This window comes from Lates calcarifer, linkage group LG10, assembly GCF_001640805.2.
Source record: "Lates calcarifer isolate ASB-BC8 linkage group LG10, TLL_Latcal_v3, whole genome shotgun sequence".
In the NCBI taxonomy this organism is placed as follows: domain Eukaryota; kingdom Metazoa; phylum Chordata; class Actinopteri; family Centropomidae; genus Lates; species Lates calcarifer.
The window spans coordinates 27,047,828-27,151,376 of NC_066842.1; the positions used below are offsets into that span (position 1 = coordinate 27,047,828).

General features: G+C 39.6%; 2 protein-coding genes, 1 non-coding gene and 1 pseudogene across 4 annotated transcripts; 3 read left to right on the forward strand and 1 right to left on the reverse strand.

Moving 5' to 3' along the window:
* Positions 1–5,512: 5,512 nt before the first annotated feature.
* Positions 5,513–69,413, forward strand: lrp5 (low density lipoprotein receptor-related protein 5). Of its 2 annotated transcripts, XM_018678582.2 has the most exons (29): positions 5,514–5,811; positions 18,420–18,620; positions 18,792–19,008; positions 22,394–22,462; positions 22,662–22,790; positions 27,435–27,631; positions 27,952–28,083; positions 33,342–33,430; positions 33,510–33,728; positions 34,008–34,096; positions 34,609–34,780; positions 52,101–52,317; positions 52,430–52,583; positions 53,426–53,561; positions 53,836–54,080; positions 54,961–55,145; positions 56,651–56,799; positions 56,923–57,100; positions 59,135–59,331; positions 60,466–60,668; positions 60,828–61,018; positions 62,752–62,961; positions 63,090–63,215; positions 63,710–63,946; positions 64,236–64,346; positions 64,490–64,729; positions 64,811–64,953; positions 65,067–65,164; positions 65,701–69,413. In XM_018678582.2, the coding sequence occupies exons 1-29, from the start codon at positions 5,727–5,729 to the stop codon at positions 66,023–66,025; spliced, it is 4,944 nt and encodes a 1,647-aa protein (XP_018534098.1). In that variant the 5' UTR covers positions 5,514–5,726; the 3' UTR covers positions 66,026–69,413. The 2 variants fall into 2 exon arrangements, with proteins under 2 accessions (XP_050929614.1, XP_018534098.1); XM_051073657.1 differs by lacking the exons at positions 22,394–22,462; positions 22,662–22,790; positions 27,435–27,631; ... (2 more) ...; positions 33,510–33,728; positions 34,008–34,096 and having other exon boundaries at positions 5,513–5,811.
* Positions 61,410–61,610, forward strand: LOC127142901 (uncharacterized; annotated as a pseudogene).
* Positions 69,414–70,055: 642 nt separating the features above from the next.
* On the reverse strand, positions 70,056–70,127 carry trnap-ugg (transfer RNA proline (anticodon UGG)). Its single transcript has one exon. It is a non-coding gene; the product is annotated as a tRNA-Pro (tRNA).
* A 26,564-nt stretch (positions 70,128–96,691) lies between these two features.
* LOC108884596 (G1/S-specific cyclin-D1) lies at positions 96,692–103,335 on the forward strand. The gene is made up of 6 exons (XM_018678581.2): positions 96,692–96,785; positions 96,887–97,278; positions 98,922–99,137; positions 99,584–99,743; positions 100,346–100,494; positions 100,598–103,335. The coding sequence occupies exons 2-6, from the start codon at positions 97,081–97,083 to the stop codon at positions 100,754–100,756; spliced, it is 882 nt and encodes a 293-aa protein (XP_018534097.1). The 5' UTR covers positions 96,692–96,785; positions 96,887–97,080; the 3' UTR covers positions 100,757–103,335.
* Positions 103,336–103,549: the final 214 nt, after the last annotated feature.

Here is a 103,549-nt window from a genome sequence, read left to right on the forward strand (position 1 = left end):
TTGAGACCAGCCGACAGATGACACATTGACCTAGTGCTTAGAAAGACTGTCCTATAACTAGAAAACCACATGCTTCATCCAAGTTCTCATTAGTAGATTCGCTCTAAAGTTGACTAGCCCAGATGGTTCAGGCTGATTGATTATTGTTTCTAAATTTAGATTAGAAAACAACATGTAACCCTGCCAACACCCTGTGAGAGAAGCCAAGCACCAGATATGCTTGTTTGTTCCCTTTATCCCCATTCCTATCATTGCTATAATCCAACCAAGCTTTTGACAAAAACACAAGCTTTAAATGTTGGAAGTCCCATTAGTGGACCCCAGAGGCTGCATATGCATCACACCCACATGAAGACAGAATGAACAATAATGTAAAGATTTTGATAACTCAGTTTTGGTAATCTCTGGGTCATTTGCAGGTGGTCCACAATGCTGCTCTGAAAATTATACAGTTCAGGGTTTTGGCCAAACCCAAAGTTGCACACTACATAACATTATGACCACTGGTGGATGAAGTGAATAACATCATCATTTCTAAGCAGTTTTTGTGGTGTGGTGGGAACATTATCCTGCTGGGGGAGGCCCCTGACATTAGGGAGTGTTGTTGCCATTGGAGGGGTGTGTGCTTGGTTTGTGACAACATTTAGGTGGGTGGTACGTGACAAAGTAACGTCCAAATGAATGTGAGGACCAAAGGTTCCTCAGCAGAACATTGTGTTATAACGAGATGATCGCTGTTATTCACTTCATCCACCAGTGGTCATAATGTTATGGCTGATTGGTGTACATTAATAATGGATCAAATCATCTCTGCAGTTGATGATGATTCTAATTCATCTCGGAGCCTTTTGGCTAAAAGAGCTAAAAAAAAAAGACTGAATATTACAATTTCATTCACTGGATGAAAACAAACACAACTGCAAATGAATCTTAATACTGTTGCTGGATGTGTAGATAGAAAACTACTTGCTAACATCATAGTAACATAGTATAATATGTCAGTGTTGTGTTTTCAGTTTGTTCCACTGTCCTTGAATGCAGCTTTAAGATTGCAACTATAGTTTTAAAAAGTAAACTAACTATTTAAGTAAAAGGTTAATTCAAAAATATTCTTAGTTGGAACAGCTCTAGTCTGTGCACCCTGATTTATTTTAAGTTGAAAAAACTCTGATCAAAGAATGAAAGACTGGAAATCCTCAGCTTGCCTAATGCAGGTTACAAATTATACATACCAGCACTTACTGCATGTTTTTACAGTATAGGAGGCTCTGAACTGGTGGATGTATGGATCATTTGAAATCACCGTGCTTAGGCTCTACCACTAGTGCAGCAAACACACACATGTGCACACATACAAAAACATATTATGATGAGGGAAATGAAAGCACCTACTGAACTCTACACCTGCAGAGAAAAAGAGTGAGATTTGACTCCAAAACTATTTTCTTTTATTCACCAGTTCTTAAAGAGATATGTCACTGATAATCAGATTAAAGTCTATATACCAAAATATCTTATTCAATGTCATATTATGTTGTAGTGCAGGTGTTTCAGTCTGATTGTGTGACTCACATGTAGTTCTGCAGTGAGCTGAGTATGAGTCTGATTAGAGGTTTGCACATGTGAAATGGTTTTGGTTATGAAAAGTGCTCTCCTCACTGTGGCCTCAGACAGTTGGGAGCCTCACCTGTTCCTTGTTACCCACAGAGAAAGAGAAAGGTATTTGTTACACTCAGCTATATTACTCCTAAGCCTCAGTCTTTATAGAGCGGAGAACACAGACCAATGCAGAGATCGTTTTGATATTTGTAGAGAGCAGTGTGTGGATCAAAGCGAGGCCAGCGGCTGTGGGCTGCAGGTGACTGGGGAAAGAAAATATGTTTCATTGCAGCATTCCAGAGCCAGGCTGAGAGCATAGAAACAGAATGAAAAGATGGGATAGAGTATGGCCCCTTAAGGTTGACAGTAGATAAAATGAGTGCTGAAACATAACATAATGAAATTAAACATTCCCTAGTGGGAAAGTAACAGTAAAGAGCTGCAGATGGGATGCTGTCCAACATGTAAGAACATCTCTTTTTATCTTTTTGTCCATGAGACAAAAAGATAAAGACATATGTGTGCAGTTTATATTATATGTAGCACAATAAAAACAATGAGAGATAACATTTTTTAATTAATATTAATTTGGGCTAGTTTTGGGTCTTCTTGATGTATGTACTTTTGATAGCTTATAGTATTCTAATGATAATACTGCACTTCTACTTTCAAAAATTGGTAAAGACGGGACTATATAGTATTTTTACAGTGTACTTTAAAAAAAATCTCAGTACCTTGTGCTACTACAACCCAGCTACCACTACCTCTACTAAAAATACCTGGTCTGTACTGCATATTCTATGGTGAAGAATAACTGCCTTCCTCTCTCACATGTATGTGGAGGCAGAGGAGGAGAACATGTGCTTTGAGTTTACAGAGCCTTTAGAGTGGAGGCCAGTTGGAGCAGAGAAGCAAGGCATCCAGAGAGGGGAGAAAAGAAATGCCAGGGTTGGCTTGGCTTTAGGTGTGTGTGAAGACAGAGATCTGGGACATTTTATCTTTGTTTCCATCAGTGCGTGCGCAGTAATGTGTGTCCATCTTTTGTTTTGACGACATTAAGTCCCTCCAATTGGGTTCTCTTAAGCTCTGTCTTACTGCTGCAGAGTCCAGTGTAAAATATTGACCGAAATAATTTATTCCCCTCGTTAAGGATGTTCTGCTGTTATTCTTTGTTTTCTTGGAAGATGTAACAGACAATCTATTGCTATGTACTTCACTGAAGAACATCGCAACCCAGATGTGCAGTCAGACAAACAAGATGTTTATGAGCCAGTGTGAATGGATGACAAGTTGATATGTGAAACATTCAGTCCCCGATCTTTAATTTCTGCCTTTGTTTACAAGATGACAGGAAATGAGGGGAGTGAATGATATGCAACAAAGGTGATGGTCGACATCTTAACCAGCCACAAGGGTAACACAGACATGAATTTTTGATCATCTAACTATTCCTTTAATTGGAACAAAAGGGGGCAAGCCAGAACCATGAAACAGCCCCAGAGAACCTAGAAATTCTGTTTATGTACTAATAATTTGTGACAGCAAAATACATTTCAATAAGAACGCAATTTATGTTTTTAATCAACACAGTGAGGAAACATTTTTAATTAATACATCAACCAACATATACAACATATTCCATTTGTTTTTCTGATAAGATCTTGCAAAACAGTATCCACTTTTTTATGGTTCTGTTTTGGCTCTTACAGCGCTTAGCTAAGATTCTGAAAAGATAATGATCTTGATTAAGTATTGAATATTTTTTTCAAAAATGATCACTGTATTTCTTTATTATTATGAATATTCAACCTTGACCTTGGCTGAGCTTTGTAGTCCCATCAACCACCCCAACAGGAGACTTATATGTGGGACAAAAATGGAACAAAATGTAGGTACCTTGGGCAAAACAATTTTCCTAGGATATGACTATAATTTCTAGTAGACAGGTAATTTTATCTTGTCATATATAGAGACAAAATATAGACAAACTAGATATAAACCAATAATCAGGCTGATTTTGGATTTTCCTCAACCTCATACAAAAAGAAAAGTGCCCACATAATTATACCACTATGATCTGGTTTCTGTGTGATGCCATTTAGTACTCTGCACATACAAAACAAGACAGTCTTCCAATATCTACAAGTGGTTCAAATAAACACAGGCTGGATAATCAAAAGCCTTGATCTCTTCTCTGGCATGATCTAACAGACTGATGTTACATTGTTTGGCAGTATATGTTCTAACATCTGAAATCTCTAAAATAAATGTGTCCAAAAAAGTGAAATACCAACCATCATGTGTAGAGACGGCAGTTGTTTCCACTGGGTAGCAACAATTGTTTTGGCAGCCGCTGTGCCAGCTGAAGTTGCAATATGATGATAAGCAAAAAGAATGTCTGTGAGATTTTAAGATCTCTCCCTCTTTTGATAGTTGTGGTCAAATCATATCATGTATTCTAGTGTCAGCGAAAATAGTTCATTTGTTAACTGAATCTTTGTTAAAGCTTAACTTTACCCCCACTGTTCACTACAACATTTTGAGAGGTGCAATAAACAATGCAGCAGCCCAGACTTCACAAAATGACATATTATGAGCTACTGTACTCTTTTCTATTGGTTTACACACTTAATTATGTCTCTTTGGTCAACATATTCCTGAGTGGTCAAATATATATTTACATGTTCTGGGTTCACCTTCAAACAGGTGTGTGGAATTAGACAACTTGTTCATTTGGGTTCATTGTGTGTGAAGACACCCTGAGGAAGGCAAACATGCTGATACATGTTGCCGTATTTTTGTAAAGTATTATGAAAATATTTATTAAATACCCTTTATTCTTATCCATACACTTTAATTGGACTTGGTATGCCACACTGTAGCATGCAGGCATAGTGCACCTCTTTAAAATGTCTCATTTATAGTAGGCTATGTTATTATCTTACTCTTTTGAAAATCCATGCTTTATGAGCTGGAACTAAAATGCAGTCTGCATCCATTCAATGCAACTAATGGAAATTGCTAATATGAAAAATGGGGCAGGGTGGGTGGGCGGTGGATGATTTGATATTTTTACCGACTGGTATACTGTAAAAACAGATTTTTAGAAACATTTTAACTGCAATTTTATTCTATTTATTTTAAATGATGTTGTTTTACAAGTTTTTTTTTTCTGTTTTGTCAAATTACAAATAATATATAGTAAAATCACGTGAAAAAGTGTACATTTACATGCCAATCATTAAAAAAGGGCAAAACTGTAAATGATTCCCACAGTGACATATCTGTTTTTGTATCAATAACTTTATTATTATTATTATTTATTATTATTTATTTATTTTTTTAAAAATTTTAACCGTAGAATTACATAGTTTTAGATGTATTAAAACTGACACATTTAATTATTATTTTTATTATTTTCTGTTATTTGAAAAGAAAAAATATAATAACCCCCCAAGAACGTTATATATTTAAAAACAATAGTTCCTGACTACGTATTGACTGCATAATTATGTTTATATATTGCTTGTAAATGATATGAGTATATTAATAATCTGCATTCGAACCCCTCACTCCACAACCAAACCAAGCTCGACAACATCAGTCAATAATGTGTTAATTAGTGATTCCTTTTGTTTCACACTTAATTGTCTAAAGGTTCATTTTATTACGAAGTACCCTACCTCTTCAGATCCAATTTTAGATTAACATAGACAAGAACAAAGGTGTCTATTTTTAAACCAGCTCAGCAACATTCATTTTAAAGCGTAGGCTACGTGTCTGTGCACGAAACACGTTAAGTATGACATTAACACAAAAGTCAAATTTGTTAATTTGGAGGAAAAAATCTTGCTGCCTCGTGTTGGATGACGTCACACCACGTCCGCCTGCCCTTTCTCTCCGTGCGCGAGCTCGACAGTCCAAAGTATAAAGTAGCGCGAGCGCCTTAACTGGGAAAAAGTATAGTCGATAGAGAAGGACACGCAGAGCAGCGCACACTCACGCATGTAGCCACACATCTAGCTGTACAGCGGAATACAGGCCCATATGTGTTCACGAACACACGGAAAAGTGGACGTCTTTGCAAATTAATTAAGGAGTAAATACCCGAAAATGGAGTGGGAGTTATGGATTTAAAGCGTAGAGGACTTGAAATGGGCGGTCTGCTGGCGGTGTTACTGCTGAGGAGTTGCCTGCTGTCGGCGGTTCACGGTACGTTGACTTTTTGTTCACAACATGGATCCTTAGGGAACAACGACTGTGGAGCCACCAGGATGAAAAATGATAAGAACATAGTAGTTAACGTGCTGTGCTCCGTTTGCGTGTGGCTGCTTCACCCCTCTTTACTGTTCCCCACATTGAGACGAAGTGCAAAGCTAGCTGTGATTCCTTGTCTTAAAGTTGAAGTTTTTATGTCCCAAGGGTACAGCAACACAGTAGTTGCACTTGAAAGTATCGGAACTTTGCGCTGGTGTGCGCGACACACTGCTGGACAAACCCAGTGTAACTAAACTGTCCCTCATGCTTTGTACAGCCGGTGTAGTTTATGAGTTTATCTGTTGGAGCAGAAATGAAGTTTGAAGTCAGCCTTGGCTATTTTCTCGGGCCTCGGCAGCTCCAGCCATTCCTGCTCGGTGTCGGATGTCAGGCAGACTCTCAGCTTCACTGTGAAAAAAACCGGAATGTTTATTTGGGAAAGAAAGCGCTGCTGGACACGTTTAAGACTTTCTGCCTGTGGATCAATGTCCTTATGAGCCTTAGTTTCTCCACTGCCTGATTTGCGGTCTTATTTAATCGCCTGAAACTGCCCAGTCAGAGGCGGAGCTTAGCTTTCTCTCATGCAAGGCACTCTGTCAGGTCTTACGACCAGCTCTCATTTGCCTGCTTGCATCTTAAAACTAAAGCTTCATACTTTATGTTCTGTAAAACCCACCATCGCTCACTTAGTGTTCCATTAAAAGAAGCAGGTACTATCCTCAAATCTAAAGCTAGTGATGAGATTTAACTTTTTCATAAAGACATAACCTTTACTTTGTTCTTTAAAAGCTATCACATGTAAGAGACAGTATTATTTGTAAACTAGATATCATAATGATGCACATTGCTAGTTTTCATAGGAAAATGATGAGTTACAGTGAGTTAATTACAACAGGCTGAGGGAAGGTTATGCTCTCACTTTTTATTCTAGCTTGAAATGTCAGTTTGACTGAGCTGGCCTGCCCTGCCCACTCAGATATATCTTTATCTAGAGGATTTTTATGATCCTGCTTCCTGATTATTTCTTCACTAAGCCAGTTAAACATGACTGTTAAGGTCCAGAGATCAGATCTCGAATCTGAGTTAGGTGTTATTATGTACAGGCTGAAGCTCAAAACAGTTTATCATGAAAAGAAACTGGTAGGAACAATGTTATAAAACAAACTAAAAACTATTTACAGCATGCAACTGTGGTGAAGACTGAATGACACAATTAAAGTAAAAAAACAAAAAAAACAAAAAAAGGTTTTATGATGTGGAGTTTACTCTTTGGTGTAAATTATGAGGATAAAAAACAAAGGAAACATATCCACAGGGGCTGTGCATATAGACACAACAGTACCTTTTCATGCTCACACTTTCAGACAGAATCAATACACACATCATTTCCTGTCAGATACTAACACTCTTATACCAGGATGACTGATTCATGTTTTAAAAAGAAAATATTGGACAAGTCAGTTTCTTTTTGTACTATCTTTCTTTAATAAGTGAGAAATCTCAGTATTTTTGAGTAGCAGCAGATTTGTGTTCATAGCACACAACATGGAGTATGGAACATGGTGTATTAAGGTTTACTGAATACGTGATTGGCTTCTTTGTACTGTTCATTCATCCTGATTTTGTTAATTTCATACTGTTTTTATTTAGATGACTGTTTTAAATTCAGATAGTTTTTGTTATACCTAACAGATCATCAGACCTCATAGTGTGAGAAATGTATACTGTTTTGATTACAGCACTGCCATCACAACACATTTAGTTAAATTTTGCCTTAATTTATTGTTTTGCAGATTAGCTAAAATACATATTTAATAGAGCTTTTGATTAAATGAGTGTCATCGTTGAGCCCACGCAGTCCTTTTCTCTACTTTTCAAATTCTCATTATATGGATGCATTGCATATTTTTCAGAGCAACAACAGCTGTTTTAATTATTTTTACTTCTGTTTGAAACTGAGGAAATATGGGTGGTCAAGATTTAAGGTGGACTGTTTACCTGTGGAATTTAGGTTTGCTTGGAAAACTGCATTCTGAAGGTGTCAAATGTGACTGATAATTACAGAACAGTAACACATCTTATTAGTGGAATCTGTGAAGAACTGACAGCAACTATGGACTCAGAACTACATCATAGCCATGATATAACAGGCAAAAATCTATAAATTGCAACAACAAACCTTTACTCAGAGTAATTTTTACTTAACTTTTACTCAAGTCAAACCATATCACCACTCATTCTTACTCTCAGGCATCATGGTCAATATAAAAGATGAAGACAAATGATTTAGAAATGCATCAAAACCAATACAGGCCCTGTTTTCTCTCTACAACCTCTCCCCTCTGTTCAGAACACAGGGCACTGAGGAACTGAGGAAGTCTGTTGATTGACAGTCAAATACACTAATAAATTAATGCTTAAGTCTGATGTATACAGTGTATACATCTGCTGGGGTGAAGAGGCCATTGGCTCTTGTTGGTTCAGAAAAAACAAGAATGATGTTCTAAGTTTGGCACTGAGGTGACTGCATGTTCGCACACTTCACACCCACTGGCCAAGAACACCAAAGTAGTGTCAGTACACTGCCAGGCAAACATCACAGCTGTGTGTGAGTGTCAACAGACTTGTATCACTCAGTATATAGTAGGGTTTTTTCATGAATGATACCACTATGTCTACACCACCCTAATCTAAACTAATCTGTTGGAATCTTTAAAAACACAGCCTTTTCCAGGTCTTTGCTCCCCTTTAAGTTGGCAAACAACCAAACTGCATCACAGACATAAATCAAGGAGTTGGACAAACAGCCCAGGTGACCAAACAAATATTTCTTGATAATCATCTGACAAAATCAGCATAAATACAGGTTAACAACAAGAGCTGTGTATTGTTGCAGACAAAGTTAGTGCAGTAAGTGCAGCTGTAGACTGGATGGAAGAATTAAATAAGGAAAAAGATAAAGGCAAATCAGCATCCATTGTGTAGATGCTATTAGACATCAAAACCTTTGTGATGTTAATAAAGTTAAACAATGGTTACTATGTGACCATTAACAAAACTGCACACAAGGCAGCACTGGTTAGGATGTTATCATAATTTGGTTTTGAAAATTTTCAGATTCTTAGTAAATTTTCAGATTCTTTAGCTGTAATTTCTGCTATCCAAAACCTGTCACAGTATCTAGATCATGGACTCACCTCTTTTGTTAAGCCATAATGTTAAGTCTGTGAAGGTTTAGGGTTCGTTAAAAGCTGTTAAAAGACATAAATATTAAAGAAACAATGATATTAGATAAACAAATATTAGCATATATTAGCAATATTAATTAAACAATTATATTAGATTGTTTTCCAAAAAACTATGGTCCTTCTCTGGCTAATAAAAATGAACCACACAACATATTATTGAGAAAGGCTCTGTTCCAAGGCTGGAGTTTTAGTTATTAGAACCATTCCGGTTCTGATTGAGGTTTCTGCCTCTTAAAAGGAAGTTTTAGATTGCCACTGTCACCTAGTGCTGTTCATGGTGGGAACTGTTGGGTCTCTCTGTAAAAAAATCAAAAGAGTATGGTCTAGACCTGCTCTATTTGAAAAGTGCCTTGAGATGGCTTTTGTTGTGATTTGGTGCTATATAAATAAAATTGAATTGAAATATAGTTGTTACAATTGTCAGTGGGGTTTTGAGTGAGGTTTCCTGGAACAAAGTCCAAAAGTTCCAGTTATTTATTGTTTAAACTGGAAGAGTTTGTGTATAACTGATCATCTAAAAAAATGTTGGTCATAGGGCAAGAAAAACTTGTAACTGGCTCACATTCTCAACACATCGTTGAATTCAGTGCTAATATTATCTACACATTTCCCACTGTAACAGGTCCTGGAGCAGTTCTTGGGAATACCTCATATACTCAATACAAAGATGTATGTGTATACAAAGAAGCTATTTTTGCTGAACTTTGATGCTTTGACACATGTAACATTCACATACAGACAGGACTGTCTCCTCAGTTCTGTGAGTGTTCGTGGGGTTTGGGGTTTTTCTTCACTGTTGTTCATTTTCTTAGACACTAGACGAGTGGGATATTGCAAGAACAGAAGCCAAACTCTGTCATTTTATCTAAAGAACTTGTCAATTAATTTATCAATGAATGGAAAAGATGTTGCATTATTTTAGTGAGGAACAAGGATTTTGTTGAGGAATCATAATTTATATATTAGTAAATGGTTCCCGTAGTGCATTCAGTGTCCTTTTGCTTTGCTCTGACCATTTTTCTTGGATGGTGACATGATGTAAGACTATCAGTTTTAATTAGGGTTGGGTATCAGATGATATGTGCCTGTAGTATTGAATTTTGAAAGTGTTGAAAGTTAACATTGAATGTTAAGATATTCCATACTGGGAAACTTTGCTGTCACTAGATGAAGTTTGCTCAGTTGTCAAGGGAGATGGCTGAAACTACTCTTTCAAAGGCCAAGAATAAATGTCCATGGTCATGATTTGACAGCTTTACCACCATTTTGTCTTGGAGCATTGAACACCCAACAATGAAGAACAAGGAGATGCATACCCAATCCAAACTAGAACGGCCCATTTTCAAGAACTTTTGAGGCAAATTCTATATCCAGGACCAGCTCCTTGCACAAATCTTGTCAACCAGTTTAGGTGGACAGGGATCCGAGGTAAGATGGTTAAGTGTTTGGGACTTTTGGTGTACTTTTAGCTTTGTGATGCATTGCAATGAGTGTTGGAAAACTAAACCTTGCAGAACACGTTTGGTGAGCATATTAAGAGATTTAGCTGGTATTGGTTTGTCTCTCTGTAGTTATAAACATTTCCTGCCAAAACCAACGTAGCTTGTTCCTGGTTCCACAAATGCATTCACAGTCCCTCTTCATGTCCAGCATGGTTAATCTGGCAGGCTGAGAAAGTTAAAATAGTTGATGTAGATGTAAGGCTTAACAGTCATCAGGGGTCCTCCTTTGACTGTAGGTCTGCTCAGAGCTTAGTGCTGCTTTCACAGATTCTTTGGCTTAATTTGAAATCTTTTTTTTATTTCTTCTTGCCTTGATTTTAGTGAGGATTACATTGAGATTTTTGTCAGTTTTGTTAAACTACAGTAGTTTGACTGTTCACATTTGTTATTCACCAGAATGACATCATTTGTCTGTGAAGAAGAGGCACAGTTGAAGGGTTTCAGGGTAATCGTAATGCTCTTAGGTTTACAAAGGGACTTCTATTCATAGTCCTAACTTCACATCAAATGTATCTGCAACAAACAAACACTAACAGGAAGAATATCCATTACCACTGGTCACTTTATTACTAAACCATTTATTTTCTGATCTTGAAAACTGGAATCTTTTACTGGCTCTGCCATAATCAAACATCTGATGTTTTAAGTATGACACTGCCTACATCAGTTAATTATAAAAATCATTGAATGCAACGTTCAGAAAGATTAATCAAAGCTGTTGTTCCGCTGCTAATCCTCTGTAAAAATGCCAGTTAAACCAGGGCCCTTCTTGAATTTATGAGAACTTTAACTCTTAAACTTAATTTCTTTCAGGGTACAGCTGTCATTATTTTCATAATGTTTTCATCTGCTAAGTATTTTCTCTAGTAGTTTGGTCTGTAAAATGCTGATTGTGTAAAATGCCTATCACGTCTTTCCAGAGTCCTAAAAACGGTTATGTTTCAATTGTGTTAGTCTTACTGCATTTTACAAGGGGAAAAAAAAACATTTAAAATTCTGAATTATCACCAAGCTTGAAACAAAGAAAAGATTTAATTTTTTTTATCACCCAGCCCTAGTTCAAACTTCTCATTTACCTCGTCGTAGCCTACTTACTTACCTACTTACTTACCTACTTACTTATCTTTTTTGACTAACAAACTAAACATGACATCACCTGGTACGAATACGATGGTCCTGTCTTCAGAGGGAAGGCAAAATATAAAGTCAACTCAAATGCCTTTTTTTCCCCAGATATCTTTTTCTTTTCTCTCTTTTTTTAAAGGAAAAGTCTCATATGTTAAATGTCTAAGCACAAACAGCAATACGGTGAAATTTCGGTCATTACTAACAAATGTATTAAGTTTTGATTTCCTTTTTGGGTGGGGACTTGTCTATTTGGGTGGGCCACACAAAAAAACCCCTGAGTATTTCTTCTTTCCACTTCTAAGACCAACCAATGGGTGATTTCCACACTCCCCTCCATTAGCCTGGACTATGTGGGCCATTGCATCCAGACTTCATACATTGAATCTGTGCTTTTGATTGGATGGAGGCATACTCTGCACTCAACAAAAAAGGGCAAGACCTAACAAAGGCTGACTGAGAACAGAGCAGCTACTAACACTTTTCACTAGACCACTTTTTTGTATTTTCATTCTCATCCATCATTAGGAAATGCAACAATTGAACAAACAACCAGAAAGACACAATCTAAACAATGTTAAAATGATTATTGATATGTTTTTATATCTGACTGATTCTCAGAACTTTTATTATTAGTGTTCAGCAGCTAATAGAATGTTGTCTTTAGACAATAAAATCTTAAACATTTTGATGAAAAAGAGGAAATATCTGATACCTCAGTTGTACAGATGGTCAGTGAATAAGATGCATCAGAATTTGAGTCCTGGCAGCAGGGAAAGGAAAAGAGTTAGGGGCTAGAAGGGAAATCTGAATGGCTGAAGGTAAGGAGAAGAGATTTGGTGACAGTGCTGAGGAGGAATGTAAGAAAGAGATTGATATCTTTTCCTGTTTGTGTTGCTCTAGTGTGAAACTCGAGGAGGTTCTGTGCTGTTTGGACTTCATACAAGTCTGATGGAGGGAGGAGAGAGACACGAACAAGGGAGGACAGAGGAGAGAAAGATGGGAATGAAAAATGAAATGAAAAATTCCAGAGAGAGGAGAGGGAAAGGAGAAGAGAGGAGAGGGGGAGAAGTGCGGAATGGACAGAAAAGACAAAGGGAGGAGGAAATGAGGAGAGAGGGAGAAATAGGAAAGAAGGAGCAGAGGTGGAGAGAGAAAGAGGAAGTCTGTGGCAGTCTACCTTGATTTCTCTGGGGTCCCCTCATGCACACACACACACACACACACACACACACACACACACTGAGCTGCATAAATATGCTCCCTACACTCATCACACACATTTTTCTTGTCCCAACTGGGGAGGTGTGAAGAAAATCTCTTCCTTCCTTGCAGCCCTTCACACACACACACACACACCACACACACACACACACACACACACATATACATACACAAGATGGACTCCGATAAGATGTAAAGCGAGGGAGCCTGTTAGCTTTCCATGCAGAACAAAACACGTGAACTGAGAAGAGAAGTATGTGTGTGTGTGTGTGTGTGTGTGTGTGTGTGTGTGTGTGTGTTTGTGCGAGCGTGCGTGGTGTGTGTGTGGTGTGTGAAAGGGGTGCAGCAGTGCATTGCCTATACTTAAAAAAAACTTCTTTTGGGACCCTTCTTTCTTTTCAAGCTGCCATCTCAGTACGACCTCCTCCCCCCAAACACACACACACACACACACACACACACACACACACACACACTCCCTCTCAGCCACTTCTCCCCCTCATACTTTGATTGTTAATCCCATTGACAAACTCAAATTTAGTTCTTTTGGTCTGTTCTTTTGTGTTGTGTTGCACTCATGCACACACACACACACACACACACACACACACACACACACACACACCAGGTGCGGTGATGTAATCTGCCTTCAGACACATATTAATGCTTAAAATTTAATGTTTGTCATGTTTCATTGTAAAAACTATTGGTTTATTTATAAAATGTGTGCATAATTTACAACATTTCACTTGAGTCAAACTGTTGTTAGATAGAGTTGGATAGTTGGATAGATTAAAAAGTAATCATAATTATTGTTAATGGGGCCATGCTTAAATGCTCACAACCCTCCAAGAGGAAGTCCTTCAGGTCTGATTTCAAGTCTTTCTCTTTAAAAAGAACGCGCAGCTGGCTTTGGTGAACTATTACACTTACAGAATGGACCTCTCCCAGAAGAACATTTTGACTTGTCAGACACAGGTGTAATAACATTGATAATGGCTCCATTCCATTCAGGTGTTCCAGTGCCAGGGCCATGGTGCTGTGTATGCTGGCTCACTGGTACTGTGGCTTTCATATGGCAGACACACATATGATGTGGGTCTACTGTATGTATATTTAGTCCGTGTTGGAGCCACGTGAGACTGCTGGCTCAGGTTAATATCTTCTTGCAGTCACACACTCCAATCTACTTTCCACACACGTCACTTGTGAACCATTATGTTACCAAAGAAATAAGGTTTCAAGTCTCAATGCAAGCTCTCTTTTCTCATAGTCGATGATCATGATCACTCCCTTATATTGTCTGGTTACAACACACAGAATTATTGCAACTGCAATTGTATTATTTGCACCTGATTAGAGCTGAAACTATTAGTTAAGAAGTTTATTATTAAATATTACAATCAGTTAATTATGTAATTTTTCAAGAAAAACTATTTAACATAACCTAGTTCCAGCCTCTTTGCTGTGATCATTTAATGGTCTTCCGTGTCTTATATGATAATAAACTCAGTATCTTTAGGTTTCGAATTGTTGGTTGGACAAACTATTGGATGACATTACCTTGGGATTTAGTAAATTACGATTTGAGGCCATCTCACCATTTTGTGACATTTATGTCCAAATGATTGATTCATGAATCCAAAAATGATCACAGATTAATCAAGTCTGCTAAAGAAATGTCTTTTTGTCATTCAGACAGTTGGTATGTCTTACATAAATGCTGCTTATTGCATAATGTCCCTACCCAACATCAAGCTGTGAGGTTGTGTTTCTCATTTAATTCCTGTTTGTTCACATGCCATATGTAAAGTGTTTTGCTTATTTTTGCTACTGTTTTCAAAACTTGAAAATACAGGGATGGAGCTCTGATTATCATAACAACTGAAAATCGGCCTATTCACAGTATTTCCTGGTTTATTAATTTTTTTATGTCTTCTAAATGATAACTGATACATATACTCTTAAGACAGTGAAAAATTTAAACTCTGTTGTATGTATTAAACCTTGTACTGTTGCTCTCTTGACAATAACTTGCCAGCGTTCAGTTTAGACTTGTGTCCCGGTTGGAAGTGTTCAGAAAATGTGAATGTGAAATGTGAATTTTCCAGAAATGTGACGGGGGCTACAGGACCAACATATAAAATCAGCACATTTATGTTTACAGTGTCTGAAATAATCTAAACTTTGCCCCTTGCCTGAATTCTAGTGCTGTGTCTAGCTGGTCTGTCTGTGTATTCCATGTGTGAGAGTAACATTTTTATGCAGCCGTATGGGCTTGTCCTCTCAGTCACCAGGAAACCCCGGCTGGCTTGTAGGGAGGTTAGCCAGCACTAATCCTCACTGGAGTGTCTCTGTTAGGCCTGAGGTGACCTTAAGAGGCCTCAGTGTGTGGTCTGCCCTTCTCTCTCTTTCTGTCTCTCCTCTGTCATTTATTCTGATCTATATCTGTCTCTCTGTTGATGGATGTGCCTGTCGATCAGTGTTGCTGGACTGTGCAGTCATATTGCTGCTGTTGTTTTATAGTAACTCAGCCTAGTGGAGGGAAGCTTACCTTTCTGGTTCCTGTGTAGTAAGATACTTTAATTTCTTGTTTAATTGGAACTTTTTAATCAACAAACATTCATCTTATCAATCATTACTAATTTATATGGAGATTATTTTCTCAATCATTGTTTTGACTAAACATCAGAAAACTGAAAAAAAATCACATTTGAATTTTCTTTTACATTTTTACTTGAATCTGTAAAGGTGGATGAAAAAAATTATATCACAATCTTTGTAATACTCAATCATGATCCACAATCTACATCTTCTTGCCAGTTTTGAAATGCACTGTTGAGAATATCCAGACTTGCACCAGCCTATGGCCTATGGTCCTAATGGTCATTTAAACCTGAGATAGACTTCTTAGTTTACTGATAACTTTCAGAATATCTGACTGTGAGTCTGACAAATTCCTCATCCGCAATTGCCGCTAGCTCACGTTGAACTGTTTTTCACGCGTTAAAAAAGACCATATGATGGAGACGTGATAAATTTTGGCCAATCAGCACAGCTGGCAGTCATTCTGTTGGTTTGTGAATGTGGTGTGGATCTGTGTTGGTAGACCAAGTATTTGTAGGAGGACACTGTTAAATCTCTACAATTCACTTGAAATGTAGATTCTGGATGTCTTCAAGATCAATCATGATATAAAATGGTCAGGTCGCCCACCCCTAATTTGTGTGTCATCGCTACTTGCTATGGAACTGCAATATGGAGAAGTATTCAATAACTCACCCTCAGAGCTCCAGACATGGTGTGAATGAATGTTCTGTTTAAAGAGTCCATAAGTCAGTGCAGCACTGTAGTCTGATATGTGACACACTTTGAACTAAATACCCAAAAGTTCTGAAAGCTTAGTTAAAAACTAAAAACTAACTAGAGTCAGCTTCAAATGGTTGTTTTAGTAGATTACTGATTACTGAAACGCACTGTTTTCTGTTTCAGTTCAATTTTACACTCAAACCAGTCTTCAAGGATTCAAGGATTCCCTTCAATGTGATTACTCATTGACACAAAGACCTGAAACACAGACACCCTCTCACTATGCATTTGAGTCTAATTAGGTCTTATCATGTAATCACCAAAATACTATAAAAACTAAAAATTAAACAAAGGAATTCACAAATAATGAACACGTGAAGACTCTCATAGCTTTCTTTTTTAGTTGAGGCTATAACAGCATGCTTGTGTAGGCTATAAATGGACTGGTTCAAAGTTCAAAACCACATCGATATCAGTTACAAAATCCTCTTTATAAATAAATTAAGGATTAATTAATTGAAATAATTCTAATGCAATGTCTCTTTTTGGGACAGTGCCCATACTGACAGAGGCAGTGTGTCTTAATGTTGTGGAATTACAGTAGGCATGGTCGTGCCAAACCACAGCGTAGCAGGTCTGCCACCCTGCCAGCTCCAAACCACAAGCTTCCCCAGGGGCACTGTGGCAGCTGCTGTGACAGCTACTGCCTCCAACAGTGGGAGGACAACATCTCATGAGTTACTGACATGCACTCACACACATATTCATAGTCTTGGGGTTTAAAATGTTTATTTTCATACTTAAACATTTCATATAGATATAGTAAGGTAGGGTTTTTTTGTTTTTGTTAGTGTATGAAGCATTCAAAGACAGAAATAAATGTAAGACTTGTTTGGGCATACAGAAAATTCCTCTGGTTTTGGTCCTTTTTTCTTTTCAGTGGCCTCTGCAGATTGTTGCCATATGGCAATAATGTTAGAGATATTATGTTTTTGACACATAGTTGGGCTTTGTTCCAGTGAGAAGCAGTCTTGTCTGATGCAAACAAGTTTTATTTTGCCAAAGCTTGTTTGGTACTTTGGTGCCTTGCTGTGAACTTGACCGTGACGTGAGGCTGTGCGGGAGAATAGAAGTACCAATCTGTGAGAATACAATAAGCTTTAAATTAATCAGCATAACAGTCAGCTTTGCAATCAGTGGAATTAAACTTCTCTTAGACTGATGGTAGACTGGACAATGGTGTTACCAAAGGTCAAAATCAGCTGGATGCATAAGAAAATGTTTTTTTATTGTGACTTTGGAACAAATTATGTTCAGGAAGTTGAATGAAGTTGCTTCATGATACTGTCTGGCTAATACTTATTTTCTGTTTATTCAGTTCAAATGTGTGAAGGTATTAAAGCAATACCCCAGTGATATTGTAGAACTAATGCCACAAAAGTGTTGGACTCACAAGTGACAGATAAAAAAGGTGGAGATATCCTGACATTTAGGGGAGTATTTCCTCTTTGACAGCCAAGATGGGCCTGTCCCCCCTATGTTTGTCAGGGGGTGCAGCTGTAATACCAGGAGAGCTGCTAGTCTTCTGGACTAGGTAAATGGACTGTACTTATATAGTGCTTTTCTAGTCATATCAACCACTCAAAGCATGTAAGTTTACCTCCAAAACAAAAATTAATCAAATATTCTTGAGATTACAAAGCCCTCCTGAATGCATACATTTTAACAAGAACCTGTTGTGTAACGCTGTGAGCCTATTCATTACTTTTTTACTCAGAGCACTGCATTTTATTCAGTTCAGAGCTTTTCATGTCAAATATTACTAAAGCCAGAGGAATTTGATTCAGTTACATTGTTTTAGCGAACAAGAGGCAATGCAGTTGGTATAATTTATTCAACAGAAACATCATTACAGCCTTAAAGCAAATAACCCAAATCACGCCTCTGTCACTGCTGGGCTGGACAGGATGGCTGCAGATAGGTCTAACTTTTCATATTGTCAACGAACAACAGCATTCAAAAGGAGTGATAAGTAAGGTTCTTAAGTTACACAGTTGTAGGATTTTTGACATGTATTTCCATCATCTTGTTGTTTGTAAAAAAAGTTTTGAATGTAATGTTTCGAATGTTACTTAGAATATCTTCTCCTTTCCAGGTTCACCTCTCCTTCTCTTTGCCAACCGGCGAGACGTACGATTGGTAGATGCAGAGGGTGTACGGGGTGAGTCGGCCATTGTTGTTAGTGACCTAGAGGATGCAGCAGCGGTGGACTTCCTGTACTCTGAGGGCCTTATATTTTGGACAGATGTCAGTGAGGAGGCCATCAAACAGACCCACTGGAACCAGTCATCCAACTGTGAGCAAACTGTTTCCTGTGTGTTTATTCTCTTGTTTAGTAAAGGTGTCCTTAAAGAGTTAAGAGCAACAGTAACTGTGGCTTTGGAAGCTGCATGCGGCTCACTGCATTTTAAAGAATGCATTCGCCTCCTTGTCACCATTTCACACTGTGTATGTTTTGTGATTGCAGCCCTTAAAGAGGCACTGGGAACTGGCCAGACCGTGGTAGTATCAGGACTGGACAGTCCTGATGGGCTGGCCTGTGACTGGTTGGGTAGAAAGCTGTACTGGACAGACTCAGAGACCAATCGGATTGAAGTTGCCAACCTGGATGGCACCTCCAGGAAGGTCCTGTTTTGGATGGATTTGGACCAGCCCAGGGCTGTTGCTCTCAACCCTGCTCAACGGTAGCAAAATACACACACACACACACACACACCTTCTTCATAGTACTTTTAGATGATAATGTTTTTTTTTAAGGCTGCTATCAGTATAAAGAAGTAGAAAATAAGTTAAGTTTCATCCTCCAGAATTACTCTGGATTCACATCAGGGGAGACCTTTGGGGGTCATGAAAGTGCTGCCTGAAGGATAGTGACTAAACAAACAGTATTTATCACAAACTGAGAACTGTGAGACAGACAAGTGATGTCAGAAATTCCTCAAACACTTAGTGTGCCTGTTACTCTAGACAGTCCAGAGTGAACATTTTTCACAGGGCCAAAACTGCCTGACTGGTTCCACAAGAGGTAACTTTCTTTGTAATGTGGTTGAATAGACCTTTTAAAGGCATCCCTTAGATTGTTCAGTAAAAGCAAGTCATATTCTTTAAAGAGCTTTACAACATGCCCAAAAGTTTGTTTTTTCATTTTAAATCTTAAAATAGTGCAATGTAGTATAATCAATGTTTAAATGTCCTAGCTAGCCTAGCATGCTTGAACTGAAGGTGCAGGGTGCAATGACAATGAAATATAAAGCAGAGTCACATCATGAGAGTGAAGTGAAAGAAAGAAGGTCTCTGCAGAGTTTCCTTTCTCTGTGGTTTAAACATAACACTGACCTCCCTTCTCTTTTACACACAGTTTGTTGGATCAGCAAAGCCTGAGCTCTCCAGATGATAGATTTACTCTTGTGGGTAGATTCTGTCCTGTTAGAATACAGTGCAGCAGGAAAGAACATTTCTGCTAATTGTCCTAAATGGTATTTGATCTTGTCATGTGAAACTGCGGTGTTGGTGTTTTAACAGTTTTCATGATGGTTTAGAATACAGAGGTATCCCACCATGACCTGTACAGATTTTACAAAGCATTTTCAAACTTGTATAAAGATACCTCTTTAGTTCAATGCACTAAATCATTTCCATCAACTAGTTAACATTTTTAACTTCAGTTTAACTACATAACATGTTTCCTGTATTGAAGAACATTATGTGTCATTTTTTAAATAGTTAAAGATACTGAATACCATATCAGCTCAGGTGGATGCGGGACAGAAAAGAGGAGACAGTCATGAAAAGAGTTTTCAATAAAGTGGCAAATAACAAAGAGCAATAGATATTTTTTGTTTTGCTGTTCCAGACTTTCCATGTGTCCATTCTGGTTTTAAAACAGAACTTTTAACAAACAGAGGGAGAGCTTATACAGTAAACAAAAACATACAACAACTATTGTAGTGTTGATGCTTTTATTCTCATTCCATCACTGCAGCTCAGAATAACACGAGGAGACTCTTTGACAATAACTGGAGCTATAAACAACACCCTTTGATCTCTTTTATTAGAAAAATTATCCACACATTGTTAGATATATCCCATGGTTATGAATTATTGCCTCATCAGACATTAATGACTTCTTTCCCATCATTACTTTGATTTAAAAAAAAAAATTGTGTTCATAACAGTTTATTCATCATATCATATGACTGCTTAGCAAAACTGCACTTGTTAGGTTTAGTCAAGCCAGATAATGAAACATTATATTGAGTCTGTTGAACTTGCTTTGTTGTCTAGAAAAAACATCAGTTAAAAAAATCAGTCTAAAGCTTATGCAAATAAGTATGTAAACTTATTAAAACATACTTGCAAATAAGTTTACATGCATGCGTTAATGTGTATTTAGTACGTTCACACTATATATGTCTGTGTATTTAGAGTGACAACATAGAGGTACTTTACCTGTCCTGGGCTTTCTTATCTACCTGCACTCATAAATGTTTATATGATCAAGAGAATAACCTGGTTATGGAGAGAAATGCGTAAATATGGTTTCAAGTGTAGGCAGAGTTAAAGACTTTCCGGTTGTCCTCTGATTTGAAGAAGAGAAACATGATTTGTGTCTATTTAAAAATCTTCTTTTCAGCCTCAGTTTGCATGTGGTCCACATGGGTCATATCTAACAACAGTTAGTTAGCATGTAATTAGTTAGCATGTAATCAGCATTTAAAACAAGATTATATTTGATATATTAATTTAAAAAGAACTGCAGATTTGCAGTGGTCAGTGGCATATGAAATTGAATCATCTGCATAAAAATATACATTACTATGTAGATTGGCTAAGATTATATTAGTAAATGGATTTAAATTAGGTTTTAAATTAGGTTTAAAATAGGTTTGGCGATATTACATATTCGTCAACTCATTCACCGCTGAAATCAGTCCTCAACAAAAGCATTTTCTCCTGTTTGAGTAACATTTGTTAAAAACTACAGGCTTCTCAAGAATAAAACTATATTTTTGTGAGACTTTTATTGGGCAATAGTGGACACAGATAAGGTAGAGAAGACATCAAATATTGAGAGATCCACTAACACATTGTTGGTTTTGGTCTTTTAATGGGATTTGCTGACAATAAGGCAAATATAGAAAAACTAAACAGACTTATCCTGTAAACTAACTCAGTCCTTGCCACCTTAAATCAAGTCATTTAAGTTTTTTCTTGTCTAAATGTGATTAAATTGCCTCAAGACTAAGACCTGGTCAGATCACTTTGTGCCTTCTTGAGCCTGATGAAGACCACAAGCTGAAATGCCTAGTTTGACAATAACATTTTTCATATATCATTGTTCAGTTCATATTGTAAATATTGCAGAGGTATGTACAACAACACAGCAACGAATCAGATCAATAGAATAGATAGAAGATGCCTCTTCTCTCTCTCTCTGGTTTCCTGCTCTGTAATTGTCATTTCTACATTGTTGGTCCAAAGGAATGCAGATCTGTCTGTCATTCTGAAATTGTAGGTGCACACACATAACTGTGTGTCTTGTAGCTGTTTGACAGGGTGATTTACTGTGCTCCACTTTTATTTACTGTGAACTCAAACAGAGGGTTCATTGAGTTTCAGGTAATTTTATTTTTATTGTAGATATGAGTTACAGCACAGAAAAAAACACTTCTTAGGTACTTCCTTATTATATTATACTGTTTGTTTATTTGGTCTTTTTCTAAAAGACACAGTTTTTTTTTCACAGATTTAAACAAATACATACTCCTAAAAGCAAAGCCTGGAAATGGAGAGATCGTAAAAGATAGTAGAATAGTGAAAATGAATGACAATGTAAAGAAATTACATATACATGAGAACAGAACAGAAATGGAGACAAATTGTAAAAAGAAAGCTATTGAAAAAAAGAATTGTAACATTGTATCACCCAGGCAGATATGACAACTTTACTTACTCTGCACGGATTAACTGTGGTGTGTTTCAGAGTCAGTGAACTCATACTTAACTTGAAACTGCAAAATTCCCCTGTGTTTATATTATTGACATATTTCCTCTCTGTTTTTTATCCAGCTACATGTACTGGACAGACTGGGGGGAGGAGCCCAGAATAGAGCGTGCCGGCATGGATGGCAGCAACAGGTAGTGTAATCATATAAACCCTAAGCAAACACATCTTCTGTTGTAAACATAACATTTTATAGTTCAGTATCCCTTTTGCATCCAGATATATTAGCCCACTAACAATTACAAAAGCTCCAGTCGTAAGATCAAATTTAAATGCAAAGCAAATTATATATTTTCTTTGGTCTCTTTATATTGTATGCCTCTGTGTCAACAGGAAAGTGATAGTGAATGTGGACATATACTGGCCCAACGGTCTGACCATAGACCTGGTGGAGCAGAAGCTGTACTGGGCAGATGCTAAACTCAGCTTCATTCACAGAGCTAACCTGGATGGATCAGCACGGTATGGACCTTTTGTGTGTTGGAGTGAATGAGATAATTTCCTGAGCTATGACATTGCCAGTACTCTCTGACACTGTAGTGGGAGCTGTGGACATATCTGCAGCACCACACAGGAAGGCTCCTGTAGAACAAGAAAGCAAACTTTAGCAGTGTCTATATGTGGCCACTGTATAGTAGCTGAGTTGTTTGTTTACTTGCTGTTATGTTCCTCTGTTGATTTTCTGATTATTGAGTGTTTGGAAAGAGGTGGAAAAGTGATTGGGTCTGGGGGCCCAATGAGTCAATCATCAACAAGGAGCCATACATGGCTGACAGTCTGCTATGTTTCAGATTTTGAGAGGCATGCACTGGGTCTGCACACTGGGTGCAATTCTGTAACCTGCAGGCCTGCTGCAAGAAACATGTAACCGACCATGCTATAGTCACTCTATCCCCTCTTTCCCTAGTATTACTGCAGCCAGCCATTTAAATGCATGGCCACATCAGACCTACTGTTAACAGGAATCAAAACCAGTGATCAAACCTGTATATATATTCCATTGTCTTCATCCTGTAATCCTTCAACTAATTACTTGAATATTAATTCCACACACATTTAAATGTAAAACATACATTTATAATCATGTGTGCCAGGGAAGTTCTGTCTTTCTTCCATGTCCTATGGATAATGTATTTGCTGCTGTGGATGCTCTCAAGCCTGATAGCTCACACTATATATGAGGAAAAAAAAATGAAAAAATGGAAATTAAAAAATAGGGAACCTGGAGAGGAGGACAATATTCCCAGCAAAAAATTCAGAATATCCAAAGATGAAAGACTTAAAAAAAACAAAAAACTTTTAAACCACAACCAATGTGACTTGCAAGGTTAGATCAAACATCACTCACTTTTCTGGCTATAATTCAATGCTTGCGGACAAATACATGGACAACTGTGGACATCTTGGATATGTACTTTTTTCCATTCATACTCTGCATACACTGCTTGGACTCTGCATGGAGGACATGTTTCATACATGTGCAGTAGATTGTTGTCTACATATTCTTCATATGCACATTACGAATCGAATCAAAATGGCGACATCCATGCAAAAAGATGGAGTGTTGCTTTGTCTGCTGTACTTTGTGCAAAAAAAATGTAAAGAAGCAAGAAAGTTGTGTGCCGCCAATCAGTAACAACAGGAGAGCTCATGCACACTTGGTGTTCAGACCATATTCCCTCTATTGAAACTTCAGCAGGAAATTTTTTTGAGTTTTCTCTCTGTTCAGCCTTTTTCCAACAGAGAAAGGGAGGAGAAAAGAAAAATAGCTGTACAGACAGAATGCAAGAAAAGTAGAGAGAGAGAGCATGGGAGAGTTTTCCAACACAAACAGAACTGTGGTATGGAGGCCCCAGTCAAAACACACACAGCTTCACACACACTCCCAGTGCATCACTCTGGCAGCTCAATATTTTCTTCTTTCCTTTAGTCAATCTAGCAGCCTTCTTTCTCCAAGTCTTATCGTCTCTCTCTGTTTCCATCCAGCCTTCCTCCATCATTTTCTTTGTGCTCCTCCTACAATGCAAAGTCTCCAGACTCCTGTTAGAGACAAATAGTGAAAATGTTTTAATTTCTAGATCAGTAACCTCATAAGAAATAAAAATGAGTGTGCAAAAATGCGTCACTGCACTCTAAATCACACATAACTGTTGTTGGTCTCAATCAAACCAAAATCCAAACCATTTGTAAAATAATTTCAATATTGCTTATTGACCATTTCTGCATTGTTGAAATTCCACTAGAAGTGCCACAGGAACCTCTAAGAACACTGGAAAACAAGAATCAGAAGGGATATGAGAAATAGACATATTTTCTGTCTGAGATGCAGCGCCCCTCTGGATCACCTTTCAAGATAAAATCTACACATGCCAACTTATGTTTATGCTTAAGTTTAGGATATAGATCAGTGTCCTCAGCATGAAGATCGGGGCTTGAAACTAAGCTAGTTTTGTACAATGTGCCCTCTGACTGCTTCAAAGTACAGTCAGAAGTGTTTATAGTTGTTCCAAAAGGCCACACTTTAAGGTAGGGTGAAAAGAGAGAGAGGAGAATTGTGTGATGTGTTATAGTAAGAAGAAAATAGGGACCCATGGTGGAGCCTTGGGGAATACCACGAGTGGAGATGGACCATCACTAACTACACAGAGAGAGGTCTTTTCAAAATGTGATCCAGTCAGAGGCAGAATCATTTCAGTACATCCACAAGGAGTTGCCACAGAAATTTCAAACCATACCTGTATGGGCTTTTATAATTTAAGATTGGGGTGCCCTGATTGCTCAGGGGTTAAGGCAGTTCCCATGAACTACAAACACATCCAGCCAGGGACTTTTGTTGCACGTCATTCCCCATCTCTCCATTTCCCCGTCATTGCTCAACTGCCAGCTGTCAAAAAGACATAAAATTCCCCAAAAACTAGTAGTAAAAAATAGTAAGATAAAATTTTGTTGTGCTTTTAGCCCTCAGTCACACTGTATTAGCTCGTTATTCAACCAGTCCACAAGGTAAGTAGTCAGAAATAACTGTAAAAGCAGCTGCTCTTTTGAAAGTGTAGCATAATTTTACCTACAGCCTTTCTCTACAATTGTTACAATATGGTGAAGAGGTTGGATTAAATCCAAACCAAAATTTAATGGAAATGCTTGATGCTGTTGGAAAAATGTTGTAACCTCAGCCTGTAACTTCATTCCTATGGCGACAGCACACTAGTTCTGCAACCACTATATACATTAGTTCTCCCTCTTATAAGTTGATGCTGCTCAGTGCCTTTATGTAACCACTGAACTCCTTGGGCATGAGTATGTTAGTAGGTATATTAGGAAGATATGACATTCTGTTGTATTAATAGTCATAAAGTCACAGTAGAGACATATATGTGCTCTAAACAACTCCGTTAGAAGGGGAGGCTTTAATCTGAATATGCCTGACAGCTTCACTAATGAAATAATTTGCCTGTTTGCTAATTAATTTGTACACATGCACATACTCTCACAAAAGCTGAACAGAGCTTTGAAATCTGGAGTTGGTTAAATTTGTTCTTTCTTTTTTTCCCTGAACTGCTGCTGGCAGGCACTGCTGCTTTTACAGCACACACATAGGACGAAAAATGATGATTGATGAAAGCCAGTTTCTGGTGTGTTGATATTCTAAATACAAGCCTCCTTTGATCCTGTGCCTATGTGCGTTTGTGTGAGTACATTTTTCTGTAAGTGATTCTAAAGTGTGTTTTAGAAAAGAACTGCTCTCCCCTGATCAAATCTAACACTTGCGCATGCACGCATGCACACACGCACGGACACACACACACACACACACACACACACTTCTCTAACCATTATGCTTTATGTAATTGTTTGGCCCTGAGGATAGAGAGAGAACATACCTTCACTGGGGCTGCACGATCTTCTAAATGTGTTGTTTTAATAGGAAAGTCTTAAGAAAACTTGAATCTGTCCAGTTGAGGTAAAACTGCTGATCACACTGCTGTGGAATGTAGTCTAGATATTCATGGTCCCAGAGGAGTATTCCTAATGGTTTGCGGACTGTTCCTCTAGTGCCACCATCAGGCCAGAATGTCAAAATCTTTACATTTTCAATTCTCATATTTTCAAGGTTTGTATATGTTGTTGAAGTTGTGCAACACCTTTGTTCTGTGTGGTTTAATGAACACTCTTAGGCGTCTGTTTTTGTTCCAGCACAAAGTCAGCAGTAGTGCAGATGCAGTCACAACGCTATTTTCGTTGCTAGGTCCATTTCTTTGCCATTGTGTGTTTTGCGTCCGCCTTCAACTGCACCCCCTGAGGTGGGTTACACTGAGTTACAGTGTTAACAGTGTCAACACAGTTTTATATTGTGTTTTATTTAGGTGCAGAGCTGTTGCACTGTTGTTGTTTAGACAGCAGTTGGCTTTGGATTCTTTCATCAAATGGAAAAAAGGGTTTGTAGAAAAAAATACTTGATTCTCAACAGTATAGCTGAAGAAAGCATAATTTTCGTTTTGGTATGTGAACTCAGGTATTAGCACTTCTATCATATCAAATATTTCAAACAGCATCCAGCCTGGGGTGGGTTGAGTGGTGAGGCTGAGGTTGCATTTTGTGCAATTTTGATACTTGTTTTGGCATGATATTACTATATACCGTGTTTTGCCTTCTCCTATGGGAAACTCAAATGCAAAAGGCAATTTTTGTATATGCTTAAGGTGGCTACAGTCTCTGGTCTTCGAAAAGTTGTTTGCTCACATTCATGTATTTGTTTGTTTGAGGAGTATACAGCCCTTAGTCTGGTGAAACAACTTTAAATCCATTAAAGTAATAATTTTTGGAAGTATAATTTTAGAATAATAGATTGAACAAGTTGTGTGTCCTTGCACATTAAATTGCGCAGTCTACTGACAATGTAGAATGGCTTGTTTATGACAGGTCAGCATACAATAAATCTTTTGTTGCCAGAATATGACACTGAAATGCATATGTTTTTTAAAAGAAATATTGCAGTTTTCAGTTTTAGTTCACCTCCATATCAGACAAGGATTGTGCGAGATGATTTTTCACTACAAAGCACAAACCTTTCTCTCATTCTAAAGAGGCTTTCATTTTCTCCTGCAGTGAAACAGTGGTGGAGGGCACCCTCACCCATCCTTTTGCACTCACACTGTCTGAAGAGACCTTGTACTGGACCGACTGGCAGACTCGCTCCATCCACGCCTGTAACAAACACAGTGGAGACAAAACCAGAGAAATCCTCAGTGGGATTTACTCTCCTATGGACATCCAGGTTCTAGAGCCCTATCGACAGCCTTACAGTAAGTGGCATGTTTTACTTATGTGTATGAACAGTACATATGTATCAGAGTGAGATCGGCATGCCAGTAAACCATTATATTGAAGTAATCCAACTAGACTGCATAGTGTCAGTGATCTATTATAGAGCACAAATAACAATCTCTTGACCATGAAGTTGCGTATTTGGAAAGCTTACTGAATATAGTTCTGCCAGACTTTGTACTGTACAATTATTGTATTATATTGTTTTATATAGCTCTGTTTTGAGAGGCTAATCATATTTTCTTCATTGTGTATTCTTCTTTCTCTTTTTCTGGTCTTTTCATTGGTGTCACTGCAGTCCAGACTCCCTGTAGTGACAACAATGGAGGCTGTAGTCATCTCTGCCTGCTCTCTCCAGTCCAGCCTTTCTACAGCTGTGCCTGCCCCACTGGTGTCCAGCTTAAACCAGATGGAAAGACATGCAAGCCAGGTATGGATCCTATTTACAGCAGTGTGATCACAAACTTAATAGCCACTTGTAATCCCTAATTAAAAAAAAGAAAAACTGTGTCAGGTGCACTGCTGACAGTACACGCTGGCTTTTACTTTTAAACGAGTTGTCAAATTCCACTAGAAACCTCCCTTGCAAACGCAACGAAGGAGTGAGGGAGTGACGTGGAGGGTCACTGCTCAGTGTAGCATGGACATGAGATGATCTTCATAAGGTGTAGACCTGGTAGTCAGAGCTAACAAGCCATGAGAGACTCTGTCTCTCTGCTGGAAAGCTGGAAAGGGATCCTGATGGAGCTTTGACAATCACTAGAAGCTGATTTATGGCCCTTTGACAGAGTTACTCATGTATTGTACCTTGGGTAGTAGTTCTACTACAAGAGGTTATTTGTTTCTGTAGGGGAATGTCAGTATATAGCCATAGCCCTGCTCTTGATCAGAAGTTAGTGTTACTTTAGGTCAGACCTAAATATCTTGTTAAGCTCTGATTACAGCGCGGTTATCGTCAGTCTGATGTGTTGTGTTTACTGCTACTGAATACATCTTGTTTCATGTATGACGTTGTTTTTTCTTGTCAGGCTTACTAACACAACCAGCAGCATCTGTGAGAGGCACAAACTGGGGCAACAGTACTGCATTTATACTTACATTACATATGTGAGACCTTAGATTTGTGCCTGTTTTGTCATGGTTTGAGAAAGGCGAGAGAATTTATCTGAACCAAACTTTCATATGCAAACAGACTGTATCGAATTAATCTTGTGTAAGTAACTTCTTCAAAGGCCAAGTTGAAATCTTTTGACTTGTCTCATTGAAGGGTCTGAAGAGATGTTTTTGTATTTCAACAAGACCAATACGATGTTGAATTTTCTGATTGCGTTATTTCAGCCTCACAGTTAAACTTTCATCATATCATATAAAAATTTCAAACACTGCAGTTTAATTTTAAGTTTAGGTTTAAGTCCTGATGCGTTACCACCATTTTTGGACTAAGTAGCACATGACAAATGATGTGCTCAAAAACAGCTACAATTGCTCTGACATTTTACAGTGTGAACAGATACTGACTGACACAGAGGCAGCTGTGTCCACACCTCTGATCCCATGATGCTGGCACACTGTATAAAATCCACTGTGGCATAAGAATATTGTTCAGTGTAAACAAGCAAAGGTGGTGTAATTAAGGGTCTTCTTAACACCAATATAGCACGATCTCTGTGTAAAAGAGCTTGATTGAGAAATCTGACATCAGACGTAGTCCTTGATCTTTAGTGATCTAGCATACAGTTTATCGGCTTGAAAACCAGTGAAAATGACCTTCTGCTAGCAGAGTGGGACACTAAGTGACCAGCCGCCATGTTGATTCCCACGATGCTAAAACAATAGAGCTTTATTCTGCAAAAACACAACAGTGTGTTAGAGTGCATCTGTCTGTTAGGCTGTGTTATGTGAATGTATTAAATTTGAATGAAGCATGCCAACCAATCACTTAGCCACTGTTGACAATAAAAACAACAATACTCTATTGTGTCTGCCTGCAGTGTGTGTGTGGTGTGTGTGTGTGTGTGTGTGTGTCTTTGTGCCCATGCTTCTAATTTGTTTTGCTTGGCTGGTTAAATTGAAGGCGTTTGTTTTCGGCGTTTGCGCTGGCAGCAGAGCGTGTGTGTGAGTGTGTGTGAGACTGTTTGTCAGGGGTCTTTAAGTGTCTCAGAATGAAGTCAAGCGAAGAGTGGAATCACAGATGCTTTCCCTCCTTCCTTTTCATTCTTTCCCTTCATTTATCCCCCTTTGCCTCAGCCATTTAAGTAACAATGGAACAACTCTCAATGTCAAATCTGATTGGTGCTGAGGCTGAGAGATGCCAGATTTTGATTGGTGGTGAAACTGCAGCTTGGAATGAGAGACAGAATTTTTTTCAGGACTATTTGTTTTTGATATTTAGCTATGTGACATTTTTTTTAGATTTTGTGCTGTGTATTGTATTAATGTACTATTACAGAGTACACTATTTAATTCCAGATTATTTATTGTCTATGTAGATTTTATACAACATACGTTTTTGTAGACCCACATGAAATACTACTAGTATTTCTGCTACACAGTCATGGCTTTGTCTTAAGATTCAAGTGGATTGATTTGAGATGTGAGACAAAGATGTGAAAGAAAGATAAGGCAGATAGGGGAATACAAAGGGAGAGAGACTTTGAACTGCCTTAAATGTGAGATCTTCAGAGTCAGAGGTGTGAGAGACAAAGAAAAACAGTTAATTGTCTCCCATGAGGTGAGTTTGGCTCCTGTTAAATCTGAACCAACAGCCAAACACAGCGGAGGATCCCTCAGGACAGCAGAGCCCTTTGTTTCCAGACTGGTTGGAGCGAGGAGGAGAGAAGAAAAGTGATAATAGTGGAGCTTGGCTCAGGCTTGAAATCTTTTTCACCACAGATAGATTGATATTGGACTGTGGGGTTTGGCTCTAATCCAGATACCAAGTACTCAGACTTGGATCTGCTGTACAGTGCCTTGATATCTATCCTTTAATGACATGAGCTTTGGAGACATGTACAATTTTCCCAGTGGGAGAAAAAATGTCTGCTGTTTGTCGAGTTTGTATTGGTAGTGACTGAACTGAGGAGTCGTAGAGAGGTTTGATGGATGCTACTTGGTTTCAGTAAGTCTAGACTACCTTGTATGTGAAGATTGTTTGAGTAATTGTGTCTGTCAAAGCACCTTCGGTTCGGGGCTTTCGTAAAACAATGGAACAGTAGTGTTGCACCATCACACCTAACTCTACAACCATCATTAAACATAGGATGTGGAATGTGTGTTGTTACGCAATTTTGCATATAATATACACAAGTCTTAGCTATTGTTTAGTTTACATTCCTTCAACATGCTGATGTCTGTATTATTTGTCTTCAGCCAAAAATTGTTTTGTGGATATATATATTTGAAGTATATAAGAAACAGTCCTGCTGGTTTCCTCATGTCAGTTTAAAACAGGCAGCTACCAGGGATGTAAATCATAGGTTTCATCACATTATGATTTTATATTGATACAGTGGACAACGATTTGATGTTTGCTGATATCACAAAGTCTGCTATGATACAATTTGATTCGATTCAGGAGCTAGTGATCGCTATGTGACAATATCATTATATTATTATTATATTTATATCAAATCACAAAAAGAAACTAAAATATAATTTGACAACCAGACATTCTTCTCACTATAAAGGGCCACATTCTGATATATTTTCACATTCTATAGAAGAAAACTGAAAGAACATTAAATTCCTGTTTGTATACATTAAAGCAGGATATAGTTTAAACCTGACTCCTTTTTAGAGTATCAAACTAAATATTCTTAGAACTTAGTAACAATAACCTAGGGAATACAGTCTTTCTATATCATAGTTGCATACTATACCTTAGGATATAGGCAACATTTTTCCTCATCAAATCACTACTCCGCTCTGGTGGAGAAAGACGTGTCAGGGGAATTTCAAAATATCAAAACATCTGGGAGCCGGGAATGGAGACAACCTTTCCACAGAAAGGGGGGCTAAGTGAATCGATGTAGCTAGCAGCTACCACAGAGAAAAGAGTTTGGGGTTTTCGTTATTTTTCTTGGCCCACAGCAGCCATGTGTTATTGAGCTTAATAAAAGCTGCGACGAAACCAGTTGATGTCTCCGCACTTGCTTGGTGACAGACGTTACAATATGTATGATGTTTGATCGATGTTTTCATTTTGGATCGATGCTATGAGATTGTTGATCATTGAATCAGTGTAGACCGATGGATTGTTACAACCCTAGTAGCTACCAGATGGATAGCTGTTGATTATAAATAGCTGGTAGTGAACTATAGTCATTAATAGAGGTCCTCACAGGTCCACTTGTTCTGTCTGAACAGAACTGAGACCTGACCTAGGGAGCAGAGTCAGACTAGGTCCAAATCGCACTTATACAATTGAATGGGTTGGGATTAGGGATCGACCGATTATCGGCTGGCCGATTATAGGCGCCGATATTTGGCATTTTGACGCATATCGGCATCTGCCGTTTTTTTTAATCCGCCGGCCGATAAGAGATTAATTTAAACGCGGTTATTTTGGCAGCTGATGCAGCCGCGCCTCTCTGTCTGCAGTCACTACTCTGTCTCCAGCATTGTCCCGCCCACAGCACCATCTGATTGGTTACACACAGAGCCGATGGCAACAGCCAATCAGCAGTGAAAGCTGTCCATGCACAGTGCTCACACACACTGAACAACTCTGCTTTTTGCACCACAATCTGGTGCTGCTCAATTGGGACTACTAATTGATTTGAGACTCACATTTCTGTGCAAATTTTATTTTTCTTTGTTTTATTTACTTTATAAAACTTCAGGAAGCTATTTATTTATTTAATTAAAATTTCAGTTAACTTTATAACAGATGCTGCTGACCCTGGGAGCTCCCTGCACTTTTTGTTTTTGTTTGAACTTAAAACAAAGATAAGTGAAAGATAAAATAACATTTCAGTTGTATTGAAATTTTGGAAAACTTTATTTACTGTAGAAACTTAGGGAGCTATTTATTTGTTTTAATTTAACTTTATAAGACATGCTGCTGAGCCTGAGAGCTCCCTGCACTTTTTGTTAGAATTTAATCTTTAATTTAAATTTTTTAGACCTTTCACATGTTTCCAAATCTAAAAAACTGTTTAATAAACATATGCTTAAAGGCATTTAAACAAAGTTAAGTGCTGGAGTTTGTATTATTAAAAATTTTGATGCCAATATTTTCATTTTTACTGCAAATGAATATCGGCTCCAAACATCGGTTATCGGCCTCCTTGACTACTGATAATTGGCATCGGTATCGGCCCTGAAAAAACCATATCGGTCGATCACTAGTTGGGATCTAATTTTAATGTCAAGGGTCTGGGGTTTGTGGAATGGCGTGTCTACAAAGCATTTCAGTGTGTTTTTTTAGTAATCCATGTCACACACATCTTATGGAGCATGCTCCTATTTGGGCCACATAATGGCTTACATTTCACTCATGCTATACACATGTAAACATGACCCAAATCTTATTTTTATGCTTTAGTAAAGATCATACGATCAAAGTAAGACCAGCTGTCTCACAGCTAAATCAACTCTGTCACAAACTCTCCAGTGACTACTTAAGTGCTACTATAATCAACATGGATAAACATTTAACAATTAATAAAACTTGTCTGGTTTGTTTAGGAGCAGAGCAGGTTTTGCTTCTGGCTCGACGGACTGACCTCCGGAGAATCTCACTGGACCTGCCAGACTTCACCGACATAGTGCTACAGGTAAACACACACATACACAAACATATCAGTTCTATTATGTTGCACTCATGTATTCATCATTGTTCCTTTGCTCATGCAGGTTGATGACATTCGCCATGCTATTGCTATAGACTATGACCCAGTTGAGGGTTACGTCTATTGGACAGATGATGAGGTTCATGCCATTCGGCGAGCCCACATTGATGGCAGCAATGCCATGATGCTGGTTACCACGGAGATCAATCACCCAGATGGCATTGCTGTGGACTGGGTGGCCAGAAACCTGTACTGGACAGACACTGGCACTGACCGAATTGAGGTACACCGAGACTTAGCATTAATGTTCTATTTATTATAGAAAGCTGTCTGTGGAAAATCACTGTTTGACTTTTGTGTTACTGAATTTATGGAGTGCATAAGTTAAGCATGTTTGCATGTTCTCCCTGTGCCTGTGTGGGTTTCCTTCTGGTACTTTGGCTTCCTCCCACAGCCTGAAGCCATGCAGGTTAATCTAAATTACCCGTGGGTGTAAATGTGTGTGTGAGTAATTGTGTTTCATGGTATATTATAACAATGAATTGTGATCGTGGTATTCCAGGTGACCAGGCTGAACGGAACCTCTCGGAAAATATTGATTTCTGAGAACTTGGATGAACCCAGAGCCATAGTCCTGGACCCAGTTAATGGGTGAGTGCTTTTGTGTGTGTGTGTGTGAACTGGAGTTTGCCCTCCCTGGTAGGGCTTGACCGAGAACATTGAGGTCATGTTGTCTGTATTTTTTCTGAGAATTTGTGTTGAATTGAGTTTAGCAACCTAGGAATTTACACTCTACAGTTGTAAATGAACACTTCATAGGCTGATTGATAGATTTAATTTTGACTAGATACATCAACAGAAACTTCAAAAACATAACATCTCACTGATCAAACAGCAACAGGAGATGACATACGGTTTAAATACATCCAAAAATATAGATATCATGGAATGTCACTGGTAATAAGACTCTTATTTTTGAAATGATGAAATGATTGATGATGATGACAGTTGTAGGTATCTAGAAATGAACATTTCCTATCCAAGCAGAGTCAGAAACTAAAATGGATAGACTCTACCTATTGATTAAGATATGTGTAAAATGTCTAATGTTCCTGTGACTGGAACTAAGTTTCATCTTCTCTCATTGGCTCTGTCTCTCTCAGCTACATGTACTGGACTGACTGGGGCGAGCATCCTAAGATCGAGCGGGCTAACCTGGATGGAACGGACCGGGTGGTTCTGCTCAACAGCTCTCTGGGCTGGCCCAATGGACTGGCAATAGATTATGCAGCAGGAAAACTATACTGGGGAGACGCTAAAACAGACAAGATAGAGGTAGGTCTAACAGCAGATTATTATCAGACACATATGTGTGTGGTTTCACCAGCTTCTTCTCAGCTGGAAGACAGGCTTTTTGTGGAGTCATGCAATAGCTGGACAGACTTACACACCACTGAGTTAGATTGTTGTCATCTGGTCTGGTCTGTCTGCTGCTGCAGTGTGATCTGGCCTATCTGGATTGTGATGGTCTGCATTGGTCTGGTTTGACCTATTGTACATTTTGCCCAATAACAGATACATTTTTTATCCACCGTACATACTGCCAAGTGTCAAAATTGGTGAATATTGAACTTGAGAGGAGAAAAAGGAAAGAAAGAGAGGGGCTACAATATTTTGATCAAATAATAATCTTTGTAAAAACTGATTTGATGAACACAATACAGCTTAACTGAAGTAATTCAGTGCTTTTCAATCTTATTCAGAGAGGCAATGAGATCTCAAATGTCAGTTCTAGCTCTGTTCACACTGACACTACTCTTTAACAGTCTACATTGTCTTTATGTGTATAATGCTCCAGATAGTAACCGCTTAAACAACATGTGTCTGATCCTTTGCCAGTCAGCCATGACCCTCATGTCTTTGTCTCTTTTATGATCATTTTTGGATAGGAGGCACCGCACAGCACTCACGCACATCCTCATGTCACCTGTTTCCAGTTTGGTATATCTAATCAAATTGTCTCCAGGGAAATTGCTTCTGATGTTGTTCATTAGCCAAGAATCTTCAGGGTCTCCTTTCAAACAACAGCAGATGATTTCACTGTTCTCCTCTCTGGCTGAAGGTGTACATACCAGTGACATCAGTCACTGCACAGGATGAGCATAAGGAAAACCTGCAGGCTCTCAGTAGTGTATTGTGTTATGTTACAGGGGCATAGCATAAAGCTATGAAATATAGTGTGTTGGGAAGCTAAAGGGAAAACGCTGATAAAAACAATAATGACACAAAATGTAACAAAGATTCTTGTGACTTCAGACACAAAAAGGGAAAAATAGTGTTAAATGAAGGATGAGAACAGGCCAAAAATTTGATCTGAGTCTCACTGTGTGGCTGGTTTTGGAGCAGTACCACTATGGTGACTCCCTCCTGGTGAGAGTTAGGAGCATGTTAAGAAATGACTGCAAACTATCAGGTGTCATCTCATTTTGCCAGTTTATCATTTGAGCAAGACTACCTCAGGATGATGGGTAGGGCTTGGCATGATTATCTTTACCCTGGGTGTGAGAGTGTAGTGAAAAATGTGTGGAAGTGTTTGCTGGGAATTGCAACTATGTTGTCCTCTGACAAGCCATCTCTTTCTCTTTTCTTTCTTATAATTTTTTTGAAACCATACCATTCATCGACTGTCTCAGACTCATTGTCCAAGTGCTCTAACCACTAATGGGATGGGATGACCATCACGGTGGCCATGGCAGATTCTGTTCTGGCCTCAAAATCTCATACATTTGTGAGATAATTTGAGTAGATTGAATTTAGCTTTTAAACATCACAGAGAACGATGCAGGTCAACAGGTGACACTACATATGATACTATTCTGTCAAAAAAAACTGAGAATACTTGATTTACTTACATGCATATCAGTGTGCTCGTAGACTCACCTTTTTCAGCGTAAAACAAGTGTAATTTGTACTTATTTGTACTGTATCTTGTCTAGTGCTTCTTGATAACAGGAACCAAAAAAACACACTTACCCATAGAATTTCTATGTTTTTCACACTTTGTGCAGATATTTTTCTAAATTTTGTTAATGTGTCTCAATTGTGAAAACGGTAACTATCACATTAACTGGGAGGTCTCCACACTCCAGTCTGAGAAGCAGAGGACAACAAAGTGAGGCAGGGTTGGGGGGTGGTTGTTATTCTTGTTGCCCTTCCCCCTCTCTCTAAGACTCGTATAGCTGCTTTAAAGCAGGTGTTCTCCATTCTCCTTCACTCCGTCTGTATCTCATACTAAGGGGTCTGTTTTTAGACATTACAATAATTACACGTTCCTCGTTGTGCACTTTTCGTCCCTGTATTTTTGTTTGTTTCACTTTCAGCTCGTTACTACTCAATGATCAGTTTTTTTTCCATTTCTTGCTTTAGCTGTTGTCTCTGATTTGGTCTGTTTATCACTGTTGTCGCTGCAGTTCAGTGATTGTTGTGGCGTTTGCAGAGTTGGATACGTTTACTGGCGTTAACATATTTTCATCGCAGTAGAGAGAGGAAGAGAGAAGACTAGACCAAAATAGTGAATGCCTGAGCTTTCTGGCTGAATGCTTACCAATTGAAAAGGGGTGGCTGCTCCTTCTCTCCCTCCCTCCCTCTCTCTCTCTGTCTCTCTCTCTCTCTCTCTCTCTCTCTCTCTCTCTCTCTCTCTCTCTCTGTCAGGGTGAAAGGACCCACCTCAAAGGGCTTTTTTCACGTTTCAGCCTTGTTTTTATCCTGTTGAAAAGAAATTGCTGCTGGGTGTGAAGACATTTCCATTGTATATCTGCCTGCGTCTCTCTCTCTCTCTCTCTCCTCTCTCTCTCTCTCTCTCTCTTGTGTGTGTATGTGTGTGTGTGTGTGTGTGTGTGCATGTTGTCTGATGTTTTTCAGTGTTTGTTATTACATACATGAAGATAAAGGCTGGGCAGCTACTTTAAGCCTAAACCATGTGCCAAATTTACACCTTAGTGGCAGAACTAAAGAGTTAAAGGATCATTGCAGTTTATTAAAGCTTTGGTCTTGTTTTTGTAGTTTTGGAGATCATTTCTATCAGATAAAACTCTGCAATTCTCATGTCCCAGCCACATGACATGTCAGATGTTGCTGAAATTTCACAGGCCGGAGTGAGATAATCAGCAAGGTGTTACGTGTCATCTTGTTATGATATGTGTGGGACTCATTCACAGTGGCAGTTAAAAGCAGTTAAATGTATATCCTGACGATATGACTCTTGTCTCACTTGGACCTGAATTGTGTTCCATATTTAAGTGGTTGCCCACCCCAAATGTGTGTATTTACAAAAACAAGAAGGAGAAGAAGAAGAATGTAAATCATTAAATTCTCGAGAACTCTTAACTTTATGCAGTTTTGACAAATTTCCTTCTTTCATGAAATAATCAGTTCATCAAGAAAAAAACAAACCTCAACATTAACAAATAACCACCTTTGAAAATCCTGTCATTTGAATGGGATTTCCACAGGTAGCTTTTACTTCCATTTGATGCTGTGACTGAAGATTGTTTTCATTATTGATTTGACTGGTTCTGCAAGTTTACTGTTTTTTTCCCCCAATCCATTTATTAATTTTATAGTTTATTAGATATTGTTATCAGTGCAGTGTGAAGGCCCTGCTGCTTTGACATGAGCATCAGGGAATTGCAACATCTTATATAAATATATTTCATATTACTCACTACATTAGTGGTGTGTGGATATTTGGATTGTGCCTGTACTCAAGACAATGTGTGTGTGTGTGTTTGTGTGTGTTTGTGCAAGTGTAGTGTAGCAGGCCTGCCAAACAGCTGAAAACTGAACAGCGCCCAACATTTTATTTTCTAAAAGAGAGAAGAGAGAGAATGATAAATGACTAAGGCAGACTGAAGACTTTCTCCAAGAACACTGGAGAAATGCTCTCTCTATCTCTCTCTCTCTCTCTCTCCTGCTCTTGTGTTTTCAAGTCTTTTTTAAAGAAATCTGACTCCCCTCTGCAACCTCCCACCCAACCCCCTCATCTGTGGAAAAAAACCTCTCTGAAGTTACCACAGGCCCCCTCCTTTTGAAGAGGAGTGTGTGTGTGTGTGTGTGTGTGTGTGTGTGTGTGTGTTTGTGTGTGTGAGTGTTAGCTGCTTTGACTGATGTGTTGCTTTCTCTGCACACACACAAAATGGCTGCTTTGTTGTGATTATGCAGATTGACTATGTGTAGTACCATTCAGTCACGCTGTGGAGCCATATGATAACTGCTTGTGAGTGTGTGTGCGTCTGTGTGTATGTTAGAGGTGGAACTCAGTGAGCAGGGAGGTGTATATAGTGGAATTCCCCCTGCTTAAGGCCCTGAATAGCTCCTCTGCTCTCCTTGCCTGTGTCTTGTTTCTGTAACAATCCAGCTCAACAGGCTTAGACTGTACAATACCAACTGTTAATTTCAGTCGTGGATTGTAACCAAGGACTTTGGTTAAGTAACTTTGACGCACCTGTAGTTTTACTCCACTGTGTTTATTTGATAAAAAAGATTTTACATATAAAATATATGTTCATGGAAAATGCATGCATTATATGTTATATTGTAGATTAAATTGGCCACACATATGCATAATAATAAAACACACCTAAATACAAAAATTACACAGAAAAAATGATCAACGTTACAAGACAAAGTTGTTCTTTTTGACTGATGACTTGAGTCAGTGACTTGTAGGGGGCAACCCTTGTTGTGACTGAAAGAAATTAGGACTGACTGGTGTTGTGACTGATGACAGGTGTTCAGACAGCAGAGATGAGTCATCAGGAGCAGCTGGTTGTCTCTGTGAGGCCTCTGAGGACCAAGTCAAGTCAAGTCAAATTTTGCTTATATAGCCCAATATCACAAATTTGCCTCAAGGAACTTAACAATCTGTACAGCTTCACGGCACCCTCTGACCCTAGACCATCCTCCAAAGAGGCAATCAGGTCCTGTCTGTGAAAACCAGACCCCTCACAGATGCATCAAGGACCTCTGACCAGATTAAAGAGATGTCTGGTCAGGTCCAGGACTGGGAGGAGAGCCAGGGCCTGCTTCAACAAATAAGGAACCTGAAAATGAAAAGCAAGGCACACAGAGAGATGAGTCAACAAACAGAAGATAGAATTCATGAGCTCAACACAAATCTGCATGAAAAAAAATGCATTGGACAACAGGTTTAATGTAAGGAAGGAAGAAAAAAGAAGCCCTTTGTTGACAGATTTCTTCCCAGCAGCAAGACATTCCTGAGCTTAAAGAAACTGTCAAAGAATTAAAAGTTTTTGAGCAAGAATGTAATGAAATACAGTAAGAAAAAGTGGCCATGAAACATCAGACTGAAGACCTGTGACAAAACATCCATCAACTGAACATAGCTTCTTAGTTTGGGAACAGTCGGGTGGAGGCTGTTGAGATTGAATCAGACAATTGCAAAGTAGGATGAGCTAAAACACCTAAAGAGGTCATCTTCCTTGAAAAATAAGCAGCACTAAACAGGAGCAGCTTAGGGCCCTGGATGAAAAATCTAGCAGAGAGAATGAGGCCACTGGCACAGGTAAAGACCTCAGAGACACAGGAAAAACTTCACCTGCAAAATGAGCTGATGAAGCACTTTGACAGTGAAGCTGAGATCCTTAAATGTAAAGGTCAGAGCTTGGACAAAATATCTTTTACACAGAAAAAGCAAAAAGAGGCCTTAAAACAACGATGACAATGCTGTTCTGTATCAGGAAATGAAGGAGCAGCAGGAAGTGTCACCAAAAAAGATGTATGGGTACGAAGAAACCATCAAGCCACGTGAAGCAAACATATGACATCCTGCAGTGAGAAAATCAGGAGCTCAGAGAGAGAGAGCTGTTGCATGTGCAGGAGTAACTGAAGGCCTCACAGATGGAGCAGAAAAGACTTCTTCACAAAGAGCTTGTACAAAAACTGAAAGAAGAGTTGGTCAAAACTGTCTGTTTGAAATAGAGGCTCCATGACAGTGAAACTGAGCTTCTGAGCTGTTAACTCGACACCACTGAGGAAAAGTGTGAGACTGTCATGATTGGGAGAGAGGCAGAGAGAGATCCTGGAGCTGAGCAGAAAGCTTCTGGTTGAAAAAAGCTCATTCATTCAGCAGCAGCTGCTGACTGCTCATAGTGAGGACGAGCTCTGCGATCAGATGGACTCACTCCAAGTTCTGCTCCAGCTGAAGACAAGGGAGAACAAGGCCCTCCGATCCAAGATCCAGTCCCTGAAATCCAAGATGAAACCCCACAACAGGTTCAACACAGAGATTAAGATTAATTGCATGTGACACTTCATCCTCAAAGGAAGCAAGTCCAGGCTGAACCCCAGACCTGGAGCTGCTTCACCGAGTGGGTTAACTTCAGGCGCTCCAGTTTCCTGTCACATTATAAATACATAAGGTTAGTTGTTGAGAAGAGAAATACACACAAAAATATTTTGAAATGAGGGATTATTACAGAGATTTGAGTCCATTGTTTACTGCACACTGAAAAAAATGGGGAAACAAAAGCTCATGCAGAAACACTAAAGGTTGCAAGTAAAAAATGGAACTAAGTTACAAAACAAAGTTTCCAGGGGACTCTAAAAGCTTGGGCATGGGAGTTGTTGACTTAGCATGAGAGAGACTTTGATAGCTTGTCCACAATATGCAGTTGCTATACACGAGGTGTAGAGCAAATGTTTTCAGTATTATCCAAATTAGTTATCAGAATGTTACAACTGAATTTAACCCAAATTATTTAAATGGTTCTGTATTTGGAGCACAGTCCTGTATTTTTTATTATTTAAAGATGTTGCCTCGAGCGCAGCTTAAAATGTGTTGTTGTTAGCAGGAAACAGTTACAGCTGGGGTTAGCATAACACTACCAAGACTATTTTGAAACTGGAATGTGTTAACTATAAATACAGTGTATACTGTATGACAGACTGAACATGTGACTAACTCCATCACTACAAGTTATGTGTAGAATTACATCAGAACATACTGTATAAAGGGAAAATTCCATTTATCTACAAATGTAACATGTTGATGTTGACAGAACAAACTTTTCAGTGCCTCTCCTGGAACGCAGTGTTTTGACTCAGGTCTGCTCTGCTTCTGATAGCTGCCTGGCTGAATAGATCAAATAGATTGAAAGATTGAAATTAAGTTTTGTGTGGCCTCTGAGTGGCTCTGTGCTTCCCTGATGCTTTATCTTCTGTGAGGGCCGTGAAAGACGATTTGAGACGGCTTTGTGAAATGGTGGAGCCCCTCTTTATAACACTGGCAGTGGTAATAATGGAGCAGGCGGCCAAAGACAGGCAAACACACACATAGGAGCTTCAGCTGACAGGCAGCAAGCAAACGTTGCAAAAGTTGTCTGTTCACTAGTTCCACCAACCAGCGACAGATATTTGATAAATATATGAAGCTGATACCAGTCCTGCAATTCCTCAGCCATGGGACTCACTCTGTTATTACATGCTATGTAGATTATACAAGGCATGGCTATTAATATAATGTAATGAATAGCATTCAGTTCTTTCACATACTTCTGCATCACACAGAGCACAGTTTGTCCTCAGAACCTCTGTCGTTCTTTTCTTAACTTCTGACACAGACTCAAAACGTGTTCCTTTTAGTGCAGATTTGATCTTAGGAAAAAGGAAAAAGTCACACGGTGCTAGATCAGGTGAATAAGGGAGGGTGATCAAGCACTGTGATTTGTTGTGAGCTGTGCGCACAGAAGTTTTGGGACGACTTTGGCAGACTTTTTTTGTCATGTTCAAATTTTCATGCAAAATTTGCCGAACTGGCCATTTCTGCTCTCATTCTTATACTGAGTCAGTCGACCATTTCAAACGATTTGTCTTGGACATCCTCTCTGCCTTCACTAAATCTTTTGTGCCATTCAAACACATGTGCACGTGACATGCAGTGTTCCCCATACAATGTACAAAAAGATTCAGCTGCTGTTCTGTTCAGTTTCACCCAAAAATTCAAGTTAATGTGTTGCTCAACTTTGAAGCTAATCATTTTCTGACGCCTTAGCAAAAACACATGCACTTCAATCAGTAGCTAACAGTGAACTAAAGACGTCACTTATTGGAAACCAGCCTTTAATATATAACACTTGCTGTGACTGTGAACCACATGGTTTTATCCTCATAAGCGCAGTTTCATTATTTAATAGCCATACTTCATATATAACAGTATAGTAATACTGTATGTAAAGCATGTTGTACACCATGTATGTGTACATTATTTTCAGATAATCTTCATTCCAAGGTTGAAGTTAAACTTTATCTTGGCCCAGATCTGGTTTCAACACTTTTAATACTGAGTATTTGCCAATGCTGAATCCAGTTTACTAACATAAAGTACAGCCGGTGTTACAGCTTTTCTGGTTTTGTATGATATGCTGTTTGATGTTTAGTGTAACATACCAGCTTCTCTACGTTTACAGCATAAACAGTGAATTGCAGTTTTCATCCAATAGAAGCACTCAAGAAGTGTTGCATGTTCACTTGCAAAGGTGTGGTTCAGTTATTTTAACATGGCACCGTGCAGTGTTTTTACAAGTCACATATTGTACCTGGAGCACAGTGGCTCACAATAAAAAGAAATAGGAATGGATCAGTCTTTACTATGAGAAAAAGAAGCATAATTGATGCTCTCAGTTTTGATAAATTATTGGTGGAGGTTTTTATGAAGTATATTAACATATCTCAGTTCACTATCAAAATCAAACTGTATTAAATCCTCATCTTGGATCACCTTAGGACAAGTTTCCATTTAAAAAACATAAAAAACAAACAACCTTACAGCTTGCTGTGCTTTATACCTTACCAACAGTGAAGTGGTAGTATAGTCAATGTGACATGCATATGAAAATGAATATTGAAAGTATGACATCAGTCAAATAAATGAGCTACATGTTCATTCAACATTGTTCATTCTGTCCATTATTACAGGCGGTCTCAGAGTTCTGCATAAATATATCATACTGTCCTACATCAAACACCGTCCATAAATTATATCATCAACCTGGTTGTTACATGATGACTGATTGCTCTTATGATGCTGCTTTGACATGTTTCCATGAATCCTGATTGAGCATACTGCAAGGGGTAGCTCTCAGGTTAGAGAAATAACAGAAACACCTGTTGTTGCTCACAGTTTCCACGGTGTCCTGCCAGCTCTCTCTCCTCCCTGTTTCTTCCATCCTGTTTCCCTGTTACCACAAAGTGACAGTAGCTGCATGGCTCATTTCATCTGGGAGCTCAGCCTCTGGCCCACATGTGTGTGTGTGTGTGTGTGTGTGTGTTGTGGCTGATCTTATGTATCCTATTAGAATGGTAATACTGTGGTCTGATGTAAGCACTGTTGTGGTGAGCAAGCAATAGCAGCTACTACCCCACAGCTGTGTGTGTTTGTTTCTGCTGTGTCCCGTGTGGATGTGACACACAAAATTTGGTTACATCAACTTATTTTCCATAAAAGTGACTTAAAATCCTTAATTAATAATAATTACTAACATAAGAAATGGGTGTTTTTTCACACGTGCTACCTTTCTAACACCAAAGGGGTGGTGGTGGTGGAAGGTTGAGGTGGGGGGGTCATCTCATGTAACTTTCACACCCACATCATGAGATGATCAGCCAGTTATATAAGATGTGAGAGAGGACCCTCCCAGTGCTGAACAATAACAAAGACTTTAACTTTTACATTCTTATTTAAATTTCCAAGCACCCTCTGTGTTTGATAACCAAAATCATATTTTCTGTAATTTCAGTAGAATTATCAGGGGAATTTCTAAGTTGTGTTTACATGTAATCATGAAGCAACCACACTGTTGCTCCTCTCACAGCATTTGCAGTCGTGCATTTTTCAGCATGTATTAACAGGGCAAAAATAACACACACACACACACACACACACACACACAAAAGTATTAATTATACCAAGATCATACTTACACTTCTGGATACAAAACCAGAGGCCTATGAATAGTAAAATGGTTTCTTATGGTTTGACAAAACCATAAACCTTTGTCTTTGACTTTAGGAAGCATGGGTTAGAACGTCCTTGATGCTATGTGGAGGTAAATCAGCCAGTCTGTTGCTACATCATACAGTTGAACAAGTAAAAACTAAAACCTATAACTAAACTAAAAGTAAATGAGTCAAGCCTCTGGAGCTGTGAGCTAGAAATCAGCAGTATAGACTAGTAGAAACAGTCAGTGGACGTGATTGTGCGTCAGTGCAGAGAGTGAATAACATGTTTGGTATTGATTCTACTATCTGTGCGTGTGATGTTTCAAGCAGCCTCAGAAGTTACAAGAAGTAAAGAGCCATTTGATTTTTGTGTGTATTTATGTGTGTTGTAATCTTTCAACTTGACTTTTGAGGCACCTGTTTTCCTGTGTTGTGCCTTATTTATAATACATAATTTCATCTTGCTAGCTACAAGATGACTTCCAAAATCTGCCCTCACACAAGGGGAACATTTTTTCCCTGTGCACAATTGTTGTGCATATGTTGAAAGATGGCATGACTTTTAGCAACTATCCAGGAAACCAGGAAACACAAGTATATGACCCTGAACATGACAACTTGTGTTTGGAAGTAGTTTTAGCATAACATATCATCATTTTATGGGAAGTTTTAGAATGGAAATAATGGCTCTTAGCATTTAAAGGTAACTAATAGAGGAAAAGCTAAATTTACAGGCCTAGTCAAAAACAACTGGAATGCAGTGGTGGCTTCTATTATTATGAATCCCATGCTATGAACAAGGTTTTTTCTTGGATGAGCTGAATGTATCGTCTGTCACACATCAGTTAGTCTCAGGTTGCACATTCCTGAGAAATACTCCTATTATGAAACACCCACACATAAGTAAACACTCCCAGGTCTCTGTTTGCTTATATATGTAACAGATAGCAGTGTGTCTTTATGAATGTGTGTGTTCTGACTGCAGACCAGTACAGGATTAGGGTAATGTAATTAATATGATTTCAGTTGAGGGGGTAAACATTTTTGATTCCTGTTTTCTGAATTAGTGTGTTACTGAGCTTATATGGAAAATAAGCATATGTGTAATGTTCTCATTTGCCTTGTTGATAAACGATCAAATAGGAATTTATAAGGCTGCATCAAGAAACAAAAGTTATTTCCAGATTTTGAAATGAAGAATGGACTACAGATCATCAAAAATAACATGAAAGTGTGAGTCACTAGATGTAATACAGCTGCACCTACCTGTATGTAATATAAGCTGCAAATTCACAGGCAGATGCATCAGAGCTGAGTGAAAAAGTCTTATTGAAGTGTCTCTTAATGACAGCTCTTCATCACAGGAGCAGTGTCACAGCAAAGTAAATGCACAGGAAGGGATGGGAAGAATACTAGAATATTTTACACAAGTAAAAGCACTGTTACTTTAAAGAAATTGCACTCAACTAAAAGTACAAAAATGCAAAAATGCACTTAGATGAAAGGGAAAAGTAGGTGTAAATTGGTGTAAAAATAGTAAATTAATTAAAAAACAATCTTCAATACATAAGAAGGGTAATAAGCAACGTGAAGTTCACAACAATCATTGTTAATCTAAATAAAGTGAATAGGATTTTCCTGACACATCAGATATAACAGCAGAATAAAATCCTCTCCCCCTCTCTCCCCTCTCTCCCCCCTCTCCCTCTCTCTCAAAACAACTGTTTGATGGAGATGCCTGCCCACCATGAGCCGGGTTCTGCCTGTTAAAGGGGAGTTTTTCTTGCCACTCTTGCTGAGGAAAGTTGTAAATAACACTGAGAAGAGTAAGGTCTAAACCTGCTCTCCATGACATCAAACATACACTCCTGTAATAGAAAAAGAGACAAGACTGTACAGTGCGAATAGAAACTGCTTGAAACTAATGTAGCCAAAATGTAAAGAAATAAAAGATAGCTCTGAAAAGAAAAACAGTGGACCTTGAGGAGACCAGATGATTCTGTCAAACAAAAGAAATTAAGGCTGAGAAACAGGCCTAAGCAAACTGTGCACATTGTCTCCTCGTGGGAACCCTGGTGGGAAAATCTGAAAGTACATTCATTCCACAAAAAAAACTTTCAAATGATTTCTGTTATTGCCTTTAGGTAAAGATGAGAGCAAGTAAATTCCAGTGTTAGACTGTGCGGTGTGATTGAAGCTGGCTACTTTTATCTGTTATTTATCGTTATAAACAGAATATCTTTGGGTTTTTAACTGTTGGTTGGACAGAACCTTACCTTGAGCTCACTGAAATTGTAACAACCATTAAAAAAAAACAATTTTGTTACATTTTACAGACAAAACCACTTATCAAGAAAGTAATCATCGGCGAATATCAACAATTATCTTAAGGTGCAATCCTACATCAGCTGTAGTTTATTACCACTGAAGTCAGGTTATCCAGTGCTGTAAACCCAAAATAATAGTGAATGAGTTGAAGCAGATGGGAGTTTTACATATGTACACACAGTAAGCAGTCAAAGGTTTCCCTATATGATTCTTCTGTTTTCCACAGGATTCCATTCATTCAGTGTGTTTCATTCTGTTTATCAGAGAATATCTGTGTGTGTGAGCGTATGTGAACTGTCCTGTGACGGTCTGACTTCTCCCTGCGTGTCCGATGAGACCTTTGTTACTTTTCTGTTTGCTCTCTTTCTGTCTTATTGTCCTTTTCCCCGCGTCCATCAAGAAATGAGACGTTCTCACACCCAAATGAAAAAAGACGGGGGAATAAAATCACACTCCCAGTGCATAATTCTTCCTGAAAAAGCCAGCAGAGAGAAAGAGCAAGCAAGAGAGGAGGAGAGGGCAGAGAAAGGGAGTCTCTCTGCCATCTTTTCACTGGGATGGCCATGTCTAATTGTGTCACAGTGATAAATGAATAGGTTTTTTGTGGAGGGGTCAGGAACCTCCCTTGGATCAGAGGCCCATCAAAGTGAATGGTTTATTTTTTCTGTTTGCTCACCCCCTCACTCCCACCCTCGCAATGGATATTTAAATGAGCATTCACTAAACAGATAGCTGCTCCTGACGGCAACAACACTCATTCTCATTTAGCTTTTTTGCTTGGTTTATGGCAACATAGGACTATGAGCTTCAGAGTTGATACAAAATTAAATCCATGCCTATGGTACAACCTATGGTACAACCTATGGTACAACCTATGGTACATTTGAGTAAATGTTTTGAGAAGTCAGTATGATATCCATTGTCACTCTTTTGAAACTCATCCTTTTTTGCAGTCAGTTCCTTTTGTTTTCAGTGGAAAGACATTGGAGTGTATTTTGAATTACATTTGGCTGTGGTCTGAAGGCTAAAATGAAAAACTCATAGTTTTAACCTCCATTTGATCATTTCCTGTGTGTGTGTGTGTGTGTGTGTGTGTGTGTGTGTATGTGTGTGTGTGTGTGTGTGTGTGTGTGTGGACAGAGGAGTCAGTGTCTGTTGGCATCCATGCGTTACTTTGACTTTCTCTCTCCTTTTTTTGTTTCTCTTCCTCTGGTCCCCTGCTCTCCTCTGAAACTTTCTAATTTGATTGACTCACTTGCTCCTTTCTACTCATCTCTTCCCTTTCTTCTTTAGTATTTTAATATCAGTGTGGAGGGTGTTTTAACTTTTTTTAATTGAAACAAAACTGGACCTTTTTTTTAAAATCTCATGGCTGGGCTGTAATTCATTTCTATTATGTTTTGCCATTTAATGGAATTGTATTGTGATGATGGGATCATATCATACATCTACATTTTTCACATTTCTATTGTTCAAATTAAAGTGTGATTAACATTATAACAGAGTTTTACTTTTGCTAAATGTTTTGTCTGATGCAATAATAGCACATAACAAAGGACCACATTTCATTGTATTAAACATTAACTAATGCAGCTCCTGTCAATGGGGGCTGATTGCTTGGCCCACTTTAATCCAGCTTGCAGCGTGTGGCTGCTGGAGTTGGCTGCACTGCTCCGCTCTGCTCTGTGTGACAGTGTAGAAAGTGCTGTTGCTGTTGAGTTCTGCCTTTTTAAAACCCAGACATACGCCCATCCAAATCAGTAATACGAGGTATATGTCACTGCAATGTGTCCAGGAGTGGTTTTAAAATCTCATGCAGGTGCCACAGAGGTAAAGTTGTAGTCTACCACTGCAGGACTTGGTTGTGACATGGAACTAAGACTGAGATTCTTGTGTTAAACAACATGCATGATGAGGAGCTGTGTTGGTGGGGGCAGGTTGTTTTAAGCACTGGTGAGACATGAAATACAATCCAGGAGGTCAGGTTTGAGTAACTGATCCATGAGTTTGAAGGCCTATCCAAAAACGAAACACAGTGGTTTATAATATGCTGAGACTGGCTTGGGAAGTTAACACAGTTTTATCCTTCATCACGACAACCATGTCTATCTATCTCTTCTCTAATAATCTCTCTTATATTGGGTATAAATAAATGGATCAAACATGACATGCTCTGTCTGATGGAAGCAGGGCCATCATTACACATCACCACAGCACTGACAGTGGTTAATAAGTTCAATAACAGGTTTTGAGGATATAACATACTTGATCAATTTCCATATAACCTTCTGTCAAGAAACAGATATCCACAAGAACCCTCAGCAGTCTGTCAGTCAAAAAAAAAAAAAAAAAATACAAATAAGATGAGGATGAATATTAACATCAGAAAACATTCAGTCAGTCAAAACATATGGTTAAAAGTTAACCCTAACCCTAACCCCAAAACAGAAGGATAGTCTACAAACAAAAGCCTAGCTGGGGTGTGTACATCGTGTTTAGGATGAAGAGCTTGGCATCCTCAATACATTTACTGCCTGAGGTGAACTGTGGTGGATTAAGGTATCCTTTGATTCCATAACAATTGAAGTGACGGCCACAGATCTGAACTCATAAAGTGTTACTTGCTGTAAGACACCACCGTGTTCTTCAGAACACAGGCTACAAAAGTGTGGTAACACATTATCACAATGTCACAGTCCAGTAATTGTTGTAACATAGGGACATTATCTGAAAAGTCATACGTCTCAAAACAGAAGTAACATAACTTCCTATAATTAAGCAAGTCTACAGCTTCAAGTTAGGCAATTTTTCTGTCAGAGTCAAGATGAGTTTTGTTTCTCTGCCTATATGCTATGATTTTACCACACTGAAAAAGCAGTTACAGTGTCATTTTATCCTCTGTTTTATTGGCAGACTCCGAGTGTTACTGGATTGTGTTTCAGTCAAAAAAACATTAAAACCCTCTGAGCAGTGTTACTGTCAGTCTGAACGTGGCTTTATACCCTCCAGTACACATAGTGCACGACTAAGACCGCAGTAAGAAAGAAAAACATAAGAACAGCACTCACATTTCATCTGCTGGCCGACGATCTCACCACGTGAGAGAGTTTTTCTTTGTCTGTGCTCTAACATGGCTAAGATGTTAGCATGTTAGCATCTTAATCCTGACTCAGTGATCTCACCAGCTGCAGGCCTGTTATACACTGCACTAAACTATTTCCAAGACTTCACTTTTATTGTATCTGTTTGCCATACACATATATTGTAACAGATTGTCCAACAGAATTTCTCCTATTTGTGAAATCTCTGGCATGGCAGAAGAGAAGAACTTCAGCAGTGCGTGACAGACACACACACACACACACACACAGCACACACACGCACACACACACACACACACACACACACCACACACACACACACACACACACACACACAGGCTGTAGATGACTGTAGTGTGTCTAAAATAAAAGCGTGCGTCTATTTCAGTCGACACTGGTCCAGTAATAGCACAGGCGGTGAGGAGGAGGGCTGGACACAAGTTCTAATTGCAGCCTTGTCAACTGCAGCTCTCGCTTTCCGCTCATAGAAACATGCACACACACACACACACACACACGCAAAACCAACCACAAATACCACACACACACACACACACACACACACACAGCAGGGGGATTTGTTGGCAAGGGTGCCTGTATCAGTTTTCAACAGCCTAGTAATAGATGCCTTGTGACTGATATGCGTGCACATGTGCATGCGCACACACACAGGCAAAACAGACCGTGTTCCACTGTGTGTTTTGCCTGTGATTTTGTAATCTCTGTGTCAGCATAGAAATTTGTAGCTGACATAATGTTGTCTCTCCTTCTGACACTGTTAATGGCAATATGAGGTTAAACAAGGCACACCATCAAATTGATTCAATAAAAACCTGTATGTAAGAGGAATCCTAAAGAATTAATACCATGATATTTTCATTGTTTCATTTCACTGAGCATTCTTAATTGTCATCAGTTGATGGTAGAATTTCTTTGATGAATGAATGCATGATAATGATAATAATATTTAGATCTGATGGTTGAGGAGGCTGTGGAAGATGTTTGCATTTGTATTCAGGGCTGTTATTTTGCAATATGGGCACCTAACAACTCCCAACCTGGTGTAAGTCCTTCCACTGTATTTTACAAACCAGGACTTTTTGGGTTCATATCTTAAAAAAACACAGCTAAAACGACGAGCCTGTGAATATTCTCATTCATCCAGGTCATAGTTATCTCAAGGAAAGTTTTAATCGAAAGCAACTGGACTTAGTTGTAGTCTAGAAGACGTTTCACCTCTCATCCAAGAGGCTTCATCAGTTCGTGTTCGCAGCTGACCAGGCTGGGATTGGTCCAACCAGTTGGACAACTAAGTCCAGTTGCTTTCGATTAAAACTTTCCTTGGGAACAGCTAAAACGACAGCACTGTGCCATTTAGCTATAATTGTTTCATTGCTATGTACTGTTTAGTAGGCCAGTGAAGAAAGTGATTGTGGGTTAGGATTAGGTCTACTGACTTACTATGCAGATGAAGGCATTAAAATAAACAGAGTATGCTGTAAAATAACCAAGTTCAAGTCTTAGTGCTCAATGTTCATTCCCATTTCAGTGTACTGAAAAAGGCAATGGCCGTTTCTTCTGTTGTATGCATTTTGTGATCAGTTGAACTTTTAGTGGGTCATCACAGTAAACCTCCAGGGACAGATATAGAAGTGCGTTCATGTTGACATGGGTGGAATTCCCCTTTAAAATCATTTTTCTGTGTTTCCATTATGTTGTCCTGCTCTGTAGAAGTCAGTTATTCTAGGACTCATGACTTCCTGTGGACATCCCCATTTTCTGTCTTTTGCCTCAGTCAGTATCTCTCTCCATCCTGTTTCCTCCAGCTCTTCTTTTCCCTTTCCACCACTTTGTCAGCCTCCTCTGTATCATATGTGCTCTTCTATTACATTCTGGATAGAAATGGACCCATCTCCTGTGGGGTCAAAGGTCAGGGTCAGCTAGAGAATAGCAACTGATAGATTTGGTGTCCTGCTCACAGACACGCAAGTTGTCACCACATTCTTTGGGACATTAGAGGAAGTGATTAACCTTCCTTAATAGATTCTCCATACATTTGTAGAATCTATTAAGTATTATATTTTAACATAGGTGGCAGTGTAAAATTAAAGCTGCATGAAAAATGTAAAGCTGTAAGTTTTTAATGGTGGATTACAGTCTTGTAAAAGCTCTAAAGGTTTCCCTGTCTCCTCTCTCTGTACCTGTCTCAGGTGATCAATGTGGATGGCAGTAATAGACAGACTCTGCTAGAGGACAAGCTGCCGCACATCTTTGGCTTTACTCTGCTGGGTGATTACATCTACTGGACTGACTGGCAGAGACGCAGCATCGAGAGGGTCCATAAAGCCACGGCTGTACGAGAGATCATCATTGATCAGCTGCCAGATTTAATGGGGCTGAAGGCCACTAAAGTGACAGAGACGTACGGTAAGGAGGACAGGTTTTCAGGTGATTTCTGAACATACTGAGTGAAAGATGTAAAATGCAGTTTGAAATAAATGTTATCACTAAAACTTTCTCTCCTTCAAACTGTGTCCAGGTACGAATGGCTGTGCAGTGGATAATGGTGGATGCAGCCATCTGTGTTTCTGGCGTCGGCAGGCTGTCAGTTGTGCCTGTCCGATGGGGATGGAGCTCCTCTCAGACCTGCAGACCTGTGTGGTGCCTGAGGCCTTCCTGCTCTTCACCAACAGGTACACCCACCTGCAATAGAGCTACAAGGACCTGCTTACTGTTCCTCTCACCAAACCCTAACCCTTACTTACAAGTACATATTACATTCATGTTGTTTATTTACATTTACAACGTAAACAATAAAGTAAAAACCAGCTGTCAATAACGAGGACATCGACACAATTCACCTGAACATTGGTGGACTGCCATTCCCTGGTTCCGAGGTGAGGCTGCTACCTCTTTGCAGGATGCAGTATACTAGTCAGTCATTTCAGTCTTGAGTCTGGAGGCATTCTCTTTACCTCAGACTTAACTGGTCTAGTAGGTGTTTTGGTGTAGGTGTAGTCTGTCTTGTCTTGGGCTATATACACATAAACATGACCCAAAGCATATTTTTACTCTTCAGACTATTTTCTTATGTGCATAACTACAATGGTTGTGAGTTGGGCCCTGAATGCTGCCAAAACACAGGTGACATACAATCAATACTGTACCTGAATGCATCCTGTGTAGACATGCACAAAGCACTGAACCTGCTACTCCTGCTCTGCTAACATACTGTTCATCTTACACAGCCTGTTTAGATATTGTGGTACAAACAAATCCAGTTGAATTTTTCTGCCTTTCCTGCCCGGTGTTGTTAGCTGCTCTCACAGCACAGTGGAGCTCTGCGTCAGCTGTCAGTTCCCCACAGAGAGTAAAAATCCTGTATTATCACCTTCACTGGTCTGCTGTGTCATTTACAGCTGCAGGTGTTACTTATGTTCTGTAATGTAACAACTAACATTCTCCTTTTAGTTGTGCAGTTTTGTACAGAAACAGATGGAAAGATATCTGACTTTTCATTGTTTTTTCTCCTCAGGGACAACATCAGGAGTATCTCTTTGGGTACCAACAGCAATGATGTGGCCATTCCTCTGACAGGAGTTAAAGAGGCCTCAGCTCTCGACTTTGATGTCTGTGAAAGGAGAATATACTGGACAGACATACAAGCCAAGGTGGGCTGGGCTGTAGAAACTTCCTGATGGTTTAAATTTAAACCTTTAAACATGGACATGCATGAAACATGAAATTGTATTTGGAATGAGTAGGGTTCTATATGTATATTTCTACATATAATATTGTACCTGACAGTAGTTGGACAATGTGTTTATTACTTGTTTAGCATTGTGACTTGCATTGAATCATGGTGATAAAAGCTGGGATTTGAATGGGAATTCTTTCTGTTTCCCTCTCGCTCATTATCCTCTCACTCCTTTCTCTTGCTTTCAGACAATCAGCAGAGCATATATGAATGGCAGCTCAGTAGAACATGTCATAGAGTTTGGACTGGACTACCCAGAGGGCATGGCAGTTGACTGGATGGGTCGTAACATCTACTGGGCAGATACAGGGACTAACCGTATTGAGGTGGCTCGGCTGGATGGCCAGTACCGACAGGTTCTCGTCTGTAAGGATCTTGACAACCCACGCTCGCTGGACAACCCACGATCCCTTGCACTGGACCCTGCCAATGGGTATGACTGGGAGCTACAGCATTTAAAAAGCTGGTTGACATGTTGGCCGCATTGTGCAAAATCAGCTTTGTCATTTGACTTAGGTCATTTATTTTTAAATCATCTTAATGTTATATTTTTGACATGGACAAGTGTGTAATGTACAGTATATGGGATAAAACACTTGTGGCTGTGCTGTGGCTGCAAACAGCTGAACAGCTGGTAAAAACAGTTTGTGGAGCAGCCCTGTGGAAGTGATTCACCATCAGACACCTGTATTAGGCTGAAGGCTTTCATCTTTCAAGGGTGTGAGTTGGTGCCAGTGACTTCATGTAGCATGTCTCTTCACTCTGTCTGAGGTAGTGAGAGTGTAGCGATGTCACCGTGTTGGTATGTAGGTACAAGAGGCAGCGTCCCTCCTCTTTTTCCTCATAACCTCCAGCTGAGAGAGAGATGATGCTATTAAACCTGTCTTTTTAAGGCCGACATCATCACTGTTCATCTGTGGCCAAACCACCCCGAGACACTGCCTCTGTGTAACTCTTGTGTAACACACAAACTGTGTGTTTGTGTGTGTGTGTGTGTGTGTGTGTGTGTGTGTTGCACATGAACATTAAGTACCTGTGCCAGCGTGCCAAATTCCCAAACACGTCAGGTGATGTCATGGCCTAGAGCTGTCAACACACTCGCCTGGAGGCGTCTGATGTCATTTTATGATCACATACCCATGCTCACACATTAATAAAAACAAAGTTGTCTTCTTTTATAGAACTTAACAAAACAAATCCTATAAAGTGGAAACAGGTTCACGTTCTGGCATACATTTTACTGAAACCATCATAGCTCTTTGTGATGGATAGCTTGCTGTGTGTCCCAGGCTGAAACAGTTTTGTCTCCCCAGCTACATGTACTGGACAGAGTGGGGTGGTCGACCTCGTATAGCCAGAGCCTACATGGATGGCAGCACTGTCATGACGCTGGTGGATAAAGTGGGCCGCGCCAACGGACTGACAATTGACTATGTAGACCATCGACTCTACTGGACTGACCTGGACACATGCATGATTGAAAGCACCAACATGCAAGGTTTGGACACACACATGAATATTCACACATTAAACTATCCTAACATTCTCTGTGCATCAGTAACAGGCATATGGCTCATTTCTTTGAAGCTGTACATTTTGTACCTAAACAACTAACTTCACACACTCATAGTGGTGGCTACTGTCTGTCCTTGTGGAGTAATATTATTCTCTCTACACACACACTTTGAATGAACATCTCACATGAACAAAATCAAGTATTGTTAGCAGAATGTATTTATTACATTCATGGATCCTGTACATCTTTAAAAAATCCTTGAAATCATGTTGTGTTTAAAGCCCACATATAACTTGTCCTTGCAGCACTGAATTCTCCTCCTCCCCTTCTCCACCCTCTCTGTATTTTTTCAGAGGCATTTTTCTTCTGCTGAAACTTCAACACAGAGAAAACATGTTAACAACCTGAGGGCTTCTCCCTTTACACTGAAGTTTACAAAGCATGACCGGAGAAACAAACAATTTAAACTAATAGAATTCAAAATGACATGGGCAGGGTTAAGTTACAATCATGTTTAATCAGATCCCTCAGATTTGATTGGATCACTTGAGACTGGGCATGGCTTAGTAAATACAATGGTGCAATATCAACCTCCATCCACACCCTCCTCGCCTGCTTTGTTATATCAGGAGAAAAATGGGTGAAAAGGAAAGAAAAGAATGAATTCAGCCATGCTCTTCACAAAATATAAACAAAGTTTTTGCTGACTCATATTTAAACACATACCTCTGACTCATGCTATTGCTCTGCTATCCACCACAGCCTGTGAGCACACCATCAAGTGCAGTTTCATATGATGGGTGGTGTTTGCCAGTCACCAAAAACAAGAGATACCTGAACAATTGGTACAAGCACACATGATTAGAACGTGGTATGGCTTATTCTATTTGTCTTCAACATATACGTTGACATGGTTGACAAGTACACTGCTAAACTGAGGGTCAAAATATGAACTCAATAAACTGATTACATCTTACATCCAAAAGGTCAAAGGTTAACTTCACTGTGACATCATTAATGTTCTGCTAAAACAGTTTTCTGGGTGTACCTCAGATTGTGACCATGTTCCACATTTGGTCTGATACTGAATTGGTGACACTAATTTTGGATGCTCACCTTGAAACTGTGGTGAGTGTATAGATCTTCTGTTCTGCTGGGTTGAGATTTGTGTGTAGCACCTGCATCTTAAAATTTGTAGCTTCTTCAGAGCAACATTCATATTTGAAGCATTGTCTACTATCATGGCTGCAATTCCTACAGTTCACTACACAGTACAGTTCACTACATTATGTCAGTCTGGACAGACATAATTATTCTTATGAATGTTCCTGACATTCTTAAATGAATTGTAGATTCAGTTGATGTAAACACATCTGATCTCCATTTACTTGACTATAAATCTGCAATGATGATGGCAGCTTTGCTTGATGCTTGGATGATGATATTGTTGAGGAGGGGGTTTAGAAATGTTGTGTTGTCTCCTACAGGCCTTCAGAGGGAGATCATTGTGGATGACCTCCCTCACCCCTTCGGTCTGACTCAGTACCGAGATTTTATCTACTGGACAGACTTTAACCTGCGCAGTATTGAACGGGCAGACAAACGCAGTGGACTCAACCGCACTGTGGTACTGCAGGTATGGAATTAAATGCTTTTTTGGCATTAAAATGATCACTGAAGATTGGTTTAAAATATCACTCACAATACATTCAGTCCAGACATACTGATCTTTATTGCTGTTTTCTCATTATCTCCTCAGGGCCAGCTGGAGCTCATGTTGGACATCCTGGTGTTTCACTCCTCCCGTCAGGATGGTACCAACGAGTGCTCCCATAACAACGGCAACTGCGCCCACCTCTGCCTGGCCACACCTGCTGGTGCCCAGTGCCGTTGTGCCTCCCATTACACCTTGAACCCCGATGGACGGAACTGTAGCTGTAAGTACAGATATATATGCTGCTGGGTGATGTGGAAAATGAACAAATGAATGATAATTCGACAAGCAGTTGTCTTTTGTATATTTAAATGGAAGTTGAAATAAAATGATAGAGTATGTTAATAGAGCAAAGCAGAGTTAATCAATCTCAATTGCGAGGACAGAGCTCATGCACAATTGTGCAACAAAAAAATCACACAGATGGCCTCATACTTAAAAGATAGATGTAGCAACTGGACCGGGGTAAGAATTCACCTCTGGCCTTGAGCACAGTCAGTCTGAACTGCGAGTGGTAAATGTGATGAGAATGTTATCAGACGAATAATGGCTAAAAAGGGTATAAATCACATAAAAGTATCAAAGACAAAGTTCATTTAAATAATATAGAGAACTGACGCTAGCATGAAACACATGATTGTATCAGAGATAACTTCATCCAGAAACTGCTGAGGAGCTGAGGTTAGTAAAGGTCATATACTCATACAAATGGTGTTTCAGCTCCAAAAGAGTTGTAGTGCAGGTTAAAAGATTCATCTTAAATTTCTAATATTGTATAACTAGTATGGTGAAGAAAAGAATGGAAAAGATAAATTTTGCTCTTCCACTCGGATTTAGAGAGACAAAGTTGAGGCGTCTATAATGTAATAATATAATATCTATAATAATATAATCATAATGTACATTTCCGCAGCGCTAATTCCATCAGTGCAACAACATAGTCATCTCATATTCTCATGTTCTCATTCATGAATTGTTTTCTGTTTCTTCAGCATTGGAAATAATTAATGAAATGAAACCATATTTATTTCTAAAAAAAGAAAAAGTGTGAGTAGCATAGTGGTGAGTATGAGATGACCCTGTTGTTAGACTGATGAAGGAACAAGTAAACATTAAGAAATGTTGAGTTTGCATTAACAACAAATTAAAATCAGAAAACAGGGCAATGCTTTTCTAAAATATAGTCACAAAACAATGTCTCTGCAGCTGAGGTTGACAAAGGCCACTAGATTTTACTGTACAGTTGCTTCAGTGGAGCTCTTCACTGGCCAACAGTACATGGAATCACATTTGTACAGGAAGCTTCAATACCATTATTTTTAACCTCAGTGAGAATGCATAAATGTGGTAACATGTGTCTCCAATCTCCTTGTTGACAATTTAGAAAGGGCTTGTTAACATAAAGGCTCAACAATCAAGACTTATTTTCCTGCTAATACTGTGATATCTAGAAATGAGTGTAAGTATTCTGAAACATGATACAATGAGGTAGACAGATCACTCAACTAGTACATTATAACTTTATAACTAGAAAATTATAACAAGAAAATTGACAATCCTTGAAATAGGCTGGTTTATATTGGAAACAGATGACATAATTTTACCTAAAAGTTTAGGTACTTAAAAAAGCTCACAGTTCAGTTGGAAGATGTTGGCAGTGAGATGGGTGGAAATCTGTGTGTGTGTGACTGATTCAGTGTTTGATCTGTGATGTACTTGGCCAAATGTAAGGTGTTTCCCTAGCTCTCAGCTGCCATGCAGTTTTAGTTGGAAGTCAAGAACAAATGGAACAACAGTGACTGAAGTAAAAGGTAAAAAAGATCAAAAAAGAGAACACGTGTCACACACGCACACACACACACACACACACACACTGTGAAACCCAGCATATTTCTGTCTCTCTGGAAACATGACCTCTGTTATGTTTCCAAAGACTTGGAGGCCCTCCATACTTCCTTAGCTCTTAGGACCATCATTCAGAGCAGTTTCAGCTCCTCTGACAGGAATATATGTGTGTGTGTGTGTGTGTGTGTGTGTGTGTGTGTGTGTGTGTGTGTGTGTGTGTCTTTAGGCTTAGCACTCTGGGTTTTGACCCTACGTGTTTGTCTTTGTATTTCACAATGTGCATTGAGCAAACTTCAGCCTTCCTTTCGCCAGAGAGAAAACTGAAGAGAAGAGACTGAACATCCCCTTCTCTCCATCTCTCCATTCCTTCATCCATCCCCCCATCTCTCCCCCTCTGCCTCTCTGTCTGCAGCTCCCTCTAGTTTCCTGCTCTTCAGTCAAAAGGCCAGTATCAGCAGGATGGTTTTGGGAGAGCAGAGTCCTGACATCATCCTGCCCATCCATGTCCTGAGGAACGTGCGAGCCGTCAGCTATGACCCGCTGGACCGGCTGGTCTACTGGCTGGATGGACGACAGAACATACGCAGGGCGAGAGATGATGGAGCCATGGTAAAGCTCACCCTGATACATACACTCACAGCATATGAGACCTAGTGTATGGATATTAACAGGTGGTTGTGGATGAAAACCTGTTATATCCTCAGCTTGTTTCTCCTTGCTTGCTATTGTGGAAACATGTAATCATACTAACAGTAAATGTGTCCTCTCCTTCAGTGAAAATGGTGTTCTGCTGTAGGCTAGTAAATTAAACATACTGTTAGCTGAGTCGCCTCCTTGAAAGACACAGCCTAAAAAAGAATGACCCTCAGAGGATCCTGCTCCTCTTCTTCAAATGAAATAGTTCACAGAATTCTCTTCACCGAGACCAAAGTCCAGGCGTCCTCTGCACAGAGAGTAGACAAACTTGGAACCGGCAGCTAATTAATAAATATAGCTACTGCATATTTGAGGCAGTGAGAGAGCTTGAGACAGAGCCTGAATGTGGGTGTCTCATGCCAAAAACAATATGAAATCCAGAGCACTAATTCAAGAGCACAAATTATTAAATTGAAAACACAGATTTGTTGTTTTATTCTCCATCACACCTCACAGGCTCTTTACGTTAGTCCTGGTTGTGTCCTTCACATCTGGACAATATAGAGTAATATATGAAGACTATACAGTGGGAACATAAACCTGTAGTTATGTGTTAGACTTAAGGTGGAGCCTCTGATGGAGGAAACTATTAAAATGGCACACAGCTGTAATTTTGATCTGTAATTGTAGTATGCCCAAAAAACTAATGATGAGATGGAGACTCCTAATAACAGTAAAATAACAGTGGGAGGGTTAACAGGTTAACAGGCCCAGTGAACAAGTGTCTTTTCTTTTATGTGAAATTGAGGGAAAACTCTCTTTAGGGAATTTTGGGAATTTGGAGAATGTGTAAATAATCAAACAGACACTGGCTTAATTTGCTCAGTGAGTTAACTCAAGTACCTACCTCAAGTATCAGAAGTGGACCACAGTGAAGACTAATAACAACTGTGATGACTATCCTGCCCTTACACAGCTTCATGGAAAGATAAATATTGTAGCTAGATGGGCTGTAGTGGGGAGAGCAGCTTATTAAACTTCACATGATTTGAGTGACATCAAAATGAGTAAAATATGGAACGCTGACCTTGCTGTGTTTTCCTCCAGTCCATGATAGTGAGCAGCACTGTTCAGCCAGTGGACAACCAACTTCATGACCTGAGCTTGGACCCCTACAGCCGCCACATTTACTGGACCTGTGAGACAACCAACACCATCAATGTCCAGAGGATGGACGGACACACCGTGGGTGTGGTCCTGAAGGACGACACAGACAAGCCCCGGGCCATCGTGGTCAACGCTGAGAAAGGGTGAGCTCATCTTTATATTGGTGCCTGCAGTTGGCTACGCAAAATAAATGCTTGATTACATTAAGATGTGTTGAACTGAACTTACTGGGATATCCTACTGACTTAGTGAAAATAGGCAATTGCAATGTCCTATATAAATGTGTGTGTGTCCCTCTGCAGGTACATGTATTTCACCACAGTGCAGGAGCGCTCAGCCAAGATTGAAGGAGCCAGTCTGGACGGGACAGAGAGGGAATCTTTGTTCACCACAGGTCTGATCAGACCAGTAGCTCTGGCTCTGGACAACAAACTGGGAAAACTGTTCTGGGTTGATGCCGACCTCAAAAGAATTGAGAGCAGTGACCTGACAGGCAAGTTACCATGGACACATGATTTGTTATTGTCATCTCCTAGGCACCAGAGGAAATTAAATATGTGGAATAAACCTGGAAACACTATGAAAGTGTTTTTTTTTTTTTTTTTTTTTTACGTAATTTCCCAGAGGGAGTCATCCCAAAGGGATCAATAAAGTCTGTCTAAGTCTAAGTCTAAAGAGGCAGTTTTAAGTTGTTGCAGAGATTCTTATCATTATTCTATATAAACCCTCATACAACCACAGTAATAAACTGTCCAACAGTCTCTCATCATAGTTTTACTTCTCTCTCATGCCACCTGAACTAATAGGCATTAAACAATAGTCTCAGCTTATTATCCAACAAGCAGTGTTTCTGTTAGACATTAAACAGGCAGTTTCACTTCTTCTTGACTTCTCTGCCTTTTGGCTAAGATCAGGTGTAGTATCTGTTCTTATCAGTTTAATATCTGATACGTTCCCTACCCGGGGACCATAAATTAAATTGATTTTTGGAGCAGGGAGCTGGAATGGGGGCTTGCTCCTTCCACTCCACACATCGACCTGGAATTGCATTACCTCCAGGTACCTCCAGGTACGATGCACATCCCTTGTAAATTTCCCCATTGTGGGACTAATAAAGGATTATCTTATCTCTTATCTTATCTCTTTAAGATCTTCCATAATGAATCATTTCCAAATGAATGTTTGGACTTTGGGACCAATTGTCACAGTTTGTAACTTATGATAGGCTGTGTCAGTTGTCTGTCACAGCTACATTTCTTTGAAACATTTTGTGGAGTGGCTATAGCACAGTGCAGTTATAAGTGGAATCAAGAAAGACCAGACTCCAATGGTATATTTACAGCTACGTGCAGCCACATAGAAATCGTGACCAAAAACAGACACTTACTGAAGCCATTACACACACACACACACACACACACACACACACACACACACACACACACACACACACACACATTGATATTATGTGTTGAACTGAGACCAAAGAACACTCACAAAGACAGATAGTGCAGCACTGTTTTGCCTATTTTTGGTCAGATGGGATCAGCCAACTCCAAACAGCCATTTTTCACATTCACATGCAGATCAGCTAGTGGTGATGAGGGTGATAAGTAAATGTGATGCCTACTGCTTTTTTAACCACTGATAAGCTGTAGTGTGGTCTACAACAGAATGTTTCAGTGACACTGTTCATGTGCAAACAAAGCCTCTGTGCCATCTTACTTACTCTGTATTTATTTGCTGTGGTTCATCCACAGTCATAGCAATTCAGAGATTCATGTTCCAGTAGATTAGTCATTGTTTTTCTCAGTCATAAAACAAAAGAAAAGTTAGTTCATATCTAAGTGATTTTTTTCTCTTCTATGTAAGAGAAAATTGATGAATGTCATAAATTGTCTTACGTCTTAATGCATGCCACATGAGAGCGAATCTGGTGAATCTTGCGAGTCTTGCATAAGACCCATTGTCTTCACTACAGAACTGATACGTTTATTTTCAAAATGTAAAATACTCTGCTAAGTGCTTGTTTTGATTTTAAATTAAAGCAAATTAAAGGGATCCTCATCAAAAATATGAATTTATTTTTGAGAAATGAATAGAGGCCAATATGATTATTATTATTTTAAACTTTGAAATATTGTTATCTGTATTAGTTTCAGAAATCCAGTATTAGTTGGGATGTACTAATTTTATTTTCTTATGACATCATTCCATCTCCCCCAGGAGCCAATCGTATTGTCCTCCAGGATTCCAACATTCTCCAGCCAATGGGGCTGACAGTTCTGGGAGATCATCTGTACTGGATCGACCGGCAGCAGCAGATGATAGAGAGGGTGGACAAACTGACTGGAGACGGACGGACACGCATACAGGGAAGGATATCATACCTGACCTCCATCCATGCTGTAGAGGAGATGGACCCACAGGAGTTTGGTATGTACCTCTGCCTCTCACATACATACACTGAGTAGCTCATAGCAGCGGGCTATATGAATTTGTTGAGGTAGTGGTTTGACAGGAAAGCATGCACTATTTTAGTAATGACTTTTTCTTCTCTCTAGCATCCCACCCTTGTTCCCGTGACAACGGGGGCTGCTCTCATATCTGCATCGCTAAGGGTGATGGTACACCTCGCTGCTCCTGTCCAATGCATCTGGTGTTACTGCAGGACCTGCTGCGCTGTGGAGGTGAACCACACACTTCACTGTTATGATCAGGATCATGGCACAGTCAGACCAGAATTTGACTCCCATTCATTTCTCTGTGGAGCGGGGACAGATACATTCCCTGCTGGTTGCAAATTCTCTCGCCTCCACAAGGCTCTCCAGTGTCCAGCTAGTTTGTGAGAAGGGGGGCAACTGACCTCTTATTCACCAAAATAATACAAACAGCAGAGAAGAAGAGATGCTAATTGTCTGTAGTGAGTGCAAGGACAGAGATTGATGACACTAAAATAAATACATAAAAACTGTTTAATTAACACATCATCACAGCATGCTAGCCATGCTCCTGCAGTTTAACACTACCCATACTATCTCTCCACCTTTTGGACACACCACGTGAGGTCTGCGGCAGCAGTCTGACTGTGCCACGATACTCACACACCGAAGGCTCAGATCTATGTATTCAGTCCTTTCATCTACATACTGTGAACATATGTTGCCTTCTGTTTCTCTCTCAGAGCCTCCCACCTGCTCCACAGAGCAGTTCACCTGCTCCACAGGGGAGATCGACTGTATTCCTATGGCCTGGCGATGTGATGGCTTCTCTGAATGTGAAGACGGCAGCGATGAGGAGAACTGCCCCGTCTGCTCAGCCTTCCAGTTCCAGTGTGATAAAGGAGGCTGCATTGATGCTCAAAGGCGCTGCAATGGGGAACCCGACTGTGCTGATAACTCTGACGAGCAGGACTGTGAAAGTAAGTTTACCACAGAATCGTTTTATAAAGAAATGTTAAGTCAATTAAAAAAGTAAGTAAATTAAGTAAGTAGTGTAATAAAGAGTTATAAAGACAGATGCATAATATAGACATTGTTCCCTTGTTGTTGGCCCTGCTGCATTACATATGTTTTAAAACATAGAGGTTTTGAATACTTCAGTAACTTTGTTGATCACATTGAATGGAGGCTTTTCTTTTAATATGCTGTCACATTATTCATAGTAAAACACTGACATGGATCTACATCTCTGTCTGTCCTCTGCTCCAGCTATCTGCCCTCCTAACCAGTTCCGCTGTGGTGACAACCAGTGCATCACTAAGAAACAACAGTGTGACAATTACTCTGACTGTCCCGACGGATCAGATGAACTTGCCTGTGGTAAAAAAAATTAAATATAATATATCATACAACATATATTATAAGCATGTATGTATTGTTTTATGGTTAAGTACTTCTTCTCTTCTCCTAAAATTCTACTGGACTCACCTTTCTTTTCTTTTTCCTCTTCTTTTTCTGTGTAGAATATGTGTCTCCTCCCTCCAGTGGCATCCCCAATACTGGGCCTAACACCATTGGTCCAGTCATTGCCATCATCCTGCTTGTCTTTGTGATCGGGGGAGCTTACTTTGTCTGTCAGCGTGTGGTGTGTCGACGCTACAAGGGCCCCAGTGGCACTTTTCCTCACGAGTACATCAGCGGTACGCCCCATGTGCCCCTCAACTTCATTGCCCCCAGCAGCTCCCAGCACGGCACCTTCCAAGGTAATATCAGACATTACTCATGTGTTATTGTTTTGTTTGTATTGGTTTGTTTGTTATGAAAATGTGAATTGTTGTGTGCAGGTATTTCCTGTGGGAAGTCTATGATGAGTTCAGTCAGCCTGATGGGCAGCAGCAGCAGTGGAGCTCCTCTCTATGACAGGAACCATGTGACTGGAGCCTCATCCAGCAGCTCATCATCTACCAAAGGAGCCTTCTACCCTCAGGTCCACATATAGACACACACATACACACACACACAAACACACACACACTTTTGTGTGCACATTGTTTGCTGCTGTCTCTCAACAATCAAATAACACAGATATTTTGTTTGTAGATCCTGAACCCTCCTCCATCCCCAGCTACTGACCGCTCTCTCTACAACACAGAGATCTTCTACTCCTCCAACAGTCCATCCACCACCAGGTCTTACAGGTAACACACACTCATGTAGTCTTACTACGGCATGTCTGACATGGACCACATTCATCTCACCAGCAAATGTTTACCAAAGATGCAGCTGCATCAATGGTTGGCTCCTTTATTAGTTTACTGAAACAACACATCAGTGTAGTTTCAGTGTTAACAGGAGGAGATAGTGAATTTGTTCAGCTGCAAATGAATCCACATTTGGGGCTCTGAGTATTTGGGGCTGCATGTATGTTCATGGTAATGAAGGAACATATCGCTCAGTTTAATAGTGGAGAAGAATGAGATATATCAGGCTTGGATACACACACTTGTTATCAGGGTTATTCAGTGTTGGTTTGGCTTTGGATTGCAACAACAACAATATAAAATATCTCAATGTTAGCATTAGTTGGACTTCACTATTGTATTGTTTGCTGCAGCTTTTTCCAGACAGAGCACTCCTGAAGCATCTGAATTAGTGCTGCTGGACATACAAATGAAGATTAAATGTAACAGATGTGAACCTGAACTAAACTAAGTCTGTGTCTCCTCCCTATCAGACCCTACCACCCAGTCCGTGGCGCTGCCCCTCCCACTACGCCCTGCAGCACCGACGTCTGCGACAGCGACTACACCCCCCACCACCTGCCGGCTGGACTGGCTTCGTCAGCGGGCCGCTGGAAGGCCGCGGGCCACGGCAGCCACGGCAAACACAACAAGTACTACATGGACCTTAACTCAGACTCGGACCCCTACCCTCCACCCCCAACTCCCCGCTCTCAGTACCTGTCAGCCGAGGAGAGCTGCCCCCCGTCCCCTTCCACCGAGCGCTCCTACTTCCACCTGTGTCCCCCCCCTCCCTCACCCTGCACCGACTCCTCATGACCCTCCAACAGCCTCAGAGCCCTGTGAAGAAGGAACGGACAAAGTATGCTCGCCTCACCCAGAACTGGCCTCATCTGGCCCACTTTACCAGGGAAAGAACTCGTGTGCCAACTTCCAGCCCTGACCGGCTCACACATGCTGCTTTATATCAGCTGGTTAGGCTCAAGTGCCTTATTCAAGGTTCATCTGTCCCGCATTGGTCATTTCATCATTCCAGTCATCTGGGAGCTTTCTGGGTGACCATCATCTGATCAGTTCTATTTCTGTCTTCCATGTGTCCTGCTCTCACATTCACTCACTCGTGGCAGGTTGAAGGTTTGAGGCCCTTCCTGCCTCCCTGCAGGACACAAAAAGGAGATGATGAGTGAGTACAGCCAGCAGCTCCCTCTTTAATTTTCATTCCATCAGAAGAAGAAAACTTCCTTTGCTGGGCCACTTCTTGATCACAAAATTTCAAGATGTCCATCTGTCTAAATATAAGCCTAACTCCAGGTCTCCCCTAAACTCACTGACTGAGAGAGTCAGCACTAGGCACTGGTGTTGTGCGAAAAACCATGAGTCCAATGCCACAAATTATTGAAGCCAAGGCGTAGAAGGCATGCGCCACAAAACCCAACCCCCAACACCCCCACCCCCCCCAGCCTCCCATCCGTTTGTCCCCTCCTTCCTCACAGCGTCCTTGTTGGCAGACCAGCGGCAGGACTGTATATAGTGTTAAAATAATATGAACAAAAATAGATAAGAGAGTAATTATTTTACTATTTTATTCATGCTGGCTGATCCACCACTCCACAGAAAACAAAGGACAGATAGATGAGTGGATGTGTGAATGAGTGACTGGATGATGATGAATGACTGGACAACTGTATACGTGAGCATATGTGAATGTTTTGCTTATTGTAGGAAATTAGATAAATTCATAGACGATGACTGAGTGAATGTGTAGAATTCTGAACGAATGAGTGGATGGATGGAACAGGGCCAAGATCAAAGTGTGAAATCTTTTGTACATTATTTTGAAATTGTGTCCCTCACTTTTCAAATTGGGAATTCTTTGTAGTTGGACACAGCAACTGTTTTTTTTTTTTTTTTTTTTTTTTAAGTGGTAGAGCTTACTCCAATCATCAGGGACAAATCTGGCAACAGTTCCTTCCTTATCCCATGAAATCACCACGTGACTACAACATACCAAATGAATATCAACATGTAAAGCTATTGTACATATGTGTAATGAAGTCAATGAGTGAGTTGTGACAAATGGATGCTTTTCATTGTGAATCTGAACCTCTTCCATCACCTTTTCTTTACTCTCATGGTCCCGTTTACCAAAAGTATGTTTGCTGCTATTGTGTACATACTATAATAGTTACTATGACATATAATTACACAGAAAGCCCAAAATTACCACTCTCATACTGACAGTAGATCATGAAGCTATTTTACAGTTAATAACAAATTATTCTTATAGCGATTTCTGTTATTTGTATTTCTGTTTGTGTGTAGATCATGTATGTTTCTGTCAGTCACTATGTCTGGTTTGAAGGAGTCTTTATGGAAAAGAAAATTGAAAGGTTGAAAGAGTTCCAGCTCAACTGAAGGTTTCGGTATGCTTCAGATAAATCTGCTCCAGTCTCTCTCTGAGAACTGTGTCCTATTAGAGTGTTTTTATAAAGGAATTGTATGAGGCAAGAAATTCACACCCACGCCTCCACACACCTGGCCAATCACTGCCTAAAGTGGGCAAGAAAAGATTTTAGACTCTGTTAGACAGTTGGTTTGAAGCATGCTGTGGCCTGGGGTTGTGCAGTTACTCACCTCCAGTAGAGTGGACCTGCTGTGACTGCTGTGGAGTTTGAATGCTTTCCCACATAAAAGATCCTGCAGAAACCTCACCACTGCAAAAATCTCAGTCAGAGGTTTAAAACTTTTTGCTCTGCCTGGGGTCTTTGCCACAGATGTCTGAACAACTACTCAACAGTTTTCTGATATAGTCACTAATGATTTTTTCTGACCCCCTGACCTTTGCTCCTCAGATGCTCAATCTAACAGATGAAGAAGCAGCTCTAAAAATGAAGAGTTTTGATTTTAAAGAGCAAATGAACACTGTGTTTTAGTTTTAACATGCAGCCTTTCAGTTTTTCTAAAAAAAACATTCACATGTAGAGCCCCCAGACTGAATGTCACTTAGCTTTGTACAGCAGGGACATTCAGTACAAGGCAACATTTACTTGATTTCCTCTTGAAAATTACAAAACACTACCGTCTCAATAAAAAGTATAGACCGGGGCCAGAATGTGACAGTGTATTAAAGTCACCGTACTTACAATTTAGTCTGAGTCCAAATGGTTTTAGTGTTAAGTTATCACCTTTCAGGACAAACTTTACATTCCTGGTCCCACAACCAGTAAGGCTTTAAGAATATCAAATGTGGAGTTTTTGTGCAGCATGTTTTCTTAGTTACTTCCACCCTCATGGTCAAAGATTGGCTTTGGATGTTGGTATATTCAGTCTATTAATCCAGCACTTAGTAAATATCAACACAGGACCTAGCAACAAAAAGTGCAAAAACATTTTATGCACGTACCAAAAGAGCATAACATTATTGTTTCCCAGGAAATAAATGAGTGTTTTTGAAGCAAAAGGAGAATGTTTTTGGCTTTTCACCTTGGCTGTGGAGTTAAGACTTAATAAACTGACTTTCGGTCATGCTCACTAAAATTGGAAAACAGTTTTAGGGTCAGAGACAGATCTAGGACAACCCGTATCATGCTGTATCATCTTCTAGAACCACTTTTGGGCAAAGGAGAACGCACCATGCTTCCTTTAAGCTGGCCCTATTATTACAGTAATGTGTGCGCTTCACAGGAGCATCTTATTTTAATAGTACAGTGCCAGCAAAATGTAAAGACAGAAGGCAAACTGTTGTCTATTAGTGTGATCCAGTCCTCTAAGCACCAAGTGGGGGTGAATGTAGCCATGAAAAGTGTCTCTTCCACAGCAGTCAGTGCTGGCCATTGTCTAGTTTCCTGATAGAAAACTATACCAGCACTTTTTGAGGCTGGAACTTTCGGAACTTGCAGTGTGTTTGCTGTTGTCTGGTAAATCCATCTCCTGTCAAGGAACATTACAGCTGATGTCTGGTGACTAGTATCAGATGGATTTCCAGCTAACAGAGCTGAAGGGGTGTCTATCTGTGTCAGTGGGAACTCTGAGCAGCACAGCTCATTCATATTAAGGGCTGTAGGGGCCCGGACCCAAACCACTGTGTCAGTAAAACTCCTTAAAACCCTGTATTTGTTGTCTCAGCTAAAAATGCTTTGTGTAATTTACACTTGTGACAATTTTTGTATCAAAAGCATTTTTATAATAAAGGTTCTATTTTAAGGAATGTTGTCTGTGTGTGTGTGTGTGTGTGTGTGTGTGTGTGTGTGTGTGTGTTAGCTTTGAGTTGAAGGTTGGTGATTGCTAAGGTTTCTTTTACAAATAAGAAAAGTAATAAATTGAACGCTAACAGCAATAGTTATAACATCAGCAGTAATAACAGTAGAATGATTTGTAGCAGTACACCTCACAGACATGTCATCGTAGGAAAAACACAGATGGAACTAATCACATAAATGATGGTAAACCGTGGCTGTAAACCAGCACACGCAATACCTGAACTGGCACACCTGAATGGAATGCAGCTGTAATTAATTTTATAGATTTCACCTGCGCTTTTCCCGCAGTGTGGCTGTGCACTGCACTTAGAGTAGCTGTAGCAGTATTAGTTCAAAGTGTTGTAGCAGTAGTAGTTGTGCCAGTATTAAATACTACATAAATAAATAAACAGGTTAATGTTATTAAATGATGATATGAATAAGTACAGGCACAATGTGCAATGTAACAATGAAAAAAGAAACAATAATACACACAGTGAATATTAAACAACGACACTTGTTTATTAAGTCTATATATATAGATCGTTGCCTCTCAGCGTTAACACTGGGATCATAAAAACATGTGAAAAAAGACGACGGAAAAGAAAGGAGGGCTCGTCCGGGATTTGAACCCGGGACCTCTCGCACCCAAAGCGAGAATCATACCCCTAGACCAACGAGCCAGCTAATTTTCTGCACCAGCAGTAAGGTATTTATCTCTTCATATAGCCATGTCTGATGCTGTTTGTGGCGCAACACTGACATCTATCGGTGAAAGAACGTTAACACGCTGTAATGGAATTGAATTTTCATGATGGCATGTCAAACGTCTGTTACCCATCACATCTGGACAAAGGTTGAAACTTTAAAATAGATTTTTACTTAAACAAAAGGGGAAAAGGAAGGATCTACCAAAACTGACGATGACTGCTGCTCCCTCAGTTCCTTAGATATCAAGTGGCAAGTGGGAAGTGGCAGCCCAGCACCTACAGCTGCCTACCACAGTTAGGATACCGCCTCACATTGGATGCCAAATGATCTACAACAAGGTACAATCCACAAGTCCAACATCAGCAGCATGTTCTAACAACTGGATATTACAATGAAACCCTGCTGCTGCCGTGCCTGTTGAGCACTGTGAAGCCTGATATCTGGCCTCATGTCAGTTCAGAAGAAAATGGCCTTCTCACATGCTGCTGAACGCTTGTTTCCTTCTTGCTGTTCTCTCACCTCCAGGCTCCCTGTGAATGTCTTCCTGTATAAGGTGAAAGGGATTTTCCAATTGACATTGTGAATCCATCCTCTTGGTGTCCAGCAGTAGTAATGAGGCTCTCTTATGATCCCCTCAGGTCGAATGTGTGTGTGTGTGTGTGTGTGTGTGTGAACCAGCTCCGCAACACACCCACAGACACAGAGACCTATTAGCTTTCTGTGGCTCCTCTGTTTAGTCCATTGTGTGTGGAAGACTGAAGCCATTTCTATCTACTAAAATAACCAACACGTTTACTGCTATTGTCACTGATGCTGTTACATGATATGGATATCTTCTATACATACAAACTGGGGAGATATTGTGTGGTATTATCTGCCATCATATTGTATCAGCCATCATATTGTACTGTTTAAGTCAGGATTCATAGCATCCTGTTGTTAGTCATGTGTTAGGCCCTGGGAAAATAGTTTTATGAGGAAGAGCGTGGAACTGGATCCTGGACATAAACACTATTGCAGCCCTGTATACAGTATATATATGTGGACATAAACTGTATGTTCATGTCCTGTGTTACATTTGAAAAGTATTGAGCCAACACAGAATGTAAACAGGAACTAGCTCATATAGTGCAGGCTGAATAAATCATCCATGCATCTAATCCCTTATCCTGTGCAGGGCAATGAGAGGCTGGAAAGTCAATTTTCAAGTCTAGTTTACATGAAATAAATAGTTCTTATTCTTACTTTTACCCCCTCTGTGGTTTTTGAGGCAGGAGAAGGTATGATGATTTTATTAATGTTTACCATTTAGGAAATAAAGACATAAAATAGACCAGATGGTGTGCTGCATACAGTTTCTAAAACCAGTAAAGATACTCATAAAGTATCTGTAACCACACTGATAAGAAATGAGCCACAAACATGTTTTCAATCTGAATTTCAATCAGACTGCTGGACAGTCCACCTCTGAAATGATTTCAATGGATATTTGAACTAAACCAGTTTTAATGTCATATAAAAAATAGTTGATGAAACTGATACTGATGGCTGCCTGGAATTAATGAATTACACTAGAAACTAAAGGTTTTGGTAACAAAAGTCAGTGTCCTACAACTGATCAGTGTGATGCTCCATGCTGTAACCAGAATAAGTTTGAAGCATACAGTGTATGTGTGCAGATCAGATACTAGGAAGGTCTCTGTGAACATGGCTGCCAAGGTCAAAATAGAATGATGGGAGGAAGCAAACTTGTCCAGGTGAAGTGGGAAACTTTCCAGTGAAGCTTGTCCAGCTGGCAGACAGGTGCTGAGGGCTGAACAGAGGCAGGGAAGAGGTGGAGATCAGCACTACAGCTTCTGCAACTTTTTGTTTTTTCTTCCCCTTTCTTCTCTCTGTGTGCTTGCCGCTCTGTAATTACACCAGCTGCCTGGAACCTGTGGGTCTTTTTTGTCTTTCTCTTTCTTTCTGCCTCCCCTGTCACCTCTGTTTTATCTCCCTCTTCTCTCCCTCAAATTCTTTTAATGTTCCCTCTCCTCCCTCACCGCTGTTCCATTCCCCCAGCAATGTGCTGCACCTGCTAGGTGACTACACCTATGAGCCTTAAATGTAATATTTTCATTGTGGGCAATGAGTTAATTCCCTGTTATATATATATATATATATATATATATATATCTATATATCTCTCTCTCTCTCTCTCTCTCTCTCTCTCTCTCTCTCTATATATATATATATATATATATATATATATATATATATATATATATATATATCTATCTCTCTCTCTCTCTCTCTCTATATATATATATATATATATATATATATATATATATATATACACACACACACACACACACACACATATATATATATATATATATATAGATAGATAGATAGATATATAGATAGATATATATACACATAAGTACTGGGTTTTAAGGGGGAGAGGAGGGCCTAACTTTTTTTTTTATCCAGTCAAAAAGGGAGGATCAAGGCAGATCACATGTTTCCCACAGAATTGGAACATATGGAGAGACCTATCTGAAACTCATCATTAGGGCTTTGGAAGGTCGGTGGGACAGAGGACTGCTGGAGTTTACATCCCTCTCATGTTTCCCCTCTGGACAGCAGTTATACAGAGCATTTCATTTACAGACAACATGCTCAAGTTTCCAAATGAAATGTTTCAATGAGCGGGAGAGAGACAGGGCAAATACACCTTCAGTTAAAAGTACTTTTTTTGAACACTTACAGTACTAAATAAACCATTATGCCATTTTCCTGCATGTGACTACCAGGTACCCATACATAACAACCTAAAGAGAAGAGCCTGGATTCATTAATTTATAAGAACACTGTTCATCACATGTTGGGTTTTACTTTCGTTTCGTTTAATCAGTTGCTGGTGGAGGGGCGACGCGGTGGTGCAGTGGTTAACAGTGGTTAGCACTGTTGCCACACAGCAAGAAGGTTCCAGGTTCGAGCCTGGGGCTTTTCTGTGCCTGTGTGGGTTCTCTCCTGGTTCTCTGGCTTCCTCCCACAGTCCAAAGACATGCAGGTTAATTGGTAACTCTAAATTGCCCGTAGGTGTGAATATGAGTGTGAATTGTTTGTCTATATATGTTGGCCCTGCAATAGACTGGTGATCTGTTCAGGGTGTACACCGCCTCTCACCCAATGTCAGCTGGGATAGGCTCCAGCACCCCCACAGCCCTTAACAGATAAGTGGTATAGATAATGGATGGAAGGAGTTGCTGGTGGATCTAACGCTCTAACAGCTGCTCCCTAATGAAATTTACAGATGATCTCCTGCACTGTACTGACACTGAGACTTGATCCTCACCAGTATCTGTCATCCACAGACTTCTACTTCAGGCGGTCAAGCTGATGCTGGCGACAATATGAGGAGGTCATGTAGGTCAATGAAAGATGTTCAAGACAAGTCTCTCTTCAATCTACATCACTGAACTATAGTACAGTGGTTCTAAAAAAAAGAATGCAACATGAAGACATACCTGTCTGTCAAACTCCTGAAGTTTGCTGACGACACCACCCTCATTGGGCTCATCTCTGGTGGGGATGAGTCTGCCTACAGGAGGGAGATTGACCAGCTGGTCATGTGATCCAATGAAAGCAACCTGGAGCTTAATGTTGTGAAGACAGTGGAGATGGTTGTAGACTTCAGGAAGAACACACCTGTGTGACTCCCCAGTGGGAACTGTGGAGTCCTGCTTCCTGGGGGCCATCATCACCCAGGACCTAAAGTGGGAGCTCCTCAACAAGATACACAGACTGTCACAGACTATAATCCCCCCCCCACTACACGTTACATTAACATTATACACACACCTATGCGTTACATTAATGCACATCTCTCTGGACAATCACTGCCACCTTCAAACATTTGCACTCTGCACTTTACATTTTAATTTTGTACATGTATGTTCCTTGTGTATATATTTATGTTCCCTGTAAATATAGTTTTTGCTTTTTGCTCTTTCTCCTCCTTAGCCTTACCTCTACTTCTCTATATCTGTCTTTGTTTACTATCACTGTTCTTTAGCACTGATATACCAAGACAAATTCCTTGTATGTGCAAACTTACTTGGCAATAAAGTCTGATTCTGATTCTGATCACAGAGAATGAATTACTAATGTGCCTTGCACTGCATTGACTCTGAATGGTCAACAGAAGGTCATCCTCTTCATGTCAGATATGAGAGACACTTAAACCTGCTGTGTGTGACAGTGCGCCTCCTTCATACTGTCTGTGGACATAAAGCTGTGACAGCAGTAAGATGTCACTCTGACTGTTCCACTTCAGTGTGAAGGACTTAACTGAAGGGGGAGGGGAGGTTAGCTATAGGATGTCAGTGAACCCCCACCCTCAGTTCAGACAAGAGCGGAGTATTCCAGCTTACTGCACACCTGCAAGGATGGAGGTCTTTAAAGGTCTGTTGTCTCTAAACAAATGGGAAAATTAAAGGGTGGGAGCCAGCTTACAGTAATGAGCAATCCAGTCTCCAGGAATACAGAGAGGTGAGAGGAGGCTGAAAATATTGAGGACATAGAATGGACCTTACTTCACCTCACAAAACTAGGTCTCAAATCCCCAAAGTAGCTCTGGGCCTGATAAAAAGGGCCTCATACCTTTTCTCTGTTTCACCTCTCTGTCCAGACTGAAACTGTGTTTTTTCTTGCCCAACTGATCGTTTCTAAAACAGTTTCTGGAGTGGACAAATCTTGGTGTTTCAGTGTGTATGGATAAAATGGAGTTGAACTCAGTTGAACTGTGTGTGTGAATGTGTGACTGCGGGAGTGTACTTAACTGTCCAGCTGATCTGTGCCATCTTCACCTGTAAGAGGAGGAAACACACACACACACACACACCCAGCAGGAATGTGTTGGTGACCGTAAACACTGAGTCAGAAGGAGGGAGAGACACACAGAGATTAAAAGGCTGATTATGGAGAACTATTGATGTGAGTGAGGTGTTTATAATACTACAGGTTTGACTAATAAAAAAACCCAATGTTCTACAAGCTTTCTCATTAGACAACAGTGAATACTTGTTAAAGTTTTCTAGCAATGAAATGTAATTATCAGAACAAAAATGTTATCTACTGAAAAAACAGAAACAAACATATTAACAACCTTACCAGACACTGGTGCCAGCATTTCTACCTTTCCTTGAACCAGTCATTCTGAATAATCTTTGAACCAGATGGAAGTCAGCCATCATTTTCTGGCCTATTATTATCTTCATAAGTGAAACATTTACTGTCAAATGTACAGTAACACAAATGCAGTGTTATTAAAAAAAAAAAAAAAAAAGCAGATGGGAAAATAGCACAAGATAGATCTCTATTGAGATGTAAAACAGGAAAAGATTTCACCATTACATCCCACAATAAGCTGTCCTGGTTTAGTGAATGGACCAGATGTCCACATGGTGCACACAGAGCAGCAGGTGCTTCTCTGAAACTGGAAGTGTGTCATCTTACTGTATCCGAAATAAATAATCTGGCTGCATGTTTTCTATTCCTCTGTGTCCATTTACTTATCTTAGCTGAACACACAACATCAACATATCACCACCTTTTGAAGTTGGCATGGCTACAAAAATAGGTATTATTTGAAGTGAAAGTGATCTGTTAGTTTTAGTCTAGGTTTAGTCAACAAAGACTAAAAAGATTTTAGTCTCATTTTTGTCAGTGAAATTTTAGTTTTTGCATTTAGATTTCTGAGGCTACAGCCTTTGCCGTCTTTCTTATGTACAGTCAGCATTGTTATAGGTGTCATGAAAAGTCAAAATGATCATGAGAATATTATTCTGAGGCTTTTAGTAAATCACTCGGCTTGCTGATGGTTATGCAATAGCTAACACAGTTGATGACTGTTGTAAACAGTGGTGGTGATGGATGGTAATACTCAAAGTAAAAGTCTTACCCTTAACATTATACAATCATCATGATCACATGACAGGACATAAAGGCTGCTCTAGATTCACAAACATCACATTTGCCTGTCAGATGGATCCTACACTAGATTACAGCATGACAGTAATCATTTCAAAAACAGAACTCTACAGATGGAGCTACTCCAGGTCCTCACAGACTCTTACAAAGGTGTATTTAGACATAGTGAACTCTGGCACTGATACAGGCTGTTGACAAAATCCATCTAGGTTAAAATAGAAAGATAAGATAAGAAAAAATAAGAAGAGATAAAAAAGAATACTTTTACTTTCAATATCACCATCTATCACCACTGCTGTTTAATAGGCGGCAGCTGTAGAGTAATAGGCACATTAGCACAACCAGTGAAAAGCTGCAAATAATCTATATTTCTTATATTAACAATGGATCAGAATGCATAGTGATATAGCAGAAGGATCCACTGGTGTTCGGAACTTAAAGGAACACCTGAGGTCACTTTCCACTTCATCAGAAATGATTCCATGAAATATTTCACAGAAATCTTTATTTTCAGGGCTTGTAGGAGATTGTTACATTTTGGGGCTAAACTCATTCTTAGAACATTTGATTTGCCCCATGGGGAAAGAAACAGAAGAGACCAACTCTGGGGCTTACTTTTCTAAATGAGAAAATACCAAGCTGGGTTGTGAATGTGATATTTGATTCCCTTTTCTGGTCATCAGGAATTACAGGTTTGGAAAAGGATATCAAGGCAGTAAGATGTTAGAGGGAGAGACTCGCATATAGACTACTATATTTTATAACCTGAAAATGTAGAGAAAGAAGCAATATTCAGGAGGGAAGATGGACCATGACAAATAACAAAAAAATCAGAAATCTGTGAGTGTAGTCTATACACCCCCGTCAGCTTGTATAGCCCAGGGTAAAGTAAGGTTAAATATGCCCATTACTAACTACTTCTGCAGATGACTTACTATAAAGCAGACAGATAAAGCATACAAACATTTTCTCAAAAACACAAGCTTCTAACGTGAGAAATAGGTAACAGTGCCACATTATATTGACCAAACATCTGATGTCAGAGGAATTCCTATTGCTACCCAACCCTACTTGATCTTAGTGGATTACACTAGAATATAATCTTATCCAGGCTATTGGTCAGAATTTGACAGAGAATCTTACCATTGCAGTTGCTTAAATATTTAGGGTGAAATACTTCTTTATCTCTCTTACACTCTCAGCATCCTTTTTTAATGGCATTGAGATGTTAAACAACTGTTTTAAAATTTGGCTACAAGCTGTCAGGCCCAGGGACATTTTCCTAATCATTCCACTGTTTTTCTCCAATGTCACAGGAGCATCAATCAGTCTTTTCCTGTTTGTTAGATAATGAGTGATGATTTAAAGTCGAACTGCCATCTTGAAGTAGACTGTGATTTAGCCTCACCTGAATTCATTTTTTTTTTCATTTACTAAGGGGAATGATGCTTAAGTTTACATAATAAAATAGCCAGTCCTAGATAATAGGTGAACTCAAAATGTATTATCTCTGGCCGTTGGGATAAACAGACTCCACACATCAAATGTCTACATAAATTGTTCAGCATCATCATGGAGAGGAAGGGTGTGAGCTGCTGCTGCACATATAGAATCCAAAACCTGACTGACATCCCTTCACATTATAACTGGGTAGTTGCTCACTCCAGCCAGTTTATGCTCTCTAATCAGCAAAGAATGCAGAGTCATCCTTAGTGCGGACAGTGACATTACTGATGATCAGGAAATGACCCTGAATATCTGCCAGGATTATTATCAATTATTACTCTAGTATTGCTATCAGGAATCTTGAGACACTTAAACTGAAGGCTTTTATGTGTTATGAAGACCACCGCTCTGCTCCTACTAGATGTTACAGGAAAAAGCCCCACCATGACCAACCCAACCACTAAACAGACTCCTAGATTCAGTTTCTGTTAGGTGTGTCTCCTGCAGAAAACAGACTTCAGATTTGAGTGTAGCTAGAACTAGTCCTCATCATGTGAATTTTCTCTTCACCAAATGATTTGGTCTAGGGTAAACCTAAATGCAAAAGTAAGGTTACATTCTTAAGGTCAGCATTTCCAAATTTATGACCAGGAGGTTGTCCTTAAACTGAGTTTCTGATTTTTTTCTATATGCCAGTGATAGATGAAAACAAATACATGTCATGAGATTGACGAGGAAGACCTTAATCCTCTACCATATAACTGACCAGCGGGCAATGCCAATATTGTGATACTGCTCTGCCAAGCCTGTTTTTACAGCGATTTATTTCTTTTTGTTTAACAAAGGTTGGGCAACTCTTGGTTGTGATTAGGGACCCTTTTCTTTACTGGCACTGAATGTTGGCACTGGATTTAAACTGTACTCACTACATTCACCCAAAATGTACTATTTGACTATCTGGACTTCATTTGTACAAGCTCTTTAAATGGGATAAGTCTTGTTGACTCAATATATCATACTGTGCTCAGTCCTGAAATGTGCATTTCACAGAAAGCTGAGAGAATGTTGAGACACACATAGTGTCTCAGAAACACTGAAACATATGAATATGTTTGCAGAAAGATTAAAGAGTGATGTCACTTAACCTCAGAGGGGTTTTCAGGCATCCAGTCAGCCATTCAGATGCCTGGATGTGCAGCCAGTCAGTATTTATTTAATGTGTTCAATGTGAATGATTGCTGTTGTCACTTTAACAAATGGAACATACAGTAAATAAAAGCAATAGCTCTCTTCCTCCTGCTCCAGTTTTGGCTAATGTAACAATTCATTCCAGTACCCACAAAAGTGGCTGATTAACCTGCTGCTGAGGGATTTTTATTCCACTGATTTGATGTCACATTCAGATCCTTTGCCAAATGGCATAGTGTTGGATACTGAAGGTGTTTGCAGATGAGGATGTTCCATTGTGATGTAATCCTGCACAATCCTTTGTGCCTTCTGTTTTTAATACTAATCCAAGGATATTATACAAATCTGAGATATATTAATATACACTATACTAACAATAATGACTCAGCGTTCTGATATAACAACACAAAGAGTGAGCTTTAAATGGCTTACAGTTGAGCAATCTCACTGCCTAAGAGAACAGAAGTTTCTTTGAGCTCATGGTATGTAACATCCAACAAATTTAAATTCATCCATCCATCAACAGCTAACCACAGTGTCAGACAAGTTAAGTCTGTTATTTATTAACACTGTAGCTGCCTAACACCACATTATTATATGTATGTCTGTTTTTTGTTACATGTTTGTTTGCTTTAAAGATTTCATATGTTTCAAAAACATCAAATTTTATGTCCAGCTGTAAATCAATTATATCCATGATGTGTGAAATATGATATAATATGAACAGAGCATCATTTGGCCTATTTCATGCAGAGTCGATGGGCTATGCTCTGAGTATACTCAGTTTATAGATATGTGTGTGTGTAGGTGTGTAGCACTATGTGTGTACATATGTGTGTGGTTGTCAGAGTGATTAGGAGATGCGACATGCTTAAACAATACACAGAATTTAGCAAACCACTGACAAGGGAGGGTCCCTGTGCAACCTGCTGGGCATACTGGTGGCACACACACACACACACACACACCGCAGCATACACCATTGTTCAGTAAAATCAGTCTGGCCTGTATTGTCCTTATGTGATGGTATTGTTGCTGGTATTGTTTAAGCCAGTCAGTTTGTACTGAGTTCCTGTGTATCTTGACGGCCATTATGCTGCTGGAGGCCAGGCCATGTCAGATCGATCGAAGCGTAGGGGAAACAAAGAGACAGCACAGCTTGGCTTGAACCATGGTTTAATGGGCTGAGAAAAAAAAAAAAAAGAAAGAAAGATGATGGGTATGAGAAACCCAAGTGTTTGAGCTGGATGGGCAGAGGCATCATATGGGCTGAGAAGTGACACAGAAAGAGCGTGCTGTGACATGCTGAGGAATACAAAGACAAGATATCTGCATAATAAAGTCCAACTAGATGAACTTTTAACAGATTATACATTTTTTCATCACCCAGAAAAGAAAATAATTTGTGATTTTTAAAATATAACAGCAAGAATGAAAGGAAGAGAATGGGTTCTAAGCATGATGGATTGTTGTGAAAAAGAACATAAGTGTGCTGACATAAAAGCAACGAGTCCTCATACATAAATGAGAAAATAGGTCATTTGTTTGTGAATTCTACAATGAACCATATGTTGACCTGACACCTGTGTGACTAGATTGAACACACAACTACCGGTGCTTTCACACTTCTGTTAATGTTAGGTAAAGATCTTTTTTTTCTTTTTGTAAATGTCACAATCTTCTTCTCTGACTTCCTCCATAACACCTTTCACAGCAGTAATAGTTTCATTACATCAGAGAGTGCCACTGCAAATTTCATCAGTACATCTTTGTGAAATAGGTGGTGCTGGAAGCTTGGTGATGTAGTGACCATTTGCAGAGCTAGTTCATGAACTACTGTAGCTGGCAAACCAACTGCCAGTAGTCTGTTCAGCCAGGAACATGTAAGTGTTCACCTGTTGAACATGTTTTTCAGGCTTCCTTGACCTCCCATGTTTTTGCCCCATAGCGCATTGAGCATCCCAGTGCTACTCTGTCTGAGCTGATATGTCATAGATTTTCTGTGACTGAGCCAACTCATGTTGAAAATAATTTACTCAAATTCTACTGATCCTAATAGGACATTGTTGTTCACAGACTGTGAACAATTTACTGATATATTCAGTATCAATGTAGCCATGAAATGTAAGTGGAATAATATTTTTTGGTCACTGTGTGCCATGTGAAGGTGGCATAGTGGTGCAGTGGTTAGCACTGTCGCCTCACAGCAAGATAGTTTTGGGTTCGAGCCCCGGTTTGCCTGTAGGTGTAAATGTGAGTGCGAATGTTTGTTTGTCTATATGTGTCGGACTGGTGATTTGTACAGGGTGTTGGGTGTTGTGGTTTCACTCAATGTCAGCTAGGATAGGGTCCAGCCCCCCATGACCGGTATAAGCGGTATAGATGATGGATAAATGGACGTGTATCATGTCACATGCAATACAAACTCTAGCCACTATACCTGAATCACCTCACAGCCTTGCTCTCCTCTAAGTCTCAGGCTGCTACCTTCACCAAAGTTCATTACAATTATTAGCTTTACTTGACGTCTACGGTGCAGATCTACAGATCACAGTCATTTCACTGAGCTGCCTTCACTCCAAAACACAGGTTGTTTTTATTGTTTTAATGACCGTTGCTGCTGTCTGCTGTCTTGGTGCTGTAATGATGGTGATGAGAGATGGGTGGGTGTGCAAGTTTTCATGATGAAGATGATGATGATTTCTAAATGTTGCTTGAAATTCCCAAACTTATTACAACAGAAGAAAGGATATGGTGGTGAATTTTAACATTAACATCACAGATGATGATGATGATGATGATGGTGGTGGTGGTGGTGGTGGTGGTGGCAGAGGAGGGTGGTGGCCTCATCAGAAGGAGAAGTGTCTATGAGAAGGAGAAAGGAGGGCTTGGCGTCAGAGGATGCTGCTGCTTGTTGAGCGTCAGCGGGTGGTATGGCCTGCTTCATAATCAGCTGAATAATGTCATATAAAATTAATGTGTCTTATCAAGCATGTCCTGCAGCATTGTGATGGAGCACAGACTTTTTTCCCATGCCCCTTCTTCCACCACACAAACACACACACACACACACACACACACACACACACACACACACACACACACACAAATGTACAAAAAGGACTAAATCTGATGCTAGTTTGGTAGCATCCTCAGTGCCCTCATCCATTCCATTCCTCTCAGCAGTCTGTAGTATTTATAACATCACTTGAATGAAAGAAAAAGAAAAAGAAAAAAAAAAGTTACATGGTGAGTTACATTCCTCGGTTAATTAGTTTCAGTCCATAAAGGGTGATGATATGACATTCAGAAAGATAAAACATAGAAAAATATTTGGTTTTTATTTAGTTTTAACAATGAGCCCATGCCACCTATTTCTAGTGGTAAACAACAGCATGTTGTTTCTCCTAAAGGTACACAGTGATAACAGACAAAATATTTAACTTTTTCTTGCAAAGAACTCAGAATCCTCACCACTTCAATTTTCTTCACTTTTCAATTCTTCAATTCAACTAGCTGGGTGGAGTTTACAGTACTGACATCTCACACATACCTATTTTTGATCTTCTGTCACACCATCAGCCAGTTCCTAATTCTTTTCCCATGCCTTCCTTTTTCTTTGCCCTATCACCCAGCACTAAGTCTCCTGTTTTTTCCAAATCCAGCCACTCCCACCTGTCCTCTGCTATCCCCTCTCACCTAACTCACACACTTGCACACCTGTTCCTCATCCCCCCATCAGCTTAATGGTATATGTATACCAGCCCATTTCCCTTGATCATCAGCACACATCACTTTGCTGATTTAATTACTGCGTTAAGTTTATTTTAAAAATTCAGAGCCACAGACTCATTACCTTTCAAATGCACTTTAGCACATACAGCAGTAAGTAAATGCATCATCATGTTCATATGCATCAGTATGGACAACAGTAAGTTTGAAGAGCCATCCTTCAGGTCAGTAGTATGTTCACTCTGTTGTCACTCCGAGCTGTAACTTTCATTTTAGTACAAACTAGCCTATACAAACACAGTTATATTGTAAATAATCTATGTAATGACTGTCTCGTGGAAATATACTAGTGTAGTAGTGTTAAGAGTTGTCTTGTTCTAGTGAAAGCAGAATCTATCCCTCAGATCTGTGTTTCTGTGCTCAGTGACAGTGAGGCTCTGACTGTATAGATTTCAGCATATGGCTCAACTCAAATAAGCAGTACATCATTACACAGAGACAGGCAGAACATCATTGAACAGACTGCTACAGAGTCATATTCATAGATGTAGCCATGGAGACACACACAGAGTGAGGTTGATGAGGCCATGGGGTCTACTGTATGGGATCTTTGGTGGAAAGACAAAGGCAGCACCTGCTGTGGGGAAGCACTGGCTGGACACGCGGTTAGTGTTCATCACTGATGAACACTTCCCTGTTTATCAGCCCAATGACAAGTCTGCCCTCTGTTTTCACAAAATATCTCTGCTTGTATCCCTGACAGCCAGTACTGCTTTCCTCTGTCACTAACACTTTATTTGCATTATGATATATTGATGCATTGAGACATTGTTATAGGTGATGTAAAAATAATTTAGGTGTTTGTGTGTTAGCCTTGAAGTCAGGATGTGGCTAGCCTGACTTTAGCAGTAGCAAACCTTTCTCACATCTTTCATTCATACACAAACAAGAATGTAATCTATGGTTTTATGGAGCGTTGTGTGCTGGAACTAGATCTTGCTGAACAATAACCTTTTCTTCAGTGACTGTGAAGCTTCAGAGTGTTGTCACTGTGAGGTTGGCATCATACCTGTACAGACCTTGTGCAAACCTGCGCTCATCAGTCATATCTGCCAATCTGCACTGTAGCTGGAGATGCTGCACAAAGATATTCAACTGATGGCTAAGCTGTTGAAATAGCTTAAACATATAACTCACCCAAAAACCACAAAATGTTGTTTTTACATTTCTGTAAAACAATATTGATAAGCTTCAGGGATGTGGGCGGGGGTATTTTTGAACTGTAGAAACAGCCAGGCTAGCTGTTTCCACCAGCTTCCAGTCTTTATGCTAAGCTAGGCTAACTACATCCTGACTTCAACTCAGTATTTAATACACAGATGAGACTGATATCAAACGTCCTCTGACTCTCAGAAAGAAAGTAGATTTTCCTATTGCACTGCTTCACAATAATAAAGTAATGTTGATAAATAATATACAAACATTTGCTGTAATGTGCCCATCTTTAGTTTAGCTTCAGCTTTATCTTAACAGCAGCCTGGATTGAAAGGGGGCCTGTTCTTGTGACTTTAATTTGTAAATGTACCAGAATAACAAAAATGCAATCACACCACCATCATATTATACATGAATAAACTGAAATATTCTTCTCTTTATTCATTAAAACATTATAGTTCAGCCACAGGTCTGCTTTGTCCTCTTTGCTGTCTGCTTTTATTGGCAGCACCCTAAATATAGTTGTTTCAGCACAGACCATTGGGACCTTAAATATATGACACACATTCCTGTATTGCATGCTCTGTTGTATTTCTAAATAACATATACAGTCAAAGATTCTATTCTGTCCTCTTCCAGTCAGTTTCATATGAATCAGCTATAATTTTATCTGTCAGATGCTTATTTATCCAACCATAAGGGGAGCAGAATACTATAATAAACTGAAGTTAGAACATTTGCCACACATACACTCACACAAATACACACACTCACTAACCCTTATTAAACAGGCAATGAGCCTCCTTTTAAACAAGGCAAACCCAGCTATGGTTCAGTGGACAACTATAAAACTTCTCCTCTTCCAAATTACATGCCACAAGCCAGGCTGGTTGCCAGGCAGACAGCTGGCATCAGCTGGCATCATTGTCTTTGATTGTGGTGACAGGAGAAGGCTCGACAGGCTCTTTCTTCTCTGTCCTCTCAGTGTTCAGCTGCTCCCCGAGCCCACACGTCTCTGTTAGCGCAACAAAGAGCCCAGAGTGGGGCACGCTCAGGGGAACAGTTAGGCTGAAGAAAAAAACACTACATTCATTAGCTACTGAGCTGCTCCACAGGAAAAACTATACAGCCGAGTGACTTATTTAAAGGACAGTTCTGGCTTATTACAACTTTGGTCTCATACTGGAGACACTGGAGTCACTCCATCAGTTTTAATCCTGAACTTCAGTTCACACATCAGGAGGAGTACTAAGGCAGGGGGAGACTTAGAATGTGATACACATTGAGAAAATTGGGTGTAGATAATCACCATGATCATTCTGTTCTGTTTTGTCTTGGACAGTCTACAAAAACTTATGACTGAATTCTTTATGCAACTGTTTGCACAACAGTTCTTTACCATGACCATGGCCATGAAGTGACATCATAAACGTCTTTGCAGAGTCAGTGAGAATATCAATCAGTTTGAACAGTCATTGGTTTTTGAAAAGTTAGAATGCACAAAACCTAATGCTTCTGTATGTAAGTTAGCATCATCACTACTAACTCAATATCTCCCCTTTCCTGTAGTATAGTGCTCTTCCGTCTCTCTTTCCTCTTCTGTCTCTTTCTGCAGGTATTTCTGCCTCTGGAGCTGTAGAGTCTGATCTGTGATGACAAGTCTCCTGCTGCTCCTACAACTCCACTCAACACCTGCTGCTAGAATTAGAAATTGCTTACACTGCTATTAGTCTTGGTACATTGTACATTAGCTGTTAATACTTTAATTATTACTATTATCATTACTACTCCTGTATTATTGGAATCACCTTACATCTTATATGGAACCCGTGTTATGCTATGTTCTCCTCTCGCTCTATATGAAAAGTGCCTTAAGATCACTTTTGTTGTGATATGGCGCTATATAAGTAAAACTGAATTGAATTGAATTGAATCATCACAGCCCACTCTCTGTTGTGCTGAGCTTGATGTTTCCTTGTGCGGTTAGAGGTCAGAGCATTAATTCATTATGATATAAATTATTGTATAAATGTGATAATTACATAATCTTTTGCAGGTGTGTTGGCTGACTTCTTTTCTGCAGTTAGATGTTTAGAAAAAAATAAAAACAAAAACCCTTAATAAGTTATTTATGTGGTTAATATAGAATGTTCACAGAGCCTAATCTGTTCTCTGCTCTGGTTATAAAGAAGAAATAACCACACATCACACTGGCCTGTAAGAGGGGTGATTGATAAGTTGGTGGCCTTAGGTAGAAGGAGGTGATTTAAATTGCTCTTGTTACATGCATGTGCAGTTCAATTCTTTGAGCTGCTGCTAAAGTTCGCTCAACTTGTTCCTCAGATAACTTAAGATGCAGATATCTGATGACTAAAATCCTTCATCTGGTTAAAATATAAACGTCCAAAATCTATAAAGTGTTCTGTAAAAATGTGGTTTAAGCCTGAATAAAAAGTCAATTTTTACCTCCTCTGGCAGATCACCACAATGCTAATGCACGCACACAGGGGATACAACACCACTGACAGGTGACCAAGACAAATAGACAGACCATCACCTTGATTTGAATTACAGATTTCTCTTGGTTTGAAAATTGTAAGAAACATTTGGTATAATGTAAGTATGCTATTAAACAAAATATATAACCTAGGTCTAGTCAGTTTCATGGCATTTTAACGCATTACATATGACATATTATATCCTGCTGCATAATCTTTTAAAGCAACCAGAAGTTACAGTATGTGTGTTACCTTTCTTTAATAAATTCACTGAATACACAGTCTGCTTTAAAAAGCAAAAGAAAGTGATATGGAAAGTGTCAGATGAAAAGGAACTCCATATAAGGGTTTCCTGCTTGGCCTAAAGGAACTGGCAGGTTTAAAGTGTGTTTGCTATTTCAACTTCAGTCTGTCTATCACACACACACACACACACACACACACACACACACACACAGAGAGAGAGAGAGACACACCCTATCTCTTGTGATCCATGTGAAACAGTGCTGTTTTATGAATACAGGTTATTTACAATGGATGATAACAGGAGATAAGACAAGTTCAGAGGATATCTGCCGGCGTTTTTCCTGTGTGACACATACTGTACTCATTTTCTCTCCCACTCATGCACATGCACCCTTTTCACCCTTACTTTTATCACTGCCGCTCATGGCCTATTTCTTTCCAAACATATCCTCCTGAGTATGAAATTCATTGAGAAATGATTTAGCATGCAAAGCACGCCACACCATAATGCACTGAAACAAAAAGAAAACATAATGAATCAGGGAAAAAGTGGGCAAAAGAAATGCAGCCATTACTTTACTAGATATCTTGTCATACATCAAAGTGTTGGTGGAGAAGGGATTTTTGGGCTAATGGTGTTTCAGAGGAAAGTTCAAGGGGTCATTAAAATATTAAGGCAATGACAACAAACAGATAATTGTGGTTGGTATCAGCATCCTCATCATTTCTTCCTCCCTCCCTTGAGCTTCTAAGTTCACCCCCATCTCTGTCAGTCTTCTACCTCCCAGCCCCCTTTGTCCATCCCTCCATCCTTCGCCCTCTCTCTGTCCTCTCCCTCTTCCCACAGTCTTGTGTATGTGACCTTTAGTCTAACTATTGTTCTGTAAGTGGGCCAAGAGGAACCAGTCGTCTGCTTATTGAACCGGTGTCTAGGAAAATTGGGCTGTGCTTAACGCCAGTTATGGACTGTATGTATGTGTGTGTGTGTGTGTGTGTGTGTGTGTGTGTGTGTGTGTGTGCAGGATATGAACCATATGTTGCTCAGTGTTAATCCCATAAGGATATCCTGTTGTTTATTTAAAGATTATGGATAAGGAGCATATGCATATGGACTGTTGCATAATCATGTATGTAATGACATAACTGCACAGTAATCTCTTGATTAATGATGAAGCGGTTAGTTTAATACACTGAAACACATTGTGCCAGTGTCATCATTTCTCCAACTACTTTTACATTTTACAAATAGAAATATGAGCCCAGTGAGGGAAGTTTCATGCTAGTGTCAAGAGTGCAGGATAACAATGCTAATTTCAAACTGTAACTGACTTCTCTTTTTCAGTTTATTATGTCCACAGGTTTGTACCTCTGCTTTTTATCAAAGGATCAGATCTTGTCTAAAACAGTCATTTTTTTTTACTGATTATTCAACCAGAACAGTTTAACATCCATTCCAGCTTTGGAGATGGAACAGTGGCATCTAATATACACGGGAGAATGAAAAGGAACATTGTGCAGCTTTATAAATCTAGGTGCAACCCAATAAAAATAAAGCCTTGCCACAGAACTGTGTCCTGCGCATTCACTGTAGATCACAATATATAGATATCACTTTGAGAAAGACATTTGACTTTAGATGTCAGGAAGATGTTAATGTTGTTCTTATCAGTCACTGCTGTGCAAAGATCCCAAACTTCCAGCCTATATGCTCCAAAGACAGATATACAACTCTCTGATTCACACAGTAGTTGGTAGTAGTAGTTACCTATTCTGTGTCAGTTTTAAGGTTAATCATTCAGAGACTTTGGCTTCCTCTAGAGTCAGCTGATTTAGGTTAAATGCAGTCAAACAGCAAAAAGCTAAAGTAACAGTGTGTCCCTGACTAAGATCTAACAGAACTGACTTGGCCTTAATATTGTCAAAATCACTTTCAAGCCACAAAACAGCAAAGCAGACAAAACTCTGTTTGCTGATACTAGCTAGCAAAACACGCTCAAATTGTGTGTCTGGAGTGTAGCTGTGTGTGAAAATGCAAACTGGCAAGTAAAAAAAAAACAACAAAAAAAAACAACAATTTGTTTGCTTTTCAGTTAAGTTGTATTGTTGTTTAGTTGAACACACACACCAGATCTTTGTGCTATGACCACAAACTGGTTAAAATGAACATGGAGAGAACTGGGTTGTTAACAGTCTGAATGCCTCCTTCTTTAAGGATTAAATTATTAACTGTGTTTGCTGGGAATATGTATGAAATGTTGCATATCTGACAAGGCCTGCCCAACCTTTCCTTGAGCAAACTTAAGACAGTTCTTTGTGAACTTGTTTTTGGATCCAAATACACGTTCCAAGTTCATGTTGACCCAAGGTATTGTATAAGTGTATGACTATTGACGAGCAGTTACTCAAAGCTCTCTGTAATTTCAGTTTAATTCACACAGTAATGAGTAATGGAGGTAAAGTTAAATCAAAACAGAATGCTGAACGAGATAATCACAGAAAGCATAAACATTCTCTAAACAAATATAGATAAAACCAGCAACGTCACACAAAGACACCAAGAACCATTTTGTGAATAAATATCTCTTCTGCCTGTTGTCTTCTGACAGACAATTGATTCTAAAATAAACATAGGACCATTAGCATTACACATGTCGACACATGCTGAAGCATCCATCAAGCCAGAGATGTGAGAAAACTATACACATGCTCTAAGTACACAGGTGCAGTTATTTCCATAAATAGGGAATACTTTTTAGAAAGAGGTGAAAATTAATAAATGATCCCCATTGTTTCTCTTGCCACAAGTCAAGATGAACTGCTTATGTATGCTGCTCCATCTGACAGAATTACAGAGCTGTGCTGGATGGACATCAGTCAGAATAATTCATAAATCCACATAGTGATGGAAATGTGGACACATAGAAACTGTGGACAGATTCACAATTATTAACAGTAAAACCATGCTAATTTTTTTGGCTGGACCACAGCAGCAGGGCCAGCCTAATAAATGTGAAAGTTACACAGGTAGTTGGGTGGCTGTTGGACTTTTCCCATTGGTTGCCGTTTTGTCAAAATGACTTTGCACTGTTTCTACAACATCAGCTCCAGTACCAGGGTTCTGCCTGCCTGCTGAGAATTGATGGTGTTTGGAGTCAAGACAGAGGAGAGAAAGGTGAGGAGGAAAATAGAAGTAAAGGGTCATTGGGTGTGTGGGGGTGTAGCAGAATGAAGAAGGAGACTAAAGACAGTGCAGTGGAGAATTAAATGAAGGGGATATCCTGCCATGTATCTCTCTCAGCTCCTAGATTCATGGCTGTCAAGGGTTAGCCAGAGAGAGACCGAAGGTTGGAGGTCACCCCCCTCCTGTCCTGACCTACCATTTGCTGCTGGGTTGAACTGCAGCAAAAAGAGGGGAAAGGCTCCTTCTCACACTATATCAAAAATATCAAACCAGGGGGACATGGCTAAATATAACAGACAACAACAAAAAGTTTATGTGGTAATATTTATAGTAATACTAACAGTAATAGATGTGGTAATGAAAGAGATAAAAAGTGGCTAATATTTAAAGTTGCATACACTGATTTTTTGCTCACTTGGGAACAGTAGGACAAACTATAAACACATTATTATATTGACATACTGTCGCCTTATAAAGTTGAAATGGCTAACATTTTAGCAAGCAGTTATCTATGTTACACCACAAACCATGAATACACAGTTGTACAGTTTTTTTGTTGGCTCATGTGAGTCTGAGTTGTGTTTTAAAAGTTTTTTTTTCTGACTTCTTTCTCTTTTTTTGAAGTTATGCCATGGTAGTGTTTAGAATAAAGGTCTTCAGTACTGTGTTCTTAAAAGGTTTAGTTGGAGGTAAAACCAAATAATGTGACACACTCAAAACTGTGATGGATTTTTAACGTGCAGTTTGGGTAATAATTTTACCTCTCTACTTCAACCTCTAAATGTACATAACTAACCTAGTTTTCAACCTGTCTGATCATCTGACTGCTCCTGTTTCTTGACCTGTCAGACTTCTTTTTAATGATGTTGCTATATTCTGACATCTCAGTTGTTATTGTACTCTCAGTGAGTACAATGTTGTTACTGTACAGTAAATATGAATGAAACTAATTATCAATTCTACACAGTGTAACTTAGCTGAGTTAGCAGGAGAACATTTTTACTTTAAATGTTGGTATTTATGTTTCTGAGGCATTTCCACACTCCTAATATTCTCCCCACCCCACATGTTTGTAGTGGGCTAAACATGCACACAGAGTAATGCTGATTTTTCCCAGAATACACGTAAAAGCTAATCAATGAAACTGAATCATAATTTTACGTTGGACACAGCAGATCAGAAAAAAGTCACTAATTTATTGGTACAGATTTCTGGACTCCTCTGGTCCTCCAAACAGTCCAATGTGGTGTCTAAACTCTGCTTCTATATGTCTTTTGGGGGGTTGGAGACAGAGTATAGGGCACCCACTGAGGAGTGCATTGTCTTGGGGTTTTCCTCTTGTTAGCACCCTTGGCCTCTCAGTGTGCTGTGTCACACACACAGACACACACACTGCCGTCCACTCCACCCCCTCCCTACCCTGTCTTTTCGGATCACTTAACAGGACAATTACTCTATCCATCTTTTCATTATGGTCTATTGTGTTTGTACCCTCGGTTTAGAAAGCTTTTAGGGGGAAACGATCTCTTTCTCTCCTTTCAACTCTTTCTTCTTGGCTACATTCACATTGTACCATTTAAAACAGTGATGATACTGATTTAGGTTCAGGGTCAGTGGCAAACTTGTCAAGATTTAGTAGTGTGTTAAAGGCATGCTTTAATGATTTTGAAACTTCTACCAGGAACTTCTCACCTTATGTGGGATAAAAAAAATGAATATGTATCCCTTTTATTTGGAAAACCAGTTGCTGCAGCTCAGAACATGAGAACAAATGCTGTTGTGGTGCCAGTCATGTGTGCTACCAGTGAAAATGAAATTAACAATGAGAAAATTGGTGGTGAGGCTGGTCAGGTTCTTTATGACAAAAAGGCAAAACTCAAAAATTTGGGGAAATTCCCTTTTTCAATGTCAGATATGATGATGAAAATCTATTTTATCTCCATGTATTATGTCCATGTATTATGTTCAACAAAGTATTTAACATAAACACAAGTTTTGGGTTAGACTTTGTATGTTAATGTTGTGTTTGGGGTACAGTTGGTGCTGGAGTTATCATTGACCAACAACAGTTGAGTGCAGTAACTACATAGTGAATATGCTGCAGTAAAGTTTTAAATCCCCAGTGAAAACACAGCATAGTACCATCCCCCCCCCAGTTAGGGAAAGAGTCAGGGGCTGGTGGTGGGGGATGAAGGGCAGATTCTTTGGGAAGACGCCACGGTCCTCTCTCTGTCCTGGTGTCCAGACTTGATAGCCGTGATAGCAGGCCATTGAAGGACTTAAAAGACGCTGACGCGCTTGAGAGCCACTGGGAGCGTCCAGCCTTTACTTAACTTACACACAATCTCACACACACATACACACACACACACACACACACACACACACACACAAAACTGTAGTATAGTATAGCATAGTAGAACATAATGCTACTGATGTTACTAACCACTCTGATCATATCAGGACTTGTGTGTGATGTGTTTGGGTACATATAGATGTAGAGGTCTGGTCTGACCTAATCAACAGGACAACATCTTTTGTCTGTGCCTACAAATTCGAGTGAAAAATAAATTACTTTTATGATGTTACAACACTATGGTTAAGGTTTAGTTATGTTAATTCACAAAAATAACTAGGTTAGGTTTAGGGAAAGATCATTGTTTGGGATAAAATGACTTCTGTGTTAATATTTGGGGATGTTTATTATGGCCACAATAATACAGGAATCAAACTGCAGTTGCCCCTCCATCCACCACAAACTCCCACTTCTGTGGACTTTATAATAAACTTTATAATAATACCGCATTACTTTCTCTTTCGCTCACACAGAGTCATAGCTATACTACTCTGTCTCTTGAACATATCTGATTCTGTCTTTTTTTTAGGTGGTGGGGTGGTGAGGGGGCAGTATCCATTTGCATTATGTTTCAGTTTCCAGTTTAGTTCTTTTTTCCATGCTGTAATATGTTTCAATATGCCTATGCAAACAATTCTGATGAGGGAAACATGGGTTTTTCATCCATGCAGTGATAATTGTTAGTTGTTAAACATTAGATATCTGCCTGTCAGATGTCTGCCTCACACCCCCACCATGATGTTAACCTTCCATGAAACATTATGTTCTTTACACGCTTATCACGTCAACATCATCCTTTAATGCCAGAAATAATAAATAAATGTACTTTTCAATTTATGTATGCATAAAAAAGATATGTTAGTTGACAGCTTCAAGTCAAAGGACTCTGCACCAGTGGTAGAGTAAAGCTATTTTTTACCCTTTTGGTCTCTGTGAAGTCATTCTGACACATCCATTTCTTTTCATTTATCTCCAGTGAAAGATGGTAAGGTTAGATTCCTCAGCATGGAGACCTCTGTGTGCTCTCTATAGCTGCCACCACATTCATCTTCAGCATCATTACTGGGTTCACACACTCTTTAGTTCTATTCTCTTTCATTCTCCACCTGCTCTGATCTTAGTTAGCATCTTTGTAAAGCTGTGAGTGTATGTTTATTTAGTCAGTGAGAGGAATGTGATACAGACCATCCAGATTTATTGGATCAGAGGCATAGATAAACACACACTTCATGTGTCTGGTATATATTCATTTTCATACAGCAATTAAATGTTTCTGTTACTGGATCATTTTTGCCCAGAGGAGAACACTATCAAGAAGAGAGTACTACTGGAAGCATTGTAATGTCTTCACTGAGTCCTGGTCTGAAGCTCTGCAGGCCAAAGCCCGTCCAACAACATTAGTGGACAACATAGCAGAAGGCTAGCGAAGCTGATCACCACAGATCATTCTATCTCTATTGTAAGAGGGATCAATCACAACGAATCAATAGAATCTATACACTGCTATTGTAAGCAGTGTCCAGAGTATGACCCTAAACCCGGCCACCCAGAGAAAGTGAGGTTAAAGGTCACACACACACACAGACACAGAGAGACATAGCTACATAGATCTCTGTCTCCGCCCGTCTCTATCCTTCTCTACTCATGTTAGAATGATAGGTTGCTACATATCCCAGCATGCATCAGGCAAAAGGACTTAGTCATCCTGGAAAGGTTTCCAGCCTATGACAGTACTAGCCCATGTAGACAAGACAACTCATTTACAAGCAGTTTTGAGGTGTGTTCAGATTGAATCTGAAACAAATCTTTGCTTTGCCTTGTGCATGAAAATTAACTGCTGAGTGTCTAATGTATCCACTGTGATCCGTACAGGGTGTACCCCACCTCTTGCCCAATGACAGCTGGGATAGACTCCAGCCACCCCGCGACCCTTAGCGAAATAAGCGGTATAGATAATGGATGGATGGATGGATGAATCCACTGTATACAGGATGAGGCTGGTGATAATCTATATTTTTGTTAAAATACAAATCCCATAAAACGATTAAAAAAAACAACAACAATCTCTTTATACTTGCTCCCCTACCATGTTTTTGAGACTCCATTGTTTCCTATAGTGTCTCAAAGTGTATGGAATTATTTTGGACATCCCTGGTTCCAGAAGTTAATGTACTGTCAGTTTTTTCTCGAAGACCATGACCTCTACATCTTCAATGGGCATAAAACACTCTCAAATGATAAGCAGTTGAAGGTACAAGCCTGTGTGCATAAAAATTTCAACTCTAAGGTGCATTTGGTTAAGAACTACCTAGTGACATAAGCTGCTTACAGTGGGGAGAAGCTGAAGACAGTGCTGTTGAACGATGCAGGAAAGTAAGTCAGTATATTTACTCACAAGGCACAATTTTGAGGTCACTATCCTTTTCTTGAGTATTTCCATCCATCCATTGTCTATACTGCTTATCTGTAAGGGTTGGGGGGGTCGCACTCATGTTCACACCAATTTAGAGTGTGTGGGAGGAAGCTGGTGTACCTGGAGAGAACAGGCAGAGGAAGAACATGCAAACTCTACACAGAGAAGCCTTGGGTGAACCCGGGCTTGAACCCAGAACATTGTTGCTGTCAGTGTCAGTCAATGCTAACCACTGCAACACTGTGCTGCTGAGTTTTTCCAATTTATGCTATTTTATACTTTTACACCACTGCATTTCAGAGGGAAATACTGTACCTTTTACTGCATATTTATTTAACAGCAGATGTGTCCCCAGTCTTCTAACTTCATTAGTACTTGGTTGACAGCAATATATGTCATATAGCTTTAGTTGAACTCACTATATATGGGAGCATGTAGGGCTAAGTAGGACAGAGCCCTAGTGATACTCACACATCATGTGCAAAATACTTTGATTTAACAGTTCAGCCTGGACAAAGTTCACATCAGTATGGGCCTTCACTTTCTTGATATTGTTACAGCTGTATGTTTGTGGTGCTCTGTCCTTTTCCTGTCTTCCCACTAGCTCCACCCAGGTGATACCTGACGACCCATCAATGAGCTGCACCTGGCATTAGTGAAGTGCTTAAAAGCTCCTTTGCCAGTGTCAGAATGCAGAGGCTCCTAGTGTGGGACTGCTGGACATGTTGCCTCTCAGCTCGTTTCTTTTTGTGTTGCTGTTGTGTTTTGACTTTGTGTCTTTTATAGTCTTGGTTTCATCTTTGTTGTTGCTATGTTTTTATGTTAATAAATGCAGTGAATTTGGCTGTTCGTAAGATGGTTTCTGTGGCTGGTGGGTGGCGGGGGCGTAACGATATGCACCAAACAAAATGTTAGAAAAAATGTCAAAAGGCAATATTCATTTTGTTCCATATTTTCTTTAATGACACGGGTGGGGTTATGTAAGTCATGCATGTTAATTAGGGAGATCATTGTGATCAAAATACACAGCCAGAGGTTGTATTTTATTTTATTTTTTTAAAGATATGTAGTAATAGCCACAGGTCCTGATTCAGTCACTGACATCAAGACATAACGACCTCCACACAAGCACTGCAAGCATCCTACACTGAGGCAAGTGGTGGCTACTACCACTGTGTATATGACTTACTGTATGTGATAGTATCCTGTTGCACATGACCGGGAGTTTACTCAAACCTGTAAGTGCCAATGATATAGTGAAGTAACTCAGTGGGAGAATATCATTGACATTCTAATCCACTGACGCACACTTCAAAATGCCCTTCTCAAACCATTATTAAACAGCTAATTAATTCCTCTCTCTTACTTCATACTTGTCTGGAAGGGGTGATTATGAAGTACAGACATTTACAGTGGTGCTCTTAAAGGAAACATTCTTGGCCTTTTTCTTTCTCACCACTATCAGTGGACAACACAGTGTTATAGAGATGATACACAACTGTGTATTTTCATTTTGCCACATGACCCACATTCTTTGATGTCATTGCCTGTCTCACAAACACAACTATTTAAATGAAGAACAGTAATCTTCCCTGAAAGAAGGTAATTGCAGTCATTGCTTGACTTTAGTGAATAACAGATTAAGTGTCTCTCTCTCTCTCTCTCTCTCTCTCTCTCTCTCTGTGTGTGTGTGTGTGTGTGTGTGTGTGCGCGCGCTCAGAATGAAGTTAGCCATGCCTAGCTCTAAATCCGGAAGTAAATCAATTTCAACGTTACAAACACACTTTTTTTTTTTTTTAACATGCAGTATAATTATTCACCGCTTGATATCACATCAATGCTATATTCCCTAACATTTGTCATAGATTCAATAGCGTGATAACTTACAACTAAGGTTACCAATAACAATATAAATGTAATTAACAAAAAGTTTCTGTGTGGTATGAATGTTATGAAAGAGCCCAACCATGAATCATTAAGTTTTCCAAAATTTCTCAGTGATTTTTGCAATAAAAATGGAATTCAATTCATCTCCAGTGTTTGAGGTGGTGTCAGAAATCTCAACAGTGGATATTTAAAAATCTCAGCACAGAACACAGAAACCTCTCACATCACTGAAGGCAAGTAGAAAAGTGGGTATTCTACTAGAATGATGATAATAAACCGACTCACAGTTGGATGAAAAGTTTGTGTTTGTTTTATTTTGAAATATTTGGCCGGATGTGCTATCATTTATTGCTGTTTGGCTTGACGCGGTCTAATAACAAAAGGGCGCTGCAGCAGGAGGTTGTAGGTAAAGTTGCCTCCCTCTGCCTGTGGAGACACACAGAGCTGCTACTCCGGTTTGTCCTGTGACTCCTTGTGCAACAAAAGAAAGTAAGTCGCGAATCGACGGAAAATGTATAAAGTAATCCAGTGATACAACGGAGATAAACAAGGAATGGTTTCATTTACTACATTTTTCATTACTGCTCCAGCCGGCAACCAAAGGTGGTAATATTCATCCACAAAATAAAGGACAAGTGGAAAACGATTTTGTCTACAAAATGAGGAGCGGCTGATGATCTATTGTTGTTTGCCAAGTCAGAGCTTGTTTTAAAGTTTGTCACCACAGTGACACGACGGAAATAGCCGAGAGAGTGCACAAAGTGCTACGGGCAGGGTAAGGTAAATGGAACCTCAGTTATTGTGCTGTGAGGGGGACAGGCCTGCCAGGGCCTACCGGGACTCCAACCTGTTGACTGACCGGGTCCTGCGTGCGCTCTTGCGGGCAGAAGACAAATACCTCCCCGCTCCCAACTACTTCAAATGCGTCCAGAGAGAAATAGCTCCGTACATGAGGAGGATAGTGGCGACCTGGGTGTTGGAGGTGAGTGAAACCCCATCATGGCTTAACCGGTTGTACAAAGAGACTCACACTGACAAAACTGATGTTTCAGAGTTGCTCGTTTATCTGCAAAGTTATCAGCTCGATACCATAAGGTGGTGTCTAATTTTGAGTCACTGAGACCCGTTGGTTAATTCGACATACCGGGTACAATATGTGCAACTTATTTTTTAAAATCAAGGCACAACTAATGAAGTAAATTCACACTGCTCACTAGCACCACTGTTGATTTTGTGGAAGCTGGAAGGTGTTGGTTTGTTCAAAGGTGAATGAAAGGAATGCCAAATTGCGAATTCCGAAGTGCTAGTCCTAAACACTGAGTATCATCTAACCAAGTGAAATGTAATGCAGTCTAGATGATAAACAAGCAGCATTTTTGGATTTTCAGTTGGGTTTACCAACTCGGAATTTAATTCTCAGTGGTGTAACGCACTGGAGTTACTATCATCAATACATAACAGACGTGATGCTGGTCCAAAATGTAGGTTTTGAAACCACACATAGCCCATTAAAGAGGCAAAAATGGCGTTTTAAAAGTGTATTTGTGAACAGTTTATGAAGTTAAAGGTACACCTCTTCAACAATCTCCGCCGCCGTCTTTATTTATATTACATTATTTCAGTGCGCTCACATGTCTCTTTAACAGTGAAGAAAGAAATGTCAAATCTACAGAGAATGCATAACATATTGTATAGTTAAACAAGGTAGATACATTTTAAAGTATTTCTGGGAAATGTGGCGAGCTGCCAGTTCGTGCAGACCACGCGCTGCCTTTGTGTTGGAGGCTCGTGGGGAGCTCGAAGGGTTCTCAGGTTTTGCCTCTCCACGTTTGTACCAAACCATTACTGAGACACAGACTGTATACGAGTCTAACTGCTCGAGAGTCTTCTTTTTGCATGTTGTTGCTCAGTCTTGATTTTCTTGTCATGTAATGACGGAACATGTGAGGGCTTCTTCACTGATTTACTCTCATGTTGCTCTTTTCCACTTAAGTAGAAAAACAAATCATGTAACTTTTTTTACATGGAAATATCTTGAGTTTGTCACCTTACCAGGGTGTTGTTTTAAAGGTTTTCAGTTAATGATGGGACACCCAGAAAGCAGTGAAGATGCAAATAGCAATGTTTGATTTGTGTTTTTAATCGACTTGAATTATTGATGATCAAAATTGTTAATTGAATAATACTTTTATGTCAACCAATGTTATTGCCCTAGTCATTTAGATACTTTTAAAAAATATTAATTTGATCATTTTAAATGACAGAAATGTCATCTAATAGAACACCTGTGGGATTGGCAGCATGAATGTGCAGCTGATAAATCATAAAGCTGTTTTAAGAGTAAAGAGAGGCCCTGCCCAGTGTTAGTATGTGCTCTGTTAGTGCATGTATCCAGGGAAGCATGATAGTGATAGAGATGCACTGACAGAATTACTTTTTTTCTCTCAACTCTGATACCAGAACTCTAGGTATGTGTCAAAATCAGTAGCAGTGCTCTCTTTTCCCAAAATTCTGTATAGCTCACTTATTGGCTGTAACTTAAACTAACGTCACTGATATTTTATAATGACACTAATGAATAAACTGCATTTAATGGCAGTATTGTTGTCTGGTGTGTCTCTGCAGGTGTGTGAGGAGCAGAAGTGTGAGGAGGAAGTTTTCCCTCTGGCTATGAACTACATGGACCGCTTCCTGTCAGTGGAACCCACCAAGAAGAGCCACCTGCAGTTACTGGGAGCTGCTTGTATGTTCCTGGCATCCAAACTGAAGGAGACAATCCCACTTACTGCTGAGAAACTCTGCATCTACACAGACAACTCTATCACACCTACTCAGCTACTGGTAGGTCCTTCAGTGTTGACCATCACATTAAAGCATTCTTTGTCCATGTGGGGATACCTGTAATCTAAGGTCCTAAGTATGAAACGTCTCTTCATCTGAACTTTTTTGTTCAGCTCTAAATGCCTGAGTATCGACTGGCCAGATTGGTATGGATTTTATGGTCCCTAGAGGACGGCTCCCAGGAGCTTGTCCTATTGCCCAAGGTTATATTTTCCCCATGACCCCTGTCTTCAGAAGTTCACAGTAGCTATTCACGGTCCCCATAGGAGGATGCTTAAAGGTTCTGATCACCCGTGGCTTTTCTTCCAGTGCTGTCTTAAAGCCAAAAATCCCCACAAGTAGACAGAAAACATCCATCACCATCGTTGTTAATCCCTGCGTCTGCCTTTTTGGATCACACATAAACCTGTCCTTCTGTCCGTCTCTCTGTCCTCATCTACTCGCAGCAAATGGAACTGCTGGTTCTGAACAAGCTGAAGTGGGACCTGGCTTCAGTAACCCCTCTCGACTTCATCGACCACTTCCTGTCTCAGCTGCCTGTCCGGAGAGAGACCAGGCCCATACTCAGGAAGCACGCTCAGACCTTTGTGGCACTGTGTGCTACAGGTATGCATGGGACTACATTATAATGCATAAAACTGCACTCACAGACCTCCCTCTGATTCCTCACTAAGGCAGCTAGCTCATCCATCTTATTGTCAAGGAAACTGACACTGCCCACGATGATAGAAGGGAGATATGGCTTATATCTCCTCTTCTCCATCAGTCTGTATTGTCTGGACCCAGCTTTGTTCCCTTGTTCCTCCTCTGCATCCTCTCTGTTTACTCTTGGGATGTCTGTGGTTCTGGTCTCCATATAGGTCAGCTTCAGTGCTGTCAACTCGTCCCTCGTATAAAAAAATGTGACCTTCGAGTTGCTGTGGTAGTATAGTTGAATGAACATGTAACACTACACTCACTACAGAGTACACTACAGTGAAAAACAGACCAGATCTGTCTCTCCTGATATGTTTAGTGATGACACAGTTTAAATATATTAATAATAATAAAAATTTTGACAAGAAGTTTGACAAAAGAAGAAAGTTAAAGATTTGGAAAAATAAGAAAATGATGGATGCATGATGGGTACATCTGCACAAAAAAGCCATCTTATATAAGAGAATGAAAGTTGCCTTATTAACGTTAAGCTCTGTTATGATGCTTTGCAGATGTTAAATTCATAGCCAGCCCTCCGTCCATGGTGGCAGCAGGCAGCATGGTGGCAGCAGTGGAGGGTTTACAAATGAAGATGCTGGGCAATGCCATGATGTCACAGAAACTGACAGAGCAGCTGGCACAGACCATCAAGAGTGACCCGGTGAGTACATCTGTCCACAACATGATCAGTGCACATTACATTCACGCTTGCTGAACCGAGACCATCTCAGATTTTCACACTAACCTGAACTGGCACTCTACAGGATTGTCTCAGGGCGTGTCAGGAGCAAATCGAGTCGCTTCTGGAGACCAGTCTCAGACAGGCACAACAGCAACATTCAGTTACCATGGAAACTAAGAACATCAGTGAGGGGCAGGACCTCTCAACTACACCCACAGATGTCCGCGACATCAACATCTGACTGAGATAAGAGAAGAGAAGCAGGCTGAACTGATGACCTGGATGCACACAAATACAAAAAAAACACACTTAGCTGTGTTTTTACATGATGCAGTGTGTGTTTTGTGTGTGTTGGAGCACTCACAAGTAACTGGACCCAACAGAGCATCAGAACTGTGTATATGAAGTCCAGTGTGAACCTTGGCAGGGACCAGAGAGAGATGCCAACTGGACCCCATCACATCCAGCAACCTTAAGACTGGACTGTAGCTAACACTTAAGGAATGGTTGAAAGAGTAATGCATGTTAAGTGCAACTTTTTACCTGTGGGGTAACCCTTACCTTCCTCTAAGCCCTGATCAGATGAACATGAATCAGCCAGAGACCAAAACTAATTGGTGTGTTTTGATTGTCATGGACCTGCATTATCCAACATTTAATTATTAAACAGCACTAAGCTCTACATAGCCAACTCAGGAGTAAAAAACTTATTTGCTAAAAGTGAGTAACAGACTTATCATGAGCCACACCTACTGACAGTGAAGTGTTGGAGTAAACTGTAAGCGCAGCTCTCAGGTGACCAAGTAGAAACAAACAGTGGTGTAACATCAACCTATCAATTGTGTGTTGATGACAGCTTACTGGAAAGCAGCAGCTGGAAATAGTTGTGTAAAACTGGCCTATTCTGAATTATATGTCTTGCTTTGCATGACATATTATTTATCATGACCTATACTGTATTATATAGTCATTTTAAAACATGTCTCAAAGTTGTGTGCTCATCTCTGTCTCTGTACTGCAACAATCTAAGACCCCAAGAGTCTACTCCTAATTTGAAACCTTTCTTAAATTTAAGAGCAATTTAAATTAGAAATAATCAGTTTTACATTTATCTTTCCCTTTCAACAGCTTTATAAATACTGTTCCCCATCAATTTGTAAAGTAAAGGTAATTACCAGACAGTTGTCATCCAGCACCGAGGGCCTTCATATAACAGTTTGAAAATAATGACATAATATCATCTGTCATTCTGTGTGATGTTGAGGTTCCTGAATTGGAACCCAAAAAACACAGATAGAGGTGCAGTATTTTGCTAATAAAATATAAAATATACTCCAGTACATAAAAACCATCATAAGATGTATCACTCCAAATTGAAAGGTGTTATAAACTACCAAACTGTTCTAATGTGATGCAATGTAGTGCATAGCTGACTCCTACTAGTCAGTAGAGTGAGATGCACTAACCATTGAATGTCACTCTCAACTTTGGATTGTCAGTGGAGATAAGAGGCATCACACTGCATTTCCTGTGTGCATTTTAAGTAAAAAAAAAAAAAAAAAAAGTTAATAACGGTTTTTAGTAATGAGGTTCAGAGGTAGCCCCGTGATGGGCTGGCGATCTGTCCAGGGTGTACCATGTCAGCTAACTGTAATGATTTTACATAGTTTGATTGTAAAATAAAGCTGATTTTTCTCTGGGGTACACACTGGACTGGACAGGTTGCAGTTTCTCTCCACCTCAAGCAAAAGTTGTAAATGCAGATACTGAATAATAATGCCTCTGCAACTTGATGTATGATGAACTGTTTGTCAATCTGACAAGATGAAAAGGATCTGAAACTGTTTTTTCTTCCAACCATACAAACAGATTTTGTCTGTCTGTCTCTCCTGGAAATAAGGATGAAGCAGTACTCATTTTGTGAAATAAGGCATCAGGTGTACTACTTTATTTAGCTTCTGATATTTATTATTGTCATATCACTTGACTTGTACAGGAACTTTACAACAAAAAGTTGTACTAAAAGAGAGGTCAAGTCTGTCAAAGAGTTTGTCTTGCCTCAGCTGCTCTATTAACATTACCACATAGATGGTCTTTGAAGGTACTAATATTTTGCTTCTTGAATAGAGAAGCCACAACTAACTTGTACCTACATAGTGCTATGAAGTTTTTATTTTTTTTTTTTTTTTTTTTTTTTTTAGGGTTTTTAAGGGTATATCTCATGACATAAGCTTGTATCAGATTAAGCTCCATGTTGGTGCTTTTTGTCTGTCTTAGGACAGAATGTAAAGATGAATTAAAAGGAAATTTCTTGATAAAACACTTGTTGCACCTGTTGGTGATGTTTAGTGTTTATAATTTCAGGGCCTGTATTGTTATGTGGTGATAATTTTTTTTTGTAGATGACGAGATGTCATGTTTCAGTTTAATCTAGATCTAGAATTGATGAGCTGTGGGCCCCTGTTAAACCCAGTACATAAACACACACACACACACACACACACACACACACTCCCTTAACCCATCTTGCCCAGAGCACCAGAAATTACATTACAACATACTGGACTGCTGTGAAAAGTGAATATGCACCATGTAAACATAACGTCAAATGAAGTATAAACATTTCCAGGCACCTTTTTTCAATTTATATTGTAATTTACTGCAGCCCTCTGCCAAATTAATTTGTGTCTGGAGTGTGGTATAGTGTGGTGGTCCCAGGGAAGTTAGTGACTTTGTCAATTTCCTTGTCCAGCCTTGCCCAAATATTCAAGAATGCAATAGATGATGATCTTAAATAGCAGTTAGAATGTAAGAAATTTAATAACCATTCTATTTTTTATGGTAACATAAACATAACAATGAAACATGAAATTCTGATTCTGGAAATGTGTTTGTTGATTTTTTCTTTACCTGCACCATCAATTTTCATAAAAAAAATGTTTACTTAATGTTTTTTTTTTTTTTTCAAATGTATTAAAAATAAAAAAAACCCTGATATTTCTCATGTACAAAAGCACTTTGATAGCAATACAGC

Bases quoted from the DNA above. Each gene is read 5' to 3' on its own strand.
- lrp5 (XM_018678582.2), top strand. From the start codon at position 5,727: ATGGATTTAAAGCGTAGAGGACTTGAAATGGGCGGTCTGCTGGCGGTG. The intron at 5,812-18,419 runs GTACGTTGACTT...TCTCCTTTCCAG, and splicing joins CCTGCTGTCGGCGGTTCACG to GTTCACCTCTCCTTCTCTTT. The intron at 52,584-53,425 runs GTACACCCACCT...TTTTCTCCTCAG, and splicing joins TTCCTGCTCTTCACCAACAG to GGACAACATCAGGAGTATCT.
- LOC108884596 (XM_018678581.2), top strand. From the start codon at position 97,081: ATGGAACCTCAGTTATTGTGCTGTGAGGGGGACAGGCCTGCCAGGGCC. The intron at 99,138-99,583 runs GTAGGTCCTTCA...ATCTACTCGCAG, and splicing joins TCACACCTACTCAGCTACTG to CAAATGGAACTGCTGGTTCT. The intron at 99,744-100,345 runs GTATGCATGGGA...GATGCTTTGCAG, and splicing joins TGTGGCACTGTGTGCTACAG to ATGTTAAATTCATAGCCAGC.